The 118,940-nt window shown below is 40.1% G+C and overlaps 1 protein-coding gene across 1 annotated transcript; it reads right to left on the reverse strand.

Moving 5' to 3' along the window:
* Positions 1–10,903: 10,903 nt before the first annotated feature.
* On the reverse strand, positions 10,904–97,908 carry MAP7D2 (MAP7 domain containing 2; the record flags this gene model as incomplete). The annotated part of the gene is made up of 17 exons (XM_080361748.1): positions 10,904–11,153; positions 12,734–12,920; positions 13,628–13,706; positions 14,346–14,399; positions 15,642–15,746; positions 15,873–16,077; positions 17,406–17,532; positions 17,920–18,152; positions 26,881–27,008; positions 30,646–30,794; positions 33,713–33,835; positions 35,145–35,255; positions 37,117–37,215; positions 38,134–38,248; positions 46,056–46,219; positions 49,540–49,617; positions 97,866–97,908. The coding sequence occupies 17 exons, from the start codon at positions 97,906–97,908 to the stop codon at positions 10,904–10,906; spliced, it is 2,250 nt and encodes a 749-aa protein (XP_080217874.1).
* Between the last annotated feature and the right edge of the window lie 21,032 nt (positions 97,909–118,940).

Below are 118,940 nucleotides of genomic sequence, written 5' to 3' on the forward strand. Positions count from 1 at the left end.
GGGAGCAGCCACCAGCTCCTGCACAGAGACAAGGGTGGCTGGAGCGGGGCAGGCCCAAAGCATCGGGGTTTACCAGAGAGATGCTGTGGTCCCAGCCCTTTCACCGATCTCAGCTGTGATGTGATGTGTCAGGCAGGAAGGACTCAGCCAAAAGCCCTCCTGAGGCCTTAGGGGTCAGACCCCGCAGTTAGACGCCCTGTGGTGCTGTGGAGACGCCGCAAACTGCCCCGGCAGCAACAGCCTTGTTGGTGCTGCCACTGGCCCGCAGGTGGGGCGGTCATGGCAGGCTTGTCAGGGGCTGCTGCTGTGGGGCTCGAGCAAGGCCTTGGTGGGTTTTTCCAAGGCTCTTCTCAGGTCCCCAGAGTGCCCACTGGGGCATGTGCTGCAGCTCTCCCCTTCCCCTGGGAGTCAGGATTGATCCCAGCGATTTGAACACTCTCCTCTCTCAGCAGCTGGGATGCACTCCCTTGATTGTCAATTGTGATACCCAGCAGGCCTAACAGGTTTGGCGTTTGAGTGAGTTTTTTCTTCAGGAGCTGTAAACAGCAGGAGCACATGCCAGCACGTACTGAAACCCTTTTGAAACCTAGTATCTTTTTATGGTAGAAAATAACTGAGAAATAGATTTAAAGATCATGCAAAACCACATGTAAGAGGAGACACTGACACTGTTGTTCCAAAGTTAGGGTGCCAATGTGCAATGACAAATTACGATTTTGTGCAGAAAGGGGTGCTAGGCAGTAATCCACTAAACTAGCACAACTCAGTTTCCAAAACTTCTGTTATTTATACACTGGTCTGTATTGAACCCATACATATGCATTCCTACTTATATGTTAATTGGCTGTCTTCTCACTTTCGTTTTAAAATACAGTATTAAAAATTCATTGCGCACATTCAGTGTGTAGGGGTCTTTGGGCAGAGGGTGACTTCCAGAGTAGAGGTGTGTTTTTCATGTTTTGATTAGATAGCTCACTTTTCAGAACACCAGTTAGTGGAACTTTGCTGATTTACCAAGTTAGTCTAGAGAAGGATGCTGACATTCAAGGATATATGTTCCTTGCTTTAAATCCTTTTGACCTTCTACTCCTTATTACAGATATCCTGTTACTCATTATCTTCAGTATATTCCTTGTTAGAGTAAATAACATCACCATAACTTCTAACAATTAGTCATCAACGCTATCTAGATTACATTAGGAATCTGAGGCTGTTGGTGAAGGATCGTAAATACTAGTTTGGTGCATCGTCAGATCAACTCTTTAATATAAATTTGATGCAGATCGATCGGATGCAGGCATACGCCTTTGTTTTAACCCAAGCACAGAACTGATGCTGGTTTTGTACTTTTACAGTAGCTGCAGGAAGATGGACGATACCTGATACTGCATCACTAGAGCAGCACAGGCAGAAGATACCTGATCTGGTGTAAAGCTTGCCAAAATCAAGTTAGCCTGTCAACATTATTTTTTAAACAAATTAATTTAAGAACAAAAAAGAGCCGGAGTTAGCACTCTGTATTACATAGGTTTGACATTTCTGATACAGCTCAGAGCCGCTGTGCTGTGTTTACTCTGTCATCAAACCATGGCCTCACAGGGTCAAGTTAGATGTTTATATTCACTGGATCAAGAGGGGAGAGGAAGGTTTGGCTCATAATGAGATGTACTTCAAAGAGGTAGTCTCAGTTTCCTTATGTTCCCAACACCAGAGTGGGCTGCTGACTTTGGCTATCCTTCAGACTTACAGCTGCTGACATCTTCTTGCCTTCCTTTTATAGGACTGATCTTTTGGCAGAGCATTTTCTTATGTTCTCCATCTTCTCAACCTTGGCAAAGTTGCTGTAGGTGGGACTGAAAGATCCCCTTCACAGCTATAAATCTGAGTGTCTGCAGGATCCTGCTCGGTTCCTTAGCCCTTTTTAGACTAGCTCAAATCTGAGCAACATTACGATTGCCATACAAAATACTTTCCTGCGTCCACACTAAAACGCTTGGACATTTTCATAAGAGAAGCATATAGAAGTATAAGATTATTTTAAAATTTAGTAGCAGTCTCTTCGCTGTTAAAAAGCAAAAGACTTACTGTACTATATGGCATAGAAACACAGTGGCAAGCTGCACTAAACAAGGCTTGCTTCCTCTTCGCCATAGTGGTATTTTTGTTAATAGGAGCTCAGGGTGAGAACTGGGCAGAGTGAGCTTCAGGTCGAGCGAGTGAGACTGAAGGTAATCTGCGCTTTTCCAAAGAAACCTGGGCCAGCCTGTGGGGGGGGCTCAACCAGATAATGTGCTGTACAAGTTTGGCATAGCTCCTACAACAGGCGTGATAATCCCTGTATAGATAGTTACGGCTTCATTCACAAGACTGGGAAATTCAGACTAACAGAAAAATAAAATATTTGGGTTTACGCCAACTTCACCTGACATAGTGATCAGACACCTCACCTGAAGCAAGAACTGTTAAAAAAAAACCACCTATGGACAGTCCACCCCTAAGTGCATATGATAAACTTCTGCATTACATAAACTAAATTATTAATCTTCAGTATTAACCTCTTTATTAGAATTCTCCTCAGATGGTCTTGATCCAATATGCATTTATTCTGATGGATAGCCTTAAGAAAGTATACAAGGGTCTCAGTGGTTGGGACTATGTAGTCTAACAAAACAAGAACTTAAATACACTTTACAAATTAGAGTAATATTCAAAGAAGTGTCTATTATTAGTTCCACAGCATCATTATTTTTCACCTCTAAATTGTGAAGGCTATTCTGTTGCACAAGACTTGGCGTTTACTGCTTATTAAGACTAATTATTTTAATTTATTTCCATGTTTTTTTCTAATGAAGTATCATTAGAATACAGCGTAGCTTTCATATTCCTTTAATGTTTAATTTAGTAAACATTCCATTTGGAAAGAGCACGGTTGTATTTTGCATGCTAAATACTTGGAAATGATGAATGGAAGTCACCTAGAATTCAAAGGCAGAGACAAACCCTCGATAGCAGACAGATTCTGCTTATCTGTTCTTTCAGAAGGCATTGCGTTTTCCACATAAAACATTACTATTGGAGCTGAACTTTGCTGAACCGTATTATGTTAATATGTTTTTTAAAAGTAGAAATAAAGCTTTCCTTGGTCCCTGGCAAGGTGACTGTTCTCCACTGAGGTGGACCAGATAAATGAAATTAAAAGCTGTTTGTCGGGAGTGAGTTAGCTCGGTTGTTACACACCATTCATTGTGGTGTCTGCACAGAGCGCTCGTAAATGGTAACACAGGGGAGAAAGCACGACGGAGCAGTGAGAGAGGGTCTGGTGGAATCAACATCTCCAAAGGCAAGATCTGCCATCGAGAACTGCTGCCCAAGGGTAATCATGGTTTACCGGCCAACTTCTAAAGGGAAGTGTTTCGTTTGTACTTCGTTATCTTGTTACACCTCCTGATAAGACTTGCATGGCTTCATTGCTTTCATCTCTCCTTTTGGAGGAGAGTCACATTTATGCTTTCTTCTTATACTTCTTGTCCACCCCTACCCCTTAGCACAACCAGGCGATTTTTTTCTTCGAGTTTTATCAGAATAGTTTTGCCAAACCACAAAGCATGTCTCCTGTCTTGAAATGAAAGCAAGATGCCTAACTGTTTGCGAGCATGCTACTCATTTGCTTCTTCTAATAGAAAAAAAGATATTTCTATCATTCAGTGGAACAAAATTAGTTAAACCTCTGAGCCTCCAGCAAAGGCACATCAGCTGTTTGTTTTACTTTATAGAAACTGAGATACGGGTGCTTAGGACAACTCCTCAGGTTACTTGTCAAAACACCTTCAGATCTGTAACACCTCCTCTAAGGAAGGAAAGAATTTGATCCAGAAAAAAGCAAAACGACAATAACAACAAAACCACAAACAAAAACAAGTTGTAAGAACTTTCTTAAACAGCTTTCTGTGGAACAGCGATTCATTATTTTTTCAGTCTAGGCTCAGAGTAACAGATAACGATTCCCTATTTAATCGAGGAAATAAGTCCTACATTATTCAGCTTTGATATTAAAGGAAAACTGTGAAGTAATTGTTTAATTAAAACCTGAAGGAACATGAGAGGATGACTGACTGCATGACTTGGCTCTGGTAGTATCATCAAATTATTCTTTAAAGGGAGCCTTTAGCGGGGCTGGGCTCTCGTGACGTTACAATGTCCGTATGTTTTATTTATGAGGTTATAATGACTTTCCTGTAGCAACATGTGAACACTGCACTGTTGCCGCTAGGTGTAGAGCCTGTGTAAACTTGGGAGGCTTTTGGCAATGTACCAGTGAAAACAATCTCAGTGTATGAATTAACACCAATGTGTGACATAAATACAGTAACAGGATTTTTAAAGCAAAGGCTCTGAACCAGGCTTAGCACCCAAGTGGCCCCAGCAGATGAATTTGAGGAGGAAGGCAGAGGCACAGACAGGCTGCAGTTCTTCACCTGTGCAAGAACCACATCTTGGGAAGGGGAAATTGCAATGAAACAGCAAGATGGGGCATCGGAGGGGAGATCAAGTTTCAAAATGTCCAGCTTGACAGGACATTGTGGGCATGAGGGATGTTAATTTGTCTTAGAAATTTTAATGGTAATTACTTGGTAGTGAATATGTGCAAAGTACCTTAGCATTCTTCAGCGGCTGTTACCTTCACCCATCTGGCTTCCATCCCTCCTTCCATCAACTCATTTACTTAGCAAGCATTTACTTAGCATTTACATCCACCAGCAGTTTCACTGGCTACAGGACACCTTCTGCTCTTAACACCAGCACTGACCCAAGAACATCAGCATAAATTAACCTCGTAAAAACATGGGTTAGAAATGTAAGTATTTCTTGGCAAAAGGAAAGAAATTCTGGCCTGGTCTTCACCTAGGGAAGTTTTAGCTGTTTCTGACCAGGATTTTTTCACTGCCTGTGCCAGTGGTGTCTCATTGCTGTCTCCAACACACCACTGCAGATATTCAGTCCGCAAAAGACTCCTCAGGCTTTTTGTTTCTCTGCCAGCTGCGGTGCCAAGACTCTCTGTCCAGGAACTAAAAGAACAAACTCATTCCAGCAGGCGATGACCAGAATTTGTATTATTTGTACTTTTATTATTATTATTATTTGTGTATTTGAACTGATAAGAGGTTTAAGAAAAGAAGAAAAAGGAAAGAGGAGCGGATGAGAGTGAAAACTATTCCTGAGATTTCACACCAGGAAAATGAGTAACTCCATATAACTTATTGGTATAAACCCCCATAGCTCTGCCTATTTAAGGCACTAATAATATTTTAGATAACGTTGTCACATATTTTAAAAGAGAGAAATTATTCTTAAAAGGGATGTGTGAACATAATGTTAATATGGTGTTACAGATATTGCCCTGATCCTGCTTATTGTGCTGCTCATGTATTGAATTTGGTGAGAGTGGCTGTTATTTCTAGGAAAAAAAAAAGAGGGAATACTGTCAGAGTAATTCTTCTTATAGGGAGCATCTCTCACACCTATTATTTTTTTTCTCCAATTATGTAATTTTAGGTTCTTGTGTCTATTCCTGTACAACATCAATCACCTACAATTGCCATTGGCTTCCAGTTATTCCTTTTAGACACGGCAAGAAGACATGAGTGATAATGCAAAGCTTCTGGTTTGAGCTATATACATAACTATTTTAAAAGATTATTCTTAAAGCAAGGACTTCATAGAGCATGCAGCACATTGCTTACCATTTCTTTCTGTTCACTGAACCTCTCCTGCATCACAGTTGTTTTTTCTCTGGCAATCACTAAGGTTTGATTTCAGCAGGGATACAAATCTGGTTTCGTAAAGCTGCCAAGCAAACATCACACACTAGTTTTCAGAGCATTTATTTTGATCCTGAAAATTGCAGGTCTCAGGTAATCATCAAACCCCCTAGTTTAAAAACATTACCACCTCAGTCTTGAGTCATTAGAAATACTACAAAACCTATTATTGTACTTTGGTACTACAAGCTCGAGAACAAGGCAACTCAGAAGCAAGTGTCAAAAATTACTCTGGTGGTCAAGAAACCATTTTCTTTTCCTTTATGTCATTATTTTAAAAGCTTAAACATCCTTTCTCTTAGTGTTTCCACCTGCAATTTTAAGGGCTTTTACACTTAACATATTGCTTGAACAGACAAGTTAAACTGGCTGAGTGAATAGCATCATCTGCTCTTCAGCTGCAGGAGATCATAGGAGAAGATAAATGATGGGATTAAGAAGTGGTGGAGAAACGAACATTGTGGTTTGTGGTGCTCTGGACTGGTGCTATTGCCACTAACAACAATAACAAAACCGCATCTGAATATCTTACGGCTTCTATTATTTTTAAGTGTATGTATGCTGGAGAGATGGAATGAGGTAAAGCTTGTTTTTCTTAAGATTAAAAAGAAAATCCAGAGAAAATTGCATTCACTCATAGTCTACATTATGTTTTCCAGATTTTAGCATAGTGGCCCAGCTGTAATCATTTTTTTTTCAGAATTTGATATTGATACTGAAAACTAACACCCCCAAATGTCAGGTAACTGACTTTCATATATATTTGCATACATGGAAGTAGCATAGGTGAACAACCACTCCCCATGTTATTTCTGGAGGCAACCAAGAGCTTGAACAGTAATGTTTTAAAAAGAGAGCAAAGACAGTTTTTCAGTCTCCCCATGGTTCTTGCAGAGGGAAGAAGGGAGCAGGAGTAAGGAAGAAGTCCCACTGGCCACTAAAGAAGGAGAAGGATCAGTGTATCCCCATGGATGCCTTTGTGTGCAGGACATGGGCCATGGCTTGGAGCAAAGCAGCTGCAGACCTCACAGAGTAAATAGCTTTCAGCTCTTGAGTATTAAATTGTGTACATGTAAATATGGGGAAGGGACCACAGTTTAAACCTGTCCTGCCAGGATTTGCAGCCTGCCTTGCAGCGCTGAAGCCCTGGAGGTGTCCTGGGACCCTGGGGCTCCCCTGACCGGCTGTGACTGATGCTGAAGGCCACCGTGCTACCCCGGGCACATGGTGTTGTGCAGCAGCAGGAGCTACAGTGCCACACTGCTCATGCTTGGATTACAAGTGGGGTGGTGGCAGGGGCACCCCAGCTGTCCCTGGGACTGCGGTGGGGTGGGAAGTGAGGAGAGGTGCTGCTCTCTTTGAGAGGCGGCAGAGGGAAGATTCCCTGTCCCGCCAGCTCGAGTAGCAGCCTGTGCTATTACTGTTGCTTTCTCACACGCCTAATTTGTACAATTATAAGAGAGAGGATGATTTCACCCCCTTCTCACCCTTAATCACTAGATGAAAATGCAGCCTGGGGGTCCAGATCCGCCCCTCACTGATGCCTTTTTGTTTTGAAATGAACTTGCTGGGGAGCCTGGAGGTCTGCTCAGGGCTTTGGCTGGGGCCTCAAACAAGCTTTGGGTGTCATCTCCCAGGGCAACACCACAGAAAGTCCCAAACATAATCAGAGTGCTATAGTGTGATGCCCAATTACCTCACGTGTGCTATGTATTTATGTATTAGAAACTTACTAATAGTTATACCAGTTATTGAAAATAAATCTGGGAAAGGACAGTAGCAGTGCCTGATTCTTCCTGGTGTGTACAATCCTGTTTGGAGGTCACTTATAAAAGTAATCTGAAAAAAAAAAAATCCATTCATCCATTTATAAAAATCCATTCAAGGATCACCACTCTACTATTTTTTTTTCTCCTTACTGCTTCTCACAGCTCAATTCTCAAGTGCTTTACAGAAGAAAAGCTCTACCAAGGACTTGTGTGAATCAGTAGTGATCCTTCACCACAGTTTCAAGACCACTGGCAAATGAAAAGTAAAGCTCATTGCACTGACTTGAGGCACAGCAGCAAACACTAATATTGGTATGAAGAAGTTACATCATCAAAAGCAAAAAGTAGAAGCGATTTAACCTTATCGTGCTTCCTTTAATCTTCATAAATAATTAAGTGGACAAATCACATGAATGACTGAATGTATTAATAAACTTCATAATGAAATTAGGTTCTCGCATTTTTAATTTTCAATTGAAGTTCTGATTTTTTTTTTCTAAAGTTAAAATTGTAGAACCTTTTCCCCCAGTGTTTCACTAGAGAACTGACAGCAGCTCCAGGCTGGACACTTTCTAAGCAGCAGTACATGCATGTAGCTGGAGCAGAAGTTCAGCATTTATGTTACAGGTCCCCTTACAGAACAGCCTTTGCACACTCAGCAGACCAGTGTCTACCAGCCACGGCTCCCACGTTTTCTCTTCCTTGTTTTCTTTGCCAAGTGGTATCCCAGACAGCAGAAGCTGGGGCTGCAAACTGGCTTGTTTGCTGTCACTAGCACCGTGGCTGCCAGTTTGGAAGCCCCTCACCTTAAGGCTCTTCTGCCACCAGTCTTCATGTCTTCTGTATATTTGCAAGACCTCAGAAAGCAAATTAGTATATGGCAAAGGAAACAAAGGTGAAATATTTTGAGGCTCTGACAACCACTCCTTCATTCAGGTTTATATCCTGCCCTTCAGAAAACACCTCAGAAACACATTAACATACATGCATTTTTAAATTAGTCACATTTTTGCTGCAAGCAAAAGAAGGCTAAGAAGCAAGTTAGATTCATAAATGAAAATGTATTTCACCTTTATACATGCTATACATGTCATGCAAATACAGAAATCTACAGGTTTTACAATGACACCATAATAAAATATAATGTGACATTTGTCAAACACAACGTAGCACAGCAAAACAAGCTGGTTTTGTTTGTTTATTATTTAGGAAATAGATGAAGGACTACTTTGGAAGACACAGTACCATGCTACAGCTTACTGCACAGTCAAAAGAAAGGATTTTCCTGAAGTACACTAACATAAATAGAGCTGGATTGCTGTAGGTATGATTTCTTTATACATTGCGCATAGTGTCATCAGTTACTTTCCCGTTGCTGGCTTTAAAAAGCACAAGAACGGGGCTACAACTGAGCTCAAGCTACGCTGTGAACTTCCTTTAAATGTGAAAAAGAAGGAAAATTTAAAAAAAGAAAGAAGCCAACCTCCCACCCCAAGTTTTCCCTTCTTTTGTGTAAGTTTCCATAGAGAGTTGTATTTATGATTTCTTCTTATAAGGAACTGGACAAATGTGTCCTCAAAGCAGAACATGATTTCACATAAAGTTATCATCGTTCACCAACAGAAGTTAACACTGTATGGCACATAACGAGTCTAGACATCACACATCCTGATGTGAGGTTTTCCATACAGATGCTCACAGCCTGTTAAGGGGGGCAGCAGCGCTCCCCATGGGTGCCCCGGCCTTCGTATTTCTGCTGCAATGTTGGCACGTTGTTTTGCTGAGGACTAGGATCTTGCTGCGTTGAGCCTATAAGAAGCCCAAATACTTCTCTTTCACGTGATAGAAAGCCTGCTGGTATTATTAATCAAGTGTCTGCATCTTCCATGATTAATGTGTTATCTCACCCCCGACCGCTCACTCGGATCTACTACAGCTATACTATATATATATTAAGGGATTATACTAGGCATTTTGCCAACTTTGTTTACAGGTGTTACACAAGTATGGTTTCAAACACATAATTGATAGTCGCTCCTGGACTAATTAATATTAACCAGTAAGTGCCACTAGTGACTAAAAGTGTCAATGTAACCCTAACAGGATAACTCCCACACTCCACAGGCAGTAAGAAGGCTCTTCGGGTTCCAGCAGCTGTGTATTTTTCAAGACTCTTCAGCTATCATTTTGAATTATACACCTGCATAAAAGTTGCCAATAACCGCTTATTAAAGACAAAAAAAGATAGGCACAAAACTAGAGTACAGAATATTATTTCATTTCAATGCACTGTGGGCAAACCTCATCATTATTTACAAGAAAAAGATGTCTAAATAGGTGTATGATAAAGTTTAAGGAAGAAACATTTGAAAATAAAACACACAAGTAAAGATCACAGTGAAGTGTTGAGATGAATTTTAAATTAAAAGAAGAAATAAGTGCCTTATTAGCAGCTAAAGCTCAAATTCTAATGCACACTCAGTCTTCCCTAAACCCACTGAGGCTCTAGATCACTGGCTTCTGCCAAAAGCAGCCAGCTATTCAACATATTCCCCAGGAAGACAAAGTTATATTCAGCTCTGATTATTTGAAATCCAGTGTTCAACGACTGCAGAAGCTTTTTCAAGTGACAAGCTCATATTTTACTGCCAGTAGCATCACAGGGATATATATCCTCCACAAATTGCTACCTCTGTCAATCAAAAAGAGAGAGAGAAGAATATCAAGTCAGCTATGCAACTTACATGACCTCAGTTTTGTCATTTAGAATACACTCTTCCAAAAAAATCAACTGTGCTTTGAAACTGTCACTAAAGCCTACTATGCTTTTTTCATATTGTTTGCAGACATTCCAGGATAAGTGATTCTACACTGTGCTGCAAGGATTTACAGCAGCAGCAAAGAATAAGCAGCAACAATAACTACCATTTTCTAGGCTGCCCCCCTTTTAACTGTTTCCTTCATGCAAATGGGCTACAAAGACTTAAAAGAAAGGTATTGCATTGAAGAAAAAAAAGCAACTGTGGTCACTATATTTGGAATGGATCAAGGAAATGCTTCCATTTACTAGATACTTCCAGTCTCTATTATATATGCTCAGTGCATATACGATGCTGATTTACACAGAGCTGCAAATATGAAGGATTAGGATACATTTAAATGTCTAGGGGACCAGCTTTCTACCTTTCTCCACATATGCTGTTTACAACTCTGATATTTTTCTGGGAAGCTCATAGGTAATCACAACAATTTATCATATCTAAGATGTTTATCACAATACTGTACCTTTATCTGTTCTGCTGAAAAGCAAGGTTGTCAACAGATAGAATTAAGTGTATTTTCCTGTCCTGGACTGTTAAATCCCTCAATCAGGTTTTTGTTACAGTCATCTAGGCTAATGGTGTCACTGGACATCTTGGAGTAGGTAGCTTGGCCTGTGAAATCCAAGAGATCTTCAAGAGCCTTGGCATTACTTGTCCCATTTTGGTCCAAAGAAACACCGGGCATGAGTTCATTCATGGGTGAATATTCGGGGATAGAGATAAGTTCTTCTTTTGAAACTGGGCTATATAAAAGACAAAAAAAAATACAACAACAAAAATGCAGAATAAGAAGTGTGTAACTTTTCACTAAGCAACAACCAAATGAATCTTCTTGACCGTCCAAAAACTACTATTTATCTTAAGGCCAGCCGAAGCAAACCTTTACCTAGAATATGTCTCAATCCAAACAAAAAAAGGTTGCCCTGTTCAGGATGGAAAGTCATATCTAATCCATATTCCTTAAAGATTAAGGTCTGTGGTAGCTGTGTGATGTCAATACATCTCTTAAAAAACACATTTCTGGTAGTTCACTGCCAAGTCATTATTTCAGTCCCTGCACCATTCCCTTACTTGTTTATTGCATCGTGGAAATTATTGTCCTGACCCTGCAAGCATTTACCTAAAGCACTCACACTTTGCAAATTAAATAAAAAGTTGTTTCTTATGACCTTATGATATACTTCAGACATAAAAGTCCTATAATGTAATTTAGGAAGTGCTGCAGCCAGCTGATGCTTTGCTGACACTAGTAAGGCTAGTGCTTTCCAGTTTGGAGAGGAAGGATTTCACAAAGATTTCTAAAACCATGAAGGGGTGGTAGTTAAGTTGAGGGCAAAACTACTGTGCATCAAATCCCACAACACAAAACCTGGAGGGTGCCAAATGACACTGATAAGAGACTGGGTTTAACACAGATCAGCAGGTTGAAAAAGGAGTTGGATAAACTCATGGGCCACAAGTCCCTCAGTGGATATTTCTAAGGGCAAGGCAGAGTTGCATCCTCTGACATCCCTAACGTAACACTGCTGTGTGGTCTTGGACTGCAGCAAGTGGTGGGCTCAGGTGCTCTCCCTATCTAGGTTTTCTTACTGATACTCTCCGAGACCAAATAACGGGCTAGATGGACATCTGGTCTGTCCCAGTGGGGCATTTCTTGCATATTTATGTGGATTTACTGTAAATACTGGAATGGTGTGAGAGGTTAATTTGGCTTGCTGATTAAGGAAGCACTGTATAAACATTCCATGTTCGAGATTCAGACCTAGCTTTCTCATAGTAGCCTTAAATTACCAACTTCCTTCTTTCCTGCAGGCCCTTCCATCAAAATCCAACAGTAGTTAATATACACACAGCTATTTACTCATTTCCATATATTTTTTTCCAGTTAAGTACTTAAAATAAGTTAATGATATTCTTTATTCTGCTTATAAGGAGGGAGAAAAGCTCATGTATCATAGCTAGGCAGTCTTGACACAAATTTAAAAAAAATGGTGACATCTGACAATATCTACAGTAGCTATTTTCACAGAACAATCTGAAAGGTTTGGGCAAACTTGTATGGAATCCATAAGTAAGGACTACAGAAGGATTTCAGAGCTTCCCTCCCCTTGCCAAATATGTAAGAGTGAGATGGGGTCCTGTTGTCTCATGTCTGAAACAAACAGTTTGCATCTTGACAGGAGTGGAGTAAGGAGACATCTGACTGCCCCGTTGTGGGGTAGGTGAGAAGTAAAGCAGTAAAGTATTAACAAATAAGCAGAAAATTCTTGAGTGTGTCTAGCATATGACTTCTACGATTTCTATTGGCAGATACAGTCTGTACCTCACATCCATGGACTGAACCTCATCCGCTGAATCTTCCATGCTGTTAGATTTCCCATCAACAGCTTCCAGCTGAATAAGTCCTGGAACTGACTGTAGTCCATTAGCAACTACATCTTGGGAAGGGATTACAGAGGCAGTACTTTCTAAGCTTTTATTTTTCAGGCAGGTTGCCAGTCCATTGATCTCTACAAAAGGAAGTTAGAAATTACGACAGTAGCAACTTCTTTATTTAAATAGTTTTTAAAAAAATTACAAACGCTTTTAAATTACAGATTGAATAGAAAAGAAGACTGACAATGCAGTAGGACTCAGTTTCATCTATGACTCATCATACTATACCGTCAATCTCTTTTCCACTCTAAAATTGCTTGTTATGCTACATCTTTTAAATTTGAGGAAATGGGAAGAGAATATATTATCTTTTATTTCATGTACTGAAAGCTTTAGCCTGGGGAAGTAAACAAAATATAGATAAATGCCAGATATGTATATTTTCTTTAATAATTCTTTAAATACATATGCTTTGTCAAGTCAAATTAAATGTAAGATTTAGAGCAATGTTATAAAAATCTTGCAAGTTTGGTTGTGTGCAAAAAATTTTCTGTCTACAAAATTCAAAGGTAGACTGCAGCAACCAAACCTACTGGCAGACTGGAACTTCTCATTTACAGAAATGCTATGTCAGGTACTAAATGGAGGAGAAACTTTATTCTGCTTACGTGGCAAAATAAAGCTGAGTCTCCAGTTTCTAACATTTGTCACTGATGCAAATTTAGCTGTTCTTTTTGAGACGAAAGCAGAGAACTTGTGATAATACACAGGGCTCTGAGATTACAAAACTCTGAAAAGAACTACCTGTGAAAACAGGTCAGAAAAATATGGCAATTTTTACCTGTCTGGTTGAGAACAAGGGTCTTTGGTTGTTTTTCCACATTCAAAGTTGATGGTACCTCCAGTTTTGGCTCTTCTTTCTGTAAACAAGTAATGAGACAACTGCATTAGATAAAGGACTGCTAACATCACGGCACTGATGGGACTCAAAACTTGTGAGACTGCCCAGGGCCACAGGGTGGTCAAAGATCATCAACAGCAAGAGAGGAATTTTTTCTTCCTTTTTACTTAGGCATAAGATTTGTTTTATTTTATTTTACTTCAAAAAAGAAAACATTCTCTGAAAGTAACAGAAGAAACAGTTTCCTTAGCAGAAAACTTAGAAGTGGAAACTTGACTCTCTGTCACTTCCTAGCAGGACACAACGGCCTTGTTCTCAATCCTACATTCCTGGCAGGCTTAATACGGAAAGCTCAGTAACTAATTCACTGGTATAAAGCAGGAGAAGATACATCACAGCAGCAAACATTACAGCTCCAGCATCCAGGAATGGGCTCTTGTCACCTTGCTAGATAGGGAGGAAGGTAAGCTGCATAAAGCTGCATCTCTGTAGCAGTGGCACAATAACTGTGACACAGCAACAGTCATTCTCGGTTTGAAATGCAACTAAGATTTGGGTGCAGAGAGTACTTAAGTACACCTAACAGGGAGCTACTCTAGAATTTAATTTTCCTATATGGGTAATAAAACACCCCCTGCAATCACACACTGTTTCATACCTTTATTTCTGGTGTTTCACTCCTCCTTGTTCTCTTCATTATTTCATCTATTCTCTAGAATTCAAAATAAATTGAAGGATGAGAAGGCAGACAGAATATTTAATACAAGAAACTGATAAAGGAGAAAAAAGACAGAAAGAAAAACTTCTATCTACTATCATGGCCTCATCCCTGCCTGTCTTGAAAGATAGAGAATAAGAAAAATGAAGAAAACAAAAGACAAAAACCACCCTGGAGCTGGCTTTCCCGTATCAGATCTCACAGAACATGGCTTTCTCAGTAGACACAATTTAGAGACAACCATTTTAATACTAGGTGTTTGCAGTTATGAGTTGTGCTCAGCTCTGGAACGATGTTTACTTAAAACCAACAGCTATTATTTTCATCTAGTTGCTTTTCCAGTTATTTCCATATAGTTCCTTTAAAAATAGTTAGGCTTTTTGGAATAGAAGAGTAAATAAAATGAAGTTATTCTTGCTGGAAATATGTAAGGCAATATTCTAAAATACCTTTTTTTTCTTCTTTGTTAATTTAAAAAAAAAAATCTCTCAACAAACCTTTTGTCTCTGCACTAGTGTGAAAGGAAACTATTTCAGATTTAAAGACACTTTGGTTTCACATTCTAATCTGCAATACGCCTCCAGCTCAGTGGTAAACAGTTAAAAATAACATACTGGAACAACATATATGGAAAGACGACCTTTTATAACCAGACAGAGGTTCTGCAGCTCTCCTGCTGTTCTCTCTTTCCTGCCACAGAGCTGCAGATAAAGCTACTAAAATATGCAGCTCCAGCCATTCCCTTGTGTGGCAGCGGCCAGACAGCCCTGCTGCCTCTGCATGACACAGCCAGAGACAAGCCAGGTGGGAGAAAACCTGTTTGTTAATGACATTCACTTTCTCAATTAAAGACATGGGGCTTCTGTTGAGTAAGTTTTAAAACAAAGTCACTCATGTTTCTGAATAGTCTGTGATGTCCTGGGTTGGGCAGCAATCGATGTTTGCCTTGGCTTGCCATTCCCTGCTTGTCTCAGGCATTTAACTCTGTGGGTAGAGGCTAATTCTGTGTTTGTTCAGTGCCTTGCAGAAGGTCACTTGCCTTCGGCAATTCCACTTTGTTATAAATCTTGATGTCTGCACTCCCCTAACATGCAAGTAGCAAATACTAAAGTTAGGCATAAATATTAATCTGTAAGCCCCCCAGATTATTATTTCTACATACTACTGGGTACTGTCTGGGTTATGTATTTAAGCAAGAAATGTAACAATTATCTTAAATGAGACGCAAATATCTACCTTCTTCCGCTCCAGTCTTTCTTGCTCTATTTGCTGCATGATTTGTTCCCTTTCAAGACGAAGTTGTTCAGCTGCCTCACGGGCTTTGATTTCAGCTTCTTCTCTCTAATTAAAATTTGTAAAATACGATAAGGACATTATTTATTTCAGGTAGATTACCAGATGCTATAAAGTATTTATTTATATGTATATATGTACATAAAGTTTCACATTTGTGTTTTGAGATGGTACCTGTTTCTCAAGTTTGGCTTGGAGCTCTTTTTCTTGCTTTTCTTTTAGCATTTGTTCTTCCTCAGCTCTTCGCCTGGCTTCCTCTTCTGCCTTTTTCCTAGCTGCTGCTTCTTCACGTTTTCTTTCCTCTTCCTTCTTACGAGCCTCTTCCTCTAGACGAAGTCTTTCTTCTTCTGCCTTTCTTTTTTGTTCTTCTCTTTCGAGCCTGCAAAAAATACAATAGTACGTTTTAAAGGTTTCACCTTTAGCATGAATGCTATGGAATGCATGGCATGCAATCCGCACTATCTGATAATACATGCATCAATGCACAATTTTGTAAAAAAAGCCAAGATATGGCAAAGAGTTTGAGCACATGCTCAGAATTCAGGTTGCTACCAAACTTTTATTCCAATCTTATTTTCACTGCCTAAAATATTTAATAGAAGTTATAATTTCTCTTGAAAAAACATGTGTGATCAAAGAAAAAGAAAATATTTCCATTCTAGCTTCAATTACAGGTTCAGTAATAAAAGTAAGTTTCAGTAATAAACACACTGCTCTTTCCCTCTGCTTCATATCCAAAATGCTGGTATCTGTTAACAACTAAGTAATTTTTTCCTTCATTTCAGCTGAAGACAAACAGATTGGATGAGTAGCAGCAAACAAAGTCCACAAAACACAGTCATATACTAGAAAGAGTGGGTCTAAATTCCACCTGTGTTGTTTCCCTGGGCCACCCAGGGACATCATGCTCCCTTGTGACCACATTCAAGAGCTGCTTTGACAACCAGTCATTCTTATCTTGCATATCAGAGATTCAGGAAATAGCTCCATTAGGTCAAACTGGCAGGTGCTGGTGATTTCCACCCCACCCTCCTGCCATGTTTTCAATAAGAACAGCCAAATCTGAATTTAGATATGCAGAGTTAGTGATTTAATATTACGGGCTTCAAGGAAGGGCATGATTTATTGACATTTGCAACCAGCATCCAATGTGGAAAACAACCTAAAAACTCGCTCTTGGTACAGAGCCATAATTTCACTGCTTAGACACAGCAACACTCATTGTGCCCACCCTCTTAAAGGGCTTGACCGCCTGGAACAGAGCTGTCCCAGAGATTAACTTCATTTTAATCTGCTGAATGACACAAGTCTTTCCATTTAAGGCATGCAGTACTACTGCAAGACTGTTTCTTCTACATGAACTAGCTCATTTAAAACTGCCTCAAATGTTTGGGGTTTTTTTTTTTACAACGTAATATAGTTCAGGTATGTCCACACTGCAGTGTCCAGTACACTGCAGTGTGGACATATCTGAAGTATCTGGATGAGTAATGGTTTATTCTGTCTTCTTAAAGAGGACAAATGATTATTTTCTAACTTCACTAGTCATAAAGACTGCAAAAGATACTAATGAATTATAAGTTTGAGTTTAAAGAAATTAACACATGTAAGCTCCCACCTTGATACTAAAACTACTGCAGTTTCAAGCATCTTCAAAGATACTGGTTAAATTACTAGCTAGTAACTTTCACAAGCCAATAGAGATACCTCTCCCGTTCTTCTCTTTCCTGCCTCTCCCTTTCTTCTTGTTCTTTTTGCAGGCGGGCCTGTCGTCTTTTTTCAGCTAGAATTTTTGAGGCTTCTTCTGCATCAGTTGTTCCTGCTGTGATCTTCCCTGGGAGAAGAGAACCAAGGGTGGAAAGTCAAGCAGGGAACAAAAAAGTGCCAAACACTTCCACACTAGCACAGAGAGTGAAACAGGCCTGGTTCACGCTGCTGTAACACCTTTGTTTTTCAAAAGCATATCTCAGCGTTTTCAGCAGATAAAATATGGGATAGGTAAGGGCATCCCTGGATTTCAGCATTTTCCCATCCTCATTAACATGTTTTTCATACATGGGTAAGCCTGCCAAAAACTCTACATCTATCGGTTTCAGTATGCACCCTTACACATTCTCATAAGCCTATGACTGAGCAGCTTCATGAAAAGAACAAGTCATCACTATTTAAAAGCCTCAGGGACTCATGATATCTTGCAATATCTTCTTCCAGTAAGACTCACCTTCGTTATTTTCAGTCTTCCCTGCAGAAGGCACGTGCTTCTCAGAAGCCACCTGGCCTGCCTCATCAGTGCGAGCTCCCGGGGACTTCTGATGACTGACGTTTTCTTTCTCCTTGTCTGCTTTCTTTTTAGGAGTTTCCTGATTGAGATTAGAAGTGGCACGATGCTTCACAGGAGAAGCTGGATATTGTTTGGCATTTTTAGGAGACTGAGGATAAGTCTTTGCAACTGTCCTGGATGAGGGAAAGCAAAAAAACAAAAAAAATCAAAACAGGCCATATGTTACACAGCCTGGAACCAAACTCCATCTTCACATATAATGTTCTTCTTTCTTGGCTCCGGTTACATAGGTATATCAGCTGTTTTACACAATACTGCATAGAAACCACCTGGATGCAAGCAATCAGAACCTGAAATGCAGGGAATGGGCAGGCAAGTGCAAATGATTACAGAAAATTCTAATTTCAAAAAACTAATAATATTGTCCAAGTTGTAGGCAAGAGATATGAAATCAGGGACTACCTAAACCAATTACTTTAGCAATGGACATTTCATAAAAATTTTGTCAACATTGTTGTATGCAAGAGTCCTTCTCAACATTTAATGCAAAGCTATGGCTGCTTTCTGTCTGCAGAAATTATGATGAGTAGCAGTGTGCTTCTTTCATCTGACTACCTCCTTGTCAAACATGGTCTTTTTCTAATAGTATCTGATTTTCCAAAATTGCACTGAATGCTACTATAATATGAAGGTAAAGCTGGGTACTACAAAGAGACAGAACTGACCAAACATTGTACAGTCAGCTCTGCTGTTTCAGTTAGTGCTTTAAAATTAACACCAACACAACAGACTCAAGGCTTAAACCTCACCCCCTACAACCTTTTACACAGCTGCTGTGGTGGGTTGACCCTGGCTGGACACCAGGTTCCCACAAAAGCTGCTTTATCACTCCTCTTCCTCAGCTGGACAGGGGAGAGAAAAATACAAGAAAAAGCTCGTGGGTCAAGTTCAGGACAGGGAGAGATCATTCACCAACTAGCATCATAGGCACACCAGGCTTAACTGGGGAAAAAAACTAATTTATTACAAATCAGAGTCAGATAATTAGAAATAAAACCAAATCTTAAACATGTCTTCTTCCCAACCCTTCCTTCTTTTCAGGCTCAATTTTACTCCTAATTTTCTCTACATCATTCCCCTGAATGGCACAGGTTGTGGTCAGTTCATTGTCTCTTGCTGCTCCTTCCTCATCAGGGGCAGGACTCCAAACACTCATCCCCTGCTCCAGTGTGGGGTCCCTCCCACAGGAGACAGTCCTCCATTAACTTCTCCAATGTGAGTCCCTCCCATGGGCTGCAGATCTTCACAGACTTCTCAAGCATGGGTCCCTTCCACGGGGTGCAGTCCTTCAAAAACAGATTGCTTCAGCTTGGATCCCACATAGGGTCACAAGTCCTGACAGCAAACCTGCTCCAGCCTGGGCTTCTCTCTCCATGTGGTCACAGTTCCTGCCAAGAGCCTGCTCCAGCATGGGCTTCCCAGGAGCCTTCCACAGCCTCCTTCAGGTGTCTAGCTGGTGTGACGTGGGGTCCTCGACAGACTGTAGGTGGAGATCTGCTCCACCATGGACCTCCATGGGCTGCAGGGGGACAGCCGGTCTCACCACGGTCTGCACCACGGGCTGTAGGAGAATCTCTGCTCTGGCACCTGGAGCACCTCCTGCCCTCCTTCACTGACCCTGGTGTCTGCAGAGTTGTTTCTCTCACACATTCTCACTCCTCTCTCCCACCTGCAGTAGCTCTTACGCAGCAACTTTTTCAGCTTCTTACCCATGTTATCCCAGAGGTGCTGCCACTGTCACTGATGGGCTCGGCCTTGGCCAGTGATGGATCCATCTTTGAGCTGTCTGCTCTACTGGGCATGGGGGAAGCTTCTAGCGGCTTCTCACAGAAACCAACCCTGTAGCCCCCCTGCCGCCAAACCCTGCCATGCAAACACTACAGAGCAGCACTTGCAGTGATGGCAACGCACAGCAGCAATGCAGCCGACCGCTCGCTTGGCTGTTGCATACTTTAGGTGAAATGATAACCTCGACATCCGTTCTGTGAAAGCGGAAGGGTAAAGATACTTGATATTCACTGAAAATAGGTGCACAATAGAGAGAACAGATTACCAGGAAACATAAAACTACGCACAAACACCATTCATTATTTACATAACACCAGTAACTAGCACTAAATACTTGTAACATTAAGAAAGGCTGGGCTGTGTGACTAAGTAGGATGGAAGAGATTACAATTGTAAAATAATGTTTTATGGGAGTACCATTAGAATAAATAATCCTACATTAAGTTGAACATTATACATGTAGTTTTAACCTTCCTTATTATGGATAAGCAATTATGATATAAATGTATTATCCATTATCACTTGTTTAATCTACACAATGTAGAGATTCATATACTGTAACATATTTTCTGGACTATACACTCATTCTAGCAGACCACAAGCATGAAAAACATGGACAACGGCTGAAAATTAGTGGACCAGAGTGGCAAGTTTTGTATAGATAACTATAGTATTGTGTGGCCACAGACTATTATAACCGGAACAAAATTTGCATTACGGAGTACACAATAAAAATTAAATGTCTTTCAACACCACCCCACCCCCATCCCGCCCCAAGTAATGAATTTGAGAGAAGAAAGGGTTCTTTTCCACCATATTATGTTGCATTTGAAAGAGACAGACAGCAGAGTAGAGGGAGCTCATTCAGAGCTGCCCAGTTTGTGGGGAGGAAGAGACGGCAAGGTATTGCACCATCTGTATTTTCTTACTCCCACTGAAGAGCCATCACAATTCCAAAAGCCCTTGGGCTGGTGGAACAGTAGCACTCAACTTAATTTGAAGTACAGCTCAGGTACCCTCCGCCCACTGGGCCAGGAACTCTCTGTCCTAGTCCTTGGACCTGCCTCAGTAAGGCTTTTACTGCCATCACCACACTCTTGGCTGTCCCTGGTCACCACCGCCAGGCCTGCCTGGTCACTTCTTTTGTCTGTTGTGGGGTGGGGTCCTTGGGTGAGGCCTCTGTCCTAGTCTGCCCTGCTGCCACCCACGGCTCCTGGCTCACCCTGCCTTGCAGGACAGCCTGCTCCTGCTGCTCCCCGACAGAAACAGGCTTTGGAAGATGTGCACAGGCAAGTCTGTTTCCAGCTCTTGTGAAAAACAGCAATGGGAGAAGCCAATGAGATTGGCTGGTGTTGACCCACTCTGCTTTCAGTAATGTCTTTAGTTTTCTCTTTAGGATATAGATGATTTCCAGACCCTCCTAAAGACACAGGCAGAGATTTCAAGGCCCAACCTACACACATACATCTCATATGTACCTCACCATTATAGTAATTTCCAACTGTATTTGATAAAAATACAATGTATAAATAAAAAGCAAACCACCTTTTTCTTATGCTTTTCTGCAGCACAGAAGATGCTTCTTGCTAATCAGACACTTCTTCAAAGCATAGTCCCTTCTTGCTGCCTTTGGTTTACAATTCCAACCTTACCACACACTTCTTGCAATACTTTTTATTTAACTTGTTGTGACAGGAGGAGCAAAACAATCACATAACTAAGGGTGAGTCATTTTCAGTATTAGCACAGAAGTAATTGTTCTCTAATCAAACTAAAGAGGACGGTAAGAAGGAGTCTAGTCACGAGAGCTATCTACCTTGCACTGCATAGGAATTAGAGCAGACTGGCTGTACAACTTACCTGTTGGACTAGAAACATGTGCTGAATGTGTTATTTAAGTAATGCATCTTTGAACTTTTAGACCTACCGAAGAACAAGAGACAAGTATGCCTTTGCTGCTTTTAAAGCAAGTAAAAGGGAGAAGCATATAAAAGACGGACTACTGCAAGGATGACAACAATGTAGTACAAGGAGTGAAAAGCTGAGAAAACCCATCAGGATTATTTTTTCCAAAATGTTAAATGATTTATGGGATGCCAGTAGAAAGTATTAAATGAACACTGTTTTCCCTCCTGTATTTAGAACATGTCATCAACTTAGCATCTTTAGAATTCCTAAAGACAGGCAGAACTGTTACTTGAAAAAACATTCCTAATAGTATTTACGTGATGCTACTTTTCACTAGAAAGGGTCAACCTTGATCATGAAGACAGAAAAATGGGATTATTAAGGGAAAAAGTATAAACACTTGCACAAGGGTCTGCTTAGATTTAAAAAATGTTTTGGTTTTGCCTTAGGAGAAAGGGAAAGGGATGTAATGAACCCCTGGCAAGAATGTGGAAACACAGAAATGTGCCTGATGAGGATCAGAGGAATTAAAACGACAAATCGTCAAAATCCAAGAAGTGGTAGCATGTCAGTTGGCTGAAAGTTTGCTCATCTCAGTCACTAGGTTTTACAAGGGTATATAAAAGTACAGGAAGCATCTTCCACCCGCCAGGAGGTCTCAGTTTTCTCACCTAACTGCCCTGACACAGGGGAAGCAGCTTGTAAGAAGCCATTCTCATCACAACCCCTACAGGCACTACAAGAACATTCACCAGGTCTGGGGATCCACCAGTCCTTAATTTACAATGGCTTTTATTTAATTAAAAGAGGGACAGTCCATTCTGCAGAAGAACGTCTCGGGAACAGCACAAGAGGGGTTCTGAGCTTACTTTTGCTAAGCATAGATAATAAAGTACATGTAGCACACAGATCAGAGGTCACATCCAATTTTGTCCATAAATAGCAAGGGAGAGAACAGCATGCTTTTGTGAAAAGCTAGGTACATGACAGGTTTTTGGTTACAGCAGTTCAGAAGGCTGACTGTAAATCAGAAATCTGCAATGCCACAGCTGTGTAATCTTTTTTCTTCTATCTTCTTATTACTTCAACAAAAGCTCTGCTGAAACCACACCAAGGGCTTGCTTGCATGTTCTCAAGCCTGCTTTCTGAGATTGCTCTGATTGCAAACTGTTCCTGGGCTCTGACATTTTTGCCCTGCTCTCTGTGATATTTTCTCAAAAGCAGTTTTCTTTCACTCTTAGTTTTGATCTTTTCTAGCCAGACAGATTCATTTCTCTTTCACCTTTCTTAAAAGACCACAAACTTAGCATAGGTCTATAAAATAGTTATTTTGATAGCTGCATTATTACAGATGTTTTCAAAAACCTGAATTGGCCCATTCTCTAGCTAGCTGCTGAAAAAAACCCCCTCCAAATAGTCTTGATCCAACATTCTACTCATTGTTTTTATATTTCAAAAGCAAAACAAGAAGTAGTAAATGTAGCACATATCAAATAACACCTAAAACTAGGTCACTACAGGATATAGAAGCTACTTCTAGGCACATTTCTAATGGGTCATTTTAAAAACTTTTAAAAGTTTGGGTTTTTTTGTACTACTCAAGGTTCATATTTCACAGGTATCCTGTAATTTGATTGAGCATGTGCATGTCTGACATCAAGGTGTGTCCCAGTTGCTGCAGTGGGAATGTCACCCAAAGGAATACCAAGTTACAGGTTCAGTCAGTCAAAACTGAGCAGAGCAGAGTGACAAAGGCTGGGAACTGGAAGTGAACCAAGAACCATCACCCACCAGCAACCCTGCAGTCCCTTTTCCCTTCTCATATGAAGTAATGCTTTGACAAAATAATTAACACAGGGGCTTATTGGAGCTTTCATTTTTATTCAGTAGTTTATATGATGGCTTATCAAATACACTTAAACCTAAATCCTACTTCCCTGGTTCAGTCAGGTCCCATTGATCTCAAAGGGACCATTTACCCAAAGACACGTGAAGGACACAGGCTTTATTGCTTTTCCGATCTATAAGATAGGACACTTACCTATTCTCCGAGGGATACCACAAGAATAAACTGATTAATGTATAGATCTTTGGAGATGAAACATCAAAAGAAATTTACAAAAAACCCCTGGTATTATTGATCTTGTGAAAGATCAGAAGAATAGAAGCACTTTGCACATTCAGTATCCAATAGCAATTATAAAAACAAGATAATTTCTCAATTATCCTGGCTCTCTAATACACTAATTTTAATCCGTCAGCTGTTCCACACTGGATTCAAAGCAATAGCTTTGGGTTTCTTTCTTGTGTGACACTTCTTGATTTATTTACTTTTTCAAATATCTTCAAGCTTTGAATTCCTTCCTTGCTTTTAATTATTGCCCAACATTTTTTTTTTTGCCCTTTTCTCCTTTTTAGGTCCATATTTGTTCACTATTTTTGTCCTGAACATTATGTTTTGGCCTCATTATTTTGCCTTCTCAGTAAAATTTGCACCTTCAAACACTGTATTTTATTTAATTACTGAAAATCTATCCTGCCATCAATCACTGTATTTATTTAGGTTGAAATGTTATTGTCTCGTTTGAGCCTGTTTCAGTTACTTTACCATGATAAAAAGAGTTCTTAAATAAATAATGAAATAACACATAAGGAAGACAAGTGACTACCACTCACAAACCAAGATGACAGCTGTAAAGAACTAATAACTAGAACAATACCAAGGAAAACTCGAATGTCAAGTCACTTTTAAGAAGAAAAAAAGCATACAGCTAATTATTATCTAAATCACTGGCCATACTCAATTCTTTCCTCAACAGCTTTCGAAGTTAAGGTGCTATACAGGATCACTAACTACTAATGCTGTACAATACGTATTCGTATTTCTTTCAGGGTATTTTTTTGGCCATGTAGTGTGCTGGAAGGAGAAAGATTAAACTTGTAGAAGATTCTCAGGTTTGCAAGGAGAATGAGTATTAGTCTACATATTGAGTCACATTAGAATTATATTTAAGTTCCAAAGTTAATTTTAAATGAAAAGATGAGATTATACAATCTAAAGGAAGGTTTCAAACACCTGACTGCCTAAATTTAAATCCACTGACCAGCCAGATTGTTATATGACATTTGAAGTGTATGAAGAAATGCATATCTTTATACAATAATACAAAGTGGTCATCAAGATGCCTTTTTAAAATTCTATTTTAAATTTCTGAGAGGAAGTTTTGAGTGTGCTGAAGCAGAATCATCTTTCTGCAATCAGTAATAAACATGGATTTAAACTCTATTTACCGTATCCTTTTATAAGGTCAAGGAGGGTATTCTAATTGGGCCACATTAAGATTAAATGCTCAGTAATACATTTCTAGAAGTGGTCAGAATCAGATTCTCTCAAGGAAGAGAGGAAGGAAAAAAAAGAAAAAGAAAGGATAACTACCGTGGCTCACAATCACAGATAAACCAACCAGCAGGCTTCTTAATTCCTCCCTACAGCATCTGCTTCTTTCTCTAAAAACAGCAGTTTATATTCCTTATAGGCATGAAAACTTATTGCTATAAGAAGGTTCTCTTAATTTGCACCTCTGGGAAAAAAGTCTCCATCTCTGCCTAACCTTTTATGGAAATCAGTGAATTAGTGCTACAAATTAAGACTAGGCATATTTTTTTTCATGAAGCACTAAACATCTGTTTGTTTCACAAAGGCTTTCTCCCCTGCCCCAGATGTCTCTATGATGAGCTATAGCAAACTTTTCAATGTCTGCCTATGAAGAAGTGCTTCACTCTCAGCAACCCACTTCCCACCAATCATTTTGTTTAACTAAATATGTCTCTTGATATGTCTTTTACACTGAACTGAAAGACGCATTTGGAAGAGGATCTATCAGCAACTTACAGAATAATATACATTTCTATAGCTTGAACTTTTGGAGTGCCACTAGACAATGATTTGCTCAAAATTGTAATGAAAAAAAGCTGACGGCAATGATATGAAATGGTACTGACATTCTTCAGAAAATCTCCATAATTCAGAATCTGGCCATATTACATAAGTAATATTGAAAGTTCGACAATTTGTGGCCCTGTCGTGTGAACCAAGCATTGCAATTTCCCAGTTGTGTGCAAGGGGGTATCCAAAATAAAAAGAATTCCCAGAATCAGACTGTTTACTAAATTTTGTCTAAGACCAAATTCGCACACAAAATCACCCTCTGTTAAAGGGCTATGCACTCAGAGTTGAAACAAAAAAGGAACACCAGCTAGTTTTTGAACTGGAACAAACTTGTCAGAAAGGGGATCATCAAGACTGGTTCAGAATATGTTCAGATTCAGATTAAAAAAATAAATAAAATCAGACAGAAGAAGACAACTTTAAAGATATAAGTGAGACCCACGAACAGGGTCTATGGAAAAACAAACAACTGAACAAAAAAATAAGACAGCTACTGTAGACCATGACTACTTCAGCACACTTCTCATTTGAGCCAGACTTAGTATCCTGTTCTAAGAAAGCTGAAGACACATTTGCTTAGACTTATGACTTGCAAGCTGTGGTACGCGGACTAGAGTTTTGAAGTGTCTGCAAAAGACAAGTAAGCAACTCAACTCTTAGTAAGCCCAGATATGCTATAGGTCCACAACTCTGCATGAAAAAACACCAAACAACAACAGAAAGCAACAAACCCACAGAGGTCTGCAAATTAGCAAAGATTAAAACCGACAGTTTAGATGACACATAGTTAAGTATATTTATGGAACGAGATGGTCATGCCAACAATAGGAAATGCATGTCGTAAATGCTGGAATTTCTAGTTAGTATTCATGTTCTGTGCATTTTTTCACACTAGGCAGAGTTTTTTAAAATCAAATAAAACAAAAGCATGTTTAAAAATAAATATTAAATAAAATTTCACATTAATAATGAAATGTACTGTGATAATTTCAAAAGACAGAAAAAGCAGCGAAGTGTCTCTAGTCACCACTAACACAATTTTACATATATCTGCTCATCTACATCTCTCTCCATCTGTCTATGTGTAAAGCCTAACTAAAATTAACTAGATTTTATGTAACACTTCAGAGGAAGTTCCTCAAGAATCTATGTCAAGAAGCTCACAGTGTATTAGACCACTAATAAGAAAGACATACTTAGGTGTTGCAGGTGATGCAGATCTTCTGGACATGGCAGCAGGAGAATCAGACCTTCTTAGAGGAGATCCCATCCCAGATGATGAACCAGGTGTTGTAGGTCGCTTCTCTTTCTTTATCTTCTCAGTCTAGAAGTACAGTTCATTTTAGTTTCCATAATGAGAACTAACACATCAAAAATATATACAATAGTTTTATTAACAAGATGGCATATAAACAGATTTCTGTAACATACATTTAAGACAGAAGTTTTTTAAACACCAGCTCACAACTGGGGTGCATAGTTTATTTTACACAGACATAAAAAAACCCAATCATGTCTTACATGGACATAGTATACAAGTTTCAGATAGCACCACATCAGAGCCTCCCCAAGAGTTCTTGGGAGGGGTGGTGGCACTGGGTGGAGTTTTCAAAATCATCTATATGCTGCTGCAGTACCTCTTAAGGCACGGACAGTAGGGCACCCAGTCATCTCGCAGGCTCTCATCCTGCTGGGGGACTTCAATCACCCTGACATCTGTTGTGAAAGTTGCATGGTGAGCTGTTGGCAATCCAAGAGACTCCTGGAGTGCTTTGAGGATAACTTTGTAAGCCAGGTAAAAGACAGTCCTACCCAGGGGAGATGCAGTATGGGACCCTGTTGGTGACCAATAAGTGAGCTAATTGGTGACATCAAGATTGGAGGCAGCCTGGGCTGCAGTGAACATGTGCTTATGGAGTTCACAGTCCTGAGGGATGCAGGACAAGCAAAAAGTCAGGACCCTGAACTTTAGGAAAGCCAACTTCCAGCTCTTCAGGGAGTCAGTCAACAGGGTGCCCTGGGAAACTACCCTCAGGGACAATGGAGCAGAACAGAGCTGGCAGATCTTTAAGGAGATTTTCCATTGAGCACAAGAGCTCTTGATCCCCAGGTGTAAGAAACTGGATAAAGGAAGGCAAGAGGCTAGCATGGCTGAGTCAAGACCTGCTGGTCACACTAAAGGGCAAGAAGGAAATGCACAGGCAGTGACAGCAGGGATGGGGATCCTGGGAAGAGTATAGGGACACTGCCTGGTTCTAGAGAGACAGATCAGGAAGACCAAGGTGCAGCTGGAGCTGAACCTGGCAAAAGACACAAAGAATAACAAGAGGGGCTTCTACAGGTATGTCAACCAGAAAAGGAAGGTCAAAGAAAGTGTAACCCCACTAATGAGCAAGACTGGCAAACTGGTAACAAAGGACAAGGAGAAGGCCTTCTTTGCCTTACATTGTGTAGACTCAGTGAAGGTGAACGACTTGCCTTTGCTTTTCTGAAAACTACAGTGGACCAATAATGCATCTTTTAAGCAAACAGCCAGTCTTCACTGGCAAGCTCTCTTCCCACACTTCTTGAGTGGAAAATGAACTGCAAGACAGGGACTGGGAGAGTGAAGTCTCTCCCACTCTGAGGATCTGGTTCGTGACCACCTGAGGAACCTGAATATACATAAGTCTATAGGGCCTGATGAGATGCATCCCAGAGTCCTGAGGGAATATCTGAATAGTCCTCCATGATATCTGAAAAGTCATGGCAGTCAGATGAAGTCCCTGGTGACTGAATAAAAGGAAATGTTGCACTCATTTCTAGAAAGGGTAGAAAGGATGGCCCTGTGAACTACTGACCTGTCAGCCTCATGTCTGTACCTGGGAAGATCATAGAACAGATCCTCCTAGAGGCTATGCAAAGGGACAGGGAGGTGATTCAAGACAGCCAGCATGACTTCACCATGGCTAAGTTCTGCCTGACAAACCTAGTGGTCTTCTGTGACAGAGTAACTACATCAGTGGACAAGGGAGGAACTATGCATGTCACCTATCTGGACTTCAGTAAAGCCTTTGACACAGTCACCCACAACACCCTTCTTCCTGAACTGGAGAGACATAGATTTGATGGGTGGACTGCTCAGTGGATGAGCAATTGGTTGGATGGTCACATTCAGTGCATAGTCGTCAATGGCTCAATATCTGGATGGAGATCAGTGACAAGTTATGTCCCTTATGGGTCCATAATGGGACCTGTACTGTTTAACACCAGTATTTACTGCTTCATATTTAATATTTGCTGTTTAATAATATTGTTTAATATTAATATCTTCATCAGTGACATAGACAGTGAGATCGAGGGCACCCTCAGCAAGTTTGTGGATGACACCACCTGAGTGGTGCAGATGACACCACCTGAGTGGTGTGGTTGACACACCTGAGGGACGGGATGCCATCCAGAGGGACCTGGACAAGCTTGAGAAGTGGGACCAGGCACAACTCATGAGGTTCAACAAGTCAACTGCAAGGTTCCACACCTGAATCAGGGCAACCCCTGCTATCAATACAGGCTGGAGGATGAAGGGATTGAGAGCAGCCCTGCGGAGAAGGACTTGGGGGTGCTGGTGGATGAAAAGCTGGACATGAGCCAGCAATGTGCACTTGCAGCCCAGAAAGCAAATTGTATCTTGGGCTGCATCAAAAGAAACGTGACCAGCAGGTCGAGGGAGGTGATTCTGCCCTCCTCTACTCTGGTCTGGTGAGACCCTACCTACAGTACTGTGTCCAGCTCTGGGGCCCCCAATGTAAGAAGGACACGGACCTGTTGGAGTGAGTCCAGAGGAGGCCACAAAGACAATCAGAGGGCTGGAACAGCTCTGCTGTGAGGAAAGGCTGAGAGAGTTGGGGTTTTTCAGCCTGCAGAAGAAGGTGCCAGGGAGACCTTATTGCGGCCTTTCAGTACTTTAAAGAGGCCTTTAAGAAATACGGGGACAGACTTTTTAGTAGGGCCTACAGTGACAGGAAAAGGGGAATTTTTTTTTTTTTTTACAAGTTTTTGCAATGAGGGTGGTGAAACACTGGCCCAGGTTGCCCAGAGAGGTGGTAGATGCCCCATCCCTGGAGACATTCCAGGCCAGGCTGGACGGGGCTCTGAGCAACCTGATCTGGTTGAAGATGTCCCTGCTCATTGCAGGAGGGTTGGACTAAGCGACCTCTCAAGGTCTCTTCCAACTCAATCCATTCAGTGATTCCATAATCTTGGAGCAATGCTGCTGGGTGTAACACTGTGTATCACACCTAAGGAAGACACTACACAAATCTTCAGTTTGCAGCTTGGGTCCTCTCACTTGCATCTAATTTAGATGGCATGAATGCTCCCACTATGAACTATTACAAGGCACATGAACTTATATGAATTTTACAGCCCAAGCATAATTTTTTTAAAACATGCCATACATTGTGTAGACTCAGTGAAGGTGAACAACTTGCCTTCGCTTTTCTGAAAACTACAGTGGATCAATAATGCATTTTTTAAGCAAACAGCATTAAAAATGACGACAGAAAGAATCAAGCAATTGGTATAAAAGAGGCATTGTTAATACACTTGGCAATTTTCCAAAATATGTAACCAGCAAGACTGGATAGTCATATTCATTAGAGAGATCCTATTTGTCATCCTCATTGCCAGAAGTTACAGGCAAGTTCAAAAACATAAACCAGTGCCAAAAATCTCAGTTCCCAGAAAATAAAGGTGTTGCTATTCCAAGCACCAGGGCTCAACACCGATACTCAGGAGGAGGAAGATATTAAAATACTGCTAAACAGGACACAAAAGCAATAGATGCATGCAAGGCTTCCTTTCTTACTGTTGTTTCTTACAACAGGGACAGCAATTCATTTTTATGAATGTAAGAAGAAAGACAACAACCAGAAGCCACATTAGTTTACCCAGAAGTGAAATAAAAAACTTTGCAAACCCACCTGAGTAACTTCAGCTGCAGCCGCCCCTTTCATGGCATCGGGAGCGGAGGGTGAAGTTGCCTTCTTTCTGTCAGTGCTTCGGGTGGGGGAAGGCTTGTAGGGAGATTTAAGAGGACTAGCTGGTGCTACACGAGGACAGATATGGAATACTAAAGAGTTATAGTACAATAGCAAGAGCAAAAAGGGAGCACAGACAGAGGAAGTAAAGGAGAGGAGAAAATAGCATACTTTTATAATGTTCAAAGGTAAGTTTTCAGCATTTTTTTAAAAGGTGTTTCAAAAGATCATCACTTTACATAAAATATTCAACGTGGTCCCACGTTTACTAAAAATGCCTCAACTGAAAGTAATATTTTATAGGATTTCTTTTTTTAATTATCTCTAAAATATCGCTCTCTTACTCATATACCTTTTGAATCACTTGACTATAACTGTGATTCTTTTATCTTCTGAAAGGTCTAGCTTCCTTTGCATATGATAAAAAGAGTAATCAAACAATTCTAGTTGGGTGACTTCTGAACAAATACTGAACAAAACAGGAAAGGTGACAGAAGCATAGGTGTTGTGTTTTGGTTTTTTTTTAAAGACTAAACATGGGAAAGATTCCTAACTAACTTAATTGCTTTTCAAAATAATACTTAATTTAAAAACAAAACACAACAGAAAAATGAACCTAAATCAAAACTAAATGCTGCTGTAGGTATTTCAGTTATTGTTATTTGTGGTAGACATCAATTTGAGTGTAACATATACAACTCTTTCTGGGTAGTTTTTTTTATTTGCAATATGAACAGAACATTTTTTAAATGGGCTGGTTTACTCCTGCTTTTGTTCATATTGCGTTCTGAGATGAAACTTTCACATACATATAGAACAATCAACAGAGCATATGCTTTATTAATAAGACAGACACTAATTGTAACCATGTGACAGTGTGCATCCAGTCTTACTCAACTGAAGTCAAGAAGGATATTGACTTTGGAAAAGCAGTAAATACGCTTAAATGTAAAGGAATTTACATTTTCTTTTTTTTTCTTTTTTTTTTTTGTAGTAGTCCTATAGACTTTTTTATTAAGTCTTTTTGTATGCTTTTAGGTTTAACTGGACCTGTGTATTCTTTGACTGCCTTGCTGGCAAGCTGGCAAAAATTCACTGAATATTAAGAAAAATATTCAGAAACTTAAGTGCTGCTTACATATTTTCACTTCAACTGCAAAAAAAAAAAAGAAATTATATGTGTCCAGTAACAAGGGTTTGCCTGAATATCTTGACTTGGAGTGACATTAATAATGCATTGCCCTAGAGAAAGAGTCTTAAATTGAGGCTTCTCATTTCTAAGCTTACAGAAAATGCAAGAGCAGAGCAATTTTGACTCAAATGAAATTACATGAGGCACAGCATGAGCTCCTGAAAAGGAAGAACCCTCTTCGCTGTTCAGAAAGCTACTTCTACAGAAGGGAGGTCCCCCTCAAGCCTTTTGGTGGCAATTACTGACAAAACTGTCAACAGCCACTCTGAGCAGTGACACCATTTGCAACCTGTGTTACAGCCCAGTTGCCTTGTGAGTCGATGACAGGAGCCAGTGGCTTGTTGAGAGATCTGTTCCCTAAACCATTGCTCCTGTTTCAGCTCAGGGGAAAAAAAAGCAGTTTGCAGGCCAAATTGTATCGTCGTCAGACTTGCCAGCATGCTACTTTAAAGATTCTCCAATGAACAGAGAAATAAAGCTGGGAGTTTACAAACAAAACAAGTAGGGAAGGACAAACTAAGTCTGTATTGATTTCTTCAATATCAAATACAACACGGAAAACAGCATCTGGAGGTGGTCCCAGCAATTCACCTCAAAATTCTAAGCAGAATATACTGATCTAATTTTGAGTTGGCTTTTTTCAGTCTTAGCAGTAGTTGATCCCTGAGCAGTAAATAAACTGAGAATTTTCTCATGGGCCAGATACCATATGACAAAATTTCTGCTTCCAACAGGTTCTGCTTTTAATGTAGAAACAAGTCAAGTAATTTTAGAGCCATTCACCGTCAATGTCCCTACACACTGCAACAAAGAAGAAACCCACAAAGAATTAATTTTTAAATAGCTTTGTATTAAAAGCACAGATGTAGGACCTAAGCCTATTTCAACGATGGTGTATGAAAATACTCATCACAGAGATGATCAGTCTTTTATCATCTAACTAGTTTTATCCTGGAAAAAATGTTTCCTCTTGCAGACAGGCACTTGCCTGTGGGGTTTGACGTGGAGTTTTTTTTGTTGTTTTTAATAAAAGTGGCTGTTAAACTTCTGTCCTTGTTTCAGCAAACACTATGACCAGGCGAAGCTTTGAAGTAGGAACTACTGTGGAAATCAGGCACTTGCCTAAATAATAGCAGGACTGGAAACATCAGTTTTGTAGATGTTCGCAAAATAAGGGTTTTATTAGACTTCCATTTACAGATAGGAACACTAACTAGCATCCCTAATTTTTAGTTTCTTAAAGATCAGTAATTTCTGGAACTGCCACCCTCCTATCAGTGTCTCTCTTCCTGTAGGTACTTATTTTATATATACATACATATATATATATATAAAATAGACACACAGTGACAGAGTTAAAGGCAAAAGGTAATTTAACAGCAAAGAACTGGAACCTTGGTAAAAATAATTAAGGCTCAAATGGTGCACTGGGATTTTTGTTCTACATACTATTTGGGTATGAAAGGAGATGACATTCATGTATCAAATAAAGCTTCTGAGAGGTGTCACACACTGGTTTAAAAAACTGTTTCTTAAATGAACATATTCAGTTTTTCATTGGCTTAGGTCTTAGTGATTTTGTTAATTCTTTTTTTAACTATGTTCTTTTTAAAAAGGCATTGAGAACAAGACAGACAGGATGATGTGTTTTTTCAAGCTTTGAAATACACAATCATGAACAACTTAGTTCATAGTTGATTTTGTACTATCATGCAAATTGTCATTCGGTTCATAGTACTGCATTCCTTTCAGTAGCTACTCAAATGCAACCAAAACCATACCCTGACAGTTTCTAAGTGAGTAATTCATGTTTTTTACCTGGATTATCGTACTGCTCAGAAAGCATTAATGTACTTCTGCTTCTGGCTAAAGATGACTGTGTGGGAGTCAGCAGTCGAGAAACAATAAAATTTTCCATTGGACTAAGATGCATGCGGTGAGCTGAAGGATGGGAGCAAATAAAATAAAATTTAAAATGCAAAGAAATAAAACAATGTTACATTAAAATAACTGAAACAAAATAATGAAATGATTAAATGAAATGAAAAAAATCCTGAAGTGTTTGAGATTTAAAATATTTACAGAAAATTTTCATTCTCTCTGAAAAAAAGGTTTCTAGTTTCTCCATCTCTTCAAAGTATTTTCCCACCTGTACAATAAATATGGTAAGGTTAAGACCATATTGCATTTTGCTCTATCACGTTCCATTCCGCAAAATGGTTGCTTTCATGATTCAGCATGAAAAAGGTTTGCCTTTTTCCCCAGTAGACAAGGTGAAATGTCAGTGTAACAGTGCTGCTACTCACTAATGTGCCAAACATACTTGGACCGCATTTAAAATATGCAGTCTCACCCCATTATATAAGTCTTATTTATACAACATGCCTGCATTCCTCCCTACTCCACAAATATAAGCATCAACTACATAAGACAGATATTTATAGATGTTCCTATTAACATGCACATATACATAGCCATCTATCATAAAACCCTCAAAGCTACTGATGAGATTTCATTAAGCAATTCATAAATGAAAGCAGATTTACCTTCTCTTTTCATTCAAAAAATAAGCCTTCAATATCACTTATTTCAGTTGATATATTTTTCTCATTAGTTAAAAAAGAAAGAAAAAAGAGGCAGAGGAAGAAAAAAAAAAGACACAAAACAAACAAAAAAATCTAAAGAGTTCACAGTGGGATAAACCCTTCAGTCCTCTCTGTAGCGTTTAGTAACCACTAATCCTGCAAGATGATCATCTTTTGCTGAGCCTCTCATGGATCAGAGTTTCAAATCAAATTAAAGGGCTCTACAACTCTAGTCACCAGATTGAAGTCTCCCAGGTGGCTCATTGGACGTACTTCTGCCCACGGTACATCCCATGTCTATTGTGGAGCCACATGTTTGGTTTGCTTGTTTTTCATTATTTGGCTAGAAGATCACAAGCTGTACAGTTGGACGAAATTGCTGCAGACACAGCACGTACTTACAGCCCTGTTCGCTGGAGGACTGAAAATTGAAAAAGAAGCAGTGAAAGACCGCAGAGCATTTGTTGCTGGCCTAGGATCTCCAGCATGGCAGCACAGTCTTTGACACAGGCTGCAGGACTATTCTATGATACCAACTTACAAACCCTCAAATGTTTGAGCTCTTTTGAATAACAGACATAAGCGAATTACATAGCTATATGGACAAGAAGTGCTTTAAGCAGAAGGAGAATTTATGCTGGTAGGAGGCCAGCATGTTCACTTGCCTCTGTCGGGGGAATGTGTTATTGCCGCTGTGGAGGAGGAGAGGCGCTTACTGATGGGCGATTCCATTTGCTTTGGCAGATTCATTGTAGAAGCTGAAAGTTTGTCACATGCTGCAGAGAGACGCATTGAATATATTTGTATTCACGTCACACTGTTGATAAACTCCCCAAATTAACCTCGCATTTGTACTCATGGCCCTTGTCACTGACCACAGCACTGAGTAAGGCACGAGACAAGCTCCTTCTGACTGCTGGAGGACCAGCATTTTATAAGATGTGCTTTGGGATGCGACTTTTCTGCTTGTGAATTTAACATTTCCATTTTACGACAGCCTATCTTTTATACTGCCACAGGCAAATAATTATATATCAGGTCTGAATTAATGAAGTCACTCTGATACAAGTTATTCAGTACCAGCACAAGCAGAAAGTTACCTAAAGAAAATGAACTGTGCACATGAGAACTCTGAGCTCCTCACCTCCACTCCCCCTCCCCTCTACTTTCAGTCTGGTAGAGCTGGAGTAGACCTCAGGTATTATTCCAATACAAAAATGAAATAACTAACATTTGCGTGTTTGTAAAATGAGAACTCACTGTTTTAGTGACTAATCTGGCACCACTGATTTGGCTTTACATTTTTGTGGTTGAGAATAGTAAAAAAAAAAAAAAAAAGCTTTTTGTTACTACCAAGTGCTTTCATTTTTCTTCCAAAATATTGTTTGAGCACAACACCTATTAATATTTCCTACCTTGCCATTTATTCAACTGAATGACAGAAAAACGTCATTCAAGTATTACCAAAGTGTATTACTATATGATCACTGCACAATGCTCAGTAGCTAAAAGCATGGATACTTTGTCCTTTATATTTGAATTTTATTCTTTTCATAGCGAAAATAGTTTCAGCTACAGACCTATATATGGCCCTAATTCTGCAGCTCCTAAGTTACTGCATTCCCTGTTACATGCATTTAAATGTTGCCTCAGTGGGGTCTGCAAGATTTGCCTCCATCTACTACCGTAAACAATACAATTCTCTACATTTGCTTTTTTAAAAAGGTAGGAATACTGCTGGTATGGCGCAAAAACATCAGTTCTGCATCCAAGTCTCTTGGTACATGAGCGACAATTAGTACAAAAATCTGAATCTGTTTGCACAAAAGTAATAGTTCTGCGAGATGGTGGGCAGAACAACATTTACTGTGAATTCTCCAGTAGTAATATCCAAGCCCAGCTCCTCCTTTGTGGGGAGAGAAGGAACCTAGTTCTTGAAAGCACAAGCTATGTTTTCAAAATGCCAAGTACCTTTGCAATCAAAATTAGAAATCCTATATGCAATGCATTTTTAATTTTGGAGTACTCATCTACCTCACTGTAAAAAAAAAACAAAACAAAACACAGTTGTCTAAATAAAGGCAACTACTTGAGTTTCTTACAAATATCTTGGCCAAAATCCACTTCAATAGGCTGAAAATATAGCATGGCTATTTATACTAAATTTGCTTGTTCTTAAAATACTGCAGAAATAGGCCCTTAAGAGGACCGTTTTGATGAATTATGGTCTCCATAATACATTTTCTCTTACTGTGCAACTAAATTATTTTCAAGAGCACCTGCACATGCCCATTAGAACTGTCAAATATATGTGTAATTATATTTAAACACACACAAACACAGAGCACCCACAGAATTAACAGCGATGAGAATCTGAGCAGTAGAATCCTACAGTTAGTGAAGAACACATGAAATGCCTCTACAGTGCTATAATGTGAGGCATGCACTGCTCCACCATGGTAAAATTAAAAGGAAATTATAAAGACATTTGGTCCACATCACTAAAGTTAATGCCGTAGAGTACCAGACTGAAATAATAAGAAAACAGTGGTTAGGAAAGACAAGATCAGTGGATGGATTACAGTGATTAGAACAGTTATAAATGAGACACGATGGTGCTGTGATTCTCTGAAATACCATTGAAGGAATCAGCAGGAGCGGTAGAGGTCACAGGGTCTGGAGGAAGGGTGTTGGCAGCTAAACCTAGAACAGGGGGTGGGGTATTTTCTGATTCACCTACACAGCAGAGAAATCAGAGCAAAAAGAGGTGAAAGAAATTACTGAATATGTTGGGGGAGCTGGAATTAAGCATAAACTGCATCACAAAGACAAACTGGTTTCTTTCTCAAAGTACGGACGACTTCTTTTATTATCATGTATATATTTAATTTCCTGGCTTTTTTGATGGCATACCATCAAAAGTATGATGTTAAACAGAGTTTGCCCTTTTAGAGTTAAGTATATTTATACACTGTTTAAAAGAGAGTAACTGTCATCTTTCATCATCACCCAAACATGGATATTTTTCCCCATAACATGTTTATCCAAACCTGACAAATTTAAATAAATCACATGATTTAAAACACAAAACATGCATCTTTTTGAAATATAAAAGCAGTACATGACTGATTATGTAATAAAAATAATTTTTCTGAAGCCAAATCAAAAATACCAGCAACAAAAAGTATGTGGGGGGGAAAAAAACAAACTATTTTAACTGCACACATGCTGCATAGTCATCTAGAAATTCCCATCAGGTTTTTAGAAGTGCCAAACAAAACCAGATCATCTTTTGCAAGGCTTAGACAGCACTCAGTCCTTTGGTGAATATTAAATTTGCTAACTGTGTGCGTGAGAAGACAATGCGGAGGAAGAGAATAAGGGAGAGAGAGCATAAATTTTCATTTTAGCACTCAGCATCCTCCAAGCAGATTCCGGTTACTCTAGTAAAATGATCTGCAATCCTAAAGTTAGGAGTGCCCTTTCTCCCCAGAAGGTATAAGTGAGAAGAAGCCTGGCAGACAATTACAAAGCATTTATTCACGTCCCAAGGCAGTACCACCCTAACTATAAAATGCATCAGCCTTACCATCTCCACAACCTCATGCATTTTGCACTTCAAGATCTGCAATGCAGGCAACCCGTTTCACTCACCATCTCTCCCTCCTGAGCCTGCAGCCAGTGCTCCTCCCCACGACCATCGCTTCTGCTTCTGCTCCAGCTGCTGGCTGCGTTCAAGGGACCGACGCATCATGGCTTCTAAACGTTCCTGGTTATTTTGGTACAAAAACACAAACCAAACCTGAATCAGTTGGTTGAGGGCTTTTTTTTTCCTCCTTCTGAAACCCATGCTAAAAATAGACAGTTCCCCTGTTGCTTCACATGAGATGATTACAGGAGCTTGTTTGCAATAAAAGAAAAAGGACTGAATAAAGAAAGTATCAGAACGCAAACCTACCTCCAAATATGTGTATCCTTTGTCTGCAAGCCACTGAGGTCACTACAGAGGCCTAAGTAAATAACACAGGTTGCATCACTGCCTAGCATCTGCTCCTGCTGGTGCGGTGGCTGCTGTGCTCTGGACTTAATTTGTATAAGAATAATGCTCGACAAGCATTAACTCCTTCTTGTCTATGCAGACCTCAGGTTTTCCTTCCATCCCCTTCTGAGCACAGCTAAAGTGCTGCAATGCCAGTTGCTCCTCCTAGCCACGCAGATAAATGATCACTTCAAACCCAAAGTAGGTTACTTTGCAGGATGCTCCATTTATTTATTTATCTTTACAAGAACTCCCTCCTTTATCCCACTGTGCTCTTTACAGTCCAGGCATTGAAGAGCTTCTGTTTTTTTTTCTCATGTGTTTTTTTTTTAGTGTATGCCCAGACTGTGCTGTTCTGAGATTTTTTTTTTTCCATTCCACCCCCAGGTTCTCCTCCATGGCTTGATGAGTTAGGATTTTCAGATGGGCAAGAACAAGGATATTTCTTTCCCCCCTCCCCACCCCAATCCTGCTCTACCTTTCACTTACAGCTACACATGCTTGCCTTGTTCCCTCTCCACCACCTCCTAAATCTCACTCAAAGACCTCCACTCAGTTTTGTTTCCAACTCCTCCCTCTGCTACTTTATTGCTGTGGTTTATTGTTTTATTGCTGCAGCAATGACCTCTGCACCTTTTCTTTTCCATCTTTCAAGCAGACAAAACCTGGTTCTTCCCCACCCACCATTCCATCATCTACCACCTTCTTCTTTTCCTACTCCCAGTACCTCATTCCCATCTGGCAGCCTCCTCACCCTCACATTTCAGCAGGCCAAGCCCTACTGGGAAGACGAGCCTACTCTTCCTGCCCCAATGGCTTTTAGCCCTTTGAGCTTATTAGTATTTTTGGTCCTATGACTTACTACCTTTGCTGCATCCTTTTGGTCTACTATAAAACTCCCACTCCATCCACTTCTGACTCTCGATCTTGCAGTTTTCTGCAATTACATCATATCTCCTTCAATTTCTACCAATCCTCTGGTCTGTGTCTAATATCTCTTGATAGATCAACTGCATGGAAAGCCTCTCCTGCATCTCTTGGCCAGATCACTTTCTCTCACTGATTCATGACTTTGTTCAGTCTCTGTTCAAGCAGGTCTCCTTCAGTCTCTGCACTGACGTTGAGCCTATTGTCTCTCAGGTAGCTCCTTCAGCAGATCAGACCCTAACATCAGGCACCTCCAGTCACTACCATGCCTGGAACTTCTACACATGTACCAGTAAACTTTGCATTACCTTCCTGGGGCTCTGCCTATGGTGACTGGCTTTCTACAAAACCAGATGCCCTCTCATAATCTTCTGGTTATCTGCAATATACTTTTATCTCTTTCACGTCTTGGAAGAATCTCTTTTACCTCCATGACTTCGGGTAATTTACTTTGAACCTAATTTTTTCCACCTCATCTAACCCTGCTACCAATTATCCATCATTTTCAACAGCAAGCCACTACCATTTCTCTTTAAGCTCTCCTCTCTTAATTTTATTAGAAACCACTTGTACCACAAAGAATTCCGTTATATTACCCTCTAAACAAAGAGTAAAAAAAGGTAACTCTTGCATATCCTTCCTATCCCTCCCAGCTGTCCTGTCCCTGTTACCTTTTGGCCAGGTGACCCACCCTATTGCTACAATTTCTGCTGCCATGTCCATGAAGATGATCTTTTGGTCGTGCATTTTGAGCTCTCACTTCACTTTTGTCTCCCTTCTACATCTTTAGCTCACAGTCTATCAGGTAACATCACGCAAAGACCACTGAAAGCCGGCAGCTGCTTCCCCGCCCTCCCTCCCCCTTTTCTTCCCCCTTCTGTCTCGGCAGTGCCATCAGTGTCCAGCCAGGCATGCAAATGCTCTCCCTGCCTTTCCTCCTTTTCATCCCTACAGAGCAAACGCACGATGCATCACAAAGCTCAAGCGCAACCTCTTCTGCAACAGCACAGAAAAACTCTACCACTTCTTGTCTATATATCGGGCAAGAAAAGAAAGCTTCAGACTCTGGAACCCAAAGCCACCACCCTCTGATTTAGTTTGCTACAGTCTTTCTTCTCTTGCAACTTGATGTAACTTTCACATTTAAAACCTGTGTGTGCTGGCTTTGCATTTCAAGTTTGCACTTTTTGCTTTTAACTTCCCATCTCCTAAAATTAATTTAATTCTGTTTGAGTATCTTTTCTGTACTTACTCTTTCCAAGCCTCGCCTCCTACTTCATCACCAGTTCTCCTCTGCAGTCTGCTTCATTTTATTATCTTCTTCTACTATGCATCCTTCCCCAATATACCTTGCTACCCACACTCTTTACAAAGGAAAATCACCCTCCCATTTCTTCCTCAATGAAGCATATACTTCCATAGAAGCTTGCTTTCTTTCCTTCCATATCTAATGAATATTGTTATCCATTAATCAAACCAGATAAGATGAAAGAAGTCAATTTTCAATTATCCAGGTGATTTATGTTTGCCCCCCCCCTTTTCTTTTTAAATGCTGCTTGGAGCAAGGACCAGCAATATTCTGTAGTTTGCAAACCACCTTATACTACCTACTACAAAAGCACTGTTTTAAGAAGAAAAAGCATGATAAAATAGATTAAAGACATTAAAAGATTCTCCACGTATATTTGAAAGCCCACACTACCTACAATCTGAGGTTGAAATCTTCAATTACATGATGTGGAGAGGATGATTCCTTTTCATTTGCAAAGAGTCTTTCATTAAAGCACTATAGAACATAATTATTAAACCTCATGAAACTCTGCAGATATTGCTTAGATAAAGAACAATATGAAGGCCTCTTTCCACAAAGGAAGGATTGCTATTTAAAAAACATTAAGTTAGCACAAAACTAAAAAGCCAAAGAAAACAATAAGACACAAGGAAACATAGCGTAAACAACTCATACATTAATAATTTAGCCTGTGATGAAAACTAAACAGCAAGATGAAGCATTCCTGTATCACCAAACAACATGCAAAACCATTCAGTCTATGTTACAGATTAAGTACCTTTTCAAAAACATATCCTCATTCAGGAAGTCTTAACAGCTACAGACAGAAGAAATAATCTCTGCACTAAAGACAGAATGAGCTTCCTCAAAAAAACCTGTAATGTACAAGCTTTGCATGTAGGTTAAATTAAGAATGAATACAACCATAAACTGAGAGCCATCTACCACTAATATCTAAAATATGCATGTTACTTTCCAAAATCCAGTTATTCATTCAGTTTTTCCTCAGACTAAGCACTGCCTGAATTAAAAAAAACACAAACCAAAACCAAACAAACCCAAAAGCCAATGAGAATACAAGTAATTTGACTGAAGTGCTTTACTTTTCTTTATATAAAACATGACATAGATGTGAAAACAAGGAAAAAACTCATTTTACAAGTATTGATGTAAAATAATTTGTGCAAATAATTCTGAAACAATCTACACTATACCTATAATACAAACACCTGACAGAGCCCAAAACCCCTCTTTCTCTTCACTTTGTATGTTCAACAGCACTGTATGTAAGTAACTCACTGTTCCCTGATGTTATCAGTTGGCTTCATCTTTTGAGTGGCTCTTCCACATAGCAACAGAAGATTTCTGTTATTTTCTATTTAAAGAATGCAAAAGCAATACAGTTTCTCAAAAATTAACTACCCTCCTGAATAGAATTCATTTCTATTCTCAACCAATTACAATTATGGGTGTGTAGAAAGGGAAGACTTATTAAGGGTGTGTGCACCAAAGAACACTGGACAAATGCAGGCTCTGCATTATGGTGCACAGGGAGCTGCTGCAGCAGCCAGTAACAGCAGGGGGAGCAGAGGATGGTCAGTGTTTGAAAGAGGACTAAATTTTGCTCGTGCCCATCACATGAAAAATTGAGAGACTGCTTGCCTAGCAGTCTCAAACAGTTTGGAGCACAATTTTTGTATTACTTGTGCAACTGAATTCCAGTCAGAATTTGAATTTCCAAAATGTGTTTGGAAAGCAGTTACTATTTCCATATATCATGACTGAAAAAGTAAGTAACTTTGAATTGTAATATAGTAATTAACACTATAGCACCCTGAGAGCTTTTCACTCTCTTGTGTTTAAGTGCATACTTTTTACAAATGTTAACAAATAGTTCATGTGCACCAAAACAATCTCTCAAGTGCTGCAGGATATTCTTTTCCATTTAGCAGTTGTTACATCCATCTTTCAAGTTTGAGTGCTGGACTAGATTTTATGCTGTCTACCAGTAGTGGTTCATTTAAACATTAATATATTGGTAGGATCAGTACTAATTTTATCAAATTCCTTTTAAAAGAAATCTGATGGTTTTATTAAAAATGGATCTTTGACTAGATGGATGTTCCTGCTTTTATTCATAGTAGTATCCTTGACCTGGCTCATACAGGTGATGCTCATGTTGTCTCATGGAATACAAGCACAGAAGAACACAGCTTCTACAGAGACTTGCCAATAGCCTGTGCACAGCTAGACATTTACTTGCAAGGTACTTCCACGTTGCATGGAAGCTCAAGATAGAGAAAGGGAAAAAATTATGTTAACTGAACGAGGATGGCTTTGTTTTTATCAAGTCCTAAAGCTACTGGCTACTTACTGTAAAAGGCAAGTGTTAAATAGCTCCTGTTGAACAACAACGTGTCTTTACTCAAGGCTCAGGGACTGCTTATTACTAAAGGAAGAAGGCAGCTTTAAAGGTAATATGGAGGGCAGGGTGGTGCTATTGAAGGAAGACCTCTACAGATAAGAAAGGTGCAGTCAATGCACGCAGGATGATTTTCAGACAAATTTATTTGGTTTCTGTCTTAGGAATTCCTGTGCTCTGCAACAGGCTCCAGCTGCCCCAGAGAACTCAGCCAGAACACCTCCATTCCCACCAACACAGACTGTCACAACCACCACCTCTTACCTGGCACTGTAGAGGGGAAAAGGTAAGCAAAATAAACTGAACTTTAGCCACCTCCTCTTTGAGAAGTCCTCTGCATGCAAAACAGCCAAGCAGAGGATGCCTGGATGAACAAGCCTCACAGTTTAGGAGCGATTAATCTCTCTAAAACTCTTACAGATGCAACATTTTTGACAGAGAGACTTTTATAACGGGTTCCTATCACAAATACGCACTGCTTTCTGCAGTGGTAAAAAGCAAAGAAAAAAAAACTTAAGGAAGATATAAAAGACAACCGATAAGGCAGAGAGCAAGGAAGAAAATCTGTCTACTTGGCACTTCAGACACCTGATGAGCAGGTAAAATGAGTGCTCCAGTCCCCATCCAGTGTAAGCCAGTGTTAAAAGGAGAAACACTGAGGACACTCTGCAATACACTGACTCACAGGCTAGGGCACCCCCTCGCCCCAAACACACATGTGGGAAATGCAGGTTCAAAGCTCTTCCAGTAAAGAAGGCCTCAAACGTCCAGAATGACTCAGGAGCAGTGAGCAACCCGCAATGCCCAGGGAGCTGCAACTTCATCACCATCCTTACTCAGACCTCCACTGCTACTACACATATGGGGTTTGAGTTCATCAGAAGAGCTGGGGAGGTGGGATGTGGCAGATCCTTTAGTAGAATTCAAGTGGAATTCAAGAAATGCAGGAATGACAATTAACCATGAAGGGAAGCCAGGAGGTGATGGTGTCTTTTCCCAATTTTCTTCTTCACTCATCCTCCCCTGTTCTACAAATTATTCCCCGGTGCACCCTCTCCTCTTTCAGAGGCTCCTGTATTTTTCTTCCCACCAGGTCTAATCCATCCCCAAACAAGCATCCTCTCCTGTCCTCCTGCCTACGTACCTTCCCTCAGGTTCCTCAGCCTGGGGGGAGGGAGGAAAGGAAAGGGAAATGAGCCAGCCTTAGGCTTGCCTTGGCTGTCAAAAGGTTTTGGGCAGTTTAAACTTGAAGGACCAGCTCAGTGAGCAGAGCTAGGAGTGGTATTTGTATTATGACCAAACACTCAGAGGCAGCGAGCCATTAGAGAAGTCTCCCATCACATGTACAGGGTGTTGGGGAGCTGTAACAGGCTTGCTGATGCTTGGGAGAAACATTGCTGTGTGCTCAGCCTCTTCTCGTGTCCATCTCTGGGCAAGTGCAGGACGCCATGAGAGGAGATGGGTCCCCACTGAACAGACTTTTGGGTCTGACCTGGCTCAGCCTCTCTTACGTCTGCCAACCCTGTCTGTTCTGATCTCTCCAGCACAGGCAAACCATGCAAGCAGGGAAAGCGGGCAGTTGCTCACCCTTCTCTACACCTCCTGCCTCTGGTGCAAATTTTGAGGACAAGGTTTTGGAAGCTTTTGTACTTACTTATCACTTTTCCTTAAAATCCCCCATAAAGAGGATCAATTTTCTTTAGCTGCAAAAGGTTATTACAACAGGAAATACTCAGGAAGGAGGACGTCAGATCAATGATGTTATAACACAGAAGGAGAGGGACTGCCTACCCTTTGTTTCTGTTTTTGCCATTTTTCTTACCAATATTTGAAAAAAACTACATGACAAAATATTTTAAAATTAATTCTCAGCTATTATGCAGAAGGTTCAATCAGGACGTTACCATTTAAAGAGGAATGGCAGGATATAATCTTCAGGTTAAAGTGAAAACTCAAAAAAAAAGTCAATGGACAGCAGTATGTTATTTTGATCCCATACAGAAGTGGTTTATCACTTTTACAAAGACATCATGATCAAAAGATGGGAGGCAGAAAAAAAAAGGAGGTTAATAACTGTGGATTTCTGAGCCTTTTTATCTAAGAACTAGAGAAATATCTTCTCTTGGCTTTTTTATTTTAAACCACTGCCCCCTTTTCCAAAAATCATTAATTCTTTATCAGTTGCAGTAGCAATGCTAGTGTTTTCTACAGAATGTCATGCAGAGAGACACACACACACACACTGCATTCAGAGATCTGCATCAGAAATTGGAATCACTAGAGCAAAAAAGAAAAGTAAATGATCTCAGCAGGGAGAGCAGAGAGGAAGAATATGAAGATGGTTCAAAAGATATCTGATAAATTCTTTTCTGTGCTAGAATTTTAAACCAGCCGAGATTCTTCACTGCTTTAAGCAACAAATTCTGATTTTATGTCACTGAGGAAAACCAAATCAAAACATTTTAATAAACATTATTTCAGTTTCATGGACAGTAAACAAAACAGTAAGAAAATTCTTGCCCTTTTATGGAAACACTCATCTTCAAAAGCTACTTTCTCGATAGCTAGTGCCTTATCGCCTGACAGTCAGAGTCCCAGATATGTTAGCACAGGTAGATGACTATTCTGTGAGATCAGACAAAAGTCGAGAGACAAGAAAAAAACCTTTGGAAAGTGTTTTTGATGTACCAGCAGTAGTAGAGTATTTATAGTTGTGGTGATGTGTGTTTGCAGTTCCCACAGAAATACCCACACATCTCTGGGACCAAAAAAAAAAAAAAGAAAAGAAAAAAATGAAAAGAAAAAAAAAAATTAACGTTTAATGCATGTCAATATTCAGCTACGTTTAATGCTACCATACAGAGTTGCTCTGCCATACATCTCCCAGTGGACTTTACCTCCTCCTCTTTAAGCTTTTGTCTCCGTTTTTCTTCAACAGCTGCTCTCTTCTGCTCCTCTCTCAGCCTCTGCTCCTCCAGCCTTCTCCATCGCTCCTCGATTTGCTTTTCATATTGAAGTTTTGCTCTTCTCTCCTTCTCCAGTATCTGCTGTTCCCTAGCAGCTTAGGCAGAGAAAAAGTTGTGTTTTATTTTCTGCAAGTTTTTTTCCTGCTTTAAAATGATTAGATAACATGAAATGATAGAGTAAAACAACAAATACAAGTATACAGGTTTTTAATCCACTCAGATCAAAAATATAGCGCACGCAAGTGCTGGAATGATTAGCAAATCTAAGTGATTTACTCAATAAATAAACAGGTAAGACCTTTGTGCACAAGGTGACAGTTTGTGCCCTTTACCTATGTAAAAACAGTATAGAGAAGAGTTAAAAGCTCTTTTTTGTTTATGTTTCGAATCCCTCTATAGCATAAAGCCAAATTGTTTTTTTAAGACATAACAAATGTTCCCAATAGGTTTTAAAGTGAATCAGTTATATATGCTGAAGCAAAAGCCCTTGGAATTTCTTTAAACCTGCTTCTCATTATGGGGCTGCCTCCAAAATAAATACATGAAAAAACCACAAACATATGCTAAGTTTTCTATTAAGTTTTGAAAATAACACTATTCTGTTCATAATTTGGCACTACATTGTTATCCACTTCTGCCTCTTTGCATGAAAAAAAAAATTACTTTTATTATTGAGGGCTTGCCCAGTTGTTTATTCCAACTGGAGTTTCAATCTTCATGACACATTAGCTTGTTGTTACAGACTGCTGTTCAGACTGCAACACTACACAAAGGACTGTTGCTTCAGGTTTATATAAGGTAACAAGTAGCAGAAGTTACTGTGACAAATCATGAGGAAAAAATCCTCTTTTCATGCAAGTGTATGCCATAAAAAGGCAGGAAAGAGGAATTCAGTAAGCATGCCTATACACACACAAGCCTGTAATGTCACATACCAACACATGTACAGCCAATATCAAAGAAGGAATTTTCTCACAGTTGCCAGGCTAAGAACTTGAAAGTTAGGGAGGGCCAGAATTAACATTGTTTATGTAAGAGCTAGTCCTTCATCCTGCTCACCTATTCACCTTCAGTCTGCTTTTCCAGTTTCTGTTTCCTTGAACAGCAAATATTTGCTCTTCTAACTCTCTCTCAGCATCCTCCCATCAGTCCTATGCTCTTACCGAGTCATCTCAAGTCCCTCTTCTCAGATCAGCCTTTTCCCCATAGCTCCTGCTCTCAGGTTCAACCACAGCTGTGACCTTCAGTCCCTTCTAGCCCCACTCTATTCTCAAGTCCCAGGTTTAAAGCCAAAGTCACCCCCAACACCAAATCCTTCTCCAACAGTTGCATTTCTTTTCCTCAAATACTGGATCTTCCCAAGATACTTCTTCACATCCAAACTGCTTTACAGATGACCTTCTACCTTATTCTTTTTTTAAAAAATGGTTGATGTTGTCTTCCCTTTTTGCTTTATGGGAACTTGTTTCTTCTTCCACCCCACAGAACAGGGCAGTAAGAGAGGGGTGTCAGTGTTGCAGGTGAGCCTAGACTTGTAAGCATGAAGAACCAGACTTGTCAACACAAAGAATTACCTCAGAGACAGTGGAAGACAAGTGACCAGTCACTAACTGTTGAAGACTACTAGCCATGTCAGTTAGAGCAGGTGAAAACAGCATGCTGGAGTTGATAAATAATAAAAATAAAGTGAAGTGTCCAGAGATAATGCTAAGATTACCTTTTGAGTGAGTAGGTGAAACCTGCCATTGATTCTGGACAAAGAAGCAAACCATTCTGTCATCACAGACATACATACAATTTTTGCTCCTTAATTTAGATACTAAACCACTGATTACTGAGTTTGGGCTTTGATGAAAAGGTTATTCTGTATTGCTGCAAAGTACCTGCTGGCTGCATAAAGGTCAGTTCTTCTGGGGAACTTGTTGCTTTTTTCTAAACTTCAACAAAAATTTGCCAAACAGCTGCTGTAGCCAAAACCCAGAGCTTCCCATTCTAGAAATGGTCTTAACCCTAAAAAAGTATGTTTCCAAAAAGCACGTATGGCATCTGGAGACAAGAACTGGAGCCAACAACTTTCAAATGCCCTGTAGCAATCACTCCCAGATTCTCCAGCTTTCAGTTTTCCTCTCATCTGCTCTTCTGCTTTGTAATTCCAAGTCCTTTCCAATCTACTCATCATGTCACTTCCTTGGGAACCAGCAAAGAAAGGATAACCAAGACAAAAGAAGAGAGAGTCTGGACTGAGTATAGCTGGAAGAGATGTAAGCTGGTGCATGCTCCACATAGACAGAACCTCTAGGGAGATTAAACACCAGCAAATTTTCACAGGAACTACCAAAAAGAATCTTGTTCACCACACTCACAGTACTAAACAGCGTCAACTGTCTGGTCTCAAGCCTCAGGTTCTGTCAAGAAGTGGTCAACAATTTATTTATTGCAAGAAAAACAGCGTTCCCTATGATTCTTTTCCCAGGTGTCCACACTGTTTTAGTTCTAATTTCCTCAAAATATATGCCTAACTTATATTTTTACAAAATCATAAGACACTAAAAATTCCTTCTGACAGGTATTGTCAGGGAACCTTAAGAAACAGTGCTGCTGGCATTTCTTGTTACTACACTGAGGAAAAATGAAATTACCTGTTCAACATTTTATATACATATATGTACATATAGAAAGTCCAACACAACATCGAAAAGTTTATTTCATTCATATATATGTATATGCATATATATAAATTAACTGAATATACGCATATTCTCTCTCTTTCTCTCTCTCTCTCTCTATGTATATATATAAACAAACTTGCAAAATTTCCTCAACCTTTCCCTGGAGGTATTTGGAAGTATCAGTAGATTGAAAACAACTATTATTAAAACTCAAAAATCAATGCTTATGTCATTCAGGAAATGAATCAATTTATATCATTCTCTTGAAAGAGTAATAATTTTAAAACTTACAGGAAAGTGTCTGCTTTATGCTATACTTAACAACTCTATAATATCTTCTAATATGGCTAAAATTTAATAGACTAAAATTGAGGCTGTTTCACCAGATTATCCTTCATATCACCTTGGGTATTACTCGAGGCTTATTCGGTATTTTTACAAATCGGAATCCCAGCAGTCAATATCTTACACATAAACTTGTATTCAAAAGTACATACACCAAAGAAGAAAGTCAGCTTTTAACTATAGAATCTTAAATACTCAAATGGAAATCAAAGACGACATCAATTAATTTGTTTTTTATAATTTAATTTAGAAGTAGTAATACAAGCAAAAGACTAGGAACACACTGAACGACAACGTTTAAAATTCAGAACAGAAAAAAAATGTTGTGTTAGTAACTTAAGCTTATTAACACATATACATAAATAATACATATACATAAATAATACATCCTGCAATCTTACCAAGGTATTTCTCCCTTTCTTCTCTTCTCTCCTTTGCCAGTCTTTGTCTTTCATCTGTTTTCAGAAATCCATCAATGGCTGAAATCAGGGAGAGAGGAAAAAAAAAAAATGGTCTCAGTAAAACTAAAGTATCTATCTAAAAGAACTAAAAAAAGCCACCAAAAAAAAGTCATAACTACTGCATCTAACAACTCCAACAACAAAAATGATTTTGCAGTTGTATGCAGGTGGGTTAACAAGCTGAGATTCAGATCCATCTTGAGCAGAGTCTCCTACCTACTGCTGGACTCCAAGCACAGTTCTTCAATGTAAATGCCTGACTCCTCTTCTCAGCGCAAACAAGCATGCTGCCAGTGCTTGTCTTAGAACTTGAAGTTTTCTTGGGGAAAACCATAAGGATGCAATTAACATGTACTCATATTCGTTAATAACCACATCTTTGAAGTTTTTGGCTAAAAAAAAGGCAAAGGTAGTTCGGGAAAGCAGTAAAAGTCATACGCAGTGCTCTTACAGTTTAATGCTCTATGGAGTCCCAGCCTTTGTTATTTATGGCTTAACGCAGCCCCAGAGCTCCCCTTGCCCACAGGAAACCACCAGCACCAGCTCATCTCGGCAACCAGCAATTAGTGCTGGATGAGGCCAGGGAGGCAGGAGCCCTCCTGCCCTCTTTTCCAGGTAGGAAACACTTTGTTTCCTCCTCGAGTTGGTACCTAAATGCAGGTTACTTGTTTGGGAGGAGGTTGCCTAAGGATGTTTTGTACCTGTATCCAGACACTGCAGTTTTGTATGGCGTGAGCCAGCAAAAAGCGCAATTCAAGCAGGCAGGCAGAGCACGACACAGGAGGTGCCTTGGGGTCACCTGCCTGCGTTGCTGGGAAGGAGCAGGCAGCCAGACCTTGGCAGGCTCTTCCATGGACCCTCTGCAATAGCACAGGTAAGCCCACCACCCTATGCTCTCTTGGCAGGCTTCAGCCAGTGACTCGATGGACCAGCTAGAGGACAGTAACCTTTTTAAAACAGCTGATGGGGCCTGAAGCACCTTTGTTTTTCTATTTGCTTTCAGGATCTCCTGGGGTCTTGGCAGTGCTGCAGTGCAAATAGGCACAGTGTCTCACAGCACAGTTTACACCCTTTGCAATCATTATTTGGGCTCCCTACTGAGTCACTGAATTACAATTAAGTCCCCCTCCCTTTTGCTCTAAGAACTGCATTTGTTAATTTTATCAGATAAATATGAGTGGAAAAGTTACTTAGATTGTAACCCCACTGTCTTCCTGAGGAGTCACATTTACAGGCTCTTCTCCAAGGGCAACCTGTGTGTGCGAGCAAGGATGTTGCATAGCAAGTGCCTTTCTGTAAAATGCACTGTTCTGTAGGAAGGCTGAAAACCAGCCTTGGTGGTCCCAGGCGAAAAATGCAGGTCTCAGCTGTCCCCCATTAGAATAACAGCTTGCTTTCTCCCCAGGCAGCATCTTCAAACACCATCTCTAATCCTCCTCTACACACAGAGACTACCTTACAGCAGCCAGGCCTCTGGAAAATTGCAATTATACCTCCCCAGCTGGTTAATTACAACTAGAATTTGTGGGTCAAATACATATCTACTTATGACCAAAGAGTCATCCTACTTCCATCCTAGTCCACTTGTTTGTTTGGCTGCCATTTATTGTCAGAGTTGACAAGCAGGGAGAAGAGACAATGAGTAAAGCTCAGAAAAGCAACCACAGCCAAGTTTCACAACTACTTTGAAGGGGTCTGCAATAAGCAGCCAAGAAGGGGAATCCTGTTGTCACAGCATAGTTAAATTACAGCTCCAATGGAAAGTTTTTCAGTAATCTGAAAGTCAAAACAGCATGAAACCTACAATTTAGGCTAGAAGCAGCAGAGGAGGTGAAATCAAGACTGGATCAAAAACCCAAAGAGGGAAGACTGAGCTTGAGAGCAAGCGAACGCTAAAGAAAGGGAAAGAGGTGAGTAGAGGCAGGAACTAAGGTCTTCTGCTGCAAGGGATGAAACTCAGATGGAGAGGTGGAACCTGAAGTATGGAAACTAGGATGGGGATAAACTGTAGAGATGGGGAGAATGACAGCAAGATAATCCATGCCCATGGATTATGTTCACAAAATCCTGCACTGACTCATCACTCTCTTTTCAGCAACCACCTGTGAAACCCACTGGCAAAAATACATCCCATTATGCTTGTCAATAAAATTACAGCAAACTTGTCTCTACTTTGATTGCTTCATGAATGCAACTGTCAGAAGTGGATCTGAAAGCTCAGGACTTGCTCACAACTGCCACAGCTATCCAAAGTTGCTGAACAATTTTTCAGGTTGGCTTTCTCCAGGATTTGGATCTCAGCCCCACTCAGGTAATATTAAAAGAAGATCTAGGATGTAATGCCAGACACTTAAGAAATGAAGATGTATCAGAACTGAAGCAGTCTGTATAATCCTTACTTTGCTTCCTTTTACATATATATTATGCATTTTTTCCTTTAAGATTCCTTTGCTTATTCAGTGCATAAGATGAATGTCCTTCTTGCTCCATTTCCTTCTGAAACTGGAAAGCAGACAGAACAATAATCTGAAGTCTTCAAGAACAGCAGTCCAGACTTGGTTATATCACAGATGAAACAACAAATACATGGGATTGCTGCTCATTACATGCGTAACACACCAGTGTGCAAAAAACTGGAGAGGAAAATAATTCGCAGTTTAGTAAGTACAGGTATCAAATGCATATGCATGCAGCAAGGGCAGCACTAAAATAGCACAGACATCCTCAATACTAGCATTTCTTAATGCAAGTACTTGGCTTCATGAGTCAGCATGCCTGCCAAAAATCAGAAATTTGCTTGCCTTCAGAAAGTAAATACAGCTTTGAAGGACTACTTGCTGGGTAATAACGTGTGCCTTGGGATTATTTTTAAGGCTAAAATTAGTGTATTTACTGCACATCTTCTTGCATTAAATAGGCACAGGTTACCTGCGGCAAGAAATTTGATAACGGGAATTCAAACTCTGTTTGGTAAAGCAGACTGCAAACAGCAAACCAGCACAAGTAACTCTACCATGAAAACAACATAACGCCCTCTCTGTTTCCTAACACAAACTGCCTGCAGAGGGCAGAACAAGGTTTGCATAAAAACGAAAACACCTCAGCAAAAAAGCTTTCACTGTCATTAGCAACCTCAGGTTCATGTTCTGTATACTCAGCTTTATCCTGAGCTTTTCTCATATTTACAGCTAAGCCTCTGATCCCTCAAGTTAGAAAGGCATATAGCAGCAAACCACATGTTTAAGAGTCAGGATGTAAATGCAGGCTGATTGTGCCTTCTGCCAACCAGAGTAACAAAGAGACACTGGCAGAAAATTCTCTAACAACCCTTTATTCCTAGACCTGCAAAATTATAAGGAAACTGCCCAAGCAACAACATTGAAGATTTTATTGTAAGGAACAACACACACACAAATCCCTGCTACTTCTAATCCATCTCCCAGTTGTTCCCAAAAACTCCTTTTCCAAAGGGTCCCCTCTCTGAAAGGCACATGTTTAACTGCTGGGCTAATTCTTTGAGACTGTGCCTTATTTTTTTGACTGAAGAGGGCCAGTTGCTCCTCTGGGACTTCGTTACAACAAGAATTTCTAAAGAAAAATACCATAACTTAAAACCAGTTAAAAAGACGGCAGCAGTCCCGCAGCAGTGATATATACTAGCTAATATACTATCTAATGCTGCAGGATGCTTTTAATAATGTTTCTTTGAAGTAAATATTCACAGAAGTAAAAACTGACATGTGAATTGCTGCTTCAACCTTTTTTGATGGGCAAGGTAAACCTATGCAGAGTGACGAAACTGTGCCACAACACGTCCACACGCACTCTGCTCTGCTCCACGTGCCACTTGCGCAAGCCTCTTGGTGGTTGCTCAAGGCAGGGAGGAAGGCTGTCCTGTCCCAATGAGACACAAGGCAAGCTCTGTCTTTTCAAATCTGTATCCTGTTTCTAATTGAGAAAACAAGCACAGGAGCAGCACAATCTGGCTACTGGCAGCAGAGAGTACATTTCAGAGGGACAAACCAGCTGCTTATACACCTCCACTCCTGAAATTTGCACCCGAGTAACTGCCAGCAGGTAGGGCTTCCATTTTCAGTGGTGTTGGTTTTTGGTTTTGGTCCTATTTTGTTATTGAACCCATATACAGTTCTGTCCTCTATAACATCTCATGGTATTTGGTTTCACAATGTATTTATATATAGCAGACAAAGCCCTTGATAGCAGGCACCCCAACACAGAAGGAAAGTCAGCTGGGGATCTGAGCCCAGCTCTACGTAACAGTTTTCAACATACCTAGAACTTTGGCCATCCAACATGACCACGTTCGACACATTTAGACTTTCACTGATTCAAAATGACACCATACAAGTTTTTTAGACCTTTGACACAGTACGTGTCATCTACAGTGACACTGCTGTGTTGGTGGAATTCCTGATTTGGATGCAGTTCTGCCAAAGGGTGACGTTGCCAGGGGTGTGGAGATGTGGTCTACACAGCAGCTCAGCACGAGATGTCCCTGCACTTACACCCACTGTTCTGCTGGCAAACTCTGTTGTTTCAAGTCTTATAATCTCAGTCTTTAAAAATCAAGGTTTTGCTCCCTAAAAGCCTGCTTTCTCTCCCTTGAGACTGTTCTTTGAAACAATGAAGAACAATCTTTTCCACTTGCCGCTGCTTCCCTCTGGGTACTGAACGAAAAAGTATTATGTTCTAAGTTTTCAGTTACTGACTATACTCAGACGGGGGAAAAAAAAGGTATGAAACTGTGCATGTGACTGTACCTGGATGACACCTTTCTATTAGTAAAGTGCACTTTTTTGACATTTTAATTATTCTACATCACTGAGAGCCTTTCAGATAAACACACAAGCAACACAAGGGCTTTGCAGTTCAGTGAGATTTAGTGGATTGTCCTCCTTTCTCCTTTTTGATAACTGTATTTTTTAAAGTTTTCTTTATTTAAAAAAACAAAACAAAACAAAACAAAACCCCACCACTGTTTATTGTATTGCACTGAAAAATCTAAATACAAAGAATCAGAATTCTTCTACTTTCAGCTACTCTGTTTTATTTTTATGTTGGCCACACTGGATTTCAAATATAACTAGAAAAAAGGGACATTTTCCATTACTTCTAGTGGAATACCACGATGGCTATCTATTGTTATAAAGATGTTAGGTAGATGAAATCATTAAAGGCAGACTCAGCTGCCAAACACCATGACATTTCAAGCACCCCAGGGTAATTGTCTGAGAAGTGGCCTGGCTGACAGGCCAGGGAAGCTGTCAGGGACCTGCAGGCTCAGGTTTAACAGCTGGGACACAAAGTGTCACCAAGTGTCTGCTTCATGTTCATGATCCCCACCCTGGATTTTCAAATTATTCCTTTGAATCAAGAAGTTCAGCTGTGTACCATACTTACACAAAGATTAGAGTAGCAAAATATGTCTCGCTGATATGTTTACTTAAGATGGAAATCAGCTCCCAAATGCTGGCCAAATAACTTTACAATGATTCATAAAGTACATACAGGTCACTTAGTGATCACGTATAGCAACAAAAATGCCGTAATTACTGCGTGGGGAGGAAAATCTTGCTAAAAGGTAAAAAGTGGATCTTTTCAGTCCTGCATGAGCCCATGACACCTCATCAGCTCCATGGGATGCTTCGTGTATAAACACTGTGTGCAGCCCTAACAGTGACCCATGGAGACTCCAGCATCAGGCTGACACAGCAAATGCCTCTCAAGATCACACAGAGTACTGATAAGATACATTAGCAAAATGCTTTTATTCATGAAAACACCAGATAACTAATAACACTAGATTAATAATTAACTGAACAGGTCGCTACCACACGGTAAACACGAAGAAAGCAGCAGCACTATGTCAATGTGTGTTCTATGCTGCCATTTTATTCTTGTGCTTCTATAACCTCTCAGGCAGAAAGCAGTCTGGAGGCTTAAACAGAGTTTACCAATGTCTTCCTCCCAGTTTTAACACACACGAACATTTATAGCTGTGTATTTCAAACTACAGCGGACCCTGGATGCATCTGGAATCTGTAGGTAGATCTTCCTCCCGTTCTAGTCTATCCCTTTGGGTTCTTACTGCAGGTAATTACAAAAATTGCACAATAAGGGAGGTGAATAGTAGAGATTGAGCCATAACTTAACCCTAGGTTGTTTTATTTTTACTTCATTTTTTCAGAATGAACCCTGCATCACTCATTTTTATGAAGACAGAACTTTAAATATAGCATTTCTAAGTTCAGCAGTTACTTTAAAAGCCTCTGTATTCTTACCTTTGTCAAAATAGATGCCAGATAACCCTTTCAGAAGTATTACAGTTGAAAAATTTTGTCTTCAAAAAGAAAAGTCTCTATATAGGTGAATGTGTATTTTGCACAAAGAGAACTTTTATGCAAGTAGATATAAAAACCTCAATATTAATCTTGTGTTCTGTAACCTTTACTGTTCATGAATAGTAATTTTAATAGCAGAAGCCGGTAAACACACAAATTCCATTTCATTTTGTGTTTATTGTATGACTGCAGATAACTTCACATGAAGCTTAAGTGAAAAACTATTCTCAAAGACTTTTAGAAGTACTGTTATTTCTCTGAAAAGTTCATCTTTGTAGCACACACACAAACACACAACTGTGGAGTTTATTAACTATCAAATTGTGGACACGTATGTCAGATTTTATACACTACTGAACAAAGCCTGTATAGAGACACTTAGAGATGGTAAATACGGATAAAAGACAGACCTGCCTCGCCATCTTACTCCAAGGAAGTATGTCATATTCCCTTGCTTTCTTTGCACTTATAACACTTTCCAAGACTCTTGACTCACACAGGGGAGGGAGAAAGGAGGAAAAAAAGGTCTCCTTTTGCTTATTGCACATCTTTCATCCCGCAATGAGATTCTTCCTCTTCCAGAAGACAAACAGGCAACCACTGTTAATAGCCTCTTGTAAGGTGTTAATATAAAATAAAATGTTCATACTTGTGAATATGTGCAGAGCCTTAGCTAACAGTTCTTGAGTGCTCTAACACTAGCTTCAAAACAGCTGCTGCTCTGGTACCCATCCACCAGAGGGAAGCTCATGCATGCATACAACAAAAAATAAATAATTTGAAGGACAAATGAAACAGCTTCCTATTTAAGCCAGAGCAAATTCTATTCAAAACATTTCTTGGTGGTAACACGGAATCCTTGAGCGTGGAAAGTTTTCAGAAGTTATTTGCCAATCTAAAGGCAAAAGACTTAAGTCTCCTGCATTAGGGGTTGGACTCGATGCTCTTAAGGGTCTCTTCCAACCAAAATGATTCCCTGATTCTATGAATCGAAGCAGGCACAGCTCTACTGCTGGCTCCAAAGCAACCTGGCAGGTAGGGACCCAACCAGGTATTGGTGCCACTCCTACCCTCATGCAAGTCTCTAGAGCTTTATCTTTTGCAGAATATCAGCAGAAGCAGAATTTAGCATCAAGATATTTATATAAAAAAGTAAAAAGTTGACTAAAAATTGTGGAATTTGATCAAAGAATCAGAAAAAAGGCCTGAAGAGTCTCATTGATTTGTAATTGTCGTTACCGAAATGTCTAGTCATTTTCCTAATTACAACTAATTTAAGTTACACATTTGCTCTATGATCTAAGTTTATGGACAATTTCCAGAGGTGTTTTATTAAAAAAAGACAACGCACATTATCAGTATCACAGCTATGAATTATTTTTAAGACTTATCCTTTAAAACAGCCTAAAGAAGGGGTTCTGGGGGGGCTCAGGGTTTTTTTTGCAGGGGTTAAGAAGGTTTTGGTAGGCTTAGAGTTTGGAGATTTTTATTGTCTCTTTCCCCTGCCAACTTGCTTTTAAAAAATATTTTTTTCTAGTAAATGTAGAAATTCTCAGTGTAAAAGACAGACAATCAAATTTGCAGGTGCACTTAAGATGTATGAAAATTATGGCTTTTGAAATTGATTGGGTCACAACTTCAATTATATTATCAGCAAGAGCCCTCAAGAATATTAAGCCAAAATAATAACACAGCCCTTTCCCCCTTCAGATACCTAACTACATGAGATTTATAATGAGAGTGGAACAAGAGAAGCATAACCCAAAAGGGATTCATGAGACTATCTTGATCATGGATTCTTCCTACACACACACTCTGTGTCCAAGGAAAGCCATCCTTTTCAAACCTGCTCCCTGAGCAAGTAAACAATCCTAAAATTCTCTGCAGGGAGGGGAGTGCAGGAATCAAATCAGTAGCTTTCTGAAAGACTATGAATTCTGGAATGAATAAAAAAAGGGAATAAACAAAACCAAACACTGCTTCTAAATCAATTAGCACTTTGAAGCTAAATGGAAATACGTTCACTAAGGAGTAATAGCTGGCACTAGCTGGAAATTAAATACTAAATCAACACACAAACAAGAAAGATACATTTTTTTTCCAGTACAGAAATATTTTTTTCTGTCATTTGCTCACTGCACACATCTCCTGAATTAGCAATTGTCCCAACATGTATTTAGGATTTATGCATTTACTAACTTGCACAGACTAGTTTCACTGACTTCAGTGTAACAACTTTGTTAATACAGAAAAGATGGAAATACCTTGTTAGGATCAGGAAGCCCCTGAATGCCCCACCCAAGTCTGAAAAGTCTATCACTCACATACTATCATAATAATTAGAAGACGTGTTTTTTGGAAGGAGAGTCTCTATAAATGCTGCTTGCCTAGTTCACCTTGTGACATTTGCAAGAAAAAGCCTCACTGTAGGACAGTAAGACTCAAATCATAGTTATTTTGCCCAAATTATCTACAGGAAATGTTTTAGGATCACATACATTTGTTTCGCCATCTCAGTGAACTCAACCTAAACAACCTCTTTTTAGGAATATACACATCAAAATGAAATAAATTAATTTTCTTTCCAAAATCTTTTGTCACCAAAATGAACTAGAAGCAATAGCTTTGTGTCTATAGTGTTGCCTAGCACACTTCAATTCCTTCAATTCCTCCTTAAAAGTGTTTCTGGACTTGCAATATCCATTTATGTATCAACATATGCTGATGTTACAAATTCATTACTAGGTTTTAGATACCCAGAGCTCAGTGAAAACTAGCATTTCACTAAGAGATTTGGATATTTTTAGCATCAGTAAATGAGATGGAAGCTCTAAGTATCCATTTCTCCCACCTCCAGCTAGCTCATAATCCCTAAACGCACATTAAAACCCACTTTCGATTCAAGTTAATTTGCTTTGCTGGTGTATGGCACTGAACAGTGATCTTTCGCTTTGGTAGTTTTACAATTTTCGCTGCCATGTTGGACTCCTAAATGGCAGCTGAAGTGCATGAAAACATCAGAAGTGGAGGGAAAGCACAAAACTGCTTTTCCAGATGCAGGTGGCAAGAGCTTTTGTGGATGCCTTCACAGCCTCTGCAGTCTTGCACAGCCCCCGCGTGGGCAAGGAGATGACCTGCAGCTGAAGTGCACCATTCCTCTCCTTTTACTGTGCCTTTTTTTTCCACTGGCAACAATGACTCACTCAAACCCTTGCAGCCACACCTGATACTATAATTTAAGACAAAAGGGGGGCAGGAGCCTGCATTTGTAAATATGATTGTCTGAAGAGAACAGACAGCTTACCTGACATGAGAACTCAAAGAGCGTACTGGGCAGAGCTCCTGTCTCCATGCTCGGGCTCTTGGTTGTCACTGGCCTTGCCACCCCAGCAATGCTGCCCTCAGCAGTGGGCAGGCATGCTGCCTCTACCCTGCAGCCCACCATGCCACCCCTTGGTAAAATTCTGTTTCACAGCAAAGAGGAAAGTTGGGATGATTCCCCCACCGTGGCAGTAGCACGGAGCGTGTGTCAAGCAGCCCAGCTCATGGCAGTGAGGTGCACTGCTCAAGTCCATTATAGAATAATTTTGGTTGGACCATTAAAATCATCAAGTCCAAGCATAACCTAACTCTGGCACTAAATCATGTCCCCAAGAGCCTCATCTATACACCTTTTAAACACCTCCAGGGAAGGTAATTCCACCATTCTACTGCCAGAGCTCCTTTTGTACAAAAATAAACATTGACAGCACTGGTACTGAGCAGCTGCAAACCTCTAATTTCAGGTAACTTCAGAGGTCACAGGACAGCATTCCAGGGGAAGCCCCCCAGACTCTGTACACCATGCCTGCCTGTGAGGCCCCTCTCTGCCTGCAGGGCTGGAGGGCAACACAGATGCCAGGGGCCTCCCACAGGAAAGCAACTACTTACAGATGGGCCAACTGGTAGAGACAAAAAGAAGCCCTGTAATCAAACTCTCAACCTCTGTGTCAAAGTACCCATACAGAATCATGACATGGCAAAACTACAGCTTACTTCTAAACCAACTTTTGCCAGAAAGCGTTCTTCTGGAATTTTGAGCAAAAATGAAGATTTGTCAGTATATTCTTATTAATTGTCATTAAAAAAAAATAGAGGATAATCACTGAAGAAATTAGAAAACAAGGTTACTATCTACAAATAAGGGGATCACACTGGGGGGACAGAGGCTTGGTGAATGAGCATTTCAGAAGTAGCAATTTGTACACTGTAGCACTGACCTTAAACAATCTACTGCACGTTTATGTACAGGAATGGCTCTGCAGAGTCCTTTTACTAATTTTTTTCTTTCAAGTCTAATTTAATAGAAACTGCAATATACATATCTGAGCTTTGGGATTTGCTCCACGTTGTAGAAAAAGTATATTTAGAGAACCAAGAAAACATTCGTGGCTTCTAACAATGCCTACAGACGCGCAAAGTGTTGCCAGCATGCCATTTATTTCAACAATACGTCTACATTGTTTTCCCAGACAGTACAATTAACTTTTTAACACTACCTTCATTTTTCACTATACGCTGCCCTGCATCATGAAGTCAGTGATGACTGAAGATTTCGAGAAGGCTTTAGGGTGTTTCTGGTCTTTGTGGTGATCAAAGTGAACATAGAGCATTTACCAAAAGAAGAATCCATTTACAACTTTCTATATATATCTTTCCCCCCCAAAAAAAAAGGCATTGATGACTTACTGACATGGCATGCACCCAGCAATGACTAACTTAAATAACCTCCACTTCGCTCTGCCCCTACCTAGTGCACCACTGAAACAGTGTATTATTCTACACAGAAGCAGCCACCAAATACCAAATGTAGAAAGCACCTTTTCCCTGTGATTGGTCAAAAAAGCTTCAAAAGAGAAGCAAAGCTGATTAATCCAGAGCAAACATGATCAAGTGAACTTCATCCTCTGTGGACTTGACTATGATTAGGAGTAAGAATTAAAAAGTTGCTTTTACTGTGCTTCACACTAATAATATTTCCCATGGATTTATTTATGGGAAAGAAAGAGCAGCCATCAATTACCAAAAGCAAAACAATTTATTCTAGGAATGTGCATAGTAAACCCTCATAGGAAAGAAAAGCTTTTACAATTAAATGTCTGTCTTTAACCTTTTTTCTTGCATTTTAGTGGGTATACTATGCCAATGTACTTTATATTAATAATGTTATGTATGGACATATAGTTTTAAGTATGTTTCTGGTCAGTTTACCAAAGTGTATTCCATACAGCTTCTGCTTTGGATGCCCCAGTTGGCTCCTAGATACAATTCTTAACAAATAATACAATTTAGTAACAGAATCTGAGTATTTATCCTTTTAAATCCAGAATGTGAACTTTTCCCTGTGTCACTTATGCAGTTATTTGACCTCGTCTGAGCATCTAATCCTTCTAGGTCTTCCATCAAACGCCTAACATACCCTTGTTGCAACTTCTGCCTAGTTTTCTACCTGCCCTTTATCTGTGAACTTCTGACTCTCAAGGAGCACCAAACATGAAGGTTTCGGTGCATGCAGTTCCACCTACCAGACACTGCTGGGACCTTACTGCACCAAAGAGAACAAAAATATTCTATTTGCATACATCCTTTTGTACATAACAAATGCATTTTTATATGATTATTTACAACGATTTTTCTTGATCCAACTATTTAGTATCAGCCACTGTGCATAGAAAAATGTTAATTGTCTCTGTTCAAAACCAAACAAACCCCAAAGGACAAGGCTCCACAAGCAAGAACCTCATTCAACTCTTACCCCCGAACTATGTTAAAGGGTCTGAATTAGTCAGGGCTTCTAAATACCTAGGAAACAGCCCAAAGTAGAGATTGTCTTAACACTGACACAGGCAACCTAATTTATCCGTGAGGCTGGTGCAGCCTGTTGAAGGAATCCAAGGGGACACTGAGACGTCACAGCTCTGACACTGAGACACACTGGGTATCTCACCCACCTTGCCTGAACCCTGCCCCATTCTGACAATGTTTGCATTTTGTGGAAACAGAGAGGATGGAATTAGATCAATTAAGTTAGTACTCGGAAGAGGATTTTTCAAGGGCATGGGACAGTATACAGATGGACTGATACCAAAATAAGGCAAATCATTTCTGTACCCCTTGAAAGTGTTACAGGAACCTATGTTCTTAAGTAGGATTTAATTGGATTTGCAGTACTTCAAAAAGTGTCACAAAGATTAAGTCTGCCATTTTACCACTGCAAAACATAAGTATTTGTTTAATCTGTAATTTCTTAAAAGGATTATTCACTGAGTTCCTACTATAAGTCATCTTATGTGTTTATGCAAATTGAGAACACAAATCACACTGTGCATGGAGCTCTTAACCTGTAGAATGAACAAGCTATTTTACCAAACCAAAACTTTTTTACGTAAGAGAGATGCACGGATTGTGCATTCATGACTTTTTCAAGCTCAAAAAGAGGAAGCGTTTTTTTGTGGGTTTGGTTGGTTGGTTTTTTTTGGTTGTTGTTGGTTTTTGTTTGTTTGTTTGTGGGGTTTTTTTGGTTTTTTTGTGTTTTTTGTTTGGTTTGGGGGAGGTAGGGGTTTTTTTTTTGGTGTCTGGTTTGTTGTGTTTTGTTGGTTTCTTTTTTCAGGCTAAGAAGATAACTCAGAGCTTTTACAAAGATTAACAAAAAAATCTCTAAAACTAAAGGATAAAACAGAAGCGAAAGCTGCCTATACAAAGTGACTAAGCTGTATGCTTAAATGATATACAAAGATGAACACACACACTGAATCCAGGATTCACAGCCTGCTTACAACAACAGAAAAAAAAAGCCAATTAAAACACAGTGGGTCACTAGGCTTTGCAGTAAGTATTGCTAAACACAGAGATCGTGTCCTGTATTCAGTATTTTCTGTCAAAGTTCATCTAAACTTTGGCAGCAATGTACAGCAAAACTACACAGGATGAAGGGAGACTCCAGTTTGCACAGGTATCACCCACCCTCTTGTGGCCTTCATGGCCCAAAGAGAAAGGAATTGAGAAATGTATTTAAGTCAATAATGCGTAATTTTTGCTGCCATGACACGGCTGCCTCTGCCCCAGCTCTGGCGAACCCCAATGCAGGAGGGAACATGTGGAACGGAACCACAGGCACCAGGAGAGGAGGATGGGGACTTAGCTGGAATTGCCCTTGGCACAATCATTTTACAGTCTTTAAACACACACAGACACTTGCACATATATTCGCACTGTCCAAGCACAGTGTTTTCTCTTGACTGTTACCTGAATTTACTTCAGAGACCAGAGACACTGGCCCGAACCATTATCTTTTAAGAAAATACAAATAAAGAGTGATGTTTCTTGGAACATTTCTGCTGGTCTTTCAGCCATCTGGAGAAGACTGACTTGATTCAGAACAAAGTCCAACACTGGCACTTAAGTGCTAAAGTTAGTTATCAGGATCAACATCCAGACACTTTAAAAACATTACACAAAACCAGCAGAAATGAAAGTGTTTTAATGAAAAAATATGGTTTGCATTTGTCCAAAATTACAAACTCCATTAAAAGGCTGGCACAGGTCTTCCATCACAGTATAAGAAAAGCTGTTTTGTTTGGTTCAAAGGCAAAATTTATTATTTTAGACCTTATGCCCCTCCATGGAGCTCCCAGAATGCAACATACTAGCTCTTGCACCTGAATTTGTAGCACTCTGCACAACAAGTTTCTATTCTCATTGCGTTCACACTCACAATCATCTCCTGAGGTAGACGCCACACCGAGTACATCAAATCTAGTAATGCAGCCAGATGGGGTTTTTTTGGCATACAGATTCATTTGTATGTAAGAGTAGTGTTGGAAATCTGGCCCACAGAATCTTGTTTTTCTGGTAACTCAGATTCTTCAAACAAGTGACTTGGAAAAAAACTCTACGAGGCACTAAAAAGCCTCATTTCCTACAGGGCTGTGCCCAGACACCAGATTCTCTTGTGTCCATCAAGATGCAAGTTTCTCTTGAGGTGTTCTTGGAGGTCAGGGCATTAATAATCAACTTCCTCCTGAGAGTGGTGAATTTGATGGCATGTAACATGGGGTGAGCTCTTACTGCATTCCGTGACATCACATATTTCTACCATCTTTGCTGGAATATAGCACCTCCTAGACTGTAACTTCTGTCAAATTTGGTTGAAGTTGACTGATGGCTTCAACAGCTAATTGTTGGTGATGTCTGTTGGACAGATAGGTGTGATCCTCTATGCCTTTTTATTTTTTTCCCAAGAAATACAGACAACTGAATTCTTGAATCGTAGCCAGAAGCTTAAAACCTATATCCAAGTCCTTATTCGTTTGCATCCCTTGAGAAATGCAGCATATTCAGTGTATGATGACCTTACATCATTAAGGGTTTTCTATTTTCAAGGCCCCAGCTACTCACAACAGGACGGCCTTGGGAAAAAAGAAAACTCAAAACTTAAAGAAAAATTTATTGTAAATTATCAAAGTTGCTAAAAAAACCCCACAGAAATCTGCATGCTATTTTTTAATAACCTAATAGTTCAGAGAAAAAAACAATACCACTTCTACATGTTATTTCCTGAATATAAAATAAAGGCAACTAAAAAAATCAGAGGACATAGAATAGCCAAAAAACCCACATTTGAACACACAGGTTAAACATCTTAGGAAACAAGATATGATGTTACACTGCACTGATTTTCAGAGCATCTAATTAATTGCCTGACATTTAAACTGACAGGCTTAAAGAAAGGCAGAGGTAACATCTAAAATGAGCACTTTAAAAGAAGCTTAATCCGGTGCCATGACATAAAACTGCCAAGATAAACTGACCGGCAATAATGGAATAATAACTTTCAGTGGTAATTGCTTCTGTGTTATTTATAAAAAGCAGAACAAGAATCTGTGAGTGCTTGCAGTTCACCAAAACATCACTGTTTGGCTAAAAAGTGGAAGACAACAGATAAGCTTGAAGAAATTATTTGCCCGGAACATAACAAGCTCTAAAAGGACACAAAGATAATTATTTGCATAAGCAAACAGTAGCGTGAATGTACTAAGGTTGACAATGATGGCTAAGTTCACACTCACAATCTTCTCCTGTGGGAGATGCCACACTGAATGCACCAAATCTAATCATGGAGCCAGATGTGGTTTTTGGCATACAGACTCATTTAATGCTGTGACACCATCTAGTAACACTTGGTGTCGATGTGTACATTGCGATAAAAAGAAAGCTCTTCAACAGAGATAAGTGCATGGTGAATGTGAGAAATTGAAGGTCACATATTCTTGGCAGGCAATGCTTCATTCTAATTGATTCTGAAAACACCTGAATGATGATTTTGCAGTTAAATGATCTACTTATACAAGGTAATTGTGTATTTTGAAAGATGAAGGCCAGTTAGCTTAATTTTTTCTAATGTGAGTTTAGACTTTGTAATACTACAATCGGTTTGTATATGGGTTAAGTGGTGTTTTCTATTTAAAATTCACTTTTTAATTTTCTCTTGTTCATTGTTCCTCCCTCTTTCCCTTTTCTGATGTGTCACAATTGTGGTTTTAATAAAATAACTTTAACCTGACTGATCCTGCAAATAAACATAGCTTATTTGGCATCAGAACGCAGGTGTTTACAGTCAAAAGCTTATAACTTAGCACTCAGTTTGCACCAGAAGAGAAAGCAGAATAATGCTGTTTTAATTCTTATAACAACTTGTGTGTCATAGTCTTTCCCCATCCCAATGTCAACGCTAAATCCCAAACTATGTTCTTTCCCACTTGATTATCTTTTCATGCCACAAAACCAGTAAGACAGAAAGATCTAGTTTCATATAGTACCTCAGTTATGAAATTTTTAACAATAAAACTTGCCATACAATCATTCCATAGCTGAGCGTCTGTTTACAATGCACTCCTTATCTTTGCCCTTAATTTCTCACTAGGGTCTCTACTGAGACAACCAAACTGTCTATCTCACACAGGCTGCCAGAACTTACATTACAGCCACAGAGCACAGACAAACACTAAACTTTCCTCATTCCAAGAACATCTTCAGTTATCTAAAATAATTTCCATTTTGGATCCTACAAAACCAAAGTGTGGGGGGTTTTTTTTGTTGTTTTTGGGTTTTTTTTTTTTTCCAATTATCAGCTATACTTCAGGCGTAAACTGACACAATTGCACAACACAATTATAGAAATAACATAAAGTTATCAATGGATTAATTTTTTGTTCTTCCAGCAATCTACCAATTTAATGAAATTAGTAGATTCAAGTTAGACTGTCTTTTCATCACCTTTCTTTTGGTTTGCAATACAGTTACTTAGGACCTACCATGTGTGTAGACATGTACTATTGCTATGATCACGAGAAGCAGCTACGTTCTACCTCAAAAGTGACTGGGCTATAGCAGAAGTCAAGTTCCATACGACTGATTGAAATACTTTCTGGATTATGCAATAAACTAAATTACAAACATTAAGTAATTGCTAAAGGTATTAAACATTACTTTGAAACCCCTTTAATTAAGAATCTATCCTTTTTAGAAACTGCACAAAGTACAACAGAAAAGTTTAAACCAAATGAACTTGCAAGCAAAACTAAAACACACTACTTGAAGACATCAGTTCCCACAGAAGCCAAGGTCCAAGCACCCTGATCATCCACGTAGGAACATGTCTACTGGGCAGCACAAGAGTTTGGGGTAAACATTGAAATTACCTTGCACAATCTATCCTTCATGTTTCACCAGTCAGCTAATTTATTAAGAGGTTTTATGCAGAACACTGTCCCCTTGAAGGCACCACTGGCACAGACAAGGGACCAAGGACACACAGATGGATCCCAACTGAAGTTGCAGGCCAGCTGTGACCCACCTCTGGGCTGTGTTTCAGGAAGCCACATCTCCAACCCATCTCCTGCTGTTCCCAGCTGGGACTCGTGGACCCAAGTGATGATCCTGCCAGCATGGGACCATCACTGGATCCAGCCACTAGCACCTGCTGTGTCCACCCTGCCCAAGTCCTGCAGGACAGCGCTGAGGGGAGAGGGCACACAATGTACCACACTATTTCCAACACATAGAACTTTGATTTACTCCTTTGTTTCATCCTATATGGAGGTTGCAAGCTGTACACTATAGCTGAGTAGCTCTGGGGAGGCAGAGGATCAGTCAGCACAGTCATTTTCCCAGGCTCCTTTTCATTTCTCATCCCTTTACTGCAACAAAAACCTGCACGGTCTTTTTCACTTACCACTTCCAGGAATCGCTGACATCAAACAAGATGACTTTTCAGCACATAAACCAAAAACAACACCCAGTAATAGGGTGTTACCCTACTAGTCTGTCCACTAGATAACAATTGAGTAAAGTGATAGCTATGTCAATAGCTAATAGCCTACCAGGTTTCAGACATTTTTAAACATGGTGGTTTCCTCAAGTCCAACCTCTACATGAATCACATTACAACAAAACATGTTTTGTGGTGATATGTGTTGTTTTTTTCCTTTTTTTTAATAGAGGCTTATAAGGTGTGAAGTACTTTTGACAAAAATTAAAGTGTTCAAAACTGGTATTATTTTGCTCTTCTGTTTCTATCTTAAGTAAGCCACACATGGCCAGTACCCAAGCCTACAATCATGCTGGGCCAAATACTTTATACATAAAAGATGTTCATAAATAAACGATGTGGTTAAAATGGCTGCTGGTGCACAAGTAACCAGAAGCCAGCGAACCATCCACATGCTTACTCCACAGGGGCCACCAGCCACTCATAGAAGAGAAGGAAAAGCTGTTCTGCTCTATAATGCACACCCCAAGAAATCAGCAGCCGCTCCGGCGTAATGAGTGAGAAGTGATCAGATAAAGACAGCTTCAGGGGAAAGAAAATATTAGATACCTACACAGCAATGTTTTGTGTTCCACCACCACTTCCACCATGTTAACCTCTCTTTCCTAAGTTTTAGGACATACTGCTCAGAAATATTTCCCCAGACTGAAGGCTGGAGTATCAACAAGTCACCAGGCTTTCAGTGCTGAAATAGAAGCATTTTTATTTTGCACCCTTAAAAAGAAAGTCTTAGGAGGAAGTGTGTCTCAAACACACACTTGCTGAAGGGCAGACTCCTACCCTATATAATCCATAAGGGCAGTTCAGGTAAAAGATCTGGGCTACTTGCATCTTAAAACCTGCAGCTCAAAAAGTCCAAGGTGATGTGTTTATCAAAGCCTAGCTAAAGAAGGTCCACATATTAAAAAACAAAACAAAACAAACAACAACAACAACCCAAACCAAAACAACAAACCAAAACAAGAAGATCCCATACATACATGCAACACAACTACAGCAAGTTTTGAAATTTATAAAGGCAGACCCAGGAGGAAACTCATAAAGTTTCCGTTTGAAACTAGAAGTATTTAAGATGAAGATGAAATCACCCTGCTTTGCAAACCACTCTAATTATTAATAATACCATGTAGATCTAGACAGATGGAAGACAATATCCTGCATAATGCAGCTGAGAAAAACAACAGCGGGGAAATAAAATCATTCTTCTTTTTAGCTGTAATACCATAGCTAGTGCTAAAAGTTATTTTCAGAAAACAATTTGCAGTATTTTTTTAAATAAAAAGTAAACTGCAGCTTTGTAAGAAGTCTTGCTCAGAAGAGCCACTGCAGCCAGAATGAAGCCAGGATTCCTTTCTCTGTGCTGAAGAGGAGCTATCAAGGATGTTTTTGACAACTTCTAAAGTAGACATCATGATAATCTCAAAGAAAAAGCTCCTAAACACTATTTGAAGAGATTTTATTTGTTTCCCCCTCTTGGAAATATTAAAAGTGTATTAATATAGGCCATTCGGTTCCACTCTCAAAATCACTTTTGAGAAAGACACCTCCAGCCAGTGACATCAGCAACTGAGCTTTCTCCCTCTCGCTGGAAGTGGACACAGGCTTTTTCTAAGCACTTTCCATCTTCAATCCTATGAAAAAAATATAGGTCAATTAAGATGATTTATACAAAGCTACCTTCTACAGAAAATCAGTGCATAGCACTCTGTAAATATTGTCTTTCCAGGCAAAAATATATACACTTTACACAGTGAGCACATTGTTATTTCCAAATTACTATTTTTGCTGGCAAAAAGTTCAACTGGAAGTGTTGTCTATTACATAAACAGCCAAAGGCTAGATTAGCCCTTACATTTATTTTTTAGTCTCAGACATTCGAGACTGATACACAAGACTAAGAGTAAACAGTAAGATTTAGAAAAATATTTAATTCATGCATGTGTAGATAGATCTATTTCTCCAATACATTTATATGGTAGAAGGGGGGAGGGCAGAAAATGAAAAACAAAATACAGAACGTGTTCCAGTTTTCACAAGCAGAGCGATAAATAGTAGCGCAGTGTGAACATTTATCTTTTCAAACATCCGTCATGCTTGCTTATTCTCTGGAGACTGCATGGCAGGCTTATTTAACTTTCCTGCCCTTGATACTATTTCCAAGCCAGGACGCTCACCAATTTACAAGGTTATTGGAAAGATCAACAGAAAACCCATTGTCACAACTTCCACATGCAAGGCAGACCAGGAATTACCCCCCCAAACAACAATACCTCAGCAGCTCTCCCCACAGGACTGGGGTTTGCCCGAATGGGCAGCACCGAACATGTGAAGAACAGAAGAATAAAAGAGAATCAATGCAAACACATGAATTTTGTATTATTAATATATAAATATTTCAAAGCTGACATTTTATAGAACTTCATCTAGGTGCCCCCTGACAGCAATCAGAAATACGTTTTGGACTCAATTCACTGGAAAAACAGGTCTATTTTTCTTTTTGAACCAAGTTAATCCAGAAATATTTCCTGAAAGAGTTATATGCCAGTTCTTCATCAGTATTAAGATGTCAATATACAGCTTTCAGTACCATTTCAATAATAAAATATTCAATAAAAATAGCATAAATTTAGAGATGAGATATAAATCCTCCAGTGGCAACCTGTTCTTCTTACCGTAAGTTTAAAAATTACTCCAGTTTTCCACTTGCTTTCCTGTGAGTTTTTTTCTAAACTATGCATCTCTCTCCTGCACCGTTATTTGTCTTCCCTACGTTACCACCCTATGTCTTCCCTGTCATTCAAACTTCACAAAGTGTTTACTATTCAGCTACAAAATTAAAACCCAAACTGATCTGAAATCATATACAGCTTTTAGAAACCATACAGTGAATTTTATGCCCCAAAATTCTAAGTAAAATAATTTCCTACACAAAAAGCATACAGCAATATTTCAATATCACACTTCCATAAAATCAAGTTTTATTTTATTTTAAAATACACGTGTCCTTCCATTTTTAAGCTTTCAACTTCTATCTTAATCAACATATATACAGGAGGATACTTGAAAGAACATGAAGTTGCTATAGCAAGTTGATTACTCTTCAATAATTCTCATGTTGCTGCAATAGGTAAAGCTATTAAAGGAAAATATCAATACTATATCTGCAAGATCAATTGAAAATGTTTTGCAAAAGGGATTGTGGCAATCAGAAGAACAAATGGAATTTAACTTTAAGTGTTTCCTGCAAGGTTTGCCTTACACTTTAGATGTATATAGGCATTGATATTTCACTGCTTAAGGTTCAAGAAATGTGTAAAAATGAAGTTAAAAAAATTGAAAGCAATTTCAGTACAACAAAACTGCCTCAAAGCAAAGTCCAAGTGTTAGTTTTTACTAAGTACTTCTGATTAGTTCTTCAACTTACACACACACTCGCCTAACATGAAATAGAAATTATCTGAATAAGTATTTGGTATATGTGAATATCCTTGCAATGACCTGACCCGAACTATAACAATGTCAATACATTTTTATCTAAAAGGACTCAAGGAGCCACGTGTGTGACTAAGTCCTTCCACGGTGGTATTTCAGATACATGCAGATGATGTAGAGGGCATCATTTTTGTTATGACCAAAGATGGCTTAACTTGTGGCACTACTCAGAAAGCTCCATCTGTTTCTGTGTTTTTCATGAGAGGCAGAAAGGTGCAGATGACAGATTTTTTTTTAGGTGCAAAAACTACAACCTCATCTTCAATTGGATCCTCTCGAGTTTGCCCATCACCACCACTGACAGAAGAATTCTCAGCTTGTTTCTACTTATACAATCAGTAATTCCAATAGGTACTTTTTTCCTGAAGTACTCGGTGTATTTATTTTAATAGAAAAATCACTGATAACAATTGCTAGGATAAATGGAAAATATAACATCATTCAGAAATATTTGAACAGTAAGAAACCAGTAAGTTTATAACTAAGAAATACTGGAAAAAGTCAACTCACTTTCTTATGCTTGGCTACTGCTGTTTTGGCTTGACAGTCTCTCAACCTCCTTTAAGGAACATTTCTTCCCTTTTTCACCCCGCACATACTTGTCTGCAAAGACATTTAATCCTGTAAAGCTACCATTTGCAAGTCCTCAGACAAATCTCTGCTTTAAAGCTTTAAAGGCTCCTTTCCAACATTTTAAACAACAACATCTTGTCATGTTACACAGACAAAACAACTGCAATTTCTATTCTCTATTATTTCTGTTGTGTATCTATGCAGACAAAACAATCACCTCCCAGAGCAAGTCTTTGGGTACCACAGCCACTTCAGTGCAACGCTCAGAAAGCGAGGGCAGCAAGCTTGCTTGAGTACCAAAGCTTTGTAAAGATGTAAAAAACTTCCCACTGATAAAGGAGAGCCAGGAGGGGAATGGCTCGGCGCCCCTGCAGGGAGGCTGCAGGCTCTTCTTACCAGCTCTGACAATCCAGTGAGCAGAACTGTTTCGGAAGCTTATTACCAGTTCAGTGAGCAAAAGGAGTTAACACACACGTAGCGGAGTCCCAAGTTACAAACCAATTAAAAGCGTCACGTTATATCACCACCTCACTGAAAGCAACAGGAAGGAACACAGTGAAATTTGCAGATCTGCTCCCTCTTTATAAATAAGATCAGACCAGAATTAAGGAGAAAAACAAAACACAAATAAAACCAAACTAAAAGCCCAAATAACAAACAAAACAAAATCCCAACCAAACAAAAAGAACACATACACACAAACCACCAAAACCAAACCACCCCACACAAAAGAGCCCATACAGTCACTAGTCCTTCAGCCATCATTTAGACACAAAAGGATGCCCCCGAGCATCTGTACACAAAACATATACTCTTTTTACTTAGTGAATATTGTGATTACCTTAAAGTAACTCATTTGGGGTGAGCCTGTACACAGTTCTTTAAAAAGAAAATCGCCTCTGTGCTAAGGAATGTCTCCATAGCACTAAGTAGCCAATTTCTGCACAAATTCCATTTTGCAGTGAGTAGTACTAAGCTCTAATCTATTTTCTATAATTATAGCAGAGCAGATTATTTGGATGCTACTGCTTCTACACTGCAGCAGCTCCGAGTTCAGTAACAAAAATAACTGCCTACCTAACATACTCAGGGCATTCTTTTCCTATGGTGATAAGGCAATCAAACTCATGCACATTTAAGCAGTGATAATCAGCGTAGCTACCTATCTGTTTAGAACCATAGCAGGGCCAGAAGTCACTGTATTGCTTTCATTTCATGAGGATCCAAGTCAGGGGAGAGAAATTGGGCCAGCTTACAGCAGCTGAGCAAGATGGTATATTTTTGATAACTGCCTTCTGGTGCTCAGAATCTAATTTCCAGACAAAAATACCTTTTTTTTTTTTTCAAATGGAAGGGATCTTCATAATTTTCTATACATGCCTTAGCCAACACGCTTGAGGATGTGTGGATCACACGTATTTTTTTCACAATGTGTAGGATACTGATCTGGGTAACAGGAGCTTGCCTCAGACTTCATAATTATTAAAAACTATTAGAAGGTTGATCAAATTATGCAATTAAAAAAACCACAAACACCATGAAGCATCCTCCAATTCTGCCATTATTCATGACACCAGGAACAGGCAGCTCGACATAAGGCATTCAAGCTGTTATGGAACTTATTTATTTGTAAATGACAAATGAAGCTCCCTCTCAGTATAACAGCTTTTCCTGGGGAGTCAATTTATTTAAAAGAAATTAAGACATTATCATACGAAGACATAATGATGTGATTTTATACATAGTTGCAATCTGAAGTAACACAGCTGTGCTTTTAGACTTTGATAACGAAAGAAGACTTATTAATCATTACATTTCAGAACCTGCGAGATTTGCTTCTGGGAGTGAGGGGAGCCTATATATTGCATAGCTATATGCCTTAATCCTGCAGTGAATACATACAGCTAGACTCCGCCTACCACGGTCAGAAAGGCTCTGTGCAGGTGCAGAAATCCACCTGCAAGGTTGTGTCACAAAGAGGACTGGCTTGATGCCTGTGACAGCTAGAAATACCTCTACACCGCTGCCGCAATGCTCATGCCTGTGAAATGGATTTAGAAGAATGTACTTATTCAATATAGTGTATCGGCATGGCTTCTTGGCACCCCAGAAGAAAAGAACAAGATATAATAGTACCTATGGACAAAGTCCATGAAACTAAAAGCCCTGTTATTTAGCATTTCAGTACCAAGATGATGAGTGTTCTATAGATATGTGATATAGATTACTTACCCAGCAAGTCTGTCACACACTCAAGTGTGGTATTCAAAAATACTAGGTTTTCACTAGTTACTTCTAAGGCTTATTAAGAAAATTTTATTCCTACTCACTGTACCAAAATAGCTTGAAGTAGAAACATCTGGCCTTGCGAAAAAGAATTACTAAATGGTGTGTTTGTGTAGGTATACGCAACCCTGGAACTCCAGAGTATGCCTAATCAAAACAGCTCAAACCCACAAGCAGCAGATCCTATTTGGGGGTTTCTATTTTACGCCTGTGCTGGGTGCAGCAGATGGCTCACCTCCCCTGCCTGCCCTGCCAGTGGGCCTGTAGGCTGGCCTGGCAAGGCAGACAGGGGCGGGAACGCCAGGAAAGCGCAGGAATGGTTTGAAGAATGCTTTGAAGGCAGGACGGGATGCCCGTAGTGGCACACCCAGCTCCACAGCCTAACCCATCGCCTCACCCATACCACCACCCGCACGCCCAACACAGGGGTTTGGCAGCTGAAACAGGCAGCTCTGTCTGACTGTGGGAGGGAGGCGACAGCACACGGCTCTTTCAAGCTAAGAGGTGGGTGTTGACCAGCCTAAATGAGGGGATTTCACGCCTAAGCCACACAACCTGACAGGCTTGATTTAGGATTCCATTCAATGCTTGAGTTATAAATACAATACTATGCCCGAGCATGACAACTCGTTTCTTTCAAACTATTAACATCTGTTGTGGTATTTCAGCTTTACCAATCTTATGTGCCTAATACAGACCTCTCACTTTGACTTCAAATATCCCTGTGATATACAGAAGTTAACTTCTAAATTTTCTGTCAGTTAGATGGTATGGGAAAACACAGTCCAAAATGCTGACATCCCTGATTGTGCTGCTTGCTTGTTTTGTGAATTCAAGACTAGGAGAAAGGGGATTCCCTTCCCTTCCTTTTGCTACATCCCAGACAAGAGGACTTTTCACCCTCCTTATGGGGGATTCTATTTGTCTCAATAGGCAGCCCTGAGAAAGCTTAAGAGCATCATTGGGTAAGTCAAAATCAAGGGCTCGCATGGCTCTACAAGGCCATGAGGAAGGACTTTTATTTGGAGCAACTGAGATCCATTTTATTTTACACATTTATCTTATTTGTAAAAACGCTAGTGATGTTTCAGGACACTGGGCGGCACGATAATAAAACATAAAGCGGCATCCTGTCATCTGCATACACACACAAAAACCAAGACCAAACTAAATATTTTGGCATATGGAACCTAGAGAAGAAGAGCACCACTTTGATAGTCTCCAGAGGCAAAAAAAGCTTTTAAAAATAAAAAGAAAAGGAGAAGCAAATCGTGTATGTAAGAAGACAAAGTTAAGGCATTATGAAGGTTTAACTACATGCTCTTAAAATTTAGTTTTTATTTTCTGCAATCACTCAAGAGCTAGTTCAGAATACTTTAAGACAGTCATTCTTTTAGAGTAATACAGTGAGAATTCCCTTAATGTGCACACCCCAGACCCCTAGCAGGGTTCAGAACACTGTGCCACTTTTCTTAAGGGTCAAAACTTCAGTTGATATTGCTGTACTTTTAGGGGTGTTAACAGCAATTCTTTGGTAGATCAGACAAGAAAAGCTCGAGAAGCAGCCTATAGCATCATAAAATAAGCTGGACTGTAACAGGCAGAGCAGACTGTACAGCTCTAGACGAGGGTTATTCAAAACAGGCCTGATAGCCAAGCCCAAGAAAGCAGGGCTAGGCAGGCGGCTTTCTCAGGGCTGCCTAGTGAGACAAACAGAATCCCCCATAAGGAGGGTGAAAAGTCCTCTTGTCTGGGATGTAGCAAAAGGAAGGGAAGAGATTCCCCTTTCTTCTAGTCTTGAATTCACAAAACAAGCAAGAAACATCATCAGGGATGTCAGCATTTTGGACTGTGTTTTCCCATACCATCTAACTGACAGAAAATTTAGAAGTTAACTTCTGTACATCACAGGGATATTTGAAGTAAAAGTGAGAGGTCTGTCTAATAGACACATAAGAATGAGATTTCACTAAGAAACTGCGACAAACACAGTTCAAAATTTTAAGAGAGCAAACAGATTTTCAGCACTGCATGATCTTGATTTAAGCTTGAAACTAATAGGGCCAAGCATGGAAATGACATGCATGGATTGCTTTCCTTTGCAGAGACCAGTTCTGTAGAACCAGGACATACTATAACAGCACAGATGGGAGATAAAGATGTGGATGTTTTGAAGAAGATGAAAAAGACACAAATATAATACTGTGATTGCACTCCTGAAAGTGATAATTTAGAGACAGGATAGAAAAAGCATATTAGGCAAATTTACATGAAGGAAACAGATGTGGGGGGGGAGGGAAATCAAGAATAGAAAATGAAAATATTTGGTGGTGTTAAGTCTTCAATGCACTAGCTCCACTTACCTTGGAACTTGATAACAACTGGCCCATTTACAGTAAAAATCATATTTGAATCCCATCAGAAACATCATTTGCCTTATTTGCTTTATAAGGCAAACACAGTAAGCATAAATAGCCTTCTAGAGCAAAACCAGGTACAAAGAACTCTGACTTGCCTTTAGGAGCAGAGTTTTGTTGAGCTCATACCACTACATGGCTACATACAAGGTTAACTGATAATCTAGACAACAAATTATATGCTTCTCTCTTCAGAAGCATCAGACAACATATGTTTTAGAAACAGCATCATTGTAGATGTTTTGAGAGAGACTATTAAGAACATTGTCATCATCTTCAATTTCCTAGCTTCTGGAAAAAAAGAAAGTTGTTAATATTGTCTTGATTAAACCACTCTAGGATTTTTAAGGACAACTTCAGAAGTCCTTTGAACATAAACCAACAAGAAAGAAATTATTTTGCTATGGAGGATTACATTTATATCTGATTAAAACAGAAAATACTGAATAAGGAAAAAGATAACAGTCTCTACATAATTAAATTTTCATTCTCAAAATTAATGCTAGTTTTAACATAAAACTGAAAAATCTCTTCAAGTCTACACTATATTGTTATATATTTATGAAATTGGATGATTTATCTGTATTAGAAAAAAGCGCAAGAATACGAAGTAGACCTGTAGATTTTACAAAGACAGCAGGCTTAACAAAATTTTCCTTGCTGCTTATATTCTGCAGAAAGTTGTGTTTCAAACAGATTTGAGACTTCACAGTGCAAATAATGGCTAAAGGCATTTATGAACGGGTAATCTTTTCACATATGCCAAATTCGAGATAGAGCTGAAGTTCTCAAAATTAGTTGAAATTATCATCAACAATTCTAACAAAACAAATAGAGTTTCCCTCTGAAAATAAATTGTACATAATATGTAGGAAATAATTCTACCACAAACCCTTAAATATTGACTTTTAAAAAAAGGTTTCACAGGAAACCTCCACAGTGGAAACCAGCCTCTGAACAATCATTAATACCAGTCAGAACAAAACACTGTTCACATTTACAGGCAACAGCAAAACCTCTGTGAAGACACAGGGGTGAAGCATGTGCAGGGGGTTCTGGCCAATCCCACCCTGACAGGCACCTTAGGGACTTTCTGTAGGGAAGCTGTCACCCCCATGTCTGACACACCATACAAGTCCAACCTCCACAAACTGTCCCTCCTCCAAGACGGTCTTCCTCCATATACTAGATAATTCAAAACATCTCACTGTCTATACTTGCCTCCCACAGACATTACTCCCCACATACACTTGCACCAATGGATGCTGAATTTTATTTGCCATTTATTGCTCAGTCACTTGGTATTAATTTTTCTATAATAATAAACTTCAGTAACTGACTACTCCTTACATGACTATTCTTAATACCTTACCAACAGAAAACTGCATCTCGGTATTCACATATTTTTCCAGATCAATCATGAATTCACCAGACAGTAAAGAGCTTTCAAGATGTTTAAGGTCTTTGGTGAAGGTTCCTACACACACCTTTCAGAAAACCCAGGCATACTGGATCACTCCATCCCACATATTTGCTGACCTCTTAGAAGAAGTCCAACTGGTTTACAAGACACATTTCCTTACAAAAAGCACATAGGGTCTTCCCACTCTATAATATTTTGTCTATGAAGTTTTATGCTTGAAAACTTTGTTTTGTCACTTTACAGTTATCTAGATCTTTTAAGCCTTTGTACTGAGGCTAATTTCTTCTGGCATTCAAATCTAATTTAAGCAATAGATTAAACTATATTCCATTGCAAGAACGACTTTCACAAGAAACACCCCTTAAGCTCCCCCACACAGAATACTGATGCAAATAATTAAGATTCAATGACACAGCCTTATGTTTCTTGACAGTTCCTTTCACACGTGAACTGTTTCGCAACCTGCCACAAAGTCTGGCAGGGTCTGTGTGATGGGGGGGTGTTCACTGTCCTTTTTATGCCTTTACCAGTTTGCTTCTCAATAGTATCTGTCTTATAATGTTATTATTTAACTTTCCAGAGAATATGCTCTCTTCCATGTTCTCATCTGGAGATATATTTCCCCTTTTCTATTTCCAATATCTTATTTTACTCTGCTGTGTAACCATGTTTTAAGGGTGCAAAGAAAGTACTATTTTGATAGATTTTTCTTTTACTCACCCATAAAGGAAAAAGGTACGTTCTTTTCTATTGTAGAAAAAAAAACCTGCACAAAGGCTCTAATTTTGGGCTCTGAGTTGCACTGTGCATCAGAAGCACAAAATAAAAGTGAGTCCCTGTCCCACAATTATAGTAGTTGTAAGAGTAATGAGGCATTAAAAATGACACAAACCAGCCATGGCAGGAAAACTGGTCAAAGACTAAATGCTATCTGTATTTGGCAAATGTTGCAGAAAAAGATGTTTCATTTATCCAAGCAGACATTTGGAGTGTCAGTAAGGCAAACTTTATAGCCCCCCAGGAAAGCAGAAGGCAAAAGGGGTGCAATAAGATCTAAACCCCTATCTGCACTGCTGTGCTTACATGAGGCTTCCTGAAGCTGAAATCCCTGTTTTACAAGAGGCAAGAAAGGTTATTCCTGACAGAAGCCAAAACAGGGTCCGTACGGCTGGAGAATGCTTACAGGCATAGAGCTTCCTGCACAGTACTGACAGGCTCTGGTTTTACAGACCTGATGTCAATTACAAAAAATAATTAGGTATCCAAAAGCCTTCACCAACTGCTCCTTCCTATCTGGGACTCTACCCAATGTCCCCCTTCTATTTGATTCTTTTCCAAAATGAGAAATCTGTTCTTTGCTAATTCAGTTATGGCTTCATCTCCGAAGCAGGCGACTCCACAGCCTGCTAAGTATGTGGCTCTCTAGTTATAAATGGAAAACAAACTTACATTCACTGATAAACACATAATGAGCAATGGAAACAGGTACCAAATATCCAAGAACACTAGGTAGAACAGAGCAGGTTAAGTTTTGATCTTCATTAGATACACCTGTATCATCTACTAATCCAGCAACAACTTTGTCTTTTCTTCAAACTCTTCTCATGACTACCTGCGATTTAGCAATAAAAATACCCTACATGGCTCAACAAGTTGTATATTAAAAATAAAGCTCAAATCAAAAGCCTGAAGCTTCATGATTTTTAGATTTTTTTTTTTCCCAAGCCTAGTCCCAAAAGCTCTGCTGAATGGCCGGCTACAAGAATCTATGTATACATGTTTACCTTACACAGACCTTTCTAAAACAGGGATGGGCAACTCTCATGCTAACAACCATTCCACATTTCCAATTGCCACACTGCCAGAAGCTAGAACACCACAAACACTATTTGCTTAAGTGGCACGTTGTAACCACAGTGGTCAAAGGTTATAGTGACAGAGTATATATGGAGCAGTAATGTTATTTATGATTAAAATGAGCTTCTATTTCAGAACCAAAGAAACATCTGCACACTGCGTTTTTTTTCAGGACATATCAACACATCTGTTAAAAGCGTTCTGTGAAATTTGCCTGCCTTCTTAAATGAAGAAGTGATTTAAATGAAGTGATTGCCAACAATCACCTCAATGGTGCCAAACCAACAGCCACCTGGCCGTATGCTGCCCACCATATAAATCACACAGACCCCTGGCAGTTCTCCCTTTCCTAGATGTGGCATCTCGCATCACACACCTTGGGAAGCCATCAGCATACTGAGGAAGATAGCAGCTCAAAACAGACCGCTGCCACTGGAAGATTCTTGTTTAATACATCTTTGTGAGTTAGCAAAAGGTTTCCAAGAAAGGCCATGGCTGAGTGGAGGCTCCATGAATTGCCCTCCTATGGAGGGGAAAATGTCAGACTGGCACTTAACCTTTGCAACATGCATGATAAACCTGTTTTGTAAACAGCACCTGGCAGCAGGTTCAACCCAGTGTATGGGAGGGGCCGGCACTGGCCCTCCTGCACCTCCCAAGCACTGAAAGCCTGACCAGGTAGGATTAAAGTGACAGCTCCAGCTGTCAGCATCTCATGAAGAGTGGATAGTAGCTCACAAATAGTCTTCTCCAGAGCATTCTTTTAGGACAGCTACAGCATCTCCAGTGAACCAGGGAGAGTGCGATTCATCCTAACTTCAGTTGTCAGAGGAAAGAGACATGCATCGCTGAACTAGCAGAGCTCAGCTTCCCTGACTCGCTTTCCGTAGAGTGAGGGTTACTTCTAGGACCCATCACCTCCTCTTGAGAGAGGAATTTAGATGTGCCTATCAATAGAACCACTTTGGTTGGAAGAGACCCTTAAGATCATCAAGTCCAACCATAACCTAACTCTGGCACTAAACCATGTCCCTAAAAGCCTCATCTACATGTCTTTTAAACACCTACAGGGATGGTGACTCCCTGTTCCAGTGCCTGACAACCAAAGGGTTGTCCTGTGAAGGAATTTTTCCTAATATCCAATCTGAATCTCGCCTGGCATAACTTGAGATCATTTCCTCTTGTGCTACCACTTGCTACTTGGGAGAAGAGACGAACCCCCTCCATGCTACAGCCTCCTTTCAGGTAGTTGTAGAGAGCAATAAGGTCTCCCCTCAGCCTCCTTTTCTCCAGGCTCCTCTAATCTTCAACTCCACTTAAGGAGAGCCCAAGACAACCAGCGCAGACAGATGTCAGAATATTTCCTGCAGAGCACCTAACCGTGCACATGAATGCAATTTGCGCACTCTCCTGCCAGGGAGGCATTAGGATGTGTGCAAAGAACGGGACAATTTTCTACAGGTATTTTCAAAATATGACCTGTCTTAATTTGCCTTCTTGCTAACCACTGAAAAATGACCTTGCAGATGTAATATCAATGCAGGCAGTTTTCATTTAAACATTTGGGGGTAGGACAAAAAACCCCACAAACAAAATACAAAACACCAGCAACTCGAACTCTACATTTTTATTGATGACAAAGGAAGAACATTAGGCAGCAGAACATAGGTTCCTTCAGGGAAGGGACATTTAATTATGAACTTCCAGTTAAGGATCAAAGGCTTTTAAAAGAAGACTGTAAAATCGGGGTTTCTAATAGATTAAACTATCTGAAGCTCATATTTTTTGGTTCCATTACATATAACTATATTCTCTGTTATCAGCCTTTGGGTTCCTGAACAAAGGCAGCATTCCTTCACTGTCAGAGGAACAGACCTTGAGGGAAAGAGGACAGAACAGCACAGCTTTGAGAAGAATGGAAAAAACACCAGCTACAGCGTTTTAGCAAAGGAACTAAAATATTAGGCACTTAATTTCATAATTATCTCCTTAGACTGCTAAAGAGATGAAACATAGCCTGAAAACCTATTTTGTCAAAACTGAAACATTTAAGAAGCAGAATGCCTAAAACAGACAGAGAACTGAGCTCTTGATATAACACTGACAAATCCACACCTGGTAACTTTCTTCCCCTGTGACACCGTTCATTAGCTGGTACCATTTCCCAGGAAAAAGTCTATTTTCAGCAGATGAACACAGTAATAGTACCAGCTTTCCAATATATACTTTCAGGTTCAGCATTTGCTGAAGCTGAATGCTCAGAGCAGCATGAAATAGATGGCCCTCGCGCTCCGTTAACCTCACAGATAAAAAAGAAACCCGAGGAGCACTCGGAGTTTTCATAGTTTAATGAAAGCACAGCAAGAGCAATGCTTGCAAAAGGTCACAAGGAAACAACAGCAGTGCGGTAATGCTAACATAAAATGCTCGACCTTTATCTAATCTTAATCCCATTATCCTTTTTCCCCATCATGACAATAAATCCCACTGAACCAAAGGGATGCATGCTATTTTCTTCCTGTAACTAGGTGTAAAAGAATACTGTGGAAAGTATAAATAAATACAGAATACTTCTAAAGAATTTATTTATATATATATATGTGCACAAAAACTGCAAAGATCAAATCTGTTACCAGAAGACCAAAAGAAAAAAATCACAAATGGTAAGAGTAAAGAAATAACCTTACTGAACCATATTTTTCTTTCTGTTTATATGCAGCATTAAAGATTTTTAAGTCAACGCATCTAGTAGATGTTCCTGTATACAACTGCATACATTGATTTTTTTCCAGGATCATCTAACCAGAGCAGGATGCCCTTTTTAAAAATTCTTTCATAAAAGCAGAGATCTGACTAAAGTTAAAAATCAATAAGCAGAACCCTTACGTTTCCACATTTATAAATAAATATGTAACAGGACCATGAGAAAAATCAATGAGTTGTTCTCTAATATAATGATGTTTCTTCACAGAATAAGAATATATATGGAGCCTGCTTATTCTTTAATTAACGTATGTCATTCTTTATTAATTATGGTTTTGCCTAATTTTAGCCAAGTGTCTATAATGTAAAATCCCTATCTGTAAAAGAACTATCAGCAATTATACCTTTTGATGAGTAAGTCATTAGGAATGGCAGAAACAGCTGGAGAAAAACAGTAATTTCATAGGAAGATAACTCCCATATTCTGCACTATTCAGAATTAAGTATGTCCATGCCCAGGTGCTTCTAGGATTATTTTCTCTACATAAACACCTGCACACTTTCTTCATATCAAACTAAACAGAAGGAGGCAAGATCTGTTAAAAACAAAACGACTTGTTAAAACTGTAGTTGCGAGTGGATTTTATGCCACGTCTTTTGTCACACATGGATACTAAAAACAGGGAACAGGAATGCCCTCTTCTCCCCATTTTCTCTGAGGCTTTCATTTTATGCTTGACATAAGTAAATTAAGCGGTATCACTCAAAAATAGCTTCCTCAAGATTCTTCCCATGCAAACTATAGCTATTCATAAAAAGAAATTCTATCATCCTGACCACAGAGAAGATAAACTTCTGAGGTAAGACAAAATTGTATTAACCTCTCCAAACCTTAGTCAATACACTGTATCAGCCTTTTGAAAGCATTATAAAAATGTTAATACCAATATCAAAAGCTGTTTTTGCAAGAGTTGAGGAAAGGATATAGGATAGATGCAGAATAGCACAGAGGTGAGATTAAAATTTGAGAAACTCAGGTTACAGTTCCATGCTTCATCCATGGTATCACAGTATTTTTAAAAGGTAAGTACACACATATCGATGTTCTTAATCTTGTTGCAAGAAGCATGCTAGATAATGCACTACAAAATGTTAACAGATTCACTGCTTGTTTATTCCTGCATAACTTTCCAGAACTTTGACACTAAAATGATGACCTTCATTCTTGGTTTTAAGTCAACATCTCTAAAAACAAAACACCACACCTGCCACCTGCTTTCTAATGTCTTCTGCCACAATGCTTTTTTTTTTTTTGCTTTTTTGCTTTTTTTTTTTTTTTTAAACATTCAAGCTATTTGAAAAGCTCTATGTCCTTCTAGGGAACCAAGTCATGGTCACTGACCAGCAAATGTATCTTCCTTGCAAAACTCAAACCTCACTGAATAAGCTAAGTAGAAAGAGCAAATGCCATGAGCTAGTGACTCTGATTCATAATGGTTTTTTACAGTAGAGTACTCAATCTAGGAGAAAAAATAAAAATCAATGCATCATGAGAAGGCTTAAGGAAAACAATAGCAATTTTTTATTGTTGGTAACATATACGTAACTACAGTTATGTCTTGGTAGCATCAGCTACACAAAAGGACACGCTACATGTAAATAAGCATTGCATTTTTGTAGATCTCCTGCAACAAAACATCAGTATGAGCTTCCTACCATCTTCCCCTGACACTGTTCTTAGAGAACAAGCAGCAGCACAGAAAAATCACAGAATAATTTGCCAGAATTTGCCCATGTATATCTGAAGCAGAGATCGTTTGTTTGTTTTCAGAAGAACCTAAAAGCTTCTACAGAAACATGAAGAGTGAATGGACTCCTTCCTTGCTACTGACATCAAAGCTGTCAATGCTGTGCATGTAACCTCAACAGTGGTTTGTGTTGGTCACCATTTAAGATTTCCAGTAGTGTTAACCCAGGCATAAAAAGAACACTAATACTTGGCGCTAAATATTTCAAATACAGAGGTTTTTGAAACGGAAAGCTTTCTGTGATTGCAACAAGCTAAAGTTAACCACATGCTGCCTTGCTGCTGTTTACACTGTCTCCCCAACATAAGGCCCATCCCATCCACAAGACATGGATGCTCAGGATCCCAGCTTTGACCCTGCAGACCCATCACCTCCTTACCTTCCTGAAATCAAGCCCCAGATGTACCTTCGTGGTTAAAGTTTCTTCCCTTACCGTCTTCCCTAAGCAGTCAGGACCCTGAAGGAGGCAACCTCCTTCAGCTTTACATTCCCCCTAAAGCTTCTCAAAAAAATGGTACAATTTCATACCCATAACTTCCAACTCTTCCTACAATAAAGCAAAACGTTTGCACTATCTCTGCCAACATATACCTCTCTGTAGTCTATCCCCTGCCTCCATGCACATGTATGAGGACACAGCTTAAAATACTTTGGCAAACCTCTTCTCCACACATGCGTGTCTACTACTCTCACCCTGTCCACCAAACAAAACTGCTCCATACCCTTCAGCTAGTTATATTTTAAAAGAGAAGATACGAAAGTAGGAAGGGAAATCTCCACCTTTCTCAATAGCTTACTGTATACACTTAGATAAACTTTCCCTCTCCTACAGGTGTCTGTTTTGTACACACAAAACCTCACTCCTGTCTGCAATTTGCTGTTCTGGCAACCATTTTAAAAAGCACGTGCCTTCACGCTAAAAGGTGTTAACAGAGCTTATACTTCTCTATACTTAGCAGGCAATCTGCATAGAAGAAGAAAATACATACCATTTCCAACAGCAAAAAACTTTTAAGGATATTTTACACAACACTCAAAACAGGACCTTGATTTTTTCCCCCCTTTACTGATGTTGTGCTGCGAACTTTTTGTCAAGAGGAACAAAACAAGGCTAAATATCAAGAAGAGTTTTATAATTATTTGAAACCTCTTAAATCTGAAACTAAGCAATTTTACCTGGCCTTCAAATGTGCTGAAAAAAACTGCCCTTGGGCATGTCAGGCTCTGAGTTACAGCTCCTGATGAGAAACAAAACTCAGCTACGTAAAAGTGTGGGTTTTTTGGGTAACTACTGCATATCCCTACCTAGCTTAGCAACTTACATGCGGAAACACTGAAGGACGACACACAGGTGCTTGGAATAGATGTGATATTTGATGATGCTGTAGGTGGCAGCAAGATATCTTCTACTCTCTCCTAATCCTAAAATCCTCCATAAAAGTCTTGCAGAAAAACAGGAAAGCTGCTACTGCTTTAGTGATACAATACACTTGACACTGTTCAATACCCTTCTACTAAATAAATGGTAGAAGCCTTCACCAGCAGGGTCCCCATGTGCAGAGCTCAGACAAAAAGAGCCACAGCAACACGCTTGCTGGCTGCAGTTTAGCTCCAGATGTGCCTACTGTCTGATGCCATGAATCCCACCACATTCAGAACAAAAAATCCAACACTTGCCAACAGCATTATGGCTGACATTTTTACTTCTTCCAGGAAGGCAGCAAGCTTGCATCTGACATTTTTCCTTGACAAAGAAACCTCTCAAAGCAAGGAAAGTGGAGACCATATCATGTTTTTCATGAAGCTAACTAGCAGTGTCATCCATCTCTTCATGCACTACACAGTGCAATCAAGCAAAAAATCTAAGTAATAAATCAACTGCTGTACACAAAGCAAGTGCCTTGCCTACTTAAATGTACTTACTGAATTTAGAAATGTATAAATACTTAGTAATACTGCAAGAAAGTGCATTAAAAATATGCCAGCTGCATTTACAACGAGAAATCTGAAAACTGCATATGATGCTATGTGTCTATGATTCTCTCTTGGTTTAGTTACTTTTAATTACCAGGAAAGTATGCATCCTGGATCAAAACATACTGACAAGAAAGATATGTCAAAAAGCCTTTTTTTTTCCCCCACCAGTTTTACTTTCCTTAGCTAATTTGGAATTCCATCATTACAACTTAAACTGATTAACCTACTAATCAGGTTTGCTGCATTAGGGGAAAGTAAACAAGAATTGCAGTGGTTTTGGACACAAGCACAAAAAACTAAACCACATCAATGGCAATACTAGAACAGCAGCAGTTGCTTATTCCACACTTTGTTCTATATCCTGAGAGGTTTTTCTTAAATTCATCTAATGAATACTTCTTGGAATGTAATAGCAGCACACTGCCTGCAAATCTAGGAACCATACTGGAATACTTTTTGAAGTAAATTAGACATCTGACCTTTTATCCTCTTCCTCGATTAGTGCTTATCTAGAATCCGTACTGAGCTGAACAGAACCACCCTGAGCAGCAGCTGCCAAGCTGCTGTACACCTATAGCAAAATGAAGATCACAGCTGCTGTATCCCCTGCCCAATATAAAAGGCTGGGCTACACCATCCCAGGCCTCTGTAAGAGCATGAACTTGCTGCTGCTGCCTGGGGAGCCTCAAGGCTCCTGCATCCACTTCTCTTTTTCTTCTCTCCACTGCCATATGCCATGAACCATGACATAGTTGCTCTCTCTCCAGATAGATGGGCAAGAAGGCTTGCTTGTTTGGACTATAATTGGTTGGTCTAATAAAAAGAGGATATCTGTCCACAAACTTGGCCTCACTGGAAAGGTATGTTCATCAGATGTAGAGGAAAGAGTGTTTGTCGCTGAAGGCAGCTGACTATGGAGCTCCTTGCCAGGACTGATTAGACACAGACCAACTGCGGTCAGGTCAAAGTCCAGGACACACCTATACAAGAAAAGGCTTTTGTTTGATAGTGGCAACAAAAAGTAGTTCTGCTGAACACAGAATGTCGTATCACTACGCACCCAGGTTGGAAGTCAGCACTTGCACAGGAATCCTGCACTCTTCCAGAATTTTGTTTCACACACAGATAAAAATCAAAAGATATCAAGTCAGGGCTTGAGAAACCTTCCTACCCACAGCAAGTGAAAAGAAGAGAGGGATGAGTAGGTTGAGTTGGCTTAAGTAATAGAAGCCAGTAAATATTTTGGAAGGGAAGAGGAGGAGTCAGAGTCACAGCAGAAGTCCCATCTCCTCCTGTGTGTGTAGAGGAAAGCCTGGGAAAAGGACAAGCAGGTCTACATGCACATTAGAAGGATGGATGGCCTTCCTTTATGCCTGAACTGACAGCAACAAGAGGAATAGATTCATCTTGGGTAGCAGGCAATGGGACAAAGAAAATTACAGATATATTGTCACAAACAGGCAACTATACCCACCTTCTCTACCTCACTGGGAAGGATTAATGCTACCAGTAAAAATAATATCCACAGAAAATTCTGCATCCAAATTTCTTACATAAGAACACAAATGGTATTTGAAAGGAAGTTCTACCAAACAAGCAAGCAAACGTTTTGGTATTGTTTCTGTCCATAGGCAAAAAGACTAACCGTAAGAGAAAAATATTTTTGTCTTTGCTTTTAGTACTTCTTTCCTGATGCACTGAATATTTTTGAAGTAAAAGGAGAAAGCCAGCTACCACCAGAAGATGAAGAGATTCTTGTGCCTGATGAAACACTTGAAGACTCAGGGGCAGATCATTTCAGTATAATGTGCTTGGGTAAATCCAGAACCAGGAGTCAAATCATGCACCCTCTTATTTAAGCAGTGCTAGCTGATGCACACTGAAAGAGGTTCTCTCTCTACAAACCCGGCACCATCAGCCCTAACAAGTTTGTGTAAACTACATCAAATTCAATTACCAAAGACCCCAAACAGTATACTCAATGGTTGTTGCTCAAGATCTACCTCCAAATTTATTTATTTATTTATTTATTTCATTGTTCCCTAAAAAACATACTCAGCACCTGCCAGCCAATGCTGAAACCACCATTTTACTGAATGACACTTAAGAAGAAGAAATTTCATTTATTCTAGCAAGGCATGAAGCAATGGACTAGATTACATAGCTAGAAACAAAAATGGGGGTGATGAATGCATTCAAATCTAGTTGGAGTTAAAGCTAGCTTTTAGCTGCTGAACAGCTATTCCATATTCCTTTACTGGTTTTCTTTCTTGGGACTTCTCAGCTGTCAAATTTTATGAAGAACTGTACAATATAATCAGCTTGAAATGCTGCTTCTCAGAATCAACTCCAGAAGTTTTTGGCCATTGGGACTGAAGGTCACAACACAAAAATTACATCTTCCAAACACTACCTTATTCCATAGGAGTTGTGACCAGAGTTTCTCAAGGTGTGTGCATCACCAGGAGATATCTGGATTCATTTCAGTACAAAATAGTCATGAGAAAACCATCTGAGGACTTCTGCCCCTTTACTTCTCTGAGTTTATAACTTAAGGAAATGTATCATACTGCAACACGTTAACCAATAGCTGCTGTGAAGACCAGGAAAACATGACCTCAGCCTGTTTGGTTTTTTTACCTTTGATTTTCAAAGAGTGCTTTGATATGGTGATTCTTTGTTTCTGAACAGTAACGCCTGAAGCAGAGGTTAAATAGCATGGAATGCATTTTCTTTTCCACCTTTTTCCTCTCACTGGTCTCCTTGCATCCCTTGCAGCTGCCACAAGAAAAATTTAAGAACTGCTTTAGCCTTCAGGGCTCCCACTGCAGGGGGCTAGTGAAAGGTCAATTCCTGCCATCTGATGGGTCCAGCCTCCTCCTTGGCCTCATGCTTTTCTCTCCCTCTGCTCCCAAGGCTGGATGGAGCAGGGTGAGCTCTGCTGGAGCACAAGAATGAATCACTGCATTGAGTGCAATTATGAAGCCGGAACGAGGAACAGGCTAAAGTATGGGAATACGTATATATATTTGATGGAAGATCTATCCAGTTCGTCTGGATACATCTCTAACTTTTGGAACTGTAACTTGTGCAAGCATACTGTATGCTTGCTGTGATCTTACACCCTACCTTCAATGCCCTCTTCTGAGCACCAGGGAAGACAGAACAGCAAAGGTCATCCTTATGACCTTGTTGGCAGGGGTGAGCAGATGAGAATGAAGGAAGTAAACACCATTAGAGAGAAAAATAAAAAGCCATCTTATAAAAATGCAAGAGTTAACTTAATAGGATGCCAGTTTATCAATAGGTGCACCATTATCAGCAAGTAGGTAACAGATGATATGTGTATTGCAGGGGTTTTACATCAACAGAAAATTCAGCGGTCTTCCAAGAATGTTACTGTGCTATTTTAAAGACCTTTTGAGTTGCTACATGGCCTGTGAGCTTGTCACTATGCTTTAGGGACCACTCATCACAAGGAACCTTGGCTGCACGAAGACTTCCTTTACAGTCTTCAGTTTGTCTCCAGCATTACAAACAGACCAGCCGATGACAAAAATCGGATTTGAAAGTGGATACGCTCATACTGTGTAACATGACTTTCAGTTCCATTCACGCATCATTTGGGTGACTTCATCACAGATTAAAAATATTAAGATTCAAAAATAGGCTACCTATTATTTTTAAGGCACCCTTTGGCAGTATAAGACTTAAATGAAGATTGTATACAGACAGTGACAATGGTACAAGAACAGAGATTACAAAACTGGGGGGGAGGAAGGGGAAGGGTGGTAAACAACCACCTGAAACAGGGAAAACATACTGTAGGGGAGGAATATGCAAAATTATCCTTAGATTATAAAATGTATTATGAAAGACAAACTCTTCCCATTATCTGTGTCTCAAATAATCAGTGCAGTTACTTCTGTTTCAGATTTTCTTTCAGTTCTGTAACTTGATAATACCATAAAACTCCAACCTGCCTGCAGGATACTTTCTCAAAACAATCTCTCCCCTATGCATCACTCTAACTTTTTACTCAGTGCCATAACCTGGCCTCAAGGAGCCATGAAACACATCGGGGACCACAACCCTGCAATCCAGCATCCTCATCCGGAACCTCATCAAAAACCTGTTTATGCCAAAGAAAGGTCACCCACTTATTTCATTGCACCATTAAACCACTTCCCATGACTGCTGAAAATTGCCATGTTTACTTATAACCACAGCACTTAGCACTACTAAACCCAGGAAACATAATGCAAATACTTATATCTATTCATAGACCATTAAGTGTACAGAGAAAAGATGCCCTGTGGCTGAAGCACAGTACTAAAAATCAAGAAACTTAGGATAAAATTAAAGTCCTAGTCCCTCTTCCTTTAGGACAAGGAAAGGAGAACCAGCCCATCCATCATGTATTTTGGAAGCCATAATAGCCTTACTTTTTATCAGCATTTTAAGAGCCCCAGCAACATGTTTCCAGCCCTCTCCCTGAGGTCTCTTCCCCCTGACACAGAGTGGGTCTGTTACAAACACACACGCACACACACACACAGATGAGGGAATGAAAATGACTGGAGAGAGCGAGTCATCAGCGACAGGAGAAGAAAAGCTCTTCCCAAAACGGACCCAATGCCAGTGGCAAGAGTTTATTTTCAGCAGGCAACAAGCACACTCCATCAGGCTACCCTATCTCCAGCATCTCCTCCTGCCTCTTTGTGGTCAGTCTGTCTGTCCAGCTGAAACAGATTGTTAGTTGATACCATCCTCCTGAAGGAATGGAAATTAGAAACCTGTACTTAAAGTACATAAAATCACAATAACAATGTGTGGATAAACACTGCGTCTTGCCTTATTTTCCCTTCTAAGACAAAAGGAGAGGCCTTTCTTACGCAACTTGCCACATGGCCAGCTTAGCAGCATGAGAAAATGTTTTTGTTTCATATGACTGGAGTTTTTTCAAAATGAAGTTTATTTTACTTACAGTATCATTACATATTTTAAGTTTATTCTAACTAAATAATCGAGGCTAGTTTGTTCAGACTGTAGTGTTTTTCAAACAGTCACTGATTCACTGCTTAGGTGAAAAAGCAGTGATGCTCTCTCTCCCTGGCTGGAGGAGAGGACCCTGTCAGCACTCCAGCTGCAGTGAGCAAACCCAGGCATGCCACACTGCCTTAGGAAAATTTCTACCTTTCTTTTTTTGATGAAAGCCACGTTAAGAATTTCAGTATTCCATCACACCTACAACCAAAATTAACTGCAAACCAGAAGTATTTGCATGAATGTTTTGCTGAAATAAAGAAGAGCTCTGCTAGCTTCTGCTTGACACGAGACACGTAATTTGATAATTCCTACAGATGGAAGCAAGCAAAGCATACCTCCGGATCTTTACCCAATTGAAATAAAACCACAATGCGTCCTACAGCATCTGGCACTAATACAGACAAAAATATCAGATATGCTAGCATTACTACTGTCTTCTTGTAGACTTTTTGAGATGCTTTTACAGTGGCATCCACAAGCTGATACATGGTATAATCTATTTTTATTCAATACATCCTCTTTCATTCTATCAAAACCTCACGTAGAAGTGATAAATTCTAGAGCTTCATTTTATTAAAATCACTACCAAAAAAAAAAAAAAAAAAAATCTAAGAGAAGTTAAGGTTCAAACAAAGGGAAGCAGATTTAGGAAGCTTCATACACTCTCTTTCAAAATGTTTTTTTTTTAATGTTGGAACCATTGGATGGTGTTAAGGTTACATGACACAAAATCCGTTTATCTTTTTGGGCAACTAGATGTATTAATGTGCGTGTGGGAACAACAGGCATCCCACTCTGGCATAAAGGACCAACTCAAAATACACCCCAGCCTACAACATCCATTATATCAAAACAAGTTAATACATATTAAGTGGACTGGACCTCTTGGAAAGCAAATGCAAGCACACAGGAATGACTTTACAAAACGACAGACGTAATGATCAGTGAAGGGGCTGACTTCACAAGCTTCGAAGTACAGAAAAAGGAGAGTTACCAGATTTTTCACACACCAGGAAAATGGCTTGCACATTCAAGATTGTGCCAAACATGTATTTACTCTTGTAATGGAAAAAGAAAGTTCAAAAAAAAGCTAAATATTATGTAATGCACAGGAAACAACCTCTTCTGTTAAATCACTACAAGAAATTCAGCCCAACACTATGTTTTTTGAATTATCCCAATCAATAAAAGCACATATGCATAACACTGGAACAGAAAAATTTGCACTTTCCATATTCTAAAGGAATTCATGTAACAAAAGTGAAACATTAATAAGAGAAGTTTGCTACTGGCACCTCTATTTATGCCAAGAAAAACAACATGAAACCACAGTGAAAGAACAAACTTTGGCACACTGATAAACAAACAGTTTAAAGCAAAATTACTTTTAAGCAAACAGCTACCACAAGGCAACTGTGCAAACCCCATCCAACATCAGGAATACTTCTAGTGATCACTGCTTTGGGCATTCTCACTGAAGAGCTGCTCAAAAAGCAAAGAGAGGTCTACCTGCTGCATAACTGATGTTAACGCAAAGATCACAGAAATGCTTTATCAATCTCAGCAGAGCAGACATTTGTCTGCAGCACCTTAGTACCACAAGAACAATCAGCTTCCTCTTGATCAAAGGAAAACAGATGCAAACACATGAAAGCAGCAGCAAAAACCTCCAGATATTCAAGTGCAAGAGAGAAAGTGATGCCCTAGAATTTAGGGCAAAACATTTCCACATGGTTTGATCTGGCATTCAGTAAGCAAAATGATATATGCAAGTAATACAATAAATGAAAACAAGGACATTCTTCACAAGACTTCATATCGCAGAGGAGATAGATATTAAATAGGTAAAGTGTAACTCCTGTGGATAATTCGTTTAAGAGTTACAGGAAGAAAACGAAGTTAAATATATTAACTCATTACATCTGCAGAAAGCCTGAAATGTAGATACATTATGTATGCACATACACAGAACACAAAAACCAGTTCAAAAGTAGAAGTAATTCTATAATATATGAAACATTTTTATTACTATTTATTATAACTGGAACAAGAAGTACTTTACCAAGATCCTTACAAAATTCACACATGCAGAGTGTTAGGTGCTAAAGTTTTAGGATCTTGACAGTTTCGTTATACAAATGAAGAGAAAAAAAATGTATTATTTGGATGACAAAGTCTGGTAGATGTGTTACAGATTTTACATAATTTAACAATAATCTTGAGTCTTTTTTTTTCCATTTAAATAGTTAGACACATTTCCACTATCCCACTTACCTCTTATCTTTACACCCCCACACATCATCATCATTCATCATTGTGGAGATAAAACACGGTGAAAGATATTTCTAAATATCCTATTTAAAGTCAGTCCAGGGTAGCACTATACTGTGAAATACCTGCATGATTAGCTAAAATTTCAAGTCACTTTTTTCATCAAGTTGATAGGCAGACAACAGAATAACCTGAGTAGCACTAATTCACTCTGTGAGCTTGGGAAAACTAACACATACACTAATTCCATCCACAAAAAATACACAGGTGATGTGTTCAACCATGATGGAAATACCAAACACAAGTCAACTACAACAAAATAACTCAGAAACTATCTAAATGTCATAAACCATGCAGGTTAAAACAAAACAAAAAGTATCTGTTGCAGTACTGACAAGAACTTTGCTTTTAATCACTGCAATAACCTTGGCTGAGTTACAGCATTACTACTCCTTCCGTTATTTAAGCACATTATTCCCTCTCAGCCAGTAGGAAAGAGTCACAGGAAAGTTAAATCTGGGTTTGTAACACAAGTGTATTTAACATACTTACTGACCTGAGTCACTGTACACTGAGAGCTGAGTATAACCTGTCACACACACATCACTGGAAAGGTAACTATATTGAACACAACCTAGAAGATACACAGACCTCACAAACCCCGAAGTTACAAGGCTGACAACAACTGTGAGAAGCATTTAAAGGGGTCAGATGGCAACAGGGACAAGTCAAATTGGCTGTTACTCAAGACAGTATGCATTCCCATAATTTGCCTTAGTTTCCTGATCAGCTGTATTTCCCACCTCGTATGATCCAGTTTTTTAATAAAAATTCCATACAAATACTTTAAAAACAAACAACCACACACACACCCCAAAACAAACACAACACACAAGTGGATACATAATTTAAACTGAGAATAACTGTTTGAGCCAGTTGTAAATGAAGAGCTGAAAACTGCAATGCCCTGTCAGAGCTGTTGCTAAAAAACAGATTCCATGAAGAGTGGTCAAGATGCCTAGAACAGAGAAAAGCCAAACAAGCTACTCTGCAATACTGATCCTCAGACCTTCTGGCAGAGGTGAAACATGCAAGAAGGAAACAAGATTTTTGTTTGTTTGTTTTAAATCACCTGAATGGTCCAGAATTAAAAGCCTCACTTAACACTTCTGTAGCTTTAAAATGCATTTCTGAGTGACAGATATGAATAGGATTTTAAAAGCACTTCCCCTGTCAGTTTTGCTCTGTGCACATTAAAAGACCAGTAACTAAGAAAGTTATTATTGTATTTTATTTATTCATGAGACAAAAAAAAGCATTACGACATAAATCTTCATACAATATCAACATGCAGGATATATAGTTCCATTACATTAAATATGTATATGCTCCTTCAATTAGCATGTCTAGAAAGAATTAGCTAATATTAAAAAAGCATCCCTGGTGCCTTTCCACTGCTACAGATACACCAGCTCCCAAAGCAAATGAAGGTGACAGCTATACAGTGTCTTATGAATATTCAAGTTTTTTGAGGTTTCACCTTCCTAACATGTGCATTTCAAGCAATATACCTTTTTTACTTCTACAATCTTGAAATTCAAAGGTAAGATACTTTTCTTCACTGCAATTAATGAAACTTAGTTGGAAAGGGATTTGACTTTTTTTTTGGAAGGACAGAGGCAAGTCTGTCAGAAGTTACAATATTTTAAATAATAAAACAATAACCTTGAGAGTATGTAGTGTATTAAACTGCTCTGAATGAAACCAAATATTTGCAAATGGTAACATTGCATGAAAAGCAGCACATGAATTACCCAGGCGATGAACAAACTTGAATGTACACATGTGAGAAAATAACACGGTACAAAAAAAAAGTATGCAGTTTGGAAGAGCACTGCTATCAAGAAGAAAAACCCACACAGTGTTTTTAAAGAAATAAACACATTAATTCCTTTCACACAAATTGTTTTTGTGATATACAGTCTAAGTTTGCACAATGCATAATTTTTCCTTAAATCCTTTTAGGGCTGGCTAACTTTTCCGTAAGAAGAAGAAATACATTTTGCTCTGAAAACTTTGGTGTTCAGTATTTCAGTCTCTCAGAACATACGTTAAGCAAGTTTCACCAGGCAGCAAAAGTGAAGATGAGAGATTCAATACTGAACAACTTGTCCTTCAAATGCTACTTAGTCATTATCATTACTACAGATGGCAGCAGCAATAACGCCTACATTTTGATCACCTGAAAGAAAAGACTCCTGCAATGTCTTCTCAGGCTGTAACATCTCTAATGTTTACCACATGCCTTTGATTTTGGGCAACGAGAAAAAAACTTGAGCTTTGCAAATATTATTTGCTTGTGCTACAGAATTTTGCTCCTTTTTGCAGAATGATAAACCACTAAGCAATATTATCTTTCCTAGTAGTCAAGACATGCAATTATCTTCCCCTACTGCAGGTTTGTTTGTTACAACTTGATCTGTGCAGAGGGCCTGAAGCAATGGACATGCTAAATCTGGCGTCTCACTGCCATTCTAGCAATATCCTCAGTATCGGAGGACCCTACAGACCAAAACTCAGATGCTGCCAGAGAACTACAAAGTTTAGGAAGGGAGACAGTGGCTGAAGCCACTACCTATTGCTGAGGCAGCACCTCTCTTCTGGTGGTAACACACTGGGAAGGAGCATTTTACTCTGGGACAGGGAGGTACAATTCTTTCTATGGCTGTGAACAAGACAAGGAGTCCAGGACCAAGACGTACATACAAACACGTGAATCAAGAGAGCATCAGTTCCACATTTGTGTGAATGACCTGCATTTGTAGCTGTTGTGCTTGCTACAAAATCGGTAAGTTTGATCCCAGACGGAAAACAAAGTCTCATTCTCTGCTGCAACAGATCCAAATCCCATCCACACTCCTGTCTTTAAAACATACCACAAACATACCAACAATCTTTTACACCACATTGTATATTATCTTCTAGTGGCCAATTCAAACAAAGTAACAGATTTAGCCAACACCACTCTATGCTTCTGTGCTTGGGCATTAGTGTTCAAATGCTGATATTGACCAAAAGTGATTACATCTGTCCGCGCTTGTCCATACCCTACAACATGTGACCCGTTTGATATCATCTTCACTTAACACAACATGCTGGATTCCCAGTTGTATACAGGGTGAAAAAGAGATGATGCCCTGGTCTACCTATTGATTGAAGCATTTTTGCAACATTTGCCTCAGAAGTTAGAAAGCGTAAAGTAGAAAAACACAAGAAGAAAACAGTCCAAGAAGAGTGCAAGTAAATATTGGGAAGATTTCTTTGTGCTTTAGAGAGGAAGAAAAAAAATATAAATTCTGAGCATTAATTGTTTTTCTCCCTTCTCTTCCACGTGAAACATCAAAAAATGGAGACCCAAGACCTAGAAGTGCTTGACTGGTCAACTCTAGGAGCTTACCACGGGAGCTGTGACTGCCGAGCACAGGAGGAAGGTGAGGAACAGCAAACACGGGTGTTCCCAGCTCCTTCCTTGGCTCCCCACACAACATTACCTCAAAGAACTCAAAGACTTGGATTCATCCTCCCACTCCATAAATTTGGGATAATACTTCCTTATTTCCCAAAACAATTGTAAAGCTACTTTTAGAAACTACAGTGGCTTAGGATAAGAGGCAAATTAATTCCCTTGTTACGCCCTGGGATTAGATAGTTTGCCATCCACAAAGCAAAAGCCGCATATCAGATAATTAAGGTAAAAGTATAATGAGCAGCTGCCTAACTCCTTAATCACCGTGGAACCAAGGAGAGGTCATGTGAAGAAACAGCAGCCAGACCCACCCTAACACCTACACGTGAGGCCGAGAGCTAAGGTCACGACCACCAGCCTTGGCCTTAACATCTCCAGGTGCTGAGGGACTTGATCCCATGCCACATACAACCCCACACACTGCAGCAGCCACTCACCCTCTTCACCCCTGGAAATTAAAAGTTATGTTCGCCAAGCAACCAGGAGGGACCTTAATAGGAGCCACGGCTATACAAGGGCTCAGAGTGAGGCGTTCACACTCGATACCAGCTCAACCAGTTTGCTGACCGTGTTGGCCAACCGGCACAGGCAGGCCCGGGCACCGCTGAAAATGAGGTTTATTAATCGCTCCCTTCTCGCTCTCCACTTGTGGGCAAAACCGAGCTGCCGCCCTCCCCGGCAGCGCCGCCGGCAGCCGGGGAAACCGCGGCGGCACACGCGGCTGCCGGGCCAGCCCGACCCGCCGCACAAAAGCCACCTCATGGCAAACACCTCCCGCACCACAAAGGCGGCACCGGGGGAAGGGGCGAGACCCGCTCTGCATCCCCCCGGGAGCCACCAGCCGCCGGCTGCCCCCGGAGCCGGCACCTCCCGCCGGGGATAACCCGCCTCACCGCTCCGCGGGGTGCGGGCTGCCCCCCATCTGCGCCCCACGGCGGGCCCGGCCCGAGATGGCGGCCAGACCCTCCTCCCTCAGCGCCGCGCCGGCCAACACCTGCCGGGCAGGCAAGGGAGCGACCCTCGCCTGCCGCCCCTTGCGGCTCCGGCCGCACCGGTCCGGGCGGGAAAGGACGGGACGGCGCCGGGAGCCGCTGAGGGGGGCGGGCGACCCGCCGTCCTCTAGCACCTTGCGGGGCCGCAGACTCATCCCCTACCTGTCGCCCGCGGGTAGCTGCGCGCAGCCCCCGGCTCCGCCATCTTCCTCGGCCGGTGGCCACCGCCGCGTCCTGCTGCCGCTACCGGGGCTTCGCTCCGCGGCGCCCAGCAGCCGCCGCACAGGCGCACTGCCTGCCCCGCGGCACCTGACACGGCGCGGCGGGCGGGGAGGAGCGGGAACGGGGCCGGGCACGGCGGCCGACGGCGGCGGGGTGCCGCCTGCGCGGGGCGGGGGCGGCTCCCGTGCCGCCAGGTGCTGCCGCTGCCCCGCTCCGCGGAGGGCCGGGAGGAGGGGGGTCCTGCTGGCAGCCGCTTGGTAGAGCCTCTCCCCACCCGGGCCCCCGCTGAACCCCCGCTGCCCGGCAGCAGCGGCGCCAGGGAGCGCGGCACTCGCCCGGCGGGACGGGGTGGGGCGGGCCTGGCGGCAGGGGAGGCCGGGCCCACCGCACTCCCTCTGTCACCTTGCGCCGTGGGTCAGCGCTCCCGTAGGGGAAGCATCGGTGAGCGGGCGCGTTTAATCGGCTTGTGCCGGAGAGCCAAACAACGTGCCCTCCAGCTTTCTGGAGCTGTCTGCCTGCTTTTCACCGTTTTTTTTCCGTCCGGGAGGTTGGATGCACCATTTGCAAACACGTGCTGCCTCGTTGCATCGATGGCGCTGAGAAGGGCACAAGCGTGTCCCCCTTGTCCAGCTGCTGCGGGTCGCCCTTCAGCCTGGGCTGGCCCTGAGGCAGCACTACTGTTTTGTACTCAGTTTTAGAAGAGGAGAAATAAAGAAACTTCCCCCCCTCTCCCCCTAAACACTCATATACTAGCAGTTGAAATCTCCCCAGAAGTTAAACATGCAGTTTATGTATTTGTTTTGCTCCCACTTTCCCATTTTTGCTGCTTCTGGCCATGCAGGGACACTGCAGTAGCCTCTGGGCGTGTGGCCTCCGGCAGCTCTTGCTCCATTGCCTCAACATATCTCCAGAACTGGTGCAAGTTACCAAACACCTTATTGCCTCATCTTCAACACCAGTTTATCAAAATCGAAATTTAAGGCATATTTAATCCTCTCACTTTCCATTCTTAGTACTTCTATTCTTCTTGCCTAGGAATTACGTTCCTGTTTGTTATATTCTTCTTTAGCTGAAAATAGAGACCATAGTCAACATAAGGGTGTAGAAGAAGAAAGTATTTCCCATTCAGTTTTTGTTTTGAAAGCATTTGCTCGGGTATTCCTGATGTGTCTCCCTGTAAATCACTATTTCTTGTTAAATGCAAATTATTCTGTTGGGGTGCTGGTCAACAATTTGTCTTCCATCTATACCCTCAAGTGGTGTCTTTGGGTGTGGGTTCACACACCTCAATAAAAGTTTAACTAGACAGATTTAGTTTTTGTTGGTGCATATAGTAACAATTATTCCCAATGTTGCCTTATCAGTGAAAGACTTCATTTTTGTTGTTTCTAGCTCTGCCAAATTTTAAAACGTCAATTGATGTTTTCATGCCAGCTGTTTCTCAGGCTAAATTTCTGTCAAGGAGCTCCACTCAAAATTATTCTGCTTGTCTAAACATGAAATTGTACAGTTTTGCTCATGTTACAGAAGAAAAATCCTGCCTGTCTTACTGTGGCTGTTCCCCCTGATTTCCAGGGGCTCCTTTGGCAACAAAACAAAAGGAAGACTCTCCTGTAATCTTAGTTAATCTTTAGCCTAATGGTGCCTGATGAACACACGAGAAAGAGCAGCTGGTCTCAGTGCAAGTTACATGGGCTTAGTGCTGAGGGAATTGAGAGGATGAGTGTCCAGAACTGAGAATGAGGAGAGCAGGGAATGGATGTGGGGGAAACGGAGGGACAGGAAAAGATGTAGGAGTATAGCCAGCAACTGCAGGAAGGGCAGACATTTAACTGCCCTCTAATTCATGTCAGAGAGCTGATGATAAGAGGCTCTCTGGCATGAATTTCCTCCATTTGGGCTGGAGCCGGTGGCTGGGTGGAGAGAGATGGATGGGACCACCAGAGAACCTGTCCTAGGGAACATGAGGCTACTAGTGCTGGCTCTCAAACAGCTGTGAAGCCCTGAGGCAGAGTGTCACATATAAGAAGTTTCCTATGCCTGTAATTTCCTCTGATGGCTGGCTCACAACCTCACCAATATTCAGACTGGGAGTCACGCAGTGAAAAAAAAAAAAAGATTTTAAAGAAAACTTAAGGAAACTACATGGAAAACATTAAAGCTCCAAAGACAAAAGCCTCCCCTATAGTACTGTATGTAGTATGTGATATGAGTCAGTTTTTAAATTGCCTTTGCAGAGTGTTTTTTCTGCAAGTCTCCTACCTCATTCAATGCAAGGGATGTGTTTAATTAATGTATAGTTCTTCAATGTTTCTCTTAATTTTCATCATGTAAAGTGGAATCTTTCATGTCATATTCACTGTACATTCCTCAAACCCTGCCTTGAAGGCAGGTTAATTAATTTCCATGATGGCTTTTCTGTGGTACTCTCGTAACTCCTTCAAGCATTAATAAATTTAACTTCATAACAGCCTTCTAAGTTGAAGTAGCACTATTATCATATTTCACGCACAGGGAAGAACTAAAGGTAAGGTATCAGAGTTGTCCATAGTTGTTAATTATTTTATGTTCCAGAGGTTAGCAGGTTGCTTTAAAGCAAGGAAGAATGGATTTAAATGAGTGTGAATCTACCAGCATCAAAAAAACAAGACCAAAACCATTCTTGCTCAGGTTTTACTTTGAATAGTTTATGGATCTGTAAGCACCAGACATAGTAGGTTACTTACAATCTACAAAACTTTGGTATGCCCTTACACCCAGGAATCAGGAACGAGTTTCAGAAGTATCTGTGCATCCTTCTTCATGACAGATACAGGAACTCTGGGGAATGTTTTAATCTGAAACTTTTAAAAAAAGGAAGTTATGAACTGCTTAATTTTGCCCATACTTCACAGAACAGGATGATTTTCTTGACCATAGCAGCTAAAGGGACTCTTCCAGCATCTGCATGCTCAGAGCTGGAGTTGTCACCGTGTCCCTCTCTGACTCTCTGCCCCCCCCACCTTGCTCTACTGTCCCTTCACATCACACTAAAGGAAACTGTCCTAGACACGGCACATCACCAGGAGCAATGTGAGGCTCCGCTTTTGAGTGACAGGGGAAGGAGCACGTAACCCAACAGCCCTACACCTGAGGAATGAGACTGGGAAGTTTCTCCTCACCCCGAGGACTGAATTACCGAGCATGAATTACCACAGTGCTGCCTGTGAGGGCAGGGAGAGGGGCAGGGAGATGCTGCGTGTGTGCTGGGCTCTGGCCAACCTCTTATCTCCGGCTCACTGGCATGAATTATCAGGCAATGCAGGAATCCTGCCATCTCTATAAGGCACATTGCATTGAACCCTCTGGTTGGGAAGGTGTCTTGTTGCAGACACTTTGATTATTCTGCTTTCTTCTTCTGATGCCTAGTTTGTCCTCCTGTGAAGGAAACTCTGGTAATACTTGTTCCAGATTGTATTTTACGGTGGTTTTATTTCCCTTATGGTGTATTGTGCACTGTTGAAATCCACACCACTTTATGTTTCTTCTGTGGAAAAAATTTTTTCCTCTCACACATTTTTAGCAGGTGCCATATTTAAACAGGTCTATGCAAATATGAATACCTGAGCTACAGTGGGTGTTAGTCAGCTTAAGTCTGGGAAAATCTCAGAGGTAAATCTGCAGAGAGGTAAAGTTCTTAAAGTAAGTTCAGGAAGCTGGAGGGACCGCTAATTTTGCTATCTTAACAGACATTAAAATAAAAATTGTCAAAAATGTAAATTATTTTTTAAGAACTTGGCTTCTTTTATCAGTGTTTTTTTGGGGTTTTTTTGTTTGGTTTGTTTGTTTGTTTTTTATATATATATCTATATATATCTATATGTATCTATATATATCTATATATATATCTTGTGGTTGTATCTATGCAACCAAAGCCATTTATCCCTAGGAATACTTATGAGGAAAAACAGAGAGTAAGCCCTGAGCAAAGTGACCAATCCCACAATGTAAGAAATCTTCAATGGTCCACACTTTCTGCTCTATTTTGCTTTTTTGAATCAATAGCCAACAATTTAAGAACCTGACAAAGTGAGGCAAACAGAATGGCAGCCCATGATATTTCAGTTAGAGCCACTGGCCCAGTGTCACGCAAACGCTGCGTGTCAGAGATGGGAAATCCAGGTGTCCCAAGTGGCACTTGTCTGCTTTAACATCAAAATAATCTTTCCTTTTCTGAAATTCCTGTGAGTCCAGTGCCTCATAACTTCTGAATGAAACTGATTGCTCACACCAAGGTATTTTTACAGACAATACAAATTCATTGGAAGAGAAGCACTCCTCTACAGCAGGTGAATTCATGTCCTCCAAGAACAACAGAACACAACTCAGAAGTTAAAGAGAGTGTTCTAGCACATATGCCAGAAATTAAAGAAAGATGGTGGGTATAACTAATCATAGTTATTCCTGATTGTTGAAGTATTAACTCACCACCTTAAGCATTCCATAAAATAGATTATAAATCATAATTGTACTCACAGAGTTATTGAGAAATTAGGTTTGCAAATGACGGAAATGCTCATAGACTAATTGATGCATAAGAAATCCTCCTCATGAGGGATCAGTCTTACACAAAAAATTCATGGGTGCTGAGTCAATAAACTGAGACACAGTGTGACAACTGAGAAAATATTTTTTTCCCCAGTCACTTGAAATCTTTCTATAAAATGTGTGGGTGGTGTCAGTCTTAAAGCTAGGTACCAACAGCAAAATGGTGCTCTGTTTCAAAACCACAATTTTGAAATCAAAAGTAATGGTTGTATTTCTAAAGGACTTCTACCTTTAGTCATGGCTGTTCTTATAAACTACAGTTGAATTTGCCCTGTTGAAATGGATTTTATTTCTGTTTGTCTCTCACTAAGAAGCCATGGGCAGAATAGCTGCAGGAATTAAACTAGCTTTTTAAGTTCCCTTGATGGAAGAGCAGTACCAATGTGCAGCTCAGTCTGGCAAAGCTTGAACTACATCTGTCTGCTTTATTTTTGTGTACTTACATAGCTAAGAAGTGTCATTCAGTGAATAATATCAGCCTAATATTAAAATAATTTTTAGGATGAATCATAATGGATTGTTTTGTATTTGGCATGCAAAAAGTATATTAGTTCTCCTCCATATGAAAAAAACATATTTAAAACCCACTGCATGGGTAAGGTACACATCATCCACCCCAATATCCTATGCCATATGCCTTGATCTAGGGGCATATTCTCACTTGCCTATCACATTTATGTTATCTTTTGAAGTTCAGCCAGAGCTGTTTGACTTGGAACGGGTTGACACTAATAGGGTAAATCTTCACAAAAATAAGTGAAAAAAGAGAAAGAGAGGAACTCTCTCATCACCTTGTCCTTTGTTATTTACTGATGGCACAGGCATTCAAAGTCATGTACAAACACAGCCCTGCCTACGCACCCTGTTTTACTGAGCATGGTAATGGGATAAACAGTAGTGGAATGCAGCACAAACCTATTTCACACCTGATTTAAATTGAATATTTTTTCATTGATGTTTCATTGAAAGGATGATATATATTATTTCTCTAGTTCTCCTGTAAATAAGGCCTTCCCTACTTACCACCAAATGCCTGCTCTTCTCCTCCAGATTCCAAACCTTGTGAGCCATGAATCTTAAGAGCTGCGTTATTAATTGCTTTGCAGATTTGTGGACAGGTGTCATTGAGGGATATGAACAAGTTAGATTTTGATGAGTTTTGGATTGCTTTTGATTCTGGGATTAAATGAAAGGTTCTTTACTGCAGTATTAGGCAACAAAAAGGCAAAAGCACTGTTAGCTTTTCATGCTTTAACAGGATGTGACACAGTCGTAGCATTTGCTGGGAGAGGCAGGAGAAGATAAGTCTTGCTTAGGAAGGAAGGAATGTCTGCCCTGCAGCTATAGAAACGCTTCTACGTTTCTCTTCACCACCTGCTGAAGTGATTGATATTTGCCTGAAGGTTTTGCAGTTATTTGTAGTATTTGTGTTTAGCTGCACCAGTGTACTTTGCCAGGAAGAGGGACATTCCTTTCCCAGCAGTATATCTATTCATATAGGAGAAGATTGTTATATTCATATATGATAGAAAGATGGACAGGAACATATCTACATCAGGTTGATAATGAACTGTTCTCAAGGTCCTGGAATATCAAATCCTAAGATATTTCTACTCTGATTGAATACCTAAAATAGCATTAAACTAATTAAGTTTAGTTATAATTGAATAATAATTATACTGCACCAAATGGCAAACAGTCAGTAGACAATTAGTTTTTTACTTTTTTTGGTTAAACTAGCATTCTATGGATAAGAAATTAAGTCACCTTGAAGGGAAGTCATGACTACCATGGGGGTACAAAACCTCTGGAACATATAGACTAGATAGGTCCAAGAAGCCAGGTGGTCTTGAGACTACATGAATTTATGAGTCATACAGCATGTGCACAGAGGATTCTGCCTCATTCTTGCAGTGAGACTTTGCACACGCTGTGCTCACCCCTTCACATAGAACTGGTAAGGCCAGTGCCTCCGCCTTTCTGAGCACTACCCATCAGATAAGGGAGAGACATAACAATTGGAGAAGTCAGCATGGTTGAGATCTGTTTTCATACCTACCTATTAGGAATCTACAACAGACCCAGATGCAACTCAAGAATATACTTAATACCTGCCCAGTGTAGGAAAATAGAAGTTGAATTCTGATTGCTTTTATTTAAAGAGAGAGAAAGAGCATTGTAAAAGATGAGGATTTTATTTACTTTCACCATCAATTTTCATTCTTCCTTAACTTCCACAGACCGTGATATTTATTCATGTCCGTGACTTGGCACATTCAAACACAGAATGCAATGCCGGTCACAGTGATTCTGTGGTTGCTTCAATGCAAGATAAATCAGGCTATGCCTGTACATACTTACAGTCTAAAGGTCTCCCGGTTATTAAAATAGGATCAATAATTTTGAAGCAGTGTTTGAAAAATAGTTGAGTTGAGCCTCAAATCAATGGGTATATAATATTATACTGAACATACTAACAACAAAAGGGGAGGGTCTATTGGCAAAACTTGTTCATCAAGAATGAAATAGATCCTCAGGCTGAGCTCCACTGACTTCAACACAGCTACAAGAAACCACACAGCCTGCCTCTGAACAGAAAAATCAGTTATTTCAGTTTATAATGTATAAGCATTCAAAAAAAGAAATCTTAAATATATATGCTAAAATATAAATTAACAACTATACCAAAGTCTCACAGAAATGTACTTAGTTGTCATACATTTCAAAACTTGAGCAAACATCAGCTGTTAATCAAACATTAACTTACCTTAATTTCACAGGTTAAAGATTGCTCCCATGCACAATTAAGGATCAATTTTCAGTCTCTTTGCCCAGTTCATGGAACATGCTGCTTCCTCTAGATTTGAATTTTATAGGAGTTATAACTAAGCAAACATAGTGAATAAAATTTGTGTCTACACACCTATGTAGCCAAGATAAGAGAGACCAAAATATAAATATCTGATAATGGCTAGTGCGTTAATAAAAATAGGCATGACAGATTCTGTCAAAATAATGTAAAGGATGGTACCAAATGCGTAATGTTGTTTTTGTAGTCATTTAGTGTATTTTCTGAATTCTAACGTTTTGACAACTTAGTCTTCCCCACTCTGCCCATTGAAAATCAGGCCTAATTTTTTGTTGTTGTTGTTTCTTTGTGGTTTTTTGTTTGGTTGGTTGCTTGGTTGGGTTTTTTTTGTTTGTTTAATTTTACTGGATATCAGAATGTTCAAAGTTTGGTTTTAAATTAATTTGTGATAACTGTGAGTGGAGTTGTTTGCCTTCAAGCTCAATTTGAAGATACAACCGTATGCAACTGACTCGACTAGCTGGAAAAAAATAGGATGGCTAAAACCAGCATTTCTGTTTAATGAGAATGATGTCATTTCAGAATTTCCTTTCATTTCACATTAGTTAAAAATAATGTAAATTGCTTACTTGTAGTTAAAAAATGTTTAAGGATTCTGCATATTTCTTGCTAGCCATATGATAGAAAGTTTTCATAGCACCCTTGCCTATCTTGTCACTGCAGCATGGTTTTCTGTTAGCACCACTAGGAATAGGTGGGTTTTCCAATCTGAAGACTTAAACTTTTCCATATTTATTGAGTTACTAGGGTTACTTCTCATCCAAATGACATTAGAGATATACATGCCTGTCTAACTCCAGCCCCCAGGCTCCCTTTGATACTGGTATTTTTTCTACCTTTCTCTAAACGATTTTAAACATGATACATCTTCTACAAACCACCCCTTTTCTTTCTCTGAAGTCATTAACATGTAACACTATTTCACCATCTTTATTCTTCTTATCTACCTTTCCTAAATAATACTTATACTTCCATCCTGATATTCCAGCCACAACTGCTAATCCTCCACAGGTCTCTGTACTACACATCCTGACTTGTTTGTTATGGATCCTCTGTTTTGTTGTACCAGTGTAATAATTTCATGCTGGCCACCACAAGAGGCTATTTTTTAGCCAGTGTTTTCCCAGTCTGTATGAGCCAGCAAATGCTCTTATCAGTATTGGCATGTTCATTCCTCTGACCCTCTGATATTTCTTTCTCGCTACATTATCGTCATGCCGATTAAATGAGCCTTTCCCAGCTTTGTTCCCCGCTTTTAAATTTAAACTCTTATCAATCAAATTAGCCTTGATCTCAGTCCAGAACCTGAACTATTTGGTGTATGATCCTCCTCCAAGAATGTTTCCCAGTGGCAGACCGACCCTAAGTCTTCCTATAGGGAGATCTCTTGTTCTTCACTGTCTAATTGCATCTTTCCTCTAAATCTTTAAAGACCAGAATAATTCCATTTAATTTTTATTTATATTTGTATTAGCCATATTTAACTAAGGTTATAATTTCAGGCATCTTTTCCCTGTCTTCCTAGTAGCAGATAACTGTTTCTGCAGGTGAGGAATTTATCAATGTTCATTCATGAGTCTTGACCTGCTGGAGCAAAAGTGTGCAAGAGTCAGAAAGACCATCTCCTATGTGGTTTAGATTAGCCAAACTAAATACAATTATTCTAGTTACTTAAGTAAACCACTACCACAAAGAAAAACCAACACCACAAAGAAAAGAAAAAAAAAAAAAAAAGGGAAAAAAAATTAAAAAGCAATGTTAGGTACTTAGTGTCAAAGTCACAAGGTCAAAGCCCAGCTGGAGCTGAGATGGCTGAAGGGCACTGGTTGGAACAAGGCAGATTCTGTGAGAATGCTAATTGGAAAAGCAAATTCAAGAAGAATGGGCTTCTGTGGTGAAGACCCCTGGTGATGAGAGTTGTCAATGAAAAGGCTGTTGAACTCAGTGCCTTTTTTTCTGCCTCTGTCTTCACAGCCAAAGCCAACTCCCAGCCCCCTGCCTGTAATGGCACAGTTCAGGAAGGAATGGGGCAGCCAGCAGTGGAGGAGCAAGAGGTTAGAGAAGCTGGATTTATTCAGATAGGAATCATCCCAAGCTACTGAAAGAGCTGGTGGGCCTAAGCATGAGACCACTATCGATCTTCATCTTCAACAAAGGCAAGAAGGAGGACTTGGGAAACTGTATGCCAGTCAGCTTCACCTCAATCAATGGAAAGATCAGGACGCACATAATCCATAGTAGTAACCGCAGAAGGCAAACCATGTGTGACCTGCCTGATTGCCTGCTATGATAAAATGACTGGCTCTGTGGGCTCCTGCAGAGTGGTAGGTGTAATACACTTTAATTTGAATGTGGCTTTTGACACCAGATCCCCATCCTTCCCCTCTGGAAAGAGCAGAAGCATGGACTGGAAAAACAGACTGTTTGGATGAATTGAAAACTCGCTATAAGGGTAGCAGTCAGTAACTCACTATTTGGTTGGTAATCAGCAGAGCACTCTGGGGGTCAATACTGGCACCCATAATCAAAAGCCTTCATTAACAACCTGGCTGCAACACAGAGCTCATTCTGAATAGATCTGCAGGTAACACTAAATTAGAAGTGGCTGTTGGTTCAACTCAGAAAGACCCTGAAAAACTTAAGGACTGGACAGAAGAGCTCATGATCCAAGTATGAAGTTCTGCACCTGAGGCAGCTGGAATAACCCATTTACAGGTATGGGCTGAGAAGTGGCTGGCCAGGTCATAGTCCTGTGGGTTACAGCATGAATGTGAACCTGCAACACATTCTTCTGAAAGGAGCCACGTAGTGGGTGACACTAGAATTGTGGCCAGCATGTGAAGGGTAATTTGCTAATAATGTCTACTCGGTACTGGTGAGGCCATACCTGAAATATTGTTTAGTTTTGAATACCACTGATCAAGAGGAACATGGTTAAATTGGAAGGAGTTCAGTGGAAGGCTACTAACAAGGCTATTGAGGAGAGGCTGAAGGAGCTGGACTTAGTTTGGTAAAAAGGAAGCTAAGACATGACATAACATTAGCCTACAACTATTTGAAATATTATTACAAAAGTAACAGAGCCAAACGCTTCGTGCTACTGCCAACTGGCCTAACAAAGAACAACTGCCACAGTTTACAGCTTGGGAGGTTCAGATTGAGCATCAGAAAATAAAATCAACAAGAAAGCATCTGGGCCTTAGAACAGGTTATCCAGAGAGGTGGAAGAATCTCTGTCATTGGAGCTTTTCAAGACTCAGGCAAAGCTGAGAGTGACATAGTCTGGTGCTGCACTGGTTCAAGTCAAATACAGCTTCCAGAGGTGCCTTCTAACCAACATTTTTACAGTCATACAGGACATCTCAGGTTTTCACAACAGCTTATTACTAAAGCTCTATTATTAAAATAAACTATGTATTAACGTGTTTGGTTTCATGAGTGGTGGTAGAAGATTGTCACCTAGCCTGTTTGAAGAGAGAAGATTTGACAGATGGAAAACACTTTAGTGAGTTACATAACTGAGACAACACCTCACATCAACCCACTTTTTGAAGCTAGAACTATAGCAAGAGACGTTAGCTCAGGTATGGCATTAAAGCCATGCTTCTGCTCCACATCCCTCATTCCCTTGTCCTGGCACCTGTTCACCTTTCTGGCTTACTTGACTTTGTCCTCCCCCACATTAAAATCTAAATCTGAACTCACTTGCTCCTTCTGCCATGTCTGAAAGAAAGAGAACCTAAATTACCAATTAGCCTTTCTCTGGCCTCCTGTTATTATATCAAAGCATTATCCAACTTCTTCACTCTGTGGGAAACGCTTTGGTATAAATAGACATATTCTGCTGTGAACTATATCAATTCCATAACATCTCAGCCCAGCAGCTTCTCAGACTGCCTGATACAGAGAAAAAGGTGCCTCTTTCTGAATTGCATTATTTTTTTTCCTCTCCATCAGGAAATATTGAAGATCATAATGTTCCTCAGTAGACTGACATTGCCTTTATCAGCTGGGAATAAGCTACACATAGAAAGACAATTGCTTCTAAACAAAATATAAATTTTCCAGGTTTTCAATATAGCTTGACATGATGGAGCAGATGAAATTGTAATATTCCATTCAACACTTAATAGAAAGACAACTGCAAAATTATGATTCTGTCCTCAGTACAACAGATTTATAGAGCACCCTCTGAAGCAGAAGAAACTGAAGCAACTGTTGCAGCCATACTTCCAGAAACTAGAAGCAAAAGACACCTGATGGCATGCACCCAACAAACAACTGCTGAAAAATCAGATATTTTGGTTTACTATATATGTATATAGTGTATATATGTATATAATTCAGTAAATAAATCTGAAATACATATGCTAAAAAGGTAAATTAACATAACTTTAAAGAAGTTTCACAGAGATGTATTTATAGGTAGTTGTTATATATTTTAAAACGTAAGTAAACATCTGATGTTAATAAAACATTAACTTACCCTAATTTCAAACATTAAAGATCACTGTCACGTGCAATTAAGGATCAGTTTTCTTTCTCCCTGCAAATCCAGCAGTTTGTGGAACATGCTGCTTCCTCTGGGTTTTAATTATGTAGGAGTCATAACATCACGATCATGGAGCTGATGTCCTTGTAAGGCCACTCTTGCTATTACCCCTGAAAGGTGATGGTGATCAGGGGAGGTTCCTGGGGACAGAGGAAAGGAAAGAGTTCCTGCACTCTTCAAGAAGGGCAAAAAGGAGGATCCAAGAGTCTACGGGGCAGGCAGCCTCACCTCAGTCCCTGGGAAGGCAGTATTGCAAGTGATTTCCAAACGTATTCAAGATGGGAAGGTATTGGAGAGTAGTCAGCATTGATTTACAAAGTGCCTCCCCTATGATGAGATGATGTGAGTGTCTTGGTGGAGGAAGGGAGAACAGTGGACATTGTCTTGACTTGAGCAAGGCTTTCAACAATCTCCTGTAACATCCTACTGAAATCAATAAATTGACAGTGGGGTGGATTGAAAACTAACTGAATTGCCAGGCTCAGAGGGTTGTGATCAGTGTAATGAGGTCAAGCTGGAGGCCAGTCACTAGTGATATGCTCCAGGAGTTAATACTCCTCAACATCTTCAGTAATGACCTTGATGATGAGACAGAGCACACCCTCAGCAAGTTTTCAGATGACTGAAACTGGGAGGAGTAGATGATACATCAGCTGGCTGTGCTGCCATTCAAAGGGACCTCAACGGGCTGGAGAAATGGAATCTTTATGAAATTCAAGGAGGGTAAATGCCAAGTCCTGCATCTGAGGAGAAAAAGTTAAGTACCTGAGGATGTACTGAAACACACTATCTGCCCCCCTTTTCTTTTGTGGGGATCTAAGCAACAGAAATCTTCTTTTATCTGCCTTTTTTTTCTTGTCTCATGCAGATCCAGTACTCGATCCAGCAGTACAGTAAAAGCTGGTGCCGTTTGAGCCACCACTGACTGTTGTTTCCATATGTGTGTCTGTGACAGTTGCTACTTGGCCATGGAAGAGATTTTCAACTTCTGACACTTTGAAGAGTGATCTGAAGCTAGTGGTATCTCTTAGACTCTTTTGTCTTAAATATTGCAGATGGAAAACTGTGACTTCAGGGGTTGCTGATACCAAGGCAGTGACCAATAATTATGGCATTTGAGTAGATACAGGTAAGGAGTTTAAAATGGGGCTTGGCTAGATGGGCTCTCAGCAGCAACAACAATGAAATTATTCCAGCGGTTGCACTTGTTTATCTCCTCAGGAGGCACCTCCCTAGAAGAAAGGCTGCAAGCTAATTAAATAGAAAGATGGAGAAATAATAATACTGAATGAACACTCAAACTGATTATGGACTTAAGAAAAATACTTTGTTTAAACACAAACAGAAAAATACTGCCAGAACCTCACAGCCCAAACAAATGTATCTCTGAAGGTCCTTCTGGTATGACAAGTACGTCCTACCCTTTAGACTAGCATTTACTTTTCTCAGCTGGGATGCCGTAGATATAAATGAGACCTTTGAGTCTCAGCTCTAAGTTAACAAACTGAAACCACTGAAATAATAGATAAAAACCTTTCCATGACCAACCTATGCAGCCAATCACTTTTAGCAACCATATAGTTCTGACAGAAAACAAACAAAAAAATTAATAGATTTAACTTTGGCAGCTGAAAGTGGAAGAAATCTTAGGAGGATAGCCTGAAGACAAAATAACTTGAATTTAACAAAAATTACAATCTAAGCTTGAGACATAAGCACATATAAAATCTGTCATCTTATGAAAGATTCTTTATCCGGTTCAGAAATCTGCAGCGGCAGTCCGAATCTCATGTATTCTTCCAACTAAGTTCAATGGCTATTAATAAAACTAGCTTCAAAAAAACCCCACACAGTTGAAAAATATTTCAAAAACAATTCAAAAGGAGTCCGTAAAACACAAGAATTATTTTTTTCCCTCAAAGGTTTTCTGATCTATATATCTGTGGTTATGGCAGTCACCAGTACTGTAGCCCATGGTGCAGCTTTTGCTGAAGATACAAGCACATCTGATTGCCCTTATGATAAAAGCTAGTCTGAATAAAAAAAAAGAAGGGGAGGCGGGAAGGGGAACCTCTAGATTTTTTTAATGCAATGCCTCCCAATTGTATTTTTCACTTCATGCAACTCCTCTGCTAAGACAGTGTCCTGGTTTTGTTAAAAACAAGTTTCTCTTTTAGTTAATTTGCCTGTCAGCTAAAGACTTCATATTAGCCGCATTTTCCTGGAGAACCAGACACATGTTTTGGTAAACATAGCAATGGAATGCGAGGTTATTGATAAGCATGGATGGACATCTTGCAAGAGGGACAACAAGAAACTGGTGACCAAGAAACTAACCAGCGGAGTATAACATCCCATTCATGTGAATACTTCATATAAAAGTGGGAGATCATGAGGATCTCGACCCTTTTTCTTATGGCAGACATTAGGAGAGGACCTTGCTAGTTGTCCCTGTGAACTGAGGCCTAGTGACAGACTGAATCCAGCTCCGGTTGGCTGCAGAGTCCAATCCAGGACTTTGGGACTTCAAGATTGGCTTTGTATATTTTGTATTACTTTCTCTATTCTTGTTAGTAGCATTAGTAAAACATTTTTAATTTTTCCAACTCTCTTCTCTCTGTCCTTCTTTCCCTCCGGATCGCCTGTCCTCAGTGGGAAGGGGGAGAGGGAGGGGCTGAAAGGAGAAAGGCAGGGAGAGGAGGTTAACTATATATCTGCCAGGGTTTTATTGTCACCCTGCAATCAAAACCTTGACAGACAGTCAGTCAGTTACTTTCTCTAACACAAAAGTGAGTCAGGAGTTCTCAGATTCTTGGAGTCAAGTTCGAGCCTTGTGATTCAGATTGAGGGCTTCAACAGTTCAGTAGTGGACAAAAAAATCATACACCAGACACTTGCTTCAAACTGCAGTGAAGAACACTGTTATGTTGAGACTGCATCTGAAATACCATTTTGGGGCTCCCCAGCATGAGAACACAAGCAAGTCCAGCAGATGTCTAACAAGCCTGCTGAAAGGGCTGGAGCACATGATGCTGAGGAAAGCTCAGAGATCCAAGTTGTTCAAAACCTGTTGTCCAAAGGCGTATTCTCACCAGGCCTGCAAAGATGTGGTTACTTGAGCTGGAAACATTTTTAGATCTAGTCCACAAGCAAACTACAAAAGGGGAAGAATGTGCCCCATCTTCTGGATGCATCTCATAGCCAAGTTTTTTTTGAGGGATTCAAAGGTAAATACAAAGAACGAACGTACATTTTAAATAGCTTCCAGTTTTTGGTAAACGAGTTAACTTTTTGTTCCAAAGGATTGTTACGGGGTGGATGCCTCTAAGCCATAATCCCCTACACCTTTACCTGGCCTCATGCAGCTGAACAAAGGATGGTCTTGGAAACCGCTAAAAATAAAGGCTAGTGGAGCACACAACACCATCAAGTTGAAATGCTTTTGCGATGGCAGACTGAGCAAAAGTTTGAACAGAGCCCAAGACAGTGTTTCTGCACATCTCATGACAGAAGCAGTTCTTGAGAACACCAAAGGGTTCAGAGACGCCCTGCGCAGCCCCACCAGCACAGGAGGTGGTTCTGCTCTGTGGCAAATCTCAGCAGGCTGCTAGCAAGGGAGGCAAACACCATCACACCTCTATGGAGAGAACAAAGGTTTGAAGTTGTTTCAGATGGGGTGGCGAGTGTCCAACAGGAGCCTGGAAAGAGACTTGACTTGGAGATGAAGTTCTAGCACTTTCCTAGTATGTGATGAAAAGAGTTGACCTCAAAAGGGTTGACCTTTCTCACTCCTGAGAAAGGAAAATCTTTTCCTCTTTGTAATCTACTGTTGTAAAATGGCTCCAATGTTCTGCTGGCAAATATAGACCTCTCAGCAATTTACAGCTGGGCATTCTAAGAGAGGAACAGACTCCAAGGGGAAACTGCTTTTTGACCAAAAAGAACAAATCTTGTGCTGTTTTAAGCAATGACACTAAAATAGGTGTTTCTGCTGGGAGCTGAGCACCCAATCCAGATTCCTGATAAAGCCCCAGAGCAGACCTGTGCAACCCGGTCACTTGCAGAATCAAAAATCCCTTTCCTGACTTTTTCTGAATGACTCTCGTCCTCACTCCCTACTTCTCTAACTCAGAAGGGAGGGTTTATCCTGACACAGTGAGCTCCAGCTGGGGAATCCTCAAGCTGGTAAGCACTGGAAGTGGAAAATCATACAAGAAGAGAGATTTTGTTGTATATGACCTGTTTCCTACACGCTGCTTCATCTGCTTTTGGCCATCTCAAAAGCAGGATGAGAGGGTCCAGATGGTCCTTTCAATTTGACAGACTGGATATTTTCACATGTTTATGAAGTGCTCACTTGACGTACCCAACCTGAAATATTGCAAGATGGGAAGTGCACTTAGAACCCTATTACTTAAGATTAAAAAGGGACTAACTGGGGAAGTGTGAAGGAGAGTAGTGGAGACAGGAGGTGGAACAAGAAGCAGAATGTACTTAGTCTGCCACCTCTGGATTTCTTAATCCAGAGGTTAGAATTTACTGAAAAAAAGATATATAGTGGCAGGAGTAGAAAATCCATGCCCAGTATATCTCAAATCTACTTACTGTACTAGCAACTCCTCTTAGACACTCCATCTCTTATCACAAGCAACAGACTGTTACTTGAAGAAAGAATTTAGTCTAACAGAACACTAAGTGTAGGCTTTAGTGAGTTAAGTGTCAAGATAAGATGTCTCCTTAACTGAATTATGGTTAGTGAGTTATGTATGCTCTTTGAAGTAGTTGCCATACAAACCAATCTTTAAAATATTTCTGAAAAATATTAATATATGGCTTGCTAAAGCATTTTCTAATTGTGATGCCCACGTTAAGTTATTTTGAAATATAGACACTCAGCTGTGGTATACAGTTACCAAATATTCTCTGATCCTTTGAAGTTTTAGGGATAAGCCAGAAGCTCAGCTAAACAACTTTATTTCTGTATGTCTAAGTTCTAATTACATATATATGTGCTCCCCTTGAGGAAAGAGAGAAAAAGTAAAATATGCTTAGTTAGCCACTGGAAGGAACATTGGGTGTCACTTACTGTAACCATGTCCTTAAGAAAAACAGTAGCTGATGCTCCTACTGAGTTTATCCACTTGGTATGTTGAGGTAAAATAAAAAGAATATTATTATTAAGGCCTAGGAAACTATTAGGGGCTATAGTCTCCTGCCTTCCCCCTTTTATTATTTTAATTGATTTAGAAGATGGCAATCTATTCAAGTAATCAAAGCAGACACGCTGTCTTCTCAATATAAAGTTATTGGCTACTTGGTACTCAAGCTGTTTCCTCTAAATGCTTCCCCATGCCCTAAATCAGCCACACATCTTCAATGCTTTTTGATCCTCTAACATCTGCCTATATAACTACTGCTAGGCTAACCTAAGCTGCCTGTAATACTGCATTTCAGGTTCTGGCTACATTCTTTTCTCTTTCTTAGTTACCGTACATCGTTTTCTGTATTATCCTACACTAAATATTCCAGTTAATCTTGACTTTTGTAGTCCTAAACAGTAACTTCACAGCAGTTTAGTTTAAAACCTTTCACACAGCCCGAGATCACTCTTCCTCCCTTTGTAGACAAAATGTACAGCTAGCAATAGGATAGCATCAATTCAAACGGGGTAGAGGAGGGAAAGAGAAGGAGGCTGTTGAGGATAACAGCATAATTGAGTACAGAGGAACACTGGCTAACCTTGGCTTTTTCCACTTTTCAGCAACTGTTTCATTAGTTGGTGGCAGTATAACAATACATCAGTGACAGTATTTATTCCACTTACAGGGGCATACCCACATTTTTACTGAAACAATCCCTACCATGTTGCATGTTTCCAACACCTTTGTGAAACTGGTGCCCTGTTTTGTGAAGGGGTTTCTGCTCACTGGTTTCTGCTCTGGTTAACAGTAGTGGTCCAAAGACACATTACTAGGTTGTAAGTGGTATAAGCTGCTATCAAGAGGGTTGGGCTGCCAACCACAGTGGGATGCAGAATGCCCAATACTTCTCAACCAGTCACTTGAGTGGAATACAGTAAGGCTGGACAACCACACCATTGGGTCTTAGGGCGTCTTTTAAGATGTTTCCATCCAACAGGGCTGGCAAAACCATCTAACATCTTTATGAATACTAAAATCAATAGATGCACCCATACTTTTTCTTTTCCAAAGTGGCTAGTGCCATTTAGGCGAGAAGAACCAAATGTTCCATTAAAAATTTCAAAAGCCACAGGTTCACTGAGAATAAGGTACTACAAGTCCTCCTTGTTAGGCTGACAGCTGCAAAAGTCTAACACTACCTCTCCAGATCCTGAGAAGCTGTTTCCCAAACACAGGGGAAAGCTATCCTTACACACTCTAACACACTCTAACAACTGCTCTGTGCCTCCTTCCTCTTCATTTCTATCCAGGCTCCTATGCTCCAGTCAATTAGCAGCAGAGAACTGTGAGGTTACATCGCCAGTCTGAAGATCCATCTCTATCTATTCTGTCACACCCTACACAGTTACTTAGCACTGTCTACTTCTGCCATTCTCAGCAAAACTTAGGATCTAGCTGCTGTCCGTAGTTTTAGAAGGTGGCAAGGTCTTCCACACCTTTTCAGGGCCCTGGGCTTCTCAGCAAATCTCCAGGACTACAGCCTTAACCACTGTCGCTTCTATATACACGACCAGTTTCAGCCATGAGCAGGGGAGATCCTTCCACTGGGTCAGGCAGCAAAAGAGTAAAATACTTCTCAGAAACCTCCTTAATGCATCTTTCCCTGTCCCCCCACACTGTCTACCACAATGAGTTTTAAAGCCTTGTCAGTCAGAATCAGTTTCCTCAAGCACTTCGCAGCACTTGGCTTGTCTCTCTGAGCACAGAGAATAAACACAGTAACTGCAGGGAGTCCTGCCACTGTCTTGAGGATTGTCACAAAGCTGAATCCTTCCTGACAGCAGGTACCACTGATGGTGGAAGGGATATAACCCATGCAGGTCCCACAGTGTCCCACGGGGATCCCCCACTACAGCTGCTGCTCTTGGCTCTATCTACTACAGATATGAACAGCAGTGTCCTACGTCACGTGTTGCTGCCAGTGACAGGCTTGCACCTCAGCTCATATTTATATGCTGGAATCAGCTTGTCCTTCAGGAAGAAGGCAACCTACTTAAAAAAAAAAAAAAAAAATTAAAAAAAACCCCCAAAACAACTAAAGTGTTTCTATTCCTGGCAAGAATTATTGCAAACACTGGGAACTTCAGAGTCCCTGAAACGCAGCAATATAAACTCCTTCTATGGAGAAGTTGGGACAATCTGCTCACTCTAATCTGCCAAGGTTGTTCATTTTTTTTTTGCTTGTCTGCTCCCTCCAGAGGCCAAACACGCAAGGGCATTTTGCTGATGATCTTGCCTCAACTGGGAATAAAATTAATTACCTTAACCATAAAGAAGAGTAGGACTGATGAAGTAACACAGATGCTAGTGACCACAGAAGAGACTCCTACACCCTTACAGCCTAGAGAGACAAACAGGAGGCACTGGACTGGAGCCACCCACTTGTACAGGAGGGAAGAATGAGTGTCTAGAAAATACAGTACAAGTATTTCAAAAGAGGATTTACTTGTCGTGGTTTAACCCGAGCTAGCAATACAACCATGATAGCCACTCACTCACCCCCTCTCCCGCCCACCCAATGGGGAGAGAATCAAAAGGGAAGGGAGAAACTTGGATTGAGACAAACAGAGTCTAATAAAATAACAAAATACTAATAAACTACTTCTAAATATATCTATTAAATAGAAATAAAAGATACTCAAGGCAATTCCTCACAAACTCACTGAGCAGCCAGTCCCAGGAAACAGCACCTGGTCACACAGCCGATCCCAGAGAGAGAGAAGGGAAGAAAATGGCAGAAAAGCCCAGAGGCCTCTGCAAATGGCAAAAGGCCGGGCTGGATGTCCTGAACAAAACTCCCCTGGCCCCAACAAAAAAAAAAATCAAAGAGAAGAGAGAGACACAGAGAGACCAGAAGAGCCAACTGCAAGTTCCCAACTCCCAATTCTCCTTAAATAATTAGCATGACGCCAATGGGATGGAATGCTCCCATTGATCATTCTGGATGTCAGTCAAATTCTGCCCCATCCATGCCCCCTTCCTCGCTGCCTCACACCTGTGGGCAGAGCGCTCAGAGTGTCCTCGGCTCTCAGACCAGAGCAATTAAAAACATTAGCTCTGTGCTGGGGTGTTATCTGCTTGTTCTCAAACTAAGTCCAAATAATGAGCATGCTAGCTATAAAAAAGAAAGCTTTCTAACTGCACAAAGAAAATTAACCCATTTTCAGTCAAACCAGAACATTACTGTTTGGCAAGTGATGCCATAATAGCCCCCTAACTGTCACCAAGTCTCAGCTTCTGATTAAGCTTTCCTTTCTTGAGCTGACAGCCTGAATATAAATAAAACTGCTGTGCAAGTGTTCCCTCTGTCTACAAACATATTGGAAAAAAACATTAAGAGAAACTAACTCATAGAACAGACAACACAGTCTCATCTATATATATTTTTGAAGTATTTTTGTCCCACTAAGCAGGTAAAGTCTAGAGACATAATTGGTATAATTAAAACATCTGAAGCCCAAGTGTAGTCCAGGAGTAAACAAGCACTTGAAAGGAGAAACACGTTGCTAGATGCTTCTAGTGGTACCCTGCTACTAGTACCTACTTCCTAGATGGAATTACTACATGAAGCTAGTCATTATTTTCAGCTTACCTCTCTATTTGGTTGAGATTGTATTTTATAATCACGAAGTTAATCTTTGGCATTACATTTGATGGGCAAGACATCTCACAAAGAACCTGAATTAATCAATTGGAACTCTGACTCATGCTTGCTGTGATTAAAAAGGCAGCCTCCCTGCTCACGTCTTCTCCCTCCTTCTCCAAAGGGAAGGGCATACAGTCTGAAAAATACACACTGACAATTC

The sequence above is a fragment of the Nesoenas mayeri genome (genome assembly GCF_963082525.1).
Source record: "Nesoenas mayeri genome assembly, chromosome: 1".
Lineage (NCBI taxonomy): Eukaryota > Metazoa > Chordata > Aves > Columbiformes > Columbidae > Nesoenas > Nesoenas mayeri.